The sequence below is a fragment of the Vulpes lagopus genome, chromosome 6 (assembly GCF_018345385.1).
Source record: "Vulpes lagopus strain Blue_001 chromosome 6, ASM1834538v1, whole genome shotgun sequence".
NCBI lineage: Eukaryota > Metazoa > Chordata > Mammalia > Carnivora > Canidae > Vulpes > Vulpes lagopus.
The window spans coordinates 106644095-106788273 of NC_054829.1; the positions used below are offsets into that span (position 1 = coordinate 106644095).

At 41.2% G+C, this 144179-nt stretch overlaps 3 protein-coding genes and 1 pseudogene across 5 annotated transcripts; 1 reads left to right on the forward strand and 3 right to left on the reverse strand.

The window, feature by feature from the left end:
* Positions 1 to 8219: 8219 nt before the first annotated feature.
* LOC121492698 (translation initiation factor IF-2-like) lies at positions 8220 to 42332 on the reverse strand. Its single transcript, XM_041757873.1, has 5 exons — positions 42305 to 42332; positions 26429 to 26928; positions 24890 to 24954; positions 14840 to 14898; positions 8220 to 8290 (listed from the first exon to the last, which is right to left on the reverse strand). Exons 1-5 carry the CDS (start codon positions 42330 to 42332, stop codon positions 8220 to 8222), a joined length of 723 nt encoding a protein of 240 aa, XP_041613807.1.
* Positions 42333 to 47147: 4815 nt separating this feature from the next.
* LOC121492699 (serine/arginine repetitive matrix protein 1-like) lies at positions 47148 to 53424 on the reverse strand. The gene is made up of 4 exons (XM_041757874.1): positions 53348 to 53424; positions 52695 to 52844; positions 52067 to 52579; positions 47148 to 48626 (listed from the first exon to the last, which is right to left on the reverse strand). The coding sequence occupies exons 1-4, from the start codon at positions 53422 to 53424 to the stop codon at positions 48059 to 48061; spliced, it is 1308 nt and encodes a 435-aa protein (XP_041613808.1). The 3' UTR covers positions 47148 to 48058.
* A 767-nt stretch (positions 53425 to 54191) lies between these two features.
* On the reverse strand, positions 54192 to 74176 carry PITX2 (paired like homeodomain 2). 3 transcript variants are annotated; one of them, XM_041759782.1, is made up of 5 exons: positions 73941 to 74176; positions 70032 to 70087; positions 69433 to 69570; positions 57979 to 58184; positions 54192 to 55484 (listed from the first exon to the last, which is right to left on the reverse strand). In XM_041759782.1, exons 2-5 carry the CDS (start codon positions 70075 to 70077, stop codon positions 54921 to 54923), a joined length of 954 nt encoding a protein of 317 aa, XP_041615716.1. In that variant the 5' UTR covers positions 70078 to 70087; positions 73941 to 74176; the 3' UTR covers positions 54192 to 54920. The 3 variants fall into 3 exon arrangements, with proteins under 3 accessions (XP_041615716.1, XP_041615717.1, XP_041615715.1); XM_041759783.1 differs by lacking the exon at positions 69433 to 69570 and having other exon boundaries at positions 54197 to 55484; positions 73941 to 74175; XM_041759781.1 differs by lacking the exons at positions 69433 to 69570; positions 70032 to 70087; positions 73941 to 74176 and adding an exon at positions 59093 to 60934 and having other exon boundaries at positions 54202 to 55484.
* A 23101-nt stretch (positions 74177 to 97277) lies between these two features.
* On the forward strand, positions 97278 to 97596 carry LOC121493747 (annotated as a pseudogene).
* The last annotated feature ends 46583 nt before the right edge of the window (positions 97597 to 144179 follow it).

Genomic DNA, 144179 nt, shown 5'->3' on the forward strand with positions numbered 1-144179 from the left:
TGAATCCAGACACAAAAAATCTTTGACTAACTACAAGTGAACCAAATCTAGCAACATAAAAAAAAATTAAAGCCCCTGACCATTCCATGTCCATGACAATTGGAGTTTTTCCAGGAAAATAAAATTGTTCTGAATTATGAAAACCAATCAATGTAATATACCATGTTGACAGAAGAGACAAAATACACGTGATCATCCACATAAATGCAGACGAAACATTTGACAGAATGCAGCATGCTTCATGATAAAATATTCAACAAATTAGGAATTAAAAGGAACTTCCTCAACCTGATAAAGGGCATCTATGAAACGCCAACAGCTAACATCACACTTAGAATTAAAGAACTAAATGTTTTCCCCGAAGGTCATTAAAAGGACCAGAATGTTCTCTCTTATCACTTAACATTGTAGTGGAGGTTCTAGCAGAGATAATTATGAAAGAAAAAGAAAAGCATCCATATTGAAAAAGTAAAATTATGTCCATTAGCACATCACATGATCTTATATGTAGAAACTTGTAACACACACACATACAGAACACAAACACACAAGTGCTACTAAATGAGTTCAGGAAGATTGCAGGATACAAGGTCAATATATAAAAGTTAACTGTATTTTTATATACTAGCAATAAAAATCTGAAAATAAATGAGGGACCCCTGGGTGGCTCAGTGGTTGAGCATTTATCTGCCTTTAGCTCAGGGCATGATCCTGGTCTGGGGATCAAGTCCTGCATTGGGCTTCAGTGAGGAGCCTGCTTCTCCCTCTGTCCACCTCTCTGCCTGTCTCTCTTTCATGAATAAATAAAATATTTTTTAAAAAGTCTGAAAATGGGGATCCCTAGGTGGCTCAGCAGTTTCGCGCCTGCCTTTGGCCTGGGGCGTGATCCTGGGGTCCCGGGATCCAGTCCCACATCGGGTTCCATGCATGGAGCCTGCTTCTTCCTCTGCTTATGTCTCTGCCTCTCTCTGTGTGTGTCTTTCATGAATAAATAAATTAAATCTTTAAAAAAAAAGTCTGAAAATGAAATTAAAATCAATTTCATTCTAAGATCATCTAAAAGAATAAAATACTTAGGAATAAATTTAATAACAAGTCTAAGACTTACACACCTAAAACTATAAAACATTGTTGAAAAAATTAAAGATTTAAATAAATTGTAAGATACCTCAGGCTCATAAACTGGAAGACTTAATTGTTAAAATGGCAATACTCTCCTAATCGATCTACAGATTCAATATGATCTCTATGAAATCCCAGCTTACTTTATTGTAGAAATTGACAATATGATCATAAATTTCATATGGAAATGCAAAAGACACAAAATAACCAAAAGAATCTTCAAAAATAAGAACATAGTTGAAGAACTTATTTCTCAATTTTAAAACTTACAACACAGCTACAGTATCAATACAATGTGGTACTTCCATAAGGATAGAAATACATCAACAGAATAGATCGACGGTTCAGAAATAAATCATTTACAGTCATTTGATTTTTGAGAAGGGTGTCAAGACACCTCAATGAAGAAAAATAGTCTTCTAAATAAATAGTATTGGGATAACTGGATACACATATGTAAAAAAAAAAAAAAAAAGTTGGACTTCTTCCACCATACACAAAAACAAGCCCAAAAAGCATCACAGATCTAAGCACTGAAACTACAAAATTGCTAGAGAACACAGGAGTAAATCATTGTGATTTGGGGTTAGACAATGTTTTGTTAGATGTGACATTAAAAGCACAAGCAACAAAATAAATAGACTATATAAAAATTCAAAAATTTTCTGCTGCAAATGATACTATCAAGAAAGTGAAAAGACAACCTAAAATATAGAAGAAAATATCTGCAAATTATACATCTGATTGTGGACAGGCATACAGAATATATAAAGAATTCTTACAACTCAATAATAAGACAAATAACTCAATTAAAAATGGGAAAAAGATTTGAACAGATGTTTCTCTAAAGATATACAAATATCCAATAAGCACGTAAAAAGATTTTCAACATCATAAGCCATTAGTGAAATGCAAATTAAAACCACAAGGAGATGCCACTTCACACCCACTAGAATGGCAATAGTAAAAAAGACAGACAGTAACAACTGTTGGCAAGTATAGGAGAAATTGGAACCTTCATACATTGCTAGTGAGAATGTAAAATGTTGCAGCTGCTTTGGAAAGCAGTTTGGCAGTTCTTCAAAATATTAAACATAGAGTTATTATATGACCCAGCAATTTTACTCCTAGGTATAGATCCAAGAGAAAAGAAAACATGAGCCCACACAAAAACTTGTATACAAATGTTGATAGCAGTATTATTCATAATGCTAAAAAAGTGGAAAACACCCAAATGATGAATGGATTTAAAACATAGTATATCTGTGGGTTAAGTAGTTGATGGGGATTAAGGAATAGACTTGTGAGGAGCACCAAGTGTGATATGGAAGTGCTGAATCGGAAGTGCTGAATCACTATATTGTAAACCTGAAACTAATACTATACCTGCAACACTGTATGTTAACTTACTGTAATTAAAATAAAAACTTCAAAAAATAAGCCAAAAAAATAAATATGGTATATCTGCATAGTGGAATATTAATGAAGTTCTCTCTCTCTCTCTTGCTTACTTTTCTTTCAACTTTTTTTGTTAACATACAGTGTAATATTGGTTTCTAGAGTAGAGTTCAGTGACTCAACACTTACATACAACACCCAGTACTCATCATGACAAGTGCCCTCTATAATACCCATTTAGCCATCTACTTCCCTCCACCACCCCTCAGTTTGTTCCCTATCATTAAGAGTCACTTATGGCTTGTTTCCCTCTCTCCGTTTTTCCTTTTCCCCCTTCCCATATGTTCGTCTGTTTTCTTTATTAAATTCTACATATGAGTGAGATCATATGGTATTTATCTTTCTCTGACTGACTTATTTCATTTATCATAATACCTCTAGTTCCATCCATGTCATTGCAAATGACAATGTTTCATTCTTTTTGATGACTGAGTAGCACTCCATTGTATACATATACCACATCTTCATCCATTCAGCAGTTGGATGGACATTTGGACTCTCTCTATAGTTTGGCTATTGAGGATAATGATGCTATAAATGTCAGGGTGTATGTATCCCTTTGAATCTGTATGTTTGTATTCTTTGGGTAAATATCTAGTAGTGCAATTGTTGGATCATAGGATAGTTTTATTTTTAACATCCTGAAGAACCTCCAAACTGTTCTCCAGAGTGGCTGCACCAGTTTGCATTTCCACCAATGGTGCAAGAGGATTCCTGTTTCTCCACATCCTCACCAACACCTGTTTTCTCCTGTGTTGTTAATTTTAGCCATTCTGACAGGTGTGAGGTGGTATCTCATCATGGTTTTGATTTGCATTTCCCTAATGATGAGTGATGTTGAGCATCTTTTCATGTGTTTGTTAGACAACTGGATGTCATCTTGGGAAAAAGTGTCTATTCATGTCTTCTTCCAATTTCTTAACTGGATTATCTGGTTTTTGGGTGTTGAGTTTATAAATTCTTTATAGATTCTGGATACAAGCCCTTTATCAGTTATGTCATTTGCAAATATCTTCTCTCATTCGGTAGGCTTCCTTTTAGTTTGGTTAATTGTTTCCTTCACTGTACAGAAGCTTTTTATCTTGATGAAGTCCCACCAGTTCATTTTTGCTTTTGTTTCCCTTGCCTCTAGCACGTGTCTAATAAGGAGTTGCTATAGCTGAGGTCAGAGGTTTCTGCCTGTGTTTTCCTCTAGGATTTTGTCTCACATTTAGGTCTTTCATATATTTTGAATTTATTTTTGTGTAGGATGTAAGAAAGTGGTCCAGCTTCATTCTTTTGCATGTTGATGTCCAGTTTTCCCAACACCATTTGTTGAAGAGGCTATCTTTTCCCCATTGGATATTCTTTTCTGCTTTTCATAGATTAGTTGGCTATATGGTTGTGGGTCCATTTTTCGGTTCTCTATTCTGTTCCGTTGATTTATGTGTTTGTTTTTATGCCAGTACCATACTGTCTTGATGACTACAGCTTTCTAATATAGCTTGAAGTCTGGAATCATGGTGCCTCCAGTTTTATTTTTATTTTTCAGAATTGATTTGACTACTTGGGATCTTTTGTGGAGTCATACAAATTTTAGGACAATTTGTTCTAGCTCAGTGAAAAGTGCTGATGGTATGTTGACAGAGATTGCATTAAATGTGTGGGTTGCTTTGGGTAGTACAGACATTTTAACAATGTTTATTCCTCAATCCATAAGTATGTAATACTTTTCCATTTCTTTGCGTCCTCTTTAATTTCTTTCATGAGTGTCTATAGTTTTCAGAGTACAGATCTTTTACCTCTAAAGGTTCGGTTTATTCACAGATATCTTACTGGTTTTGGCACAGTTGCAAATGGGACCAATTCCTTTATTTCTTTTTCTGCTGCTCCAATGAAGCAGATTTGAGGCACCTAGGTGGCGTACTCTCAGTTTTGGCTCAGGTCATGATCTCAGGGTCCTGGGATTCAGCCCTGCATTGGGCTGAGAGTTCAGTGGGGAGTCTGCTTAAGGATTTCCTCTCTCTCTTCCTCTGCTCCAACCCCACTCATGTGCATGCACTCTGCCTCTCCCGAAAATAAATAAAATCTAAAGAAAAAAAAGAAATGCAACAGATTTCTGCACATTGATTTTCTATCCTGCAACTTTGCTGAATTTATGGATGAGTTCTAGCAATTTTTTGCTACATACTTTTTCTACATAGAGTATCATATCATATGCAAATAATGAAAGTTTGATTTCTTCCTTAACAATTTGGATGCCTTTTATTTCTTTTTGTTGTTTGATTGCTGCGGCTAGGACTTTCAGTTCAATGTTAAATAGCAACAGTGAGGGTGGACATCTTTGTCCTGTTCTTGACTGTAAGGGAAAGGCTCTCAGTTTTTCCCCATTGAGGATGATATTTGTTGTTGGTCTTTTGAATATGGCCTTTATGATGCTGAGGTAAGTTCCATCTATCCCTACTTTGTTGAGGGTTTTTATCTAGATAGGATGCTGTATTTTATCAGATGCTTTTTCTGCATCGATTGACAGGATCAGATGGTTCTTATCCTTCCTCTTATTAATGTGGTATGTCACGTTGATTGATTTGTGAATGTTGAACCACCTCTGTAGTCCAGGAATAAACCCCACTTGATCATGGTGAATTATTCTTTCAATGTACTGTTGAATTTGATTTGCAAGGATTTTATTGAGAATTTTTGCATTCATGTTTATCAGGGATATAAGCCTATAATGCTCTTTTTTAGTGGGGTCTTTGCCTGGTTTTGGAATCAAGGGAATGCTGGTCTCATAGAACAAGTTTGGAAGTTTTCCTTCCATTTCCTTTTTTTTTTTGGAACAGTTTGAGGAGAATATATATTAACTCCTCTTTAAATGTCTGGTACAATTCCTCTGAGAATTTATCCAGCCATGGATTTTTTTTGAAGTAGCAATACAAGTATATTTTATTTCACATTTTATTAGTAGACAGATGGGCAGAAAAAGACAAGATAAACCACTAAAGGGGAAGTTCAACACAAAAATGCATCAGATAATCTTTTCTCATAAGTTAAACTGAAGAAAAACATCTACAATTTCAGCCAAGAAAACTATTAAAGTCAGGTATGTCCTGCTGGTTTCAGAATAGTTGAAGATTGCATCTGAATCTTTTTGTAAATGTAAACCATTTTTATCAATGGGAGGGGAGGAGAGTTAACTTTCAGTGGAGAACTACACACTTTCCCCTACAATCTCTTACTGTATGTGTCCCAAACATAGGAAACCAGCAACTAAAGAAGCTAGTAATTTCCAGGGAAGAGGCAAGAAGAGACTACAAAAAAAGTCTGGCTAATAGAAAAGAACTCCGTAATGATATGAAATAGGGTGGGAAGACTTCGAGAAGCAACAATGGAATCCTGATACTACTTTCTCCATCCAGCCTCTCTTTTCGTTGGGAGATTTTGATTACTGATTCAATTTTTTTGCTTGTTATAGGTCTCTTCAAATTTTCTATTTCTTCCTGTTTCAGTTTTGGTAGTTTGACGGTTTCTAGGAATTTGTCCATTTCTTCCAGGCTGCTCAGTTTGTTGGCTTATAATTTTTCCTAGTATTCTCTTATAATTGTATTTCTGTGCTGTTGTGATCTCCCCTCTTTCATTTGTAATCCTATCTATTTGAATCCTTTCTGTTTTCTTTTTGTTAAGTCTGGCTAGGTGTATATCCATTTTATTAATTCTTTTGAAGAACTGGCTCTTAGTTTCATGAATCTGTTGTAATGTTTTTTCTTTTTTATATAATCTATTTCTGCTCTAATATTTATTATTTCCCTTCTTCTGCTGGCTTTAGGTTTGTGTTCCTTTTCTAGCTCCTTTAAATGTAGGGTTAGATTGTGAATTTGAGACTTTTGCTTCTTGAGATGGGCTGATATTGCAGTATACTTCCTTCTTAAGACTGCACCCCAAAGGTTTTGGGCTTTCATGTTTTCATGTTCACTTACCTCCATGTATTTTATTTCTTCAATTTCCTGGTTAACCCACTCATTTCTTAGTAAGATGTCCTTTAAGCTCCATGTATTTGTAGGGTTTCCAATTTTTTTTCTTATGGTTGACTTCAAGTTTCACAGCATTGTGGTCTGAAAATATGCATGGTATTTCAATCTTTTTGTACTTGTTGGGGGTGGATTTGTGACCCAGTATGTGATCTATTCTGGAGAACGTTCCCTGTGCACTGGAGAAGAATGTATATTTCCACTCTTTAGGATGAAATGTTCTGAATATATCTGTTAAGTACAACTGGTCCAGTGTGTCATTCAAAGCCATTGTTTCCATGCTGATTTTCTGCTTAGATGATCTGTCCATTTCTATAAGTTGGGGTGTTAAAGTCCCCTATTATTATAAATAAGTTTCTTTATGTTTATTATTAATTGATTTATAAATTTCGGTGCTCCCAAGTTTGGGGGTATAAATATTTACAATTGTTAGATCTTCCTGGTGGAGAGACCCCTTAATTATGATATAATGCCCTTCTTCATGACTTGTTACATTTTTTTTTAAATCTAGTTTTTCTACATATGCCTACTCTAGCTTTCTTTTGACATCCATTAGCATGATAGATGGTTCTCCATCCCCTCACATTTGAATCTGCAGGTGTCTTTAGGTCTAAAATGAGTCTCTTGTAAGCAGCATATATAGATGGATCTTGTTTTTTTTAATCCATTCTGACACCCTATGCTTTTTGATTGGAACATTTAGTCCATTTACATTCAGAATGATTACTGAAAGCTATGAATTTACTGCCACCATGTTACCTGTAGAGTTGGCTTTTCTGGTGATATTCTCTGGTCCTTTCTAGTCTTTGTTGCTTTTTTTCCCCCCTCCACTCAGAGAATCCCCCTTAAAATTTCTTGCAGGTCTGGTTTAGTCGTCATGAACTCCTTTAGTTTTTGTTGGTCTGGGAAATTCTTTATTTCTCCTTCTATTCTACATGACAGCCTTGCTGAATAAAGAATTCTTGGTTGCATATTTTTCCCATTCAACACTTTGAATATTTCTTTCCACTGTTTTCTGACCTGCCAGGTTTCAGTAGACAGATCTGCTGTGAACCTGATCTGTCTTGTCTTGTGGGTTAGGGACTTTCTTCCTCCTGCTCCTTTCAGGATTCTGTGTATTTTGTGAATTTGACAATGATATACCATGGTAATGGCTAGCTTTAGTTGACTTTAATGGGAGTTCTCTGCACTTCTTGAATTTTGATGTCTATGTCCTTCCCCAGATTAGGGAAGTTTTCAGCTATAATTTGTTTGAATAAACCTTCTGCCCCTTTTTCTTTCTTTTCATCTTTTGGCACTCCTATGATATAAATGTTACATTTTAATAAGTTGCTAAGTTCCCTAAGTCTACCTTCGTGGTCCATTGCCTTTCTTTTCTTCTTTTCAGCTTCATTATTTTCCATAATTTTATCTTTTGTAGCTCCTCTGATTCATCCATCCTCATTTATATGGCCTCCATTTGGGACTGCATCTGGGTCATAGCATTTTTAACTTTGGCTGGACTAGATTTTGGTTCTTTTATCTCTGCAGTGAGGGATTTTCTAGGGTCTTCTATGTTTTCAAGCCCAGCTAGTATTCTTATAATCATTATTTTAAATTCTGTTTCAGACATCTTACTTATAGCATATTAACTTAACTCCTGGCTGTGAGTAGTACCTCCTGTTCTTTCTTTTGGGGTGAATTTCTCCATCTCGTCGTTTTGCCTGGAAAAAGAAGAAAGAAAAAGAAAAAATACTCCCCCAATAATAATAAAAAAAAATCTTAAAAAAACAAAGAAAGTAGATCCTGGGTGTGTTTGGTGAGCTTATTAAAAGAATCTAGAGCCCAAAATAAGAAAGAAAAAAATACAATGAAAGTAAACAAATATATATATATTAAAATTAGTTAAAAACAATTAAATAAAATAAATGAAAAAATAATAAAACAATAAAAAATAAGTACAAAAGAGGCTAGATACTATTTTTACCTAGAGCTGAAACTTTGCAGTCCTCTATAATCAGTAAACTGTGCAAAGGAATTGTATGTGCTGGTCTTTTGGGGAAGGTTCCCAGGTGAACTTGCCCTAGTGGAACTGTGCCTCTAGGCTGCATGGAGGAGGGGCTTGGCGTAAGCAGTTCCAGACTCCACTAGGTGGTGCTGTTTTGCTCCCTGCAGACTGTCTGCTCTGATGGGCCCGATGAATATGGCTGCAACCAGCTCTCTAGCACCAGAGCTGAAAATTTGCAAACCAGCCCCTCAACTTTTCAGTGAGTCCTCAATGAAGAGTAATCACTTGTTTCCCTGGTTTCTGTCAGAACCCTGTGTTCACTCTGCCTGTGTCTGAACTTTTTTTATCTCAGGCACATGACTACATTTTAAAACTCCAAATTTTAGGGACTCCCAAGGCACAGAACCATACTGTTCCTTCTACGGAGGGTCTCCTCATGCTTCTTCCATTTGCCAGACTCATCCCAGGAAAGCAGTCAGATGACCATGTAGTGGTTTGCAGTTTATGGCAACACAGAGCAGAAAGCCAACATCTAGACTCACTGTTCTCAGCCATCGTCCACATTCTGATGCCTGGGAACAGAAGAGCACTTAGGCACAATCCATTCTTCTTGTGACCCAGGAGATCCTCAGACCATGGTATCACACCTGGGATTCTGCTTTGCTTCTCTACTTGGGCACCTCTAAGCCAGGCACATCTGCTACTGTAGGAGACTTCTAAAAGTTCTGACTCTGCACTCCATGGCTTATATAGTACCTTACAGTAGCCTCTGTAAGTAGGCTCCCTCCCCACTACGTTATCCACAGCTATATCTCCCCCAAATTCAAGTCTCCACACTTCCTACCTTCCAAAAGGTAGTCATTTTTCTAGTTGTAGGCCTCCAGTTTTTGTTCTTTCAGACCTCCAATTGATTTCTTGGGTGTTCAGAATGATTTGATAACTATCTAGCTGTATTGGAGGAAGGAGACAAGCTTGGGTACCCCTAATCCTCTGCCATCTTAACTCCTCCCTCAGAAATGAAGTTCTGACACATGCTACAACATAGATCTTGAAAATAATTTAATTGTACTCTTCAAATAGGTGAATTTTACAGTGTGTCAATTATGTCTAAATGTCTAAATAAAGATGTTTTTAATACAGTATGTGAATTATGTCTAAATAAAAATGTTTTTAATCACCTAAAAATTTAAAAGGGAGAGAAAGAATATCCCCAAATAAACAAAATCAAGATAAAGAGACACCATTTTTTTATCTATCAGGTCAACCAAAATTAGAGGTTTGTAGAATTCACTGTTGGTAAGGGGGTAGAAAAATGGCCGGTAGCAGTGTGGATTAGAATAGTCTTTTGAATGGGAATTTGTCAACACATTTTACAATTTTAAGTATGCTTTTCCTTTGACCCAGCAATCCAATTTTTAGAGATTTATCCTGTAGATACTGCACAAAGACATTCTTAGTATACAAGGATGAAAGGATTTTCACTGCTTAGCTCCTGAAAGTAAAAACATGCCAGTCACTAAACATGTTAAATAAATTATGATGTTTCGATATACTGGAATAAGATACCTGCATTCATACCCACCCAAATGTTCTATCTTCTCTCCTATTGTAGATAAGCTCCTAGCTAAGGCCAATGTACTAGGTCTCATCTTTATTCAACTCCACAAAGCATTGCACTAGTAAATCTCCATTCTCTTTCTCACATCATGTTTTCTTCTCTAATGTTCTTTACCTTAGTAGAGAAACATGTTATTATTTCCCAAAAAGTTAAAATATGTACCTATTCACCTCATTTCTTTTTCCAGATAGCTCCTATTTTCAGCAAAATTTCTCTTAAGAGTTGTCTCTGCCTGCCGTTTTAGAAAATTTAGCAGAAACTATTGGATTTTAAGTGATTATGCCATTAGACCTAGCAATTCTATTAAATTCCCTTTTAGAAAAATCCATATATATGTCTACCTAAAGAAATTCTTTTATTTGTTCAACCAATATTATAGAACACTTATGTTCAAGGTCTATGCTAAAAATTGACACAGTTTCTTTTATCAGAGAATGAAAGACAAAAACAAAACAAAGAGTTATCTAGGCTCATCTAAAATTTCTCCCTTGAGGGTGCCTGGGTGGCACAGTCAGTAAGCATCTGCCTTTGGCTCAGGTTATGATCTGTCCCAGGATCCTGGGATGGAGTCCCACATCAGGCTCCCTGCTCAGTGAGGAGTCTGTTTTCCCCTCTGCCTCTCCTTCCTGCTCATGTTCTCTCTCTCTCTCTTGCTCTAATAAAATATTTTAAAAATAAAAAATAAATAAAATTTCTCCCTTGAGCCCATTCTAGTAGGGCTTTCATCCCCATTATTACACTGAAACTATACTTGCTGAAGTCACTTTGCTAAATTCAAGTCAATTCTCAATTAAAACAATTCTACAGAAAGCAGAAATAATAGTGTCCAAGTATACATTTAATTGATACCTGGCTTACTCTGAAAAATTTTAGAATTTTTAGACAAATGAAATGGACCATATTGTTCAGATAATCTAAAGAAACCGTATTCTCAATAGAGTTTTGGTGTTTTATCAAAATTGTAGTGAGTCTGAGTACAGATTTTTCTCTTTTGCTACTTTGTCAGATGAATTGAGACAAATGTTAATATATTCTTATAAAATTTGAGAAGCAGTTATCTGAATGGAATCTACACTAAAAGGAGCACCATTGAGCAAAGAAGACTTTTCCTGATAAATGATTTTGAACCTATCTACTCTATACATAGACTGATATTAAGGTCCCCAAATTACAGGATGTAGAATATAGCTCCAGTTGTTTAAGACTGTAAAAGATTTAAAGAAAATGTTGGCAATCTTCTTCCTCAGCCATTTCCTTTTAGGAAGAAAAAAATAAAATAACTCTTCATAAAGTATATCATAAAATCAATTATTTTAATCAATATATATTTGCAAATAACACTTTAAGGTAAATTACAGATGTATTATAATTGGAAGGATAGATGTCAACATTATAATGAAGATTATCCCTGAGCAGTGTAACTGATTCCTATCTAAGGAATTAAAGGTCTAAGTCTAAGGATCAACAGAAGCCCAAATAAATGTATACTCTTCCTAAAAGATTTATCAACATAAGAATAAAGAGAAGCTATGCTCTGATTTTTCAGAAGAGCCTAATGTGAAGTTTATCAAAGAGAAAGCTATGAAAAACTTGAACAGGGATCCCTGGGTGGCTCAGCGGTTTAGCGTCTGCCTTTGGCCCTGGGCATGATCCTGGAGATCCAGGATCGAGTCCCGCATCGGGCTCCTGGCATGCAGCCTCCTTCTCCCTCTGCCTGTGTCTTTGCCCCCGCCCCCTGTGCGTATCATAAATAAATAAATAAATAAATAAATACTTTTAAAAAAATTGAACAAAATGCCTGCTAAACAAACAAATGCTTAATCTGGGGTAAGTAAAGAGCTGTGCTTTTTCCTCCATTTCTTTTAAATATAAGGTGATAGATTATACTCTGGATCCAGTTAGCATTAGTCAATCGCTGTACATAAAAGTATCATGTTTAAACTTTTAAATCAACTATGCAGTCATAAAATGAGAGTAAAACAGAGCAACACAAAATGTAGATTTAGAGCAGTTGGCCTTTATTACAAAGCTGAGAAGAGTCTCAGTAGTCAACTCGTATCTGATCTAATTCATGCTTCATAAAAGTAGGCCCCAGAATCTACCCTAAATTTTAGTTCTGCCATACTTAGATTTTTCTTACATGAATATTTTTATTTTCATATTTCATGTTGGTATTGGGGAAGGGAAGGTCTTTATTTCAAGGCAATAGGGAATAAGATTTAACCATACAAGGTCCAATGTGGATGTTTTGATTTCACATGATATCTAACAGATAATGGCAATAGGTTTAGTTGTGCCTTGTTTTATTAACCACCAGTCCTTTTCAAATGAGACACTGTCAATAACAGGAAATTATGAATACTAAGTCAAGGGTGTAGATAAACACATAGTAAACTCAAGAATTTGAGTTATTTCAGAGAGGACGAAGACTCTTTCTTGAAGTTTTCCAAAATACTGATTCAAGTACTATAAGTGTCTATGATTCTCTTGCAAGGATCTTTCTTTGTCTTCCTTACTAAATGTTAGGAGTGAATTTCTTTCCAATTCTAATGTGTCCTTCACTGAGGAAGTACCTTCTAAGAGAGCAAAACTACTGGCCTTTCTCTGCTCCTTATTCATTTCTCTCCTTATATTTAGGAGCAAGAATGTATCAACCCTCCCCTTCTTTCCTCTTCCAGGAGTCTATTTCTTCAGAAGGCATACTTTCCAATCTATTTTTATCAATAAAGCAAATTTAACAATAAAGGGTCCCTGTGAGGTAGGGAAAGTGGTATGAAATTACCCAGGGTGCTGGGACAGAGTGATGAGTAAATTTAATTCTTTGGGTTCATTATTATTACTGCACACCTGAACTATGTCCCTCAGTCACATCTCTATCTGTAATAACTATTTATCTCTCAGTTGGCTGAAAATTCAGATAGGAAGAAGGAGACATATAAATTACTGATGCATTGAAACTTAACATCAATATAGAGTTCCTCTCAGAGCTCTAAAAAGCTGTATTTGCTCAGCCACACCAGTAAACTAGCATTATTCAGAAATACTCCCAATTTTCCACTATTTGCTTCTGAAATTACATCTTTAAATGTATATTGTTAAATAAAAATAAATTGCTAGCTTTGAGCTGATAATGTAATAACAGAGGTTGGCCTTAAACAGTAATTGAAGAGTTGGCCAAGTCCTACTTGGGGCCTAAAGTTTATCTTGAAGAATGAGGAACACATAGCTAGAAGGGCACAACAAAGTTGAGGAGAGGTTTAGAGGTTTTTTTTTTTTTTTTTTTTTTTTTTTTTTTTTTTTACAAACTTGATATATGTGGGAGAGAGAGTGAGAGACTAGCATCACAATGCAGGATAACAGTGGTGAAAAGCAAACCTGAATTGATGTAGTAGGGTCCAGAATATGTGCAATCTTGAAAGTCAACCTGGGGCCTTATCCTACAGACAATTAAGGAACCTGTCAAAAGTTTAGTGAAGCTGTGCTCGCCTCAGCAGCACATATACTAAAAAAGTTCAGTGAAGCTATTCCATGGTATTGCTGCCTCAGCATCCATTTTGTTTGGCCAGGGGTCTGTAGTGACCTTAAACTGACACAAACCTCTCATGCAGTGCATGCCCTAGATAACAGCCTACAGAGTCACATGCAAATATAAGTTCCCACTATGACTTCCCCAGCTGCCCTTGTGATTAAAAGTCCCTCTTGGGACCCCTGAGTGGCGCAGCGGTTTGGCGCCTGCCTTTGGCCCAGGGCGCGATCCTGGAGATCTGGGATCGAATCCCACGTCGGGCTCCCGGTGCATGGAGCCTGCTTCTCCCTAGCCTATGTCTCTGCCTCTCTCTCTCCTCTCTGTGTGTGTGTGACTATCATAAAAAAAAAAAAAAAAGTCCCTCCTTCCTGCAGGACCCTTCCCCTTGTGTGTTCCCTAGAGAAGACACCTATAAAGCTTACCAAAACTCTGCTCTTTTTGTTTCAATCAACCAATTAGGCTTTAGCACAGGGAACCCAAAAGCACTCCACCATGGACACTAATGAAAGCATATTTCCCAGGTATGTTGTTGAGTCACAACTCACCATTTAGCATCCTGTGCCCCACTTAAGGTTAACTTAACAAAGTCATAACAGAATCACTAAAAATGTTTGAGTAGGGAAAAAACATACTGAAAATAAAGAATTATAAATGGTAATTTGATTTTTTTTAAAAGAAGGTGGACAGAATGAGCAAGAGAATCAAGTACAATTTAGCAGGAAGTTTGAAATGACTAGAACCTTGGGACACCTGGGTGGCTCAGTGGTTGAGCATCTACCTCGGCTCAGGTCATGATCCTGGGATCAGGTCCTGCATCAGCCTCCCTGCAGGGAACCTGCTTCTCCCTCTGCCTGTGTCTCTGCCTCTCTCTGTGTGTCTCTCATGAATAAGTAAATAAAATCTTAAAAAAAGAAGAAGAAATGACCAGAACCTCAATAAATTTTCTTCCTTCTCTGAATCACTAATTTTATTTAAAGCAAAACCTATTAGTCTCTCCTTGGTCATCCACTATTTACTCCCCAACCCACCACAATATGCTTTCTGCATTGGAAATGGTTCTTGCTAAAGTACCATCAATGTATCAATTGCTAAATCCCTGGGCAGTATTTCATTTATCTTACCTGAGCAAGCACCAACAAGTAAGATAACTGACCATTCCTTCCATATTAGTTTTCTAAAGCTGTCATAACAAAACAAAAACAAAAATATGTCAAAACATTCAAACTAGGTGCCTTAAACAATAGAAATTTATTGTCTCACAGTTCTGAAGGCTGGAAATCTGAAATCAAAGTGTCTGCAGGGTTGTTTACTTCTGAGGGCTATGGAGGAAGGCTGTGATCCAAGCCTCTCTCCATGGCTTAGATGGATATCTTCATGTTCACACAGTACTCTCCCTGTATGTGTGTCTTTGTGTCCAAATTTCCCCTTTTTATAAGGGCACTAGTCGTATTGGATTAAGGCCCACCCTAATTATATCATTTTAACTTGTTTATACCACTATGAAGACCCTATCTCCAAATATGGTTACCTACTGAGTTACTAGGGGTTAGGACTTCAACCCTTAACATCCTCCTTCTTGACATTTTCCTCCTTTGGCTTCCTTATCATCTCTCTCATACATCTCTGAGCACTCTTTTTTCTTTTCTAGTTTTTCTTCCACCAGTTTCCCCTTATACGTTGGTGTTTCCCAGGATTCTGTACTCCTTCCTCTTGCTTTTTATTCCACACGCTACCCCCTAAGGCTCCATGGTTACATGGCTTTTACTGTCATGTGCATAGGGATGTCTCCAAAGACTCTATCCGAAGTCCAATTTCTTACATTTGTCAAAACCCATAAAATTGTACAGCACAAAGAATAAACATTAATGTGTTCAAATTAGAAAAAAAATCATTTATGAGGGTAGAGGATTCAAGATCAAGTACAGAATGTGACCAAAACACCTAACTTATTACAAATGTATTTATAATCTTACTGAATGGGGTAGAGGGAAAGGTGCTAGTCTCTGTAACTGAAAATGAGTGAAGCCTGTAAGACTAAGGGCAGAAGAAACTATATACAAACACTGTGCTTTGTTGATAAAGTTGTTTCCCATAGGAGCTCTGGCTAACAATCCTGATACCACTACACACACATATATAGTATAAATGAACAAGTAACTGGAAGGCAGATGGTAGGGGCCAGGTTTTGCACCATTGGAATGCACCATTGTCCTTACACACAAGGAAAGGAATGACCCATATGGTAATCGATTAGAGTTTGAAGCATCAGTATGAACTCATGTTTAGCTTAATAGGTTACAGATAGAGATATTTATAGATATATGTATATAAGAGGTCAACAAACACACATTCTTCCCTTGGTCTGTCAGCTGCCAAAGACTAGAAGCAATGACACCTCAGTAGTACTGAGTACATTAACATCCATATCTTGGCTTTTAATACTATTCTCCAATAAAAGAAATGAAGTGTCCTTGGAAAAAATGGCTGATTTTAGGATGAAGGCAGGAAATATTCAAGATTAGCCTAGAGCATCTTATAGTTCCAGAAAGCAAGGAAATGCTCAAAAACAAAACAACCTTATGATCATTGAGGAATGTTGGAGGGACACAGGAGCCAACTGGAAGAGCTCCCAATGGCCAAAGATGGACTAATTTGATAAGTGAAGACAATGGATTATAACCCAAAGTATAAAAGAAATTTCCACAAGTCCACACTGATATGAATAAATGATTAAATAAACTGACAAAGGGGGAAATGTAAACAAATATCCTGTGCAGAAGTCCACGTAATTGATGTTGATATTATGCCCACAAGGAGGTGGTGCATAGCTCCCTACCCCTCCTTAAGTGCAGGCTATGCACAATAACTCCCTCCAAAAAGTAGGGAAAGGGAGATAAAAGTCAACTTTAAAATGGAGAACTTGTGAAAACAGAGCTACTCTATGATCCAGCAATTGCACTACTAGGTATTTACCCCAAAGATACAAATGTAGTGATCTGAAGGGGCACTTGTTCATAGCAGCAATGTCCATAATAACCAAACTGTGGAAAGGGCCCAGATGTCCAACAACAGTTAAATGGATAAAGAAGATGTGGTATATATATGCAATGGAATACTACTCAGCCATTGGAAAGGAGGAATACTTACCCTATGCTTTGACGTGGATGCAACTGGAGGGTATTATGCTGAGCAAATGAGTCAATCAGAAAAAGACAATTACATGGCTTCATTCATATGTGGAATATAAGAAACAGTGCAGAGGATCATAGGGAAGGGAGAGAAAACTGAATGGGAAGTCATCAATGAGGGAGAAAAATCATGAGACTCTTAACTAAAGGAAATAAACTGAGGGTTGCTGGAAGGGAGGTGGATGGGGGTGGGGTGGGATAATTGGGCAATGGGCATTAAGGAGGGCATGTGATGTGATAAGCACTGGATGTTATACACAACTGTTATACACAACTGATAAATTGTTGAATACTCCATCTGAGACTAAGTATGTTGGCTAACTGAATTTAAAATTAAAAAAAATCAAGTGGAGAACTTGACAAACACTATCTCAGCAAGCTGTTCCAAGTCAACGTCAGTGATAAGTCATATTGACAGTATGTACCATTCATATGATGTGATGCGAGCACTTCACCTCTGTGGTCATCCTCCAAAAACCCATAATCCCTGCATAATCATGAGAAAAACATCAAACTTTAATAGAAGAATATTCTACAAAATACCTGACCATGACTTAGAACTGTCAAAAATAATGACATAAACACGAATTTTAAAATTCAAAAATAAGGATGCTTGGGTGACTCAGCAGTTAAGCATCTACCTTTGGCTAAAGGCATGATCCTGAAGTCCCAGGATCAAGTCCCACATCAGGCTCCCTGCATGAAGACTGCTTCTCCCTCTGCCTATGTCTCTGCCTCTCCCTCTGCCTATGTCTCTGCCTCTCTCTGTGTGTCTCTCATGAATAAATAAATAAAATCTTAAAAAATAATAAAATAAATAAAATAAAAATTCAAAAATGGGGGGAGGGCAAGATGCCAGAAGAATAGGGGTCCTCAACTCACTTGTCCCCACCAACTTACCTAGATAACTTTCAAAACATCCTGAACACCTACGAATTTGACCTGAGATTTAAAGAGAGAACAGCTGGAATGCTACAGAGAGAAAAGTTTTCACTTCTAACAAGGGTGTATTTTTACTTAGGTCATGGTTTATATTTTTGACTCAGCCTGCTCATACAACCACTCTGCACTGGACAAAATGACTAGAAGGAAGAATTCACCACAAAAGAAAGAACTGGAAACAGTACTCTCTGCCACAGAGTTACAGAATTTGGATTTCAATACGATGTCAGAAATTCAATTCAGAATACAATTATAAAGCTACTGGTGGCTCTGGAAAAAAGCATAAAGGACTCTAGAGACTTCGTTACTGCAAAATTGAGATCTAATCAGGCCGAAAGTAAAACCGGATTAAATGAGATGCAATCCAAACTGGATGTCCTCATTGCTAGGGTTAATGAGGTGGAAAAGAGAGTAAATGACACAGAAGACAAGTTGATGGTAAGGAACGAAGCTGAGGAAAAAAGAGAAAACAATTAAGAGCCCATGAGGAAAGGATTAGGGAAATAAATGATAGCCTGAGAAGGAAGAATATACGTCTAATTGGGATTCCAGAGGAGGCTGAGAGAGAGAGAGAGAGAGAGAGAGATAGGGCCACAAAGCATACTTGAACAAATCATAGCTGAAACTTCCCAAATCTGGGGAAGGAAACAGGCACTCAGATCCAAGAGATAGAGAGGAGGACCCCCCCAAAAAAATCAATAAAAACCATTCAACAGCTCAATATTTAATAGAGAAACTTGCAAATTTCAAAGATAAAGAGAAAATCCTTAAGGCAGTATGAGACAAGAGATTCTTTTTTTTTTTTTTTTTTACTTTTTTTAAAAAATTTTTATTTATTTATGATAGTCACAGAGAGAGAGAGAGAGAGGCAGAGACACAGGCAGAGGGAGACGCAGGCTCCATGCACCGGGAGCCCGACGTGGGATTCGATCCCGGGTCTCCAGGATCGCGCCCTGGGCCAAAAGCAGGCGCCAAACCACTGCGCCACCCAGGGATCCCAGAGACAAGAGATTCTTAACCTATATGGGGAGAAATATCAGATTAACAGCAGACCTCTCCACAGACACCTGGCAGGCCAGAAAGGGCTGACAGGATATATTCAGGGTCTTAAATGAGAAGAACATGCAACCAAGAATACTTTATCCAGCAAGGCTGTCATTCAGAATAGAAGGAGAGATACAGAACTTCCAGGATAGGCAGAAACTGAAAGAATACATGACCACCAAACCAGCTCCACAAGAAATATTAAGGCAGACCCTGTAAAAGAAAGAGGGAGTACAAAGAAACAATCCATGAAAACAGGGACTGAATAGGTAACATAATGACATTAAATTCATTTATTTCAATAGTTACTCTGAACGTAAATGGGCTAAAAGATCCCAATCAAAAGAGGCAGGGTATTGGACTGGATAAAAAAGCAAGACCCATCTATTTGCTGTCTACAAGAGACTCATTTTAGACCTAAGGACACTTCCAGCCGGAAAATGAAGGAGTGGAGAACCATTTACCATTCAAATGGTCCTCAAAAGAAAGCTGGGGTAGCAATCCTCATATAAGATAAATTAAAGTTTATCCCAAAGACTGTAGTAAGAGATGAAGAGGGACACTGCATCATACTTAAAGGGTCTATCCAACAAGAGGACCTTGAATATTTGTGCATGAAATTTTGTGCCCTTAATGTGGGAGCTGCCAAGTATATCAAGCAATTAATAACCAAAGTAAATACATACTTAGATAATAATACACCAAAAGTAGGAGACTTCAACACAGCACTTTCAGCAAATGACAGATATTCAAAGCAGAACATCACCAAAGAAACAAGGGCTTTAAATGATACACTGGACCAGGTGGATTTCACAGATATATACAGAACTTTGCATCTGAACACAACTGAATACACATTCTTCTCAAATGCACATGGAACTTTCTCCAGAATAGACCACATACTGGGACACAAATCAGGTCTCAATCGATACCAAAAGACTGGGATTGTCCCCTCCATATTTTTAGACCACAATGCTTTGAAACTAGAACTCAATCACAAGAAGAAATTTGGAGGAAACTCAAAACACATGAAGATTAAAGAGCATCTTACTAAAGATGAATGCGTCAACCAGGAAATTAGAGAAGAATTAAAAATATTCATGGAAACTAGTGAAAATGAAGATACAATTGTTCAAAATCTTTGGGATACAGCAAAAGAGGTCCTAAAATGGAAATATATCAGAATACCAGCCTCCCACAAAAAAATTGGAAAAAACTCAAATATACAGGCTAACCTCACACCTAAAGGAATTGGAGAAAGAACAGCAAGTAAAACCTACACTAAACAGAAGAAGAGAGATAATAAAGTTTCAAGCATAACTCAATGAAATAGAGACTAGAAGAACTGTAGAACAGATCAGCAAAACCAGGAGTTGGTTCTTTGAAAGAATTAATGATAGATAAACCCCTAGCCAACCTTATTAAAAAGAAAAAAAGACTCAAATTAATAAAATCACAAATCAAAGAGGAAAGATCACAACCAACACCAAGGAAATATAAATGATTTTAAAAATGTATTATGAGAAGCTATATGCCAACAAATTAGGCAATCTAGAAGCTAGAAAACCACAAATTACCAAAACTGCAATAGGAAGAAATACAAAACCTGAACAGGCCAATAACCAGTGAGAAAATTGAAGCAGTCATCAAAAACCTCCCAAGACACAAAAGTCCAGGACCAGATGGCTTCCCAGGGGAATTCTATCAAACATTTAAAGAAGAAATAATATCTATTCTCCTAAAGCTGTTTTGGAGGACAGAAAGGAACAGAATACTTCCAAACTCATTTTATGAGGCCAGCCCAGCATTACCTTGATTCCAAACCAGACAAAGACCCCACCAAAAAGGAGAATTATAGGCCAATATCCCTGATGAACATGGATGCAAAAATTCTCAACAAGATAATAGCCAATAGAATCCAGCAATACATTAAGAAGATTATTCACCATGACCAAGTGGGATTTATCCCCCAGGATGCAAGGTCGGTTCAACACTCATAAAACAATCAATGTGATAGATCACATCAACAAGAGAAAAAACAAGAACCATATGATCCTCTCAATAGATACAGAGAAAGCATTTGATAAAATACAGCATCCATTCCTGATTAAAACTCTTCAAAGTGTAGGGATAGGGATTAGGGATGCCTGGGTAGCTCAGTTATGGAACACCTGCTTTTGACTCAGGGCGTGATCCTGGAGTCCTGGGATTGAGTCCCACATCGAGCTCCCTGCATGGAGCCTGCTTCTCCCTCTGCCTGTGTCTCTGCCCCCCTCTCTGTCTCTGTCTCTGTCTCTGTCTCTCTCATGAATAAATAAGTAAAATCTTTAAAAAACAAAAACAACGTGTAGGAATAGAGGGAACATTCCTCAATCTCTTAAAAGCCATCTATGAAAAAAAAAGCCATCTATGAAAAGCCCACAGCAAATATCATTCTCAATGGGGGAAAACTGAGAGCTTTTCCCCTAAGATCAGGAACATGATAGGGACGCCCAGTGGTGGGAGTGGGAGTTATTCAACATAGTACTAGAAGTCCTAGCCTCAACAATCAGACAACAAAAACAAATAAAAGGCACTCAAATTGGCAAAGAAGAAATCGAACTCTCTCTCTTTGCAGATGACATGATACTGTACATAGAAAACCCAAAAGACTCCACTCCAAGATTGCTAGAGCTCATACAGCAATTTACCAATGTGGCAGGATACAAAATCAATGCACAGAAATTGGTGGCATTTCTATATACCAACAATGAGACTGAAGAAAGAGAAATTAAGGAATCAATCCCATTTACAATTGCACCCAAAAGCATAAGATACCTAGGAATAAATCTAACCAAAGAGGTATAGGTTCTATACCCTAAAAACTACAGAGCGTTTCTGAAAACAATTAAGGAAGACACAAAGAGATGGAAAAACACTCCATGCTCATGGATTGGAAGAATATTGTGAAAATGTTTATGCTACCCAGGGCAATTTATACACTCAATACAATCCCTTTCAAAATACTGTGGACTTTCTTGACAGAGTTAGAACAAATAATCTTATGGTTTGTGTGGAATCAGAAAAGACCTCGAATAGCCAGAGGAATATTGAAAAAGAAAACCAATGCCAGGGGCATCACAATGCCAGATTTCAAGTTGTATTACAAAGCTGTGATCATCAAGACAGTGTGGTACTGGCACAAAAACAGACACATAGATCAACGGAACAGAATAGAGAACCCAGAAATGGGCCCTCAACTCCATGGTCAACTCATCTTCAACAAAGCAGGAAAGAACAGCCACTGGAAAAAGGACAGTCTACTCAATAAACGGTGTTGGGAAAATTGGACAGCCACGTGCAGAATGAAACTAGACCATTCTCTTACACCATACACAAAGATAAATTCAAAATGGTTGAGGGGATCCCTGGGTGGCGCAGCGGTTTAGCGCCTGCCTTTGGCCCAGGGCACGATCCTGGAGACCCGGGATCGAATCCCACATTGGGCTCCCAGTGCATGGAGCCTGCTTCTCCCTCTGCCTGTGTCTCTGCCTCTTTCTCTCTCTGTGACTATCATACATAAATAAATAAAAAAAAAATTTACAAAAAAAAAATTCAAAATGGTTGAAAGATCTAAATGTGAGACAAGAATCCATCAAAATCCTAGAGGAGAACACAGGCAACAACTTTTTTGAACTTGGCCACAGTAAGAAGAAATAATACCAGCCTCCCTCAAAAAAATTGGAAAAAACTCAAATACACAAGCTAACCTCACACTTTCTTGCAAGATACATCTAAGGCAACGGAAACAAAAGCAAAAATGAACTACTGGGACTTAATCAGGATAAAAAGTTTCTGCATAGCGAAAGAAACAGTCAACAAAACTAAAAGACAATCTACAGGGACGCCCGGGTGGCTCAGCAGTTAAGCTCTGCCTTTGGCTCAGGATGTGATCCTGGAGACCCAGGATTGAGTCCCACATCGGGCTTCCTGCAAGGAGCCTGCTTCTCCTTCTGCATATGTCTCCACCTGTCTCTCTGTGTGTCTGTCATGAATAAATAAATAAAATCTTAAAAAAAAAAAAAAAAAGACAACCTACAGAATGGGAGAGGATATTTGCAAATGACGTATCAGATAAAGGGCTAGTATCCAAGATCTATAAAGAACTTATTAAACTCAGCAGCAAAGAAACAAACAATCCAATCCTGAAATGGGCAAAAGACATGAACAGAAATCTCACAGAGGAAGACACAGACATGGCCAACACGCACATGAGAAAATGCTCCGCATCACTGGCCATCAGGGAAATACAAATCAAAACTGCAATGAGACACCACCTCACACCAGTGAGAATGGCAAAAATTAAAAAGACAGGAAACAAATGTTGGAGAGGATGTGGAGAAGGGGGATCCCTCTTGCACTGTTGGTGGAAATATGAACTGGTGCAGCCACTCTGGAAAACTGTGTGGAGGTTCCTCAGAGTTAAAAATAGAACTACCTTATGACCCAGCAATTGCACTACTGGGTATCTACCCCAAAGATAAAGATGTAGTGAAATACCAGGACACCTGCACCTCAATGTTCATAGCAGCAATGTCCACAATAGCCAAACTGTGGAAGGAGCCTCGGTGTCCATCGACAGATGAATGGATAAAGATGTGGTCTATATACACAATGGAATATTACTCAGCCATTAGAAAGGATGGATACCCACCATTTGCTTCATTGTGGATGGAACTGGAGGGTATTATGCTGAGTGAAGCAAGTCATTTGGAGAAGGACAATCATCATATGGTTTCACTCATATGGGGAATATAAGAAATAGTGAAAGGAATTATAAGGGAAAGGAGGGGAACTGAGTGGGAAAAAAATTAGAGAGGGAGACAAACCATGAGAGACTCCTAACTCTGGGAAATGAACAAAGGGTTGTGGAAGGGAAAGTGGATGGGGGGTTGGGGTAACTAGGTGATGGGCACTGAGGAGGGCACTTGATGGGATGACCACTGGATGTTATACTATATGTTGGCAAATCTAACTTCAATAAAAACAAATGAAAACATTTTAATATCAAGTTAAAAAAGAAAAAAATAAGTGGTGTCTTTGGTTTCCTAAAAATAAAAAAATAAAAATTCAAAAATAATGAAAGTCTGAGAAATCGTTACATCCAAGAAGAGCCTAAGGACATATAACAATTAAATGTAATATCATTTCCTGGATGGGATGCAGGAAGAAAAAAAGCACATTTGATAAGAACTAAGGAAATCAGAATAAAGTATGTAATTTAGATAGTAAAAATAAATTTTTATAACTACTTATCAAATGTATGAGTGATTTCTTATTAGTACCCTTGTTCTTGCCACACTTCCTTGATTGTGATAAGTTGAAAGAGGATGAGCTTTGGCATCAACCAGACCAGATATGATCTCACCTTTACCGCTTATTAGCTGTTGAATCCTAAACAAGTTACTTTTCACAAAGCCTATTTCCTCATTTTAAAAAGGTGCTAATGTCTCTTCATAAGACTGCTATAAGGATAAAAATGAGATAACTATACATAAAACACCTAGCACCATAATTGGCACATAGCAAGGGCTCGATAAGTACTAAAATTTGTCCCTTTTGCAAATTACAATGAAATCTGGAAGTCAAAAATGGCAGGTCTTATATATTATGTAGAAGGCTGACTGTTTAAGTCTCATGTTGCAGATTAATATTTTGCTATCCGACACTTACTGGGTTGGTAACACTCGTCAGAAATTAAAATATTTTGAATGCAATATGCCTTTGATGAGAGATAAACCCTGTATCAGCTGTTAGAATTTTTCATAAATCTTCACCTTGTATTTGCTTGAAATCTAATTATGTCTTGCCTATTTGAAAAGTCCTTTCTGAATATCCCTTATTTTATTACAAAGAGAGTAGTAAAAGAGAACAACCATTTAATTCACTATAACGGTTAATAAGAAAAGCAACAGACACAATGCATTTTAGTCATGAATTGGGCCTTAATAAAAGTACCTTTTCTGATCGCAAGAAGGAAATTCATAACAGTGACCAAAAGCATCCCAGGACTGCATACTGTGCTGAAATACAAAAGCATAAGCCAAAGTAAGAGTACCTTTATCTTCTATTTGGATACCGAAAATAAACCATCAAACAGAACTGATAAGAACCAAAACTAATAATGTCAGTAATAAATTTTTAAAAAGAACTGTCAAGGAGAAAAAGACATGAAAATATTAGTAGCAAAACAATGCAATTTCCAAAGTAATTTCCAGTTCCTTACTGGCTATGGGGGAAAAAAAAAAGCTCTTTTCACTAGATGAGTCCTCACATAATAAGAATTAAGAGCAGCCTCTAGTGGCAGGTTAAGGATTTTACAAAGTGACCTTGCAGAAACCAAACTGCCTTTATTTCTTTTACTATTTGCTATGAGCAGAAAAGACATTTCATCCAAGGAACCTGAGGAAGCTCAGAGCCAAGTCTGTTAGTAAATTTTAGCAATTATACATAGTTTCACCCCACCTTGAGTGCTCTTAATAAGTTATATTTTGTTTTCTTCTCTATATACGTAATTTTAAAAACCACCTCAAATTCTTTTTAGACAGAGATAGGTTATTAACTGAACGAGCTATCATCTGAACCCCGGGATGGGGGTAGGGGGAGTATTTTATTGTTAAGGAATTAAATCACTGACAAAAACTTGAATGAAGACAAACACGTTTGATGAACTGAAGTGCAACTCTTCCTCTTCTCTTTTTGTAAAGATTTTATTTATTTACTTGAGAGAGAGCACAAACAGAGGGGCAGAGGGAGAGGAAGAAGCAGATTCCCCACCGAGCAGAGAGCCCAACGCGGGACTCGATCCCAGGACCCTGAGATCATGACCTGAGCTGAAGGCAGACACAACCAATTGAGCCACCCAGTCTGTCTGTCCAAATCAGGAGTGACCCAAAGTAGAAATACTACAGAGGAAAACAGAAATATCTCTTCCAAACAGAGAAACAACGAACTTTCCTGAATCTCAGGTCATCTTTTCAAAGTGGGCCCCTCTCTCCAACAGTGCAAGAGTGAGGCTGGGAAGTACCAGATGTTTTCTTCCCTGCACTTCTCTTCCCTCAGGATTGGAATCTACTTAAAGTCTTGATCTCTCACCACTCACGAAATTGAAAATGAGGGAATCCAGAGACTGTTGTTACTGCTACAAAGACACGGTGTTACCTCTGGCTGAAACTCAATCGGAGGCGCTGGGACGCGAGGCCGCCTGCACGGAGAGCTCTACTGCTATGGGGTTAGCACCGCTGCCTTTAGGAACCTCCAGAAAGCCTAAGAACACCCAGGACGGTTGTTGTTGTTTGTTTGTTTGTTTGTTTTTTAACTTCGCAGGAAGGACAGCGCCAGGGAGTCGGGAACATCCACCAACTGGGCGCCGCCTGTAAGATGCCAACCCCGCACGAGAGGGGCCAAGCACGCAGCCTCACAGCGCATCGCCCCCTCCCGCCGAGAGTCGCCGGGCTCCACCCTCTGGGAACGTGGGAAACGACAAAGGCCGCAAACCTCGCCGGGCCTCCGGGTGTGTGGCTCCGCCTCCCGGTTCTCAGCGGCCTCCGAGGGCGGCCTTGCCCGCTCCCTCCTCCGCCCGGCCCCGCTGGGGTCGCCACGCGCCGCCAGGTTAGCGCCGGCGAGGTGCCCCCGCGCCCCGGCCCCCGCGCCCCGGCCTCTGCCGCAGGACTGGCCCCTCCTTCCCCGGCTCGGCGCGAGCCTCCCGCGTGTGGCGCATCCTCCCCGCGGGGCGCGGGCGGCCGGGGAAGTGCGCGCGGAGAGGCCCCGGGCTCCAGCGCGAAGCTCCAGGCTTCTCAAAGTGAACGGCCCGCTGGGGCGTGGAGAGGAGGGAGGGAAGCTTCGGGAAAGGCGCGGAGGTGACCGCAATCCCTGCCTCCCCGACCAGGCCTGCGGCGCAGCGGGGCCGCAGGCGCGAGCCGGGCGTCCGGGGCGGGGCTTCTGCGCTTCGGGGGCCAGGACCCCGGGGCGCTGCGGGGGACCAGGGCTGCTCCTACCTTGGTCCAGTCACGTCCCCCGGGGAGGTATTGCTAATTGTTCCCTCACTGGGGAAAGAGGAGTGCAGACAAAATGTTTTAAACCTTGGCAAGCCCCTAATTCCCATGAGTTCCTCCTGAAATTACTTCCAGGGAGAGTGAATCATAAACCAATATTACCTTCTTTCATATAATTAATATAATCATTTAATTTTTTAGAGTTACTCTGCTTGCCTTTCACAGGTGCTTTCAAGTAAATTAATCTAGAGTATATTTTATTATATTTTATTTATTAAAAATTCCTACCTCCTCATAGGAGTGCTGCAAGGATGAATTAATATTTGCTAAGCACTTGGAAGGTGAAAACTACATAAAACTTGATGGAGTTACTGTGATTGATACAGAAAAACAGTAAAAACAGTAACTGGGTAGGATTGGTAATCCGTGCCATCTGCTATCTAAACTGAAAGTACAATGTAGAAAGACTTTGCCTAGCCAGGCAGAGTGGTCCAATGCAGAAATGATTAACCAGATGATTCAAATTCCCCAGAAAATGGAATTCTGCTTCTGAAGAAAAAGTGAGTCTTGATCCATGTCGTTTGTTTTGTTTAATTATTATTGTCACATTTAATCAGTTGAATCAATGTAGCCACCTGAACAACCTCTTGATTTTAATTTATCCTTCCTATGATTTAAAATGAAGTACTTTAAGCAAGGTCTGCATTAACAGATTGGGAATTAAATAATGCTCTTCCTTTCATAAGAGCCCCACTAAGTTACTTTTATTTCACGTGCTATAATAGAAATTGAAATAAAACTCCAGAAAGTTTCAAATATGTGTATATCTGTATCATTAGTTGCACAGCATTTCTGACTAGTAGAGAGGAGTAAGGTTAATAATGTATAATTTTTCTGAAGTATATGGTAACCAAAGCAAAGACGAGCATTGTGTCTAGAATTACATTTCCAGTTAAACTGATTTCCATCAGAACACACTTTTAATTATTAGGACAATTGCTTTAATTCCCCCTCTTTACTTCGCTAATGTCAATAGGGCCATAGCCATCAAAAAAACATGGTACCAAATGTGTTTCAAAAGTAATCTGAAGAATTTCAGAAGTAAATTTTTTTTCAATGTAGGGTTTTTAAATGTAGTGTTCTACAATATCTAGCAAGCAGCTCTAATCAATCATTACAAAACTTCCCTATATTCAAGTAGAGAAAACATTAAAATGTAATATCACAAAAGTAGGCCAGACCACTATCATCAGCCTAATAGTCATCATCATTTATATCATTTATTAAGTTACTCAATGCAGCAGTGCCAGAAAGTGAAGTAATATTGTGAATTCACTAGAGGGAGCAATTCTTTTTAGCCAACTAGTATCACTTAACTCTATATATTCAGTGGTCCTAGAGTAGATCTGGATCTTTAAAATAATTTGAGAATAAAAATATGCATAATTCATGAGAGGGATCCCAGTAAAGATGTACTATCCTTTCAAGGGTTATTTGGAGGTTCTCTTAGAATGCCTGAGGAGGGGGACCTCTGAGTGGCTCAGTGGTTGAGCGTTTTGCCTTTGACTCAGGGCATGATCCTGGGGTCCTGGGATCAAGTCCCACACTAGGCTCCTTAAGGGGAGCCTGCTTCTCCCTCTTCCTCTGTGTCTGTGCCTCTATTCCTGTGTCTTTCATGAATAAATAAATAAAATCTTAAAAAAAAACTTGAGGGGAAAAAAGAATTTGAAAACAGACTAAGGCCAAGGTAGTAATACTCAAGTTGAACATCTATCAGCATTCCCATTTTGTTTGTTTTAATTTTCACGCATTCATACTTTTAGACAAGAAATTACTGCCTACTAAAATTGGCACAGCATTATCAACCATCATAGTAACAAGAGCTAGTTTAAAAGTATCTGGTATAAATGCAGATAAACTCCAGATTCAATGAAATAAAGATAACTTCTTCTAGTTAGCAACATAAGTGACAGATATTCAGACCAACTCACATTTTTGCTATACATTTTATATTTTGGCTGTTTGTGACTTAACCTCAATTCATTTAGATTTGCATACTATTTGACAAATTTAATACTTGGGATTTTAGCCAGAAAAACATTTTTAAGCAAATTTTAATGTGGAATAAATAAATAGTATTTATACAGTTGTGCCTAATTATATTAAGTTTTGATTGCCTGTTAAAAGCTAACGTTTAATGATACAAATTTGGCCATTGGGGATAAAATAAACTTTAGCTGTTATGAAATCAATGTCATATTTTAGTAATATCAAAGATGCTAAATTTTTTAAATGAAAATTTCTTGTGTGTGTGAAACATTTCATGCAATGCATATTTAGTGAATTTCTACCTGGTACTGAATACTGTTAGGATCTGGAAATACAAAGATAAATAAGATCCAAGTTAGCTCACAATTTAGTGATTCTTTTAAAATAAAAATTTCTACAATAATTTAATTATCTTCATTTTTTAAAAAACTATATATTTAAGAAACTAAAGTCTTTTACTGAAAGGAGTGGCATGCCTTTTTTTTTTTTTTAATTTCTGGAAAACCATCACAAAAACTCAAAGTTTTTAAACGAAAAGCTTTAGTCTTCCAATATATAAGGCATGTTTAGAATATAAATCGTCAACTCTGGCAGCTCCAAGTCAAGTATTTACTACTATTTATTTGTATGTGGATGGGCCAGATGTTCTCCGAACTGCATTCCCTGAACTGTTTTCCTTAAAACACTTCTTCAAAAAATGCAACCTGAACATTTGTGCTATTGAATTGATGGTTTTAATCTTTTTTCTACTTAAGAATGAAGAAAAAGGATAGGTGTCCAATGAACCCCTGGTAATGGTCAATGTTTTCCACATTGAATCTCTCTTCTTTCCCATTGCACCATCTAAAATAGTATATATTTCTACAATGTTATAATGTACTGGGTTAACTATAGGCTTTTATGAATGATAATAGTGTATCAAAGTGTCTATAAAATTATATTCTAGGGATGCCTGGGTAGCTCAGTGGTTGAGTGTCTACCTTTGGCTCAGGGCATAATCCTGGGGTCCAGGATCAAGCCCCACATCAGGCTCCCTGTGAGGAGCCTGCTCTCCTTCTGCCTATGTTTCTGTCTCTGTCTCTGTGTCTCTCATGAATAAATAAATAAAATCTTTACAAAAATTATATTCTAAAATATGAAGATGTATATTTTTGTTGTACTGATAGCATCATTTCAAATATCATGCTATAAGGTATAAATATCAGAGTCACTAAGGAAGATAGGGCTAATGATTACACACATTGAGAATGGATTAATTTTCTTTGAAGTCAAATACTGAAAACTCAGTTTAAGCTATGACGTAAAGAAAAGGAATATTGGGGCAGCCTGGCGGCTCAGGGATTTAGCGCTGCCTTCGGCCCAGGGCGTGAGCCTGGAGACCCGGGATGGAGTCCCATGTTGGGCTCCCTGCATGGAGCCTGCTTCTCCCTCTGTCTGTGTCTCCACCTCTCTGTGTGTGTGTCTCTCATGAATAAATAAATAAAATCTTAAAAAAAAAAAAAGGAATATTGAACTTTCATAAATATCGTGTATCCCAATAACAATGAGATATTTTGTTATGGGCATATAATTTATAGAGACAGTTGAGAAAATAGGAATCCATTCATTCTACATTTTAAAATTAATTTTTCTTTTAAAATTATGTGAGGTTAGCCCTCCTAGAAAATAAATACATAGCAATAAAAAATTATGCTCCATATTCCAAGACATTCTGATCATGTTTTACTTAGTTTAGGCTATAATGTCCTTAAAATAAACTTTCAAACATAGTTTAACAGTGGCTTTAGAATTAAAAAGCCATTAGCCTTTCCAAGAAGGAAACTAAATATATTAATTTTTCAGTATTTTAAATATATAATACTGACACACATAAATAGCCAATGTTAAAAGTGGATTCCCCTATCATTTTCAGAAATATACTTTCTTATAAATTTTCCAAATTCTAAACTCAGACCAATTCCGTTTTTCAAGAAACTGAATTTAATCACAATATGTGTTGAAAATGAGTGTTCTCTCTTCTCCTCAATAGTAACTAAAATCACCTCATTTTACCAATGCAAGGAAAACAAATTTATTACTATTTGGAAAGCCTTGGCCCTTCACTTTTTGTGTATCTTCAGCTTGTAAATGTTAATCCCAGAGGATCCCAGGGACTGGTGTAGGCTTATAGACTAGGGATGTATTCTGTAAGAAGTGAAAAGAGCAGCCATTCCCCCTCAGTTGTAAAGCAAAGAACTGAAGAACTTTGAACTACAATCTAAAAATCTTGGCATGCTAACTAACATTTTGAAAGGCAAATATCCATATTTGAATGTTGATGTATTTATGAATACTTTGCCTTATATATTTTTCTCCTTAATCTAACTGGTAATATAAAATAAAAATAATGATGATGGAAAAATAACTTAGGAGGCTTAGCCTGGAGGAGCAGTGATAAGAAAAGACCTTGAACATAAAAATTTTTCTAAGACAGCAACTTACAAATGGGCTTTTACATTCTTGGGGAAGAGCTCAGAACACTGAGCCTGTGTAACATCAAAAAAAAAAAAAATGTTTACTTCAGACTTAAGTTTGGCATTTTAATATGCATTATTCTAGAAGAAATATGATTCATGTCTTAATAAATTTGAGAAATGAAACTGTCCTTTAAAAATATTTCAAAATTATCAGTATAGTCATCTTCAAAGCCCAAAAGATAAATCAATGTTTGCATAACATTCTTATATGTTGCACATAAATATTAATCCCGATTTATAGATGGTAAAACTGAAAAAGCATTCTCTAGTAACTTCAGAGCCAATTGGTAATGTGGTATGGTTTTGTTTTTCACATTTATGTTTTAAAAATTATTACATTAGACACAATTACCTAATAAGTAAAGTATTACAGACATATTGTTGTTTTTATCATTATATTGTTGTAGTAATGATTCCTAAGTTATTTTTAAGGATAAGGATATAAACTCATCTTTCTTCCATGTATTTTATGGTTATCATTCAAGAAAAAATAATATAGCTCTTAGGAGCCCCCAAAATTGTGAATTTAGAATTAAGACTTATGTATCCTCCATTCTTTCCACAACTCTGTCATCAGCAATTATAGGACTTTGATGAGCTGATTAAAAGCTTAACCCTTACATGCGTGGCATGTAACGGACCCTCTAGATGAACCTCCAACAATATGTAATGACATGACTCCCAGTGGAGAAAATGATTTATGCTTACCTTCTTTGTGTTTTGTGATATGTAAGTTGACTTTAAATCTTAGAAAATCTACGACGTTCTGCTTTAAAATGAGGCCAAAGCTGAGTCTGAATCTTAGCTTCAGAAAATATGTTTATCCCAGAAAAGTCTTTTTTTTTTAAATCTTCACATAAAATAAGGAGAACATGGGCAGCCCTGGTGGCTTAGCAGTTTCGCCCTGCCTTCAGCCCAGGGTGTGATCCTGGAGACCCTGCATTGAGTCCCTCATCAGGCTCCCAGCATGGATCCTGCTTCTCTCTCTCTCTCTCTCTCTCTCTATCTCTAATAAATAAATTTTTTAAAAATCTTTAAAAAAAATAAGGAGAACAAGAGGTTTCTTCCTCTGTAGTTGTCTTTCTGCTTTGTTTCTAGATGGCCATGTAATTGGGAAAACACTAATGATATTCCATGGATCTGCAACATGTCCACTGTGTTATCTATGATGAAACTTCTGTAAGACTTTAGAGGTTTGTATAAAGGAATTCCTAAAAATCTGCTATTTATTTCAGGTAACTGAACAAATATATTTTAGATCATATGGGAAAGCAGCCTTAGAGACATTTTTCAGTTTATCCAACATCTTAGTCCAGGATTTTTCTGTACTGCATTTTTTTTATAGGTGATAATCTAGCCTGTGTTTCAACTCTTCCAATGATGAAACCATTATTATTTTTTTTTAGAGAATTGGAAGCATCAAAAAATGCTTTAATATGCTATTTAAAATCTGCCATTCTATAACTTTTAGCTTTTTGGTTTTTTTCTCCCCTTTGAAGGAACAGAGTATATGCAGGATATACATATTACATGTTTCCTATGTTACTGCTTTAAATCATGTACAGGCGCTATGTCACCTCTAAGTCTACTCAGGGTATCACCAGTTGTTCTCATACCCTCTTTATGTTATATTGTATTGTTTTCATTATCCTGATTGGCCTTTAGTATTCTCAGTGACTTTGCCAATGTCTTTCAAAGTATGTGACTCAGATTATATATAGTATCTTAAATTGATGTAAATCTAGAAATGGACTATTATCATAGTTGATATGGAAACTTTATGTAATTGATGCAGTTGAAAGACACATAACATTTTTAAGCAGTCATTTCATATTACTGTCTCATGATAAGATTGTAGTTCACTGTATTAGTTATCTCTTGCTGCATAAAAATTACCTCAAAATTTAGCAGCTGAATGGGGCTTCTGGCTGGCTTAGTCAGTGGAGCATGTGACTCTTGATCTCAGGGTTGCAAATCTGAGCCCTACATTGGGTGTAGAGATTCCTTAAAAATAAAATCTTAAAAGGGGCACTTGGGAGGCTCAGCCAGTTGAGTGTCCAACTTTTGATTTCAGCTCAGGTCATGATCTCAGGGTCATGAGTTTGAGCCCTGTGTTAGGCTCTGCACTCAGCACAGAGTCTACTTAAGATTTTCTTCCTCTCCTTCTGCCCACCCCCACCATATGCTCATGTTCTCTCTTAAAAAAAAAAAAACTTAAAATATTAGAAATAAATAAATATAATCATAAAAAAATCTTAGTGGCCAAAGATAATAGCAAATATTTATTATCTTACACAATTTTGTGGCTCAGGAATTTGAGAACACCTTAGCTGGGTAGTTGGTTCAATGCCTCTCATGAGATAACAGTTAAAATCTCAGCTAGAGGGATCCCTGGGTGGTTCAGCGGTTTTGCACCTGCCTTTGGCCCAGGACATGATCCTGGAGTCCCGGGATCGAGTCCCACATCCGGCTCCCTGCGTGGGGCCTGCTTCTCCCTCTGCCTGTGTCTCTGTGCCTCTCTCTCTCTGTGTGTGTGTATCTATCATGAATAAATAAAATCTTTTTTAAAAAAATCTCAGCTAGGGCTACAGTCCTCTGAAAATCTGGCTGAAACTGAAGGATCTACTTCTAAGATGCCTCACTTAGATGGCAGTGAAGTTCATTATGGCTCAGCTATTTACCACGTGGACCAGTCCTTAGGGCTGCTTAAAGGTCCTCATGACATGATATCTGACTTCTCCCAGAGTGAATGATCCAAGAGAGAGCAAAGCAGAAGTTACAAAATCTTTTATGTCCTAGTATTGAAAGCTACATATTGTCATTTTCATAATATACTATTGGTTACCCAGGTTATCCCTATCCAGTATGGGAGGGACTACACAGAAGCATGAATATCAGGAAGCAAGGATTATTTGGGGGCCATGTCCCAAACTAACACTAGAATCCTTCTTCTATTCCCCAATGACTAAACTAAACTCTCACCTTCTCAAGGCTACAAAAGTCTCATCTCATTACAGCATTCATTATCTCATAGTCTAGAATTGTGTCATTTTAACCAGGCCCGGATGTGGATGAAGCTCTCTGGGTGTGGCTCTTTGCGCCTAGGTCTTTGAAAACAGTTCCTTGATCTGAAGACCTGTGAACTGAAGAAATAAGATATCTGCCTCCCACCCTCCAACGACACAACTCAACATACAATAGTGGGGAAAGAATAGGATGACTACTATAGATGTCCCTGTTCAAAAAGGGGGAAACAAGGACTACAAGAATCACTGGTCCATAGAGATTCTGTAGTCCAGCTAGGCGAATATTAGTCCTTTAACTAGAACTTCCTCTTGCTTCCTAGAAGATTTTCCATGACTCTTGGGTAGACCTTTTGGCTTTTGGTTCTGCTTTCTTTTTTCTTTTTTTTTTTTAAGATTTTATTTATTTATTTGAGAGAGTATAGACAGAGAGAGAGAGCACGAGCAGGGTGGGGAAGGGCAGAGGGAGAGGCTCTGAGCAGGGAGTCCAATGTCAGGCTTGATCCCAGGACCCCAGAACATGACTTGAGCCAAAGGCAGATGCTTAACTGACTGAGCCACCCATGTGCTCCATTGGTTTTGCCTTCCAAATCAGTTTTTCTATGAAAGGTAGCCTAGGTTTGTAGCTGTGTAGTTTTCTGAGTCTGGCTCCTGTCTATAGAAGTTTTCAGGTCCAAAGTCTTCTTTTCCTTTTATTCTACTTGTTTCTTTCAGTCCAAGATGCTGCTGTTTCTAACAATTAAATATTAAAAAAAAAAATTGTGAGTCTCTTGGGAATATTCCTGGGTAATCTTCCATTATCCAAAGCCACATCTACAGATACGTTGGAGATAAGCACTCCTCTACTCAAGGTTTCTGCTGAGATTACTGAGGGACAGTACCCTTAACCCAGAAGCCCTCATGTCTGACTGGATATCTCTCTTGAGTTATAACTTTAGATCTTCCTAAGATCTTAGCAAGGGTTTTTACTGCTCTACCCTCAGATTCATTTTTATACCATAATTACTTGGCAGAGGCTGGATTTGATCTTTGTTCAGAAATCATTTCTTTGTTTTAGCATTGTTTCCCATCTTGAGAAGCTGGCAATTTCTAAGACTAACAAATCTTGGATTTTTTGGTTTGACAGCCCTTCCTTTAGCTTTTCTCCCTTACCCTTCATATTTGATTATAAACAGCAAGAAGAAATCAAGCAGCAACTTCAAAACTGTAACCGAAAATCCCTTAGCTAAGTCACCCACTGTGTTAGGTATATTTTCTAGTTCCCACGTCACTTCAGGTGACAGTGTTGCTCAACTTTCTGCCACTCTATTAAAACCATTAAATCTTTAAAATGAGTGGGAAATATCAGAGAGGGAGACATATCAGAGTGGGAAATATCAGAGTGGGAAATATCAGAGAGGGAGACATATCAGAGTGGGAAATATCAGAGTGGGAAATATCAGAGAGGGAGACAGAACATGAGAGACTCCTAACTCTGGGAAACGAATTAGGGGTGGTGGAAGGGGAGGTGGGCAGGGGGTGGGGGTGACTGGGTGACAGGCACTGAGGTGGGCACTTGACGGGATGAGCACTGGGAGTTATTCTATATGTTGACAAATTGAACACCAATAAAAAATAAATTTATAAAAAAAAACAACCATTCTCCTTTTCTAGCCTTGGAAGCCATACATCATCATTTCCGCAATTTCCTATTAGCTACATAGGTTCATTATATTCATTGTGGGAGGGAACTGCAAGAAGATATAGAACCCTGGAATCATTAGGTTCTTGAAGGCTGGCTACTACATCAACTAAAATCTTGGATAATTGAATTTTTAGGAATTCCTGTTAAGCCATTCCTGGTATTATTATCGGTATTATTATTCCTATTAGGTCATCCCCTTTGGTATTTATTGATTTTTTTAATCTAAAAATTACCCATTTTTATCATGAAATTGCAATTGTAGTTTCAATTCAGCATTTCAGCCTTTTCAGATTTTTTTGAATTTTTAAAAAGATTTGTTTATTATTTTAGAAAGAGAAAGAGAGAGAGCAAGGGGAGGGACAGGGAGAGAGAATCTCAGCATACTCTACTGTGGAGTGTGAAGCCTGACTTGGTTTGGGCTTAATCTCACAACTCTGAGATCATGAAATGAGCCGAAACCAAGAGTCAGACATTTAACCAACTGAACCACCCAGGCGCCTGATCTTTTTGAATTTTAATTCTGTCAGATAAACAACACTCCACAGCTTTGAATTATTGATAAGTGTGATAGGTTATGGAATTCTAAAAAAAAATGACTTTACTGATTAAAATGTTGCTGAACATTTGTGATTCTAGACCTAGACTATTTAGTTGATAAAATAAGTACATTCTAGAAATGATGCATTAAATTTATTTTCTATCAAAAAAATTTATTTTCTGTCATATATAAATACAGATCTACTTTTCCTATTCATATAAAAATGTAGTATGCTAAACAGTAGCCAGCTCCAACTTCATTAGGAATTCTAATATATTTTGAAAGATTAACTAATTAGACAAAGTCCTCAAGAAATGAGTATTGAGGACTACCATGTTTTAAATTCTCTAGTGTGAAAACTTGAAACATAACTTATTTGCTAGAGCTGTACATAAAATATTAGCCTTTGGCAAAATTATGAGGTAGGATAAATTCATCATCCTTTGCTCTCTCCTTAAGAATAGAAACAATGTTTTTGTCATTACTTTTTCCCATTGGACTTAGCAAAATACTCTATGCTTGTAGATCCTTAATAAATATTTTTTAGTAAATTATTGACAGGCCATGAATTCCCCTCTCCCGAGTTTCTTGGTACCCACTTCCTCTTGCCTATACCAGTTACCTTACCGAAGTCTTCCAAGACTTCCAAGAAGTGTTCCAAGATGGGAATCTTTTTCAATCTCCCTCTATTCAATCAGAAGTTGACTATTTTTAATAAAGACGAGGTTGGAGAGTCTAATAACATTTAGGGACCTTTTGTTGTCGATGCTTTAATCCATATTAGAGCATCTAATGATGTGGATTTTCTGATACAGTTGACAAATAAGTGAAAAGCTTTGGGCAAGCTTTTGGCTGCCTGACAACCATAATAGGCTGCCATCAATTTGCCTTCTCAGTAAGATTAGTCTTGGTTGAACAGGTCAGTTGGTGAATTCTCAACCAGGAAAATCTGGTCTTCCTAATGTTGGGATTCGAAAACTATATTTCTCACTATATATAACTTACCATGATTCTTTTTCTTGTTCACCTAACTTAGGAAACTAGTCTTTAAATGAAAGGCATTTCCCTATTTCTGCTAATGGGCTCATCATTCAATCAATCACATAAACTCAAAAACTAAGTTTGTTGGATTTGTCCTTTCCCTAAACCCTTTCGTCCAATGTAGTCTTTCGGCTCTCTTTCTCAACTCTAGCTTTTCCTTTATCTCTACCATACCTTTTAGTTTACTTCTCTTTACAGTTTAGCTATACATCCTTGCCTCATTAACTTACTAAAGCGTAGCATCTATTTATTCATTATTCTGCTCAAAAACCTCATTCCCATCTACTCAGTGCCTACACAGTTAATTTCAAACTTTCTAGACTAGTTTTCAATATCTGCCACATTCTAGCCACAATTTAGCTTTCCATCCTTATTTTCCACTACTTTGACCCACTGGATTATTCTGTCTGCCAAACTCATCCTACATCTACCATTAAGTCTTTATAGCACTTTTCCCTCTGCCTGAAATGTTCTCCCTTCACTTCCATTAAAACCTTGCCCATCTTTCAGGACCAAAATCAAAAGGAATCTCAGACATGATGCTTTAAAGAATCCTCTCAGCCAGAAGCATTTTCACTCTTTTCTGAAAGTCCAGGGTACTTTGTAGCACTCTTAAGGTACTTAGTGAATTCTAACTTAGGTTTCAGTTCTATGCTTACATGATTTATCTCTTCTTCCTCTTTTTTTTTTTTTTTTTTTTTTTGAGGGAGAAGCAGGCTCCCTGCAGGGAGCCCAATGCAGACCTCATCCCAGGACCTCAGTATCATGCCCTAAGCCGAAGGCAGATGTTCAACCACTAAGCCACCCAGGTGTCCCTGATTTATCTCTTCTTATATATTTTAAGCTTCCTGAGAACATTCCATGTATAGTAGTTAGCACATCCTCTTTACTCAGAAGTGGTTGATCCTAAGTTGGAACCACCATGGAATGAGTTGGGTTAAGTATTCTACATTGGTTTGGGGTGGTGAACAGGAACATAGTATAATGTGATCAAGAGAAAAACTTTTGAAGGTCAAACAATCCCAGATTTAAATTTGGTTTTGCCAGTTTCTAGTTATATGACTTGCGGCAAATTAATCTCTTGGCATTTCAGTTTCTTCATCTGAAAAATGGTAATGAATGCCTATTTCATAGATTTGTTGTCATCATTAATGAGCTGTTGGTTATAAAACACTTATCTTAATAAATAATTGTTACCTTCTTAGCCTCTGTTTTTCCTGGCACAGTGTTTGATAACCTTTTACTAAGCAAATGAATTATTTAGAAAATAAAAACATTTTATGAATTATAATTTAAATATGTATGTATATTTAATAATTAAGAAAAAACATTAGAAGGGTATAGAAGACAGGATAAAAAAGGGAAGAGCAAAGTCAAGAATCAAGATACTACTTTTTTTTTAAGTGAGCAAGAAGAAATTTAATTTATGAAACAGACTTATAGTCTTAACTCTACATAATATGCTGGGAATTCCTTACAATTTTCTAATGGGAAAAGCCTAATTACCTATTTTTAATTATTACAGTTCACATCTTAAATTACATATAAAAATGTTTAATACTGCAGCTTATGGGAGGCCCAGCCAGGCTCCAGATTCTCAGCCACTGGGGAATTTCTATGCCAGACCACCCACTATGAAAGTGAAGAGTTGGTACTTTTGCCAGTGTGGAAATTTCTTCAGAAGAGAGCTCTAAACTATTGTAACCATTTCCCCCAAGAAGACAAGAGGGAAAAACACATGAGAAGTTACTGGACAAACACTAATTTCCCATGTTTCAAAGTAATAATCAAAAGTGGAATTAATGCCTTTAGCACCACAACTCTCCTGAACTTAAGTCTGTTTATATGGATTTGGGCTGACTTGTTTTAGTCCGTTTCTTTAGAGGACACAAACTTATATGAATAAAGCTAGACTTTCAAGGCAAGTCACACTATTTAGTTATAGTTGATTTGGATTTTTGCTCATTTTTTTTAATCATCTTTCTCAAAATGTCTTTAGAAACAAGTCATTCAAATAGTAAAACTGTAACAGCATTTGTACCAGAAATCTTGTTGTAAGTTTCTTGGTATAACCTTTCATTATAAAAGCAAAAGAAACATCTAAATGGTGATTAAACCTGAAGAAGACATAGAAAGATGCACAGGGTGAAAGGATGGAGTAATTGAGTGATGGGTATTAAGGAAGGTATTTGATGTAATGAGCACTGGGTGTTACATGCAATTGATGAATCACTAAATTCTACCCCTGAAACTAATAACACACTATTTTAACTAAATTAAATAGAAATAGAAAATTTAAAAAAGAAAGGAGCACAAAGTGAGAGTCTTTGTTCATAACTTTTCCATTTTGGAAAAACTAATATTTGACATCTTTTATCTTAAAGGTATTATCTCATCTATAATTAGGAACAGTCTGAAAATCTACTTTCTTGGACTAATGCAGAGAAGATGTTTGTAAAAGTGCCTGAAATATAATAGACCTTCAATAAATATTATTGTGTTGGCAAAAAAGCTTAACAGGTGTGTATATATGTTTGTGTACACAACTCTCCTTCACCCCCTCAATACTTCCCCGGTAGTGTTAGCAGAGGGCACTACAAGATGAGATTTTTCTTCTTACACCAATGCCTTTGAGGATCCCAAAAGACAATCTCAAATCATAATTTCAAAAGGACTTTTTTTCCTGCTTCTCAGGGCAGAAGACTATTTGTTGGAGTGGGAAAAAGGAAGCTCTATTGAAAGCAAGAACTCTTATGGTTGCAAGTAACAGAAATCCAATTTTAACTACCTTGAGCAAAACAGAAATAAATCCTGACATGTGTAGCAAAATCTCAGGAAGGGCATGGACCTCAAGGGTCACAGAAATAGGGACATGTCTCTCCCCATCCAATCCTAACCTGTGCTTCTCTCTGTGTCAGCTTTCTGTCTTACTATAGACACTGCAAACTTCTGCCCTGGAGAATTTCACTTTAGAAATCTCTTCATGAAAAGGACAACTTCTGGGACACCTGGGTGGTTTAGTGGTTGAGCAACAGCCTTTGGCTCAGGTCATGATCCTGGGGTCCTAGGATTAAGTCCTGCATCAAGCTCCCTGCAGGGAGCCTGCTTCTCCCACTGCCTATGTCTCTGTCTCTCTCTCTGTATCTCTCATGAATAAATAAATAAAATCTTTAAAAAAGAAAAGGACGACTTCTCTCTAAATCCCATTTGAAAATTCCCAGAGAGGAACTGAAGGGTCGGCCTAGGTTGTATACCACCTTTTATGAACAAAAAGACCTGTTTTATAATTGGCAGCCTCCACTAAAACAATATAGCTTAATGAGGCGCCTGGGTGGCTCAGTCGGTTAAGTGTCTGCGTTTGGCTCAGATCATGATCTCAGGATCCTGGAATGGAGCCCCATATCTGGCTTCCTGCTCAGCAGGGAGTTTGCTTTTCTCTGCTTCTCACCCCGCTCATGTGCTCTCTCTCTCCAATAAATGAATGAAGTCTTAAAAAACAAAACAAAACAAAACAAAACAAAAAAACAATATAGTTTAAGAGAAGAGCATTTCCTCCAAAAAGAAGACACTTTTGTTTCAAAAAGGAGAGTGATGCTGGGCAGATGAAAGAAATATTCTTAAAATTATACTTCTAAAAATTCAGAATTTTATTTATTATATATGAAATAAAATATCTTTTCAGTTGCTTATTATTTTCTATAAATTTATTTTCTGTCTCCTACTGTTTATATTAAATTTCTTCTATCTCAAAAATAAATAAATAAATAAATTTCTTCTATCTCAAATGTTTTTCTTAAACAGCACCATTAAATCCTATCCTTTCCCTCCTTCAAATCTGTGCTTAAGATTCACTTCCTCGGACTTCTGGTAAAATTTGACTAATTGAATAGATTTCTCTCTATTGTCTCCGAAATGCTATTAAAATGGTGGGGGTGAGGGAGAGAAAGAGTGGAGGAGAGAACACTTAAGTGCAAAGAAGAGGCAAGACTGTAACAGATGAAAAGTGACAAAAAGTTTTGGAAGACAGGAAGTACATACATAGCGAATTAGTTACCTATTGCAATGTAACAGATTACTCAAAACTTAGCATCTTAAAACAATAAATATTTATTATCTCATCCAGTTTTGAGGGTGAGAAATCTGGGAGCAGCTTAGGTGTCGGGTCAAGTTGTTGGCCAGGACTGCAGTCATTCAAAGAACTGGAGAATTCACTTTCAATCTCACACACATGGCTGTTGGCAGGAGGCTTCAGTTTCTCACTATAAAGAAATATTTTATGCTTGTGAAATACTAACTACAATAAGAGAAAGTGTAATAATATAGTAGAGAAGCTAGTTGATGCCACCTAAATCAAGTAAGCAATGTAACATCATGAAATATTAAGTGTACATTATGTGGCTTAAAACACAGCATCATCATTTCTATGATATTCCTGAATATTATAAAAGATACATAATTGGAATCTAACCACGTAAAAATATCACACACATACCTCCCAGACTGAAAAACACTCTACAAAATAACTTACCTATAATCTTCAAAAGTGTTAAGTTCATGGTACTGCGTCCCGTGTTTTGATATAGCTATGGGAGCACACAGGAGGGACACCCTGACCTAATCAACGCCAAGATGTCAGAGAAGCCTTTTCCAGTGTAGGGATATCTAAGCTGACACCTAGAGTTAGTATCGAAAGGGACAATGGAGGGTGAGGAGAGGCAAGAAAGGAGGAAGCAGGTCATAGTGTACAAGACCAAGAAAAAATCATTTGATCATATACCAACTGATGTGTGTGTGTGTGTGTGTGTGTATGTGTGTGTGTGAATTCTTTCTTTAATATTAGCAAGAGGTTCCTCCTTTTCCTATCATATGTAAAATATCACGTTTCAGGGATGTCTGGCTAGCTCAGTTGGAAGTGCATGCAACTCTTGAGCGTGGAGCATGAGTTTGAGCCTCACATTGGTGGTAGAGATTACTTTTTTAAAAATAAAATAAAATGTCACATTTCAAATTAGCTTAAGAGGTTATGTCTATTACGTCAGTCTAGGAAATGTACCTTGAGACACATGTGAAAGAGTAGAACAAATCTGCCCTTGATTTTCTCGGTTACTAGAATTATCATTTTTTTCAAATGCCAATCATCTCAAAGAATAACTAGGGAACATGATTTTCATAGCACTTTTAATATATTTCCTTTATATGTCTTTTATGAATGGCATTTTCTAATGTCAACAAAAGTGGTAGAGGACACTAAATTCTTTCACAGTGGCCATTAGTTGAGTGGTTGAGAGAACCACTTGTCAGATTGTTTCTGATTTTGAGTCTTATTCTAGACCTGAGTCTGCCACCCATTGACCAGGTAGCCTGAAGCAAGTCACCATTGAGTATCAGTTCTCTCATCTGTCAAATAAAAAAAGGTATCTATTTTATAGGATTGTTGTGAGAACTGATTGAAATAATACGTGAACAGCATTTAGCATAATGCTTGGCTCAAAGAAATATTCAATAAGTCACATCTTTTGCATCACTCAATAGTTATGTTTAGGAAAGATTATGCATAAAATCAGGTCAAATACAATGGCAAAAATATATTTAGAGTGCTGTGAAAATAATATTGGCCCATGGTTTCTTAAGTATGTAGATAATTTTTTAATTGATGATTACAGTGCCTGAACCAATCAAAGATAATTTATCTACTCTGTCACATCTTGCAATTTCCCAGTCATCCTCCTCCTTGATTCTTTGAATCCTCAGCCTAATCTAGAGTGGCTTCTAAAAAACAGCAAGGCCAGGACTAGAGCTTCTTCAGTAGAGATGGGATTTTGAAAACCGTATAGGCACTGCAAAATTTACCTTATTGTAATTTTCTACCATTCCAGCTCCTACATACATAAACTTACTCATATATGTATTTGTTTGTTTGTTTATTCAGCATAATAAGGTAAAACATTTTTTTCTGGTATCTAACAAGACTTACTAAATATTTCATACTTGTTTAATCAAAAGTAATGTCAATCTTCCCATTGTTCTGGTGAAATATGTTTATTGTTTATGATAGCAGCTGGAAAGTGGGAGTGGATAGGGTAAGTGATCTAAGGAATATTTTGCTACCGATAAATTAATAAAAAATATCAGTGGTTTATGGGGCAACAATTAACAGAAATAAAAATGTTTGTTTGGTCTATGACTTTAAAGTCTGATTGTTTTAAAAATACTCTTGTTAAAAAAAATACTCTTGTTTTTCTGGGGTTGACTAACATTTTCAACTTTTCAAGTTCCTTATTGCTAACCACAAAAATGAAAAAAACAACTTTGTCCATCATATATTGTGATGCACTATATTTTACTGTTTATTATTAACAGTTAAATTGTAAAGAGTGTAAAATAATGGTGAAGACTGGAGATCATAATCTCTTAACTAGTAGAATGATCCTAAGTTCTGATATTATAAGCTGGACACTTCTGTCACCTATATGCCCCCCTCCTCCAGCCTCCACATATACATTTCTTTTTTGTCTCCCTCACCCACACACATTTTCCAAGCTACTTATTAAGAAATATTACCATGTGTCCGGTACCTTATGAACTCTGATCATCATCACTCTAAAAATATGATATGATTCATTATCCTAAAAGTGCTCTAATAGAATAAAAAAATGATTGTAGAGATGATTAAAAAAAGATTAAGATGAAATTTCTACTATGGAATTCTTTTACATATCTGATTTGTTGAGAGAAAATTAGAAACGAATTAGAATTTATCTGAGATTTAATTCATGCTAATTCAATAGATTTTAATATCTTTGGACTTGGATTTTAGTGAACAAAGGTTTTAGTTATGCCATTTGATCAATAGGCATTTATTGAACACCTACTATTTAGCAAATATGGTTCCAGGCTCTAAAAGCTTAAAAGAAAATGACCCTAGAGTGCCTTCCTGGCTCAGGTGATTAAGTGCTATTCTGCTCAGGTCATAATCCCAGGGTTTTGGGATTAGGCTCCCCCTGCTCAGTGGGGAGCCTGCTTCTACCTCTCCCTCTCGGGCTCTCCCTGCCCCCCTAACTCCCCTGCTTGTGCATGAGCGAGATTGTGCTCTCTCTCTCTGTCAAATAAGTAAATAAAATCTGAAAAAAAAAAAGAAAATGACCCCAAAATCTTAACTCATAGTAATACATCCCATATGGTAATTGACAAAGTAGTAATATAGACAAGAAATAGTTTTCTGGTATGGGAACAACTGAGTGCCCAGAAATGAAATTTAAAAAGTAAAAAGGGAGAGAATTGTGAGAGTACAATTATCTCTAAAAGAGATGTTGGAAGAAGTCAGAAAGGAAAAGGAATCAAAGAAGGGTGGAAATGGGGCACCTCCTCTGTGGAGGAAGACATCTTTCTAAATTCTAATCTGAAAATGCAAGATGACAATGAAGGTGTTTTCCAACCATGAAAGGAACAAAAATCACCATTAAGGTACAGCTGAGCCAATAACAATAGGATATAGCACAAGAAAAATAAGTACCTTTGTTTGGAGAGATGCAGAAAGGAACTCATATTAGCATATAAACTCTGCATAGGACTGTATCCTGTGTTCCTTTAGAACACATAATTTTGACAATGTGTACAATTGGTAGTTTCAGGCAAAGAGGAGCTTCCAAGCTGAGAACAGTAAAGTGAACTGAGATTTTTACCACACTGGGGGGCATGATGCCAAGGGTAACTCTGCCTGGGATGAAAGGAGTGTGTTCACTGACCCTTCTGGGATATCCTGCTTGCAATGGGCCCTTGTTAAAAGAATGTTCACAGTCTCTGTTGCTATGAAAAGACATATTCCGACGTTGCCTGCTTTACTTATCAGCCCTGACACCTTTATCATTCATACACGCACTCCATATTTATGAATACAAATGGTTTACAAGTAGACTGGATAAAACAACTTTTCATATCTGAAAGAGTAAACACTACAATGTGAAGCCTTAATTCAGAAGAGGGGACAAGTAGAGGATAATCCAGGGGCAGCCAGAATTATGGAGAGAGCCTACTAAGGTGTAGAAGGGTGAAATGAAAGAAGGACATGGGGATAGCAGGAAACAAAGGGAAGGTAAAGAAAAGGGATGTGAAGAGAGAGACATGACTGTCTCCCATCCATGAAGTTGTCTTGGTAGCTCTTCCTAGCCCTCTGTTCTCTGACAAGGCATTGCATGGGAATAGAGAGTCCAGCAGAGACTTGGGGTTGCCAGCTGCTCCAGCCATGTGGCCTCATCTTCTTTCCACCTCCACGGTGGCACCTCACCCAGATTCCTTTCTTGTCAAACTTGTTTCCAATCACCCAAGCTCTCTAGTCTATGACCTCTTGGTCAAACTGTCTGTTACCCAGGACACAAATAGATTGAGAGTGTCAGATAACACAGTAATTTGGTGGGGGAGAAGACCGTTTGAGTGAGCACTGCAATACCCTTTATCTTACCCCTTTCCCTAGCTACCTGCACCTTTAAAAGTAAATGCCCTTTCCCTACCTATGTTTCTCTGGTGTCTCTAAGTCACTGCAGGGCAACTGAGTGTGACTCATATCTTTTAATTTATTTGATGTGTTCATTCCCTCTGGGGAGCTAACTGGTAGAACATTTGAGTCAATTCTATTTTTCTTGGGGACGTGGGGTAACATGAAGTTGGATGATGACAAACGTGGGTTGTGCTGCTTTATGAGAATCACATGAATATTGTATGCTCTGAAGTTAGAGCATTGAAACTACTGCAAGTGATGAATATCCTGTAACCACATCTTACACTCAAAGTTATTTCTCCTGGAACTGATTAATAGTCAACAAATACAAATACATGGTATTCACCACACACTTGATGCCTGCTGAGGCTCTGAAACCTTGTTCCCTGAATGTCCCTGTTGCCATCCTCTACCTCCTGCCAGAAATTCTCTCAATCACTGTACAGGCTGTAAACACACCAGAGAAGTGGTTTTTAAAGAAGCTAAGACATGACATATGCCACCACAGCCACTTTCTCACACCCCTAAGTACAAAGGTTTGAGTGAATGTTCTCAGTAAAAATTATGCTGCTTCAATAAACAGATCAGAGATATAGTTCAAGGTGGAGGTGGGGGGGGGTTATCTGTTTAAGAAATCTTTACTTAAGAGGATATTATGGGCTAGGCACTGTGTTTTGAGTAAAGCAGATATTTTGGGTAGAAATAAACCAATCTTCTTATGAAATACGACAATTATTCTGCAGGTTGGTTGGCAACTCCTGAAAGCTTTATAGAACATTACATCTTTCTCTGGCTGACACCTACTTTATCCCTTTTCTTGAATGGAGCAGGGGAGGGAAAGGAAGAGGTTAGACAGAGGGAGTGAGAGATTCAGAAACCGAATCACTTTTTTATTCAGGGATCTGCTGAGCACCACGATTTGCCAATGTTTTCAGGCGAGGGCATAAGAACTCAGGAGGTGCACTATCTTGAATTCTTTCCCAGTTGTTATCTTTTCATAAGTTCTGTATATTTGACTGGCCAGTGTGGTCTAGTCAGTACTTATGTTTAAAGAAACAAGTCAGAGTGGGAAACAGGCTGGGCCCAGGCGAGGGGAGTGGAGGTGCGATCCGAGCCTGGGATTTCGGCCGGATCTCCGGCCGGGGCGTGCCTAGCGGCTCAGCCTGGAGGCCAGGCACCCCCAACCCCCGCCCCTGGCACCGCCCACCTTGCGCCTCCCCTCAGGCTCCAGCCCGGCTTGCAGGGCTCCGGCTCCGCTCTCTGCACACCCAGCCCTGCCTCCCAGGGTCCACCCGGAGCACCAGGGCTCGCGGCCGATCCCCGGAGTCGACGGATCAGCTTGGGCTCTCGAGCCTGTGGGCAGCCTCTCCTCCAACAACTTGAGCTACTCTAACTTTGTTAAGATACAAAAGGCTGTTCCAGACCTTTGTGTGTACCTCGAGTGAGAAAGGAGAGGAAATGCACTTGCGTTAGGAAGCCTAAACATCAGGCTCCTCGAGGAGAACGCCTGGTTCGAAAACCTCCATCTCCCCCGCCTCCACCTAACTTCAGCCGCCAGCGGCCGAAAGGTCCCTAGAAGTGGATGCCAGAAGGGTCTGTGCATTGGGCCGGGGACACTGCCGGGGCAGCTCTAGGCGCAGAGCTCGCTATAGGTCCTCTCTCCCAGGATCGGATAGATGATTCATTTTTATATGTAACGTTTTACCCCACTCTATAGCTCCGGCTGGTTAATGTTCAACCCCAGGGCTTCGAGAGGCAGCTCTAGGGAGGCAGGCAGGGATGACCCATTCAAGGTATATGGCCGCTCGGGAATGAAGGCGCCGAAGCCCGAGAGAGGGTGAGGAGGGATGTGGCGGGGGTGGGTGCGGGGACTGGGCGCTCCTCCGGCCTGGGCCTCCCCAGGCCACCTCTGAGACCGCGGAGAAGCCAGCGGGTCCGCGGCCCGGGCCCGGCAGGCGTCCTTGAGGCGCAGCCAAGAGGCAGTGCTCGGGCTGGAGCCGCGACCGCCCACGACGCCGCAGCCCGGGCCCGGGAGGCGCGTGCGGGGGCGAGGGGAGCGCGGGGGCGGGCGCTGCGCCCCGGAACGACCCCGGGGCGGGTCTGTGCTGCCCAGCGCCGCGGCTTCGACGCTAGCGAGGAGCAGCGGGGTGGGGATGCCAGAGGGAGGTGGGCGCGTGGCGGCAGCTGAGGATCAGATTCCGGGTTGGTTGTCCCAAGGGACGTGCAGACAACAGTGCGGGGACACGAAAGGGGTCCCCTTTCGGAGGTGCGTAGGTTGCCTTCTGAGCCACCACTTCTCCGGGAGCCTCTGAAAATATCCTCAGGGTAATGCGAGGCTGCACCATCTTCTCCTTTGCTGCCGGGCCAAAAAAAAAAAAAAAAAAAAAAAAAAGAACATTAAGATAAAGCAGCTGTTCTGGTCAGAAGGCGGTAGGCACGGTGGTGGCCCAGCTACAGCGTCTGGCGCTTCAGTGAGGCCCAAGGCGAACCTGCGCCGGGGGCAAGTTCAGGTGGAGCGGCGGCACCTCGGCTCCTTCCAAGAGCTGGACTCCCGCGGAATCGACGGGTCCAGAAGGTCCTGGCCGGATGTCCAGACTGTCAGGCCCTGGAGCTGCGCAGCTGACCCGGCGGGGGTGGAGGGGGCTGCTGCACGGGAAAAGGAGGTTCCGGGCTGGGGAGGAGAGCTTCGTGCCCTGAGCAAGCAGCCTAGAATTCGCAGGCGGGATTTTTTTTTTTTTTTTCCTGTCAAAGAAACAAACAAGACCCTGCCTCATCAGATAAGAGTGGCTCCTACGATTTCACGGATTTTTAAGCGAGGGCTGGAGGCGCTGAGATTAGTAGAATACTGTGAATGAACATTGCCCGAGGCCCCTAGAAGAAGGGTTTTATTTTACTTTCTTTTGCTTGATATTATATTATTTTCTAACAAAGCGACCTGTCGTCTGTCGCCTTGGGCTCTGGCAGGTAAAGCCCCTTCCTGGGCACCGGGGATGGCCCGCAGGGTCTCTACTTCTGTCCCCATCAGCGTCCCCCACCCCATGCCCGCATACTGCCGCGTGAAATCAGACACACTCGTTAGCCAAACGCAAGTAGCCGCGTTAAGTGACGCCGGAGAAGGCCCCGCTAGTCCGTTCCGTAGGAACGTAGGACAGAGATAGAGACCATGGAGCTTCAACTGGGTGCAGCAATCCCACCCTGATACTCAGAGCAGCAGAGTTGAGGGGGCTGCTAACACAAGCAGAATGGGGAAAGAACCCAAGAACTGGGTTGCCGCTAGTTCGGGAACCAAGTCACAATCGGTATGCTGCCCCGCTCGCCTTCTCAGGAGCAGCTGAGACTGTTCTAGGTCTCATCTCGCCAGAGCTACAAAGATAAGGGTTCCTGCCCAGGACTGCGTGCCAGGGGGTCCAGCGCTGCTGCAGACTGTTGTCGAAGACAGAAAAGCTTTGCTACTTCTGGACGGAGGACGCATTGGTAGAAGAGTGTCCTAGGGCTCTAAGGGCTAACTCTGCTAACCTAAGCCTTAGCCCTGGTATATGAGGTCCCAGCATAAGAGGACCATTTTCTAAGTTGATAAAACATGTAAAAAAAAAAAAAAAGAAGAAGAAGAAGAAAGAAAGAAAAAGAAAGAAAAAAGAACAGAAAACTTTGGAGTGGATAAAGAAAACAGAAGAGGGAGAAGATGAGGGGCAGGGAGGAAGACAGGGCAAGGATGGGGGGAGCATCTTAAACTAGGTCTGGAAAGATCCATCAAAGTCAGAGGGTGCAGACACACACCCTGCTCAGCCAGGACCCAATGATTCTCCACTTCTTTTAGCCCTTCAGAGAGAAGGAAAAAAAAAAAAGCAATCCCTCACACAACCCTCCAAAAATAAACACCTTTAACCGTACATTTATTAAATGATTTTTAAAGTTTTTAGAAAGGAATTTATATAGTTTTTTGTCTTTTTTTTTAACTGAGTAATTTAAGCTTCAACTATCTCCTGTTTTCCACAGTTGCCACTGAACTATTAATACACTGTTACAACAGAAGTAGCAATGATTTTTTCTAAAGGCAATTAAGTAGAATTAAATAGATCTTCAATGGCATATTTTATGTTTTCCAAGCCTTCTCTAATCTTCAAACAAAATCTATAACATTACATTTACATAAGATGCATAAAATACTCAGCAAGAAGTGAATGAAAGTTATACATCTCAAACACAACAAATGCTGAATTCTATCTTTTCAGATAGAATGTCAACAATGGAAGGCCCCCCTTCGTGGGGGGCGGGGAAGGGGGGTTGGGAAGCAAGGTGATAAATAAACTTTTAGGATTAGAGTAAACATCTTCCTGGTGTCATCTGCTAAAATCTGAAAGAGAAAATTAGTTATGTCTCTAAAATCAGATTTCTACTGAACCATATTCTTATTTTTAAAGACTCTCTTCTTCAATTATCACTTTCTCAAATTCAGTTAATATGGAATTGTCAGATTAGGGACGCTGGGCCAGGAAGGGTAGTTTTAAAAAAAATTCCTTCTGAAAATCTGCTATAAGAAACTTCTCGTGTTTACTTCTCCTACCTCAATCAGCTGCGTATCTTGCTTCCCCATGTGCTTAAATTAACTGCTGCTTGCCGGGAGTGGGGGGTGGGTGGGGGTGTTAATAAATCAATCAATACGGACTCTATATTCAGAAAGGCATCTGATCTGATTACACCCTTTTCTTTTTTCTCTTTCTTTGTTTTCTTCTCTTTTTGTTTTGTTTTGTTTTTGTTTTTGGTCCCTCTCTCTCAAAAAAAAAAAAAATGTAGCTCGGCGAGTCAGGGACTCCCAGAGTAGCCCGCGTGGACGGGCAGCAGCGGGCGGGAGGCTGGGGAGCCCCGGCGACGGCGGCGGAGGCGCCCGTGGATTAGGATGTGGATTGCAGGACGGACCTTTGTTTGGTCACATTCGCGACGCGGGTGGAGGGAGCTGGGGGGGCGGGTGGTATCTTCCGGCAACGCGCCGCCAGGTCTCTCTAGACTCGCCTTAAAAGGGTCCGCTGCTCTTCACAGGGTTAATTTGTGGGGCTTTCGAGGAATACTGGGACTTTTAAGATGCCCTTCCTTTTTCTCCCATTCTTTTTGTTGTTGTTACGCTCCTAGAGGCACTCCCGGGGTTCAGCACCTCCCGGGACCCGAGGGTGGGCGGTGGAGGAAAGCGCAGGGCCGGGAGGCGAAGGGGAGGATTTGCCTCCTAATCAAGCCGCCCACGCGGCTCAGGTTGCCTAACAGAGTTTTTAAAATTAAATTCCTAACCGACTTATGGGCAGTAAAAACTCAAGATTCAGGAACTGGGAGGCAATGGAGACAAACGTGGGCCACAGGCACCTTTTCCCAGGTCCCCCCCCCCCCCCATCTGAATTCGCCTTTAGGGGAATGAGGAGTTGGAGGCCTTAGGCATTTGGGAGGTTTAAAAAGCCCAGGACAGGCGGGAGGGTGGGTTCGAGTAACAGGTGAGGGGTGGCTGCTGGGGGAGGGAGCAGAGAGCCCGGCGAGGGCAGGGCGCACCGCCGGCGTGGGGCCTCGGCCCTCTGGCCCTCTGCACCGGGTCCCCAGCCTCCCGGGGCGCAGGGAGGGCGGCGGGGGGCTGAGGCCTGCGAGCCTGGGCTCCCGGGGGCCCGACCTCGCGCTCGCCATCTTCGATCCCCCGCGGAGGAGGCTGCTGTTCGTGCTATAGATTACCTTAAAGGTTCCTTTAAGCACTTTAATACACAACTAGCTCAGAAATCATTAAGAGACCTGGAGAAGGAGAAAAAATACCCTCACACTCACCGGTAATAAGTGTTGACATGCAGCAAAAATCGATTGAGTGGAACCGAGGTGGTGGCAGGAGCGATGGCTGGAGGGGGCCCGCGTGGGAGCGGGAGGGGCGAGAGGAACGACTCCGCTGGCGCTGGCTCGGGAGCCAGGCTTTTCTCACTTGAAGGGAAAAAGAGGTGCGGGAAAGGGTCAGCGGGCCAGCGGGGATGGGTGTGAGGAACAAGGCGGGGGGGCGGGGGGCTGGGGGGTGAAGAGGGTAATTCTTCCTTCTGGACGTCCAGGGAGAGGAGCTGAGGTGGGAGACGGGGCTTGGGAGCAGTCCTGAGTCTCCGCCCCCCAGCGCGCACCACTCGAGTTGGGGATGGGGATGCGACAACCCTTCCCAAACCTCGACTTCCATTTTTGTTTTGTTTTGTTTTGTTTTCTGCAGATTGATTGATTTCCTCGAAATCGAGTTCTATTTCAGCCCGCGAACTAGGCCGAGGTCCGCCTGCAGCATCCAGCTCTCCCAAGACGCTCTGGGACCTGCAGGAGACGCAAATCCTCCCAGCAGGTCTCGTTAGCCCTGCCAGCCCCCATCCCCAAATCCCCTCTCCCCGTCCCCTCCCTCCCTGCCCCCCGCCGCCCCTCCCCCCCATACCAGGCGGAGCTCCGGGCGGCCCGGCCCGCTGGGCTGCGCGGCTCCAGAAGCCAAAGTCCGCCCGTGGGGACCGTTTTCCTCTCCACTGCTCTCAAGTGAACAACAAGGACGGAGGTGACCCTCGGCCAAAGGGCTTTTATCTGCCCCCCACTGCCGCGTGATCCCTCCGTAGGTTAGAGGCAGAGCTTAAAAAAGAAAGAAAAAAAAAGTTAATGTGCATTGCGCACTGATCTCACACCGGGGACGTTATCTGCGATCTCTTTAAGTGGCAGCAGCAGTCCCTTGCAGAACAAAGACTCCGCGTCTGAGCCTCAAAAGCTTCTAGGTAAAGTTTCAGCCAGATAAAAGTAACCTAAGCGCAAAAACACAGGTTTTCTCGGCTCCAGAAAACTGCTGGCTACTTTTCGCTCCTTATTCCCCAGGGTTGTGTTTGTCCTCGCCCACTGGGGGGAGGAGGTGACCAGAATTGCAAAGGACCTCAGGATTTACCCTTCACCCCCCTCTCCCCCAGAGCCTCAGTAATGAATTCCTTCGGACTAAGTCGTATTTGCTACGATTTGTTACGAAATCAAATTTCACATTAAAAAAAAAAAAAAAGCTGGAAACCACCAACAAAGGAAGAGCGGGTGCTTAAAGTTCCTTTAAACACTCACACCGATCTCTTTCCCCGTTTAGATGTCAGAGGATGGGAGGGAGGGCCAGGGCTGTAATTCATCTTGATTTGCTTCATTGTCCCGCAGTTTGCAAACCATAATCCTGTATAATTTCAGGAACAAGCAGGTTTAGAATTAATGGGTCAATATTATTTAAAACAAAACACGGGGAGCATGACCTTTGCCTCAACTACATATTGCTCGACAAGACTCAGGAAACTCCACTCTAACCTCTCAACCCCTGGGCTCTTTGGGAAACTAAAAGGGCTGTAGTTATTAGAAATGGCCTTTGTTTCTTTTAATGTCTCAAAAGGATTTGGAAATAGAATGCAATATAACATGAAGAATCTCTCTACTTAAGCCTGAAAGATAAACGTGGAGGCCTAAATATTTTGAACTGGAGGTGTTTCCTTGTAAACTTATTATAGATGTATTCGTCTTGAGAGGAATGTATATAAACTGTACATGTATACATACACACATAATTCTCCAGAACAATTTACTGGATGTGGAGACCTTCCCCCCAAAAAAAGTATATTTGAGAGTCATTCCAAGCTGACATACTTTCTAAATTTCTTTCTCCTTTCTTCTTTTTCTCTTATATTATTTGCTAGCAATAATGGAATACTCTGGGTTTAAGCCAAAGAAAAATCAGGGAGACAAGACCAGACTTTGCAGGCCCCCCGCCTTTTTTTTTCCCTGGGAGTGGCTTTTTTTTTTCTTTTTAGTTTCTGATGAATGACTATAATTTATTTCTACCAAATTTAAATAAGTCCTGCTGCCTTGTGTGTTTAACTAGGCAGGCAGAGTGTACTGGTTTGTTTAGGAAGCAGTGACTGAGAAACCCTGGCCAGGCGACAGAGGAGGGCAGAAAGAATCCAGACTGATTTGTATGTAGTATATTTTACTCCCATGAAATAAAACACATTTTTCATATTTGCTGAAAAGTAAAACAATAATATTGTACGAAATGTTATACACAGGGTAGGTTGTACATAGCAGTTTCAGAAACATCATTGCATCCACCAGAGAAACTATTCTAAAACTGATATTCACACATTTTTATAATAATAATATGTTAGAAACATACAGTGTGGCATTTAGTATATACATTCCTTTGCTCACAAGCGAAAAACCCTAATCGCTTTTGTATAACATGCTTTATTTTAAAGCCTAACCTTTAAAAACACTGTTGTGATAGTACTAACAACTGCTTTTTATAAAATTAATTTGACATTTCGATATATATACATCCTTTCAGTCATTTTAATGTTAACAATGCTAAACTTAAAAAATAACAAGCTTATAGTAATGTTAAAATGTCATATCCAGTCAAACATTTGTGTGTGTCCTTGCAACTGTTGGAAATACTTTTAGTGAAAGATGTCAGACATTGAGGAAATTCCTTTGAAATCAAAGGAGCTCTCTTTATTCAGTGGTTTCCTTTTCTCTTTATATCTTCTTTCTCTTCCTTTCCTTAGCGCCCACGACCTTCTAGCATAATTCCCAGTCTTTCAAGGGCAGAGTTGCCCCATCCGGCACGGTCCTAGGATCCGGGTGCTGTGGGCGAGGCTCACACCGGCCGGTCCACGGCGTACTGGCAAGCACTCAGGTTGGACGCCGGGTTCTGCACGCTGGCGTAGCCAAAGCTGGAATGCTGCTTTGCTTTCAGTCTCAGGCTGGCCAGGCTCGAGTTACACGTGTCCCTGTAAACGTACGGAGGAGTCGGCGGCGCGTAAGGACAGGCAGGCGTGGGCACCGCGGAATTCAGCGACGGGCTGCTCAGGTTGTTCAAGTTATTCAGGCTGTTGAGGCTGGAGCCCGGGACGCCGGTCACAGCTGAGGGCACCATGCTGGACGACATGCTCATGGAGGAGATGGAGTTGGGTGGGGAGAACATGCTCTGCGACGATAGGGGGTTGACATTCATAGAGTTGAAGAAAGGGAAGCTCTTGGTGGACAGGGAGGCTGACGTGAGACCCTTGGCGGCCCAGTTGTTGTAGGAATAGCCGGGGTACATGTCGTCGTACGGCTGCATAAGGCCATTGAACTGTGGCCCAAAGCCATTCTTGCACAGCTCGGCCTGCTGGTTGCGCTCCCGCTTTCTCCATTTGGCCCTGCGATTCTTGAACCAAACCTGGGGGTGGAAGGCAAGGGAGCAAACAGATGCCACAGAACAGATTAGTAAAATCTTGATCCCAGAAAACACCAGAGGCCATTGGCCACCAAGACACACATACAGACGTATGTGGGGGGCAGGGGGAGACACGCACTCACTCAGGCTTCCACATTTTCCCCAACCCCCTACGGCCCGCTGGCCGGGCTGCCTGAGCGAGTCCCGTCCAAAAGAGGGCGGCCTGGCCAGGTGAGGCCTGCGAGCCCAGGCTCTGAACTGCGCCACAAACCCCAGTCTAACACCTGGCGGCCTGTGGGCAGCTTGTTCACTAGCCCAGGCGCTCCTCAAGATCCAAAAACACTTACTGTAAAATAAACGCGGTTCAGCGGGTTTTCTGCCCAACCCTTACCAGGCCGCCTTGCAAACTTGTTTCCCTTAGACACAGTGATGAGAACAAGGGAGCTGAGAGGGCACCGGAGGCCGGGGCGCTCTGTCACGCAGCTCCTCCCTCCCGTCTCAGACCTCCCCCGCCGCCCCCCACTCCACACTACATGCTCTGGCAACTGGCGCTAGGCTGCGACCCCCATCCTCGCCTAGCAAAACAACGAATTAAAAAGCAAAAGACCGCCTTTCCTTCGGCCTCCTAACTCCACGAGCTTGGCTGGGAAATCTCTGGGAACCCAGGTCGCTCGGCAGCCTCCTTCCTCCCTCCGCCCACTCCAGGCCAGGCCCCTCACCCGGCGCTGCTCCAGCCGGGCCCAGACAGTTTGCTGGGCTTTTCAAGCAGCCGCCTAACCCGGTCAGCCCCCACCCGCGTCCGGTGGCCCCGACGCAACCCTTCTCTCAATCCACATCGGCCCGCCCGCCGCCGCAGACTGCGGCTTTTGTGTATTGGAGCGAGGCCTGGCCCCAGATTTCAGAGCTGACACCGGTGATGTTTCACATTACACGTCTCAGCCGGGCCCAGCCGCCTAATCCGCTTTTTTTCCTTTTCCCTTTCATTCTTGATTTCCTTTTTATCCCCCTTCCTCTTTGCGCCGGACTGTTATAAAAAAGCACGCTCCACTCCCACTTGGCTGGACATGCGGCGGGCCTGGAAGGAGGCAGCCTGAGGGAGCGACAGCCCAGCACGGTAGTAGCGGGGGGAACTTGGGAGGGCTTGCAGAAAAGCCGCAGGGCGGGAGGCAGGGGATAGGAAGAAATCTTTTCCGTAGGAGTCCAGAGAACCAACCCACTGATTGTGTTATTTTAATTACTTGCTACTTCCACCCTGGGCCTCTGTCTAAACTTCTGCCCAGGCAAGAAGAGTACGTGCAAGTCCTGTTCCCTGATGCGCAGGATTGCTAATGAAAGACTGACCTTGCCTAAAACCACGCGGCCTGAGAGCAAGAGTTCTAACTCTGAGCAGTTAAACTAAAACCATTTTCAGCTTCATCCGGGCTGTTATCCACCAGCATAGCCTCATATCCTACACAAATGCCACCCAGAGAGTGCCTTCATTCCCTCTGCTTTGGGAAAGCATTTTGGTCTTTATTTTTTCCTTGTTATTGTTGTATATAGTATTTTCTTCTTTCTTCTCTGCTGTAACTGAGAGCTCTATTTTTCTATCCAGAGCTTTTTTTTTCTTTTCTTTTTTAACAGCAAAGCCTCTGGATCCTGCTATGTATGTTTCTGCTTCCAGAATCCTAACGTGTTCGGAGTTTCCACTGACCAGCATAAACCAGGATGTTGCTACTGGGTAATTCATTTAAGTTCACTTTTGCCAATCCATAAAGTACCGATTTGCTACAAAGGTAAGCCACCCCTCCCCCTTAAAAAAACTATTATTGGGAAGAAGGATATGAGTAACAATCTCCTGAGACAAATAAACCAAACCGAAAAGCCTTTCTCTTTTTTTCTTCCTTTTCTTTCTAAGAGAACTAACAGGATAGTAGGTGTGTATCAAAACTGCTTCCGTAGATAACAAAAACGAGGGACAGGGTGTGGGAGAGACCGGAATGGCCGAAAAACCTCAAAGACTAAGTAAGGAGGATGAGCCGGGTGGAGAGAAAAGGCCGGGCTAGGCTGGGCGCGAAAGTTTCCCAAGGAGGACCAAACCTTGCACGTCTCCGGCGGGTATTCCTGGTTAAAAGCGCACAGGTTGGAGCCTGCTCTCGCCTCCTGGCCTGGGAGGGATTTTATGAGCGCTCGTCTGGCGACTGCGAGCCCCGAACACAATACCCTGTGCAGGGGGATGCCACGCGGCCCAGTTCTGCAGGGCTCGGGGCGACGGGGCGGTGAGCCGGGGGCGCTCGGGGCGCCCGAGCCGCGCGGGGCCTACCGCGGGTCTCGGTCTCGGAAGGGGGAGCTGTAGCCTGGCAGCCCGGGCCGCCGAGAGAGGCCCTTCTGCCGTGGCAAAGGCACAGCACCCGCGCGCCCGGGAGACGCCGCCTTCCTCACTCCCTCCGGGGCTCGTGGCCTGCGCGTCTGCAGCGCCCTCCTTCCCAGCCTTCCCAGGCTCCGCCGGGGGTCCTACCCGAACTCGGGCTTCCGTAAGGTTGGTCCACACGGCGATCTCCTCGCGCGTGGACATGTCCGGGTAGCGGTTCCTCTGGAAAGTGGCCTCCAGTTCCTGCAACTGCTGGCTGGTGAAGTGAGTGCGCTGCCGCCGTTGCCGCTTCTTCTTGGACGGGTCTTCGGTGCCCACGTCCTCATTCTTTCCCTGCTGGCTCTTCTCCTTCTCTGAAAGCGAAACACACAAAGGTCCCGTCAGCACGTCCACCTGCTACCCGCGAACTCCAGCTGGGCCCGCGCGGCGGAGGCCGGGATAGGGCTGGGCCGCCGCAGGGTGGGGAGCGGGGTGCGAGCGGCCCCTCCGGGCCGCGGGGAGCGCTGCGACTCCAGGGTGTGCGGACGCGAGCGTGGGTGTGAGCGCCCCATCTGCTCCCCTCCCCCAGCGCCGCACGTTTTATTTACATGTTTATCTCCGAGCAAAGGCACATTCATTTTTATAGCCTCGGCGGCTTTCAAGTGCATTTACACGCCTCCGCGCAGACACACCACATCTCCCCGACACCCGCGCGGGCGCGAGTTGCGGAGGCCCCTCCGATCTCGGTGCGGAACGGAAGGCGGCTCAAGGGTAGACTCGGGGACTCGGCCGGCCACCCCGAGTTCCTCTAGCCTTTTAGAAATACCGCTGCTTCTGCGGCGTAGAAGTCTCAGAAATACTTTTCTAACAAGCGCAGCTTCTCGGGACCTGAAAGCCGAGAGAACGGGGACCGGGGCGGGGGCGGGGGTGGGGGTGGAGGTGGGGGTGGGGGGAGCAGGGCGGGGGTGGGGGTGGCCTCTGAACGTCTTCGAATGGAGATGCTGGGACTTCCTCGTGACCCAGGAAACGCAGGGAGGCCAGGATAGGAACCGAGGGGAGTAGGCTGGCTCGCGTCGTTCGCGCCACCTAAGGCGGTCGAGGTGGGGCGAGAGGAGCGCGCGGCCAGACGGACGCTGGCTCCGAAGTTCTGCCGGGAGCCAACGAAACGACCACTCCCACCACGCCTCCCCCAGGAGGGGCCGACCTCCTGGGGGCGAGGGGGCCGAGCGGCCGCGGGCGGGCGGCCGGCCCCGGGGTGTGTGCGGGCCGCGCGGCGCCTTACCTGCGGCCTCGGGGCTGGAGGTGTCAGAGATGGTGTGCACCTCCAGCCTGTGCTTAGACGAGTCCAGGGAGCGGGGCTGACCGGGAGCCAGGACTGAAGCCATGGCCAGTGGCTGGGGATGGTGACAGGAGGAAGGCGAGGCGGTGGCCAGCAGCTTGGTCCCTGCTGCGCGGTGCTCCAGATGCAGCGGGCCTTTCATGCAGTTCATGGACGAAGGAGCGCGCCGCCCTGCAAGTCCGGGGCTGCCTCCCGGCCGAACCCCCGTGGCCGCCGCCCGCTCCGCGCTGCGCTCTGGGCGCCGAGTTTCCCCGCCGTGGCGCCGCGGGCAAACCCTGCTGAGTCTGTGAGCCGGGCCGCCCCCGTCCCCCTCGGCAGGCTCTAGCGAAGGGTCCAGCGGCGGCAAGTCAGCGGGCCGACGGAGACATGGGGAGGTGGGTAGGAGGGCACCGCTCGGAGCGTCTTTGGCTGCAGGCTTCCGAGCTCCAAAGCGAAACCAGAGCGGCAGAGACCCCCTTCCTCCCTCCCTCCCTCCCTCCCCCAAGTACCCCTCCAATAAGGAAAGCTAACGGCGTTCGCGATCTGCCCGCCCCCCGCGCGGCAGCCTGACAGCGAAGTGTCAAGAGTGACAGGGACAGGTAGCTGATATCGGATCCCCCGCGGCGGCGGCGGCGGCGGCGGCGGCGGCGGCGGCGCGGGCCTCGGGGCACCCTCCGCGGCGCGCACACGCACACCCCCTCGGGCCGTCGAGCCCGAGCACGGCCTCGCAGCGGCTCAGCTCCCCGCACGCAGGCGAGCGCCGGACCAGCTCTGCGGCTCCGAGCTTCCCTGTTGGCCCAACATCTTAAAACCAGAGGCGGGCTTCCTGGTGCCCAGACGTCACTTCGCCGCGGCCCTCCCAACCCTCCCGCCTCCGCCCCCTCCCAGACCCAGCGCCCAGCGGGAGTGACGTGGCTCCGCACCAATCAGGAGAGCCCGAGCGGCGGCGGAGGGACAGCCCGGTCTGCGCCTATCAGCGGAGCGGGGCCGGGCGAGCACCTCCCTGCGCCCACCGGGTCTACACCGGCCGGCTCCCGGGATCCGGCTCTGCCCCGGCCCAAGACCCGCCGGCTTTCAGTTCAGCTGCGAGGTAGAGAGGCGAGGCTGCGAGCAGAAGGCCCGGGAGGAAGGAGCGGAAAGGTCGAGGGCTGAAAGGTACGAGGACCCACAAGCCTCCCCACCCCTTCCTTTTGTATCTCACTACATCCATTTCCAATCGAGAGATGTTTTTCTCTTCTTGGATGGAAAGAAGACATGCTACTTAAAACCAGAAAAAAAATTTTTTTTAAAAACAGCAACAAATCACCTCTCCGAGCTTAAATTTTCCAAACAGCCTGTCAAGTGAATGCTGTGCTAATCTGAAGAAGCTTTACTTTAATTGCAAAGGAGACAAAGCCCTGAGAGGGCAGGCTAATAAATTGGAAACCGAGAAGCAAATGGACCCGTCAGAAGAAAATTACCTTGACTTTAAACGAACAACTGTTTGGTGGTTCACTCTGGATTTATACAAGAATAAAAGTCGCCTCAGATCACGTTCGCTGTAATGCTTATTAGTCCCCAGACAGAAAATACACAATAGAGTAGAAACCCTAACCCAGCATTTTCAAAACGCTGAAAGCTTATCCATTCTACTTAGCGTTGATTAAGACACATATCCTAGATCTTTCAAATTCCTTGTACACTGTATTAAGCTTGTCCTAACCCTAGAGAGAGCCCGCTTTAAATTCGACTCTCTTGTTTACTTTATTATCAATCAGATTCAAATCCATAAAGCCTGCAGAATCAACAACCTTGAGCTAATTATATATAAAATATGCTTTAATGAATTTCCATACAATTATGAGTGTTGCCAAATAACCAATTTCAAGGATAATTTTTAAGTCATTTTCTTTTCCTAGGAAGCTCAAGGCTGTTGAATCTTCAAAGTCCAAGCAGGCAGAGGCAGTAGGGTGGGGGCGAAGGGCAAAAGCCTAGGAGAACACTCAGCTAGGAAAAGCTAAGCCTTATTCATTTACTTTATTAAAAAGAAAGAAAAAAACACCTTGGGGACATCCAAGTCTATAACACTATTTCCAAAAAAATTATTAATTTTCAAATAAAGGAATACAAACATATCATTCAAAATAATTTTTGAAAGTCCTTTTGTCCTCTGCTTAGGTCATCGGGAGAGCACAAGCTAATCCTCTTTGGGTTTCTGCATTGGTGATTGCTTTATTGTGGAGTTAGCGTTATCATCCCTGAATGTGTATTTGTTTGACATTACAGTCAATGATTTGTAACACCAGTATGAGGTATCTTCAGAAAACTCCCTCCTTGTCCTTGTTCACAAGATTGGGAAACTTATGTAGTCTGGGGCAGTGTTGATGAAGCAGACTACAAATATGTTTGTAACCCATGTGTCTCTCCTTTGCCTGGCTCTCCCTGCCAAACCCTATCTGCAGCTCCTCCCCCATTTTAAACATGCTTGAGAGCCATCCAAAGAACCAGATGAGAATTGTTCTTCAATCTCTCCCCCCAGAAGTATCATCACACTTTAAGAAAAATATAGCTGCAAGGAGGAAATTTCTTTATACTAAGGTTTAAATCAGCATTTCTGGTTTTAACCTTTTATTCCAGTTCACCCCATTTCAAGCATACACACACCTGCTCAGAGCAGAATACATCCCCATGTGACAGGTTTGCATTAGCTAAGGCTCATACATCCAGCTATATTAGGTCCTGCAATCTTATCACTAAATTATACATATTACACCAGCAGCCTGTTGGTAAAGAAGGTTAAATTAATTTACATTCTGCTCATTATCTGGTGCTTAAATGACGCATTTTATCCCTGAGATTTGGCAGAGAATCTCCTCAGACCCCACAGCGTTTCACCGAAGACAATGCTCTTACATTTGTAGTGGTTTTTAATCTGATAAGACTCTAATTTGCTTAAGTCTTTTAAATAAGGGTTTTAAATGTTTCTAGCCGTTTTCTTATTGAATTTCCTCTAATTCCCCCAAGATCATAAAGTATATGTGTAAAGTAAATATTTCCTCCCATTGCACTGCCAGCTGATGACCTATAACTAAGTCAATATGAATCCGGAGTTTTTCCGCCCAATGTGTTTACTAATCATATTCCATATTCTTCTTTTTAAACCTCGGCATAGCCGTGATCCCCAAAATAACACACCCATAAAGCTTCATTTCATGAAGAAACTCCATCACATGAAAGAATGAAAAACTCCCCACCATAGTGAGCATACTTTCTTTAGTGTTAGTTTCTTCTAGATTCAAACCCCTGAGCCGCAATTTTTGGTGGAGGCTCTGGGTGTTTCTCAAAACTCCCTACTTAGGAGAGCTGAGAAGCTCCACAGAACCATATAGATAAGGAAGCACATCTCTCACGAAAGCCACAGAATTTTTATTTAAACTCCTTGACTCTGTTGATTAACACAACCCTCATCATGGCAAATGCACATATGAAAGATCTAATCTCTGAATTGCTTCCAAAGTGGTTGAAACCCCCAAGGGTAAGTGACAGCTCCTCATAGTGCCAAAACTGTGGGAGACGTTGGAAGCACTGGTGATCTCCAGGAAGCCTAAAAGCCTAAAAAGATAAGGAATCTTAAATTGTATCTATCCACTGCAAAGTCAAGTGGGGAATAAAGACAATTATCTGGAGATCTCTGATTAAAGTAAAAATATAACCATATCTATCTATCTATCTATCTATCTATCTATCTATCATCTATCATCCTTCTAGATACGCACATACATACATAATATATAATGCCCCACCCCATCATCAACTGAGCCAGTTAGGCAATTCTTTGCATTTTTCCAACCAGAGTTTCAACCTCTCCTGATCACTTTACCCGTGGTGAGCTTGGCTGACCCCCTTCTCAGGCCCAACTGAATTCACTCCGTGGATGGTAGGAGTACACCAACATGAAAAGTCTAGATGGAGAAAGGCAAGTGAGTGCTGGGCAATGAAGAAACACTTTTCAATGAAAACAGTGGTGGTGGTGGTGGTGGTGGTGGTGGGCAGCTCTGGAAACAATCTACAAAAAACTTGTGGGACACAGATATTGGTAGTATAGATAAGGAAGGAGTTGAAAGTAATCCTATGTATTTTGCAGATTGAGCACTCCTCTTGTGTTCTCCATGCTTCACACACTCTTCTTTGACTGGCTCTAGAAATTTCAGGGACTTCCTAGCCTCTGTCATAGAAATTTCCAGTCCAGAAAAAAATCAAGGTGGTCAGTTTAGGGAAACTGGAAGTGTTGTAAGGCCTCCATGGAAGTAAATCCAGTGCAGGTTTGGGTTTTTGAATCCGAAGACATGCAAGAATTCTCATTTGGGTTTTCTTGTTTTTTTTTTTTTTTTTTCTTTCTTTCTTTCAAAGCAAGACCCTTGAGGAGGGAAATGTGTGACACCGGGTCAGGCATGTTTTGAGCTGCTGGTATTTGCCACCGATTACCAGTCTTAAGGTCTTATTTAATTTCACACTCTTTAGTGTTAGTTGTGCAAAGCCCCTCTGGCCTCCGTGGAGAGATTGGTTGGACTGCGCAGCCAAACTCTCGGGTGCGGTGGCCCAAGTATGAACTGCTAACCAACCAAGCGATCCACAACTTTTGGGGAAAAAAAAATCTGTCCTCAAAGCTCATCTGAAAGATGGCTCAATTAGATGTCTCCCTGCACTGTCAGATCACAGAGGGGAGAGAAGCTGCTCTGGTCCCAGCTCAAGGCCATGGCCGCCCAGACTCAGCTCAGAGCCCCGTGACGGGCGTGAGTGTGTGTGCCTGTGCGAATGGTGTAAAGCGCAGAGGTCAGCTGGAGACCTTGCACCCTGCCCAAGGAGTGGCCTTTCCTCCCCTTCTTCTGCCTGCCCTTTCTTCACACACACACAGCTAGCTGTAAAGGCCCCTTTCGTTGTTCCTCCGTATCCCTGCCGCTCCAGTCATGAATTGAAAGCACCCAGAAATTAAAAACTTTATTGCGGCTGATACTCCTCTGATCCCCATTCTCTAAACGGATTTAAAAAGTGCTAGTTTGTAAAAAGGGGCAGATTCTTCTCCGAATCGAAAATCTGTGCATATACTGAGCAACACTCACATTCTCTGGGTCCCTGCAAATGGCATCCAGATTTTAGTCCCACACACTCAACCACCTGAGGTTTGTAGTAACTGGCCGGGGGTGCTGGGGTGGTAGGAGGAGGTACCCCCACACTGGCGCCTGAAGAGAAAATCAGGGATTAGAGGAGGTAGGGCGGCTGAAGGGGGGATGTCAATGAAACCCACGTGCTATATGCTTTTTCACAGTAGTTTGTTAACACTACAGGTTTATTAGGCCATAGTTGAATCTTGGAAAACAATGAGCTGTGGAAAAGTCATATAAAGAGAATGGTATAAATTTGTGTCAGCCAAATTTTGGTATAAATTTGTAGGGAGAGAGAGATAGATGGGGGGCAGAGAGAGACAGAGAGAGAAAGCGATAAAAGAGAATGAGATTCATTAAAGGAGAGCTGGCAAGAGACTGACTAAAGTCACATTTAAAAATTGGATTAAAATGCGCCTCTTTTTCTCTTTTCTGTATTTCTCCCCTCTAGCTCTTGTCCGTTTCCCTTTACTATTTCTCTTGCTCTCCCTTCTTTCTGTCTTCACTCTCCCAGACATGCTGGTAGCTAACATTCAGCATTAGTTGTCATGGTGACCATAAATCACATAAATCCAAAAATACCCACCTATAATCTGAGATGAAGCTTTTATTTCCCTAGCGAAATAATATTTTAAAAGCTGTCAGCTGACAAAAAAAAAAGAAAGAAAGAAAAAAAAAAGGAACCCACCTCATCGTAGTAACCCAAGTAATATATTACTTCTAAAGGTTTAAATTAAAATGTCAGCCTGTTAAAAACACGCTGGGAGAATTTGGGCACTCCCCATGTCAGATCCTTACAATGAAGTTGACTCCATCGCTCCCGATCACTCTTTAACACATATACACAATTTTGCTGCTCATTCTCCTGATATCAATTTCTTTCCTCCCCTCCCAACCATCTTAGTCCGCTCAGACACTGCCTTATGTTGTAAAAGGCTTCTCCAGCTGGATCAGAAAGGGGTTCCATCCTTGCCTGAGGTTTTTGAGGATCTTGTGTGTTGGTCCTCTGTTATCAATTACTTCCCTGAACGAAAGATGGGAGCTTAGGGGGGAAGAAAAGGTTCTGGTCAGGATCCAAATGGGGGTGACTCCCTAGAGGAACGGAGAAGAAAGAAATGCAGAGACAAGGACTCGGGGGTGGCGTGGGCACACGGAGCAGTGAACTGACCTGAGCCACCAGTTTCTGCCATTAAGTCTAGCCTAGGAAAGGTAGGAAAGGTACCTATAGTCTCCCACTCCTGTTTGCCTTTTTTTTTCCCCCTGAAGGGAAACTTTCCTCTTTGGAGACCCTGGTGGGGGAGGGGGTTGCCGGCCACAGTTGGGCCTTTTGTCTTCTACCTTGGGCTTGTTGTCTTTTGCCTATCTTTGGATTACAGGGTATTCGCCTAGATGAAGAGCCATTAATTACCCATTCAGTCAATATTAGGAAGACGACAAAGCTTTTTACATAGGATTAAGAAGACATCAGATTGTTCCATTAGTATATTCCTGCTCACGAATAAGCTTTCGTTATACATTTCCTTTTCCCTCCCGAGTCGCTCTAACAACTGCTGCATATATTAACAGCGGGCGGTGCGGAATAACAGCCCAACCCGCCAGACGAAAAACTTGGAGCGCGCTTTGGTGTCAGTAGCGAGGAACACGACGACCTGTAAAGACCATCTCTGCGGGCGGGGATCCGCAGGGACTGGCTACTTATTGCACAACTGGTACGACTTCCCCCGACGGGGGAAAGAGCCCCCACACATCTCAGAGGCAGCTTCTGCCAATAAGCTACAGAGTTGGCGGGGCGGGGCTGGGGGGGGGGTGTAGTAGAAAAGAAAATTGCAATCTCCTCTCCGTAATCCCGGCCTTCTGCTTGCCCCTGTCCCTCTTCTGCTTGCCCCTGTCCCTTGTCCCGGGCCTCACCGCTAAGAGTCCTCTACCACCCTCTAAACAGCCACCCCCCTTCTTGCTCAAAACGCCCAGGCCCCAAGCCCTGGCTGCAGGTACCCCCACTCCGCATTTGGCTAGAGACGGCCTGGACTGCTCTCGCTGGTGTCCTTAGCATTAAGGCTGCTTCCTGACGGCGAAGGGAAACCGGCTTATTTGCTTTCAGGGGGTACATTAGGAATCCACGTAGTATGTGCTCGGCAAACATTTGCTGATTGAATGAATGAAGGGTCTGCTGCTGCCGAGGGGGCGGGGGATGCCCGGGTCCTCTGAACTAGATGGGGGCGAGCGACTGCTTGAGGCAGGGTGCGTCGCGGCTGGGGGCGCCACCAGGGCCCTGCGGTCCCGCTCCCAAGGGAGGGAAGTCCGAGCGCCCCGGAGACCTGGGTGAGACTTTCAGCCCGCCCGCTCAGCCAAGGCCATTTAAAAATTAATGGCGTCTCTGGGGAAGGCCGGGCGGAGGTACCTGCCCAAGCTCGGTCGCGGAAGCTCGGCGCCCGGACCTGGACCGCGGGGCGGCAGCTCGGTCGGGTTGCGACCCGCAAACCAGAGCCACCGCCCCGAAACTTTACGGGTTACCGACAGGGGAGGATCAGTCCCTCCCCTTCCTGAAAGTCAGGAGCACTTTTTGATTTCCGCAAAGAGGCTACTTTTGGGAAACCCAAAGGGAGAAGTCAAGGATCTCTGGTCTAGGGGGCCGTTCTCAGCAGACCACTGCCCCTTCTGCCCCTTCTTTCTGGGGGGTACAGTTGAACTTGCCAACCCTTCCTCCCTCCACTTGGATGCCTAGCCATTCCTCTTTCAATCCTCTCTCAAACCCCTGGCCTTAAGAGTCTCCAGTCGACCTCTAGGCCCCTCAAGTTTCAGGGTTCCAGACAGGCCGTGGGGTTGGCCCAATGGATATCAAAGGGATGAGGGTTCCTCTGGGAAGGAATGCAGAGTTGGAGGTTTCCAGAAGTTAACCTTGTCTACCTAGAGACCAGTTTCGATCTTCAACAGAGGACACAGTGTTGGGGGGTAGGGTGGGGCGGGCGTTGCTGAGGAGAGGGTAGTGCCAATAATAAAGCATCATGATCTCTTCTGAAACCTGCATGTCATTGTAAACATTTTTTCTTTTTGAAAGTAAAAAAAAAAAAAAAGGTCATAAAAATAGAGGAGAAAAATCTCTCTTTTAAAAGCAGGGTATGCCAGGAGTTTGCATAGCATATAAGTTAAATTTACTTATATTCAGCAGAGGGGGCTCTGGCAACCTCCCTTCCCAGGCACTGTAGTTTTGCCTACTGGTGTGTGGCTTTTTTTTTTTTTTTAATCTACCGCATCCCTAGAAGCCAATAAAATCAAGATTTTCAGCATTTCTCCCTATCACATGCCTCTTAATTAATGGCATCAAACATGTTTAGGCAGCAATTTTCTTCTTCCCTCCAAAAGGTAGAAAACAGATTGTTGCCAGCGTAGAGGAAGAGCCTTTCACATGCACTAAAATAATCCTGGCTTGAAAGTAATGGTTAAGAAAACAATCATTCGTTATTTCTAGTTCTTCATTTACCTGCTAATTACCAAAACTGGATGCCTGGTGGCCCGAGTGGGGACTGTGACAGGAGCAGAAAAGGCCCTGCTCTCCCGACCTGGGATGGAGACCACCTGTCCTCAGAAAGGTCTAGGTGCTCTGGGTTGGGGTGGTGGGGACAGAAGACATTCTGTATGGCTCCTGCTCCCGGGCAGCGGGAACCCTCTGCGCCTCAGCTCGCTGGCTCCAGCCCAACCCGTGGGAAGTGAGACTGGGGAGCTCCCCTCGACTGGCCAGAGCCACCGCTGAACCCGCACAAAATATTTCCCCGGGGGGTCATTGCTGTTCTTGATTTTTAACCATATCCCAAACATTCTCCGGTCTAATAATTTATTTTTACGACCGATTATCAAACAGAGGAAGAATTTAACACAATCTTAATGACAGAAATCATCCAACGTTATCTCTGCATGGCCCCATTTAACCCCATGGGGTTAATCCCGGACAAGTGAGCGTTTAACTGGCCCAGCAGGAGGATTCGCGATATTGTGGTGTGGAGACTGCTCCGCTCCAGACCACTTTAGAAGTTTTATTTAGACAAATGATAATTTTCTCAGATTCACTAGGAAGCTCGAATGCAGAGCCTTTGTTTTCTTCTTAGTAATATGGTTTGTTTACTTGGTGGGGGTCCCAATTCGCCCCCCTCTGGCACACATTACATTTGTGTCCTTACACTTTAATCCGGAAAGAGGGGGTTAGGGGCTGAGGGCGGTGGGGGGCTTTATCTCCTCACACTATCAAAGGTCAACAACTTGCTAAGGCTAGGCACTTATTATTATAGCAACCTGGAAAACCCGGAGAATATTAAAACAATTAAGTTTGAGTTTTGCATGTATTCCAAGGGAAAGCTTGTCCCTTCATCCCTACACACACACACACACACACACACACACACACACACACACATGCACACAAACCCAAAGGGTAATTTTCAGTTCAGCAAAGCCCTGTGCAGTGGGTTGGAGACATTTCACTTTTACACAAGTCTGCAGACTTTGAGCAGCAGTGTCCCTTGACTCTTCCACAATGAAACCAGCTAATTAAGCAACGACACCACCAAGACCCGAGGCCTTGCAACCTGCACAACAGGTAGGTTCGCGTCGACAGGGGCACACACACTTCATTACACCCTCGGCTGCGGCGCACCGTCGCTGCCCTCAGGCTCCGCGGGGCTCTCTAGTCAGCTCTTTCCCCTCCCGGCCAGGCCAGTCTCTGCCAGCAGCAGCGTCCCCTGCTTGCCTTCCGCGGTAAACCCCGCGCCCACAAGCCTGGGCGGGGCGCGGCTGAGAGCTGCAGGGGCGGGGTGGACCCTTGGCGGAGCTGCGCGCAGTGGGACATGGCGGGCGACAGAGGTCGCTGTTGGACTACTTTTCCGCGCCAGCTAGAGGCACAGAGGTAGGTTGGGGTGTGCGTCGATCAGGCCACACGGAGAGAGCGAGAAAGAGCTAGAGGGAGAGGTGTTGGGTCTCAGGAGTGCAGTATAATTTGGAGAAAGGAATTAACGTCCCTGGGACGGCTGCTTCCCGTCCCACCCAGAGGCCAAGTGTCTAAGTCAAGGAGCAGGCACGTCGCCCCTGGCGGCCTGGCCTGCCTGCGCCTTACCCGAAGGCCAGGCCCGGAGGCGGGTGCCCTGCGCGCGGCCTGCACTTCGCTCCCGGCCTTACCAGTGGCGCCGGGATGCTGCCGCGGGAAGAGCTTGCTGCTGGCCGCCTCTTTCCGGCTCTCGGGAGAGTCTGTGAACTCGACCTTTTTGATTTCGGAGTCTTTGGAGAAGAGGCATTCAACGGCCGCCGGCTGCACGCCTGGGCCACGCGCGCCCGCCCCACCAGCGGGGAGAGAGACGCCCGGGACCGCCGCAGAAAGAAGCGGGGTGTTGGGGGGCGGGGGAGGAGGCAAGACGGGAGGAGAAAGAGGGACAAAGAGCAAAGACCCAGTTAGAGGAGAGGGCGGAGGGCACTCCAGTCCCCCGGACCCTCTGGCAGCCCGGCGTGGGGCGGCTGTCAGCGGTCCCCCCCGCCCCCGGAGGAGGAGGAGGCCGGGGCGCCGGGACGCGGCGAGCCGCTCGCTCCGCATCCAGAGCCCCCGCCCCCACGTCCCCCCGGGGGAGGCCACCAGCGTCCTGGCTCCGCTTCCCTTTCTGTCCCCGCCGGCCCCTCCTGGAGGAGCCCCTCGCCGCCGCCTCGCCAGGGGCCGGTGCCCTCCTGCCGCCCTCGCGTGGTGCGGGCTCCCGTCGGGTGACCCGGGCTGGAGAAGCGAGTCTTACCTAATTGCACACACGCCGACACTAGTTTGCGGCAGTTGGTCTCCATTCCCCGTAACCTGCAAAATAAAAGACGAGGAGGCTGTGAGTGGCGGCGGTCCGGAGCGCGCGCAGGGCTCAACCGAGGCCACCGGTGGGGCGGACGGCTTCAAAGTCGCTATCAAGCGCCTACTCTGTGCTGGGTTTCGGGCCCGTTTCCCTGCCCTGACAGCCTCGGGCTGCCCAGCCTCGTGCGCAGCCTAGCCCCTGGTGCAGCACGTCTGGATGGGCCCGAGGGGGACCTCTCCTCTGGGGGTGCGGTGAATGGGCCCTGGCGCTCTCTACGGATAAAAGCATCGTGTTGGGGTGGGGGTGTGGGTGGGGGGGGATTTAGGGCTGTGGAGTCTACTCACAAGACGCTCGTGTCAAGGGTTAAGAGGCCGCCTGAACACGAGGCCAAACTTAAGCAGATGCAACATTTTGGGGGTGAATGAGGAGGACTTTTCTGCTTAGGAGGATGTGTGGAAGGCCACCATTAAGCACGGGGCTTCCCTTTAGTAGGAGCTCAGTAAACCTTTATAGAATATCAGAGTCCACTTGTAACTGTCCTAGACAGCAGCTGCCCTAGATTTTCGGTAATTCTGAAATGAACGGGACTCTAAGGTTCTTGGCCTCGGGTGCCCCGGGAGCGAGCTGGCTTCGGGCCTCTCACCCATCAGGAGCCGCTTATCCATATTCAGCCACACTTTCCCCTGGACATACTCACCCGGCCACTTATTTACCCTAAGGTGAAGACTTAAGATCGCAGAGGAGGTAAACGGGGTGAATTGGGTGAGACGAGGGAGGACGGGGGCAAACGTCCGGAGGGTTTTCTTCCCACCAAGGACGCAGAAATAACTCTCCGAGAACGGCTCCCCCGATTCTCCCCGGCAAACCAAATCTCTTTCAAATTTCCAACCGCAGCGCAGCGAGCCAAGCGTTTAACGCGCGCCCCCTTTTCCGCCACAGGCAAACCGGGAGAGGTGGGTGGCGAGAGACCTTGTCGGGGTGGGTTAGAAGAGCCGCGGCTGCTTTAAAGGCAGAAGAAAAGAAAGAAGGTCTCGGGCTCCCCAGGCCCTTGGATCTCGGCGCCTGGCACTCTCCACGCTAACCAGGGTACGCCGGCGGCGGGAGGGCCCGCTTCGCTGGGGTCCAGGGCTGAGGGTGGGAGCGGGCGTTGCCCCTTTGGCCCAGGAGCAGAGGCGGGGCAGGGAGCTGCGAGTCTGGCTCTAGTTTGGGTCCTATTTCCCGGCTCCTGGGCCTCTCCCGGAACGAGCTGCGCCTCGGGGGCCTCTGGCCAAGGTCGCTGCTCAGCGGAGGGGCTGCCCCGCGCGGCGGCGTGGGGACCCAGGGGTTCCCCTCACAGGCTAGCTGGGACGTGGGCGGGGGCTCTGCGGATCCTTGCAGGCCCGGGGGCCCAGTAGTAGCAGTTTGGCGGCTCCAGATTTAGTGATTCTGCAGTAAAATCACAGGATTAGTCCCTGATTGAGATGTCTGTTCGTGAGATATTACAAAATTCATTATCACAGCTTTCTACTAACTCGATATGAAGTAACACAGATGGGATTTTATTAGTCCAGACTTCAAATGTTTACTTATGATAATTTCAGGGGAAATTTGCATGTCATCATCAACTCGATAATCTTTTTTTTTTTCCTTTTTTTTTTTTTTTTTTTTAACATCTGAACCGGCTGCATTATTAGCGGGTAGCCGAAGCATTGCAGATGGTAACTGCAAATAGTTTTTATTTATTTATTTATTTATTTAGGAATGAAATATACAAAAGAAAAAGATGGGGTCGCTGAGTGTAAAGTCAGTCAATTATTACACATTCTCCCCCTACTCCCAAGCTTCAGTGCTGAAGACCAAACAAAGCAATACAAAACAAATCTTCAAGAACTCTGTTCTGAGGACTGAAAAGAAGGTCAAGGCGTGTTCCTTAGCTCACTTCTAAGTGTCCTTGTGACTTGGGGATTTATTTTGCAGTCAGAATGTGCCCTGAGACCTGCATTACTTATTTATTTTTTTGCTTGATATAATTACTAGGCCTACTAGATGAAATGAATCTAAGTAACTAGGGAAGACAGTTTTTAAAAATAACCTCCAATTCCCGCCTGCTGATCCTTAAACTTGCCCTGTCAAGGAAGACAAGTCTTACTAGACAAATTTCGCTGTAGGATTTAGGGACTAGCTTCTCCCGCTAATCTCACAAATTATGATGCACAACTTTTCTTGATGGGAAGTTGTTCTCACCCCAAAAGTTCAAGTCCTGGTTTGAATGTATATGCCAGGCAATCTTGTTTTGGCCAGCTTGAGTTTCCTATTGTGAATATGCTAAAAAGCACCACATAAGTTAAGGAAGCACGCTGAACCACACTGGCCAAGGCAGGCAGTAAAGCAGTAAGAAAATAAAACAATTTTCTTAAAAATAATTTCTGATGATTGCCACATGAGGAAATTGCAGGATAAAATAGAGTTCTAATAATTCCAGCTCCTTTCTCATTTCTCCCCTTTCCATTTATTTTGTTACCCCATAACAAAATCTTTAATGGAAAGTTTAAAAATAAACAGCACAAGAACATATGTTTTAAATGAACTAAATTGGTGAGATGAGCCAGTAAATTAATTTGCAGTGGGTAATCATTTAAGGAAATTAAAATGCTGCTTAACACAGTTCTGTATTTTACCAGTTTAAGCCTTCTTTTAAACCAATTAATATTGATGCTTTATGAACACTTGAAGACAAACATGCTCAACTTGAGGAACAAAGCACCTGAATAATTTAAGTGTAGTTTTGCTGAGGTAAAGTAAAACATTCGCAAATGAAGTAGCTGTTTAATTTTTAGAGAATGTTTGATTGTTGAAACCTTGTATGCTTATTTTATGTTACAACAATAAACATCCTCAATCTATTTTACTTACGTGCTTTGTTTCCTTGACATAATTGGTATTTGAATTTTAGATAAATTTCCTCCAAAATTATTTTAAATCCATGTTTAATTCTTATTGATGGCTCAGAAAATGCAAAGGAATCTCTTTAAATCAGATTTTTTTCATACAAATACTTTAGAATGTATGCATGCCTGTATTATTTTAATTCATAATAGTAAGGTTTTTTTTCATTTAGTTTTACTTTAGTTTTACTATATCTTTATGGTACTCACACACAAAAAAAGAGTAAAAATCATACCACTCTATGATTTCTAATTACTTGGGAAAGTAAAGTCATTGAATTGGAATGAAAGGAGACCGGTAAGTCCCAGATTTAGAATCCTAATTTTTTCTTACTCGACACTTGGAAAACAGTCGTCTCTTCTTTACCATTTAAAAACGTATCTCTTCAAGTGCAAGATTGGAGTTGACTGGTGATCAATTTAAAGGATTTATAATCCAAAGTAATTGTGTGAGCCTGGCATCCAGGCCTGGCTCCCAGGTAATTCGCTTGGGCCTGAGAGGTCACTAACTGCCAGTTAAGATGGAATCTTTTTTTTTTTTTTTTTTCTTCCCCAATTGGTAACAATGGGAAGGGGGCTAATCTTCCAGTAGCTGAAACTTTGTACCCGGCCCTTTATCTTGAGAATGCTAATCCTCAGCCTGAGGATTTGTCCCTGCAGTGTTGGCACCGAGATTTAAGGGAAGATACCTCGTTTTAAATGCCAGCCATGGTCTCACTTCCCACTCGACTTCAGCAAACCCATAGATTGTTAGTGTCAGCGACTGGGGACTAGAGGAACAGGGCTTTGCAAGGTCTGTTTGCCAACTGAGTTTACCTCGGTGAGGGGAGAGGCAGCCCCAAGAACCACAAATCACCCTCGGTGAAGATTCTCCAAAGTGGAACAAATTTCCAAACTCGCATGATCTCACATCCCTGCGGAAGAGACGGCCTCCACTTACCGGCTCCCGGGAGCGAGCTGCGGTCTCCGCGTCCCACCGCTTCCCGGGGAGGTTTCCAGAGAGCCGAGGCGCAGGCTGCACCGCAAGCGCCCGAACGCCGAGCCCGAGAGCACCGCGGGGCTCCCGAGGGTGCCAAGGTCCGAGGGAGTCCAGGGGTGCGCGGCGGCCGCGGGGACCTAGCCGTCACTGGCAGTTTCTTTCTGCGCCGCTCCAGCTTTCTCGCTCCGTCTCGCACTCTCTCTCCCCTCCCTCGCTCTCATCCCTCTCTCTTCCCTCCGCTCGGTCTCCGAGTGGGGAGTGACGTGACGTCAGCAGAGATTCCACCAAACTCCGCTGCACAGTGGCGGGCGCGCGGGCGGGCGGGCGGCCGAGCCCGGCTGCGCGGCGGGCGCTCAGGGAGCGAGCGGGGCGTTCGGGCGAGCGCGGGGGGGAGCGGCCGGGGGCCACGCGAAGCGGGGCAGGGCCGGGAGCGCCGGCCGGCGGGCCGGAGACTTGGGCGCGGGCCGGGGCAGGGAGCCGGGCCGGGAGCCGGAGCCGACGAGCAGCGGGCGCAGAGCCTCCCGCCGTGGAAAAGGAGGGCGGGAGGGGAGGAGGGGATGGAGGAGAAGAAAAAGGAATCTGTGCCGAACCGGGAGCGCTAGTAAAGCAGCGGGGTGGGGTGGGGGGACCCGGGCGTCCGGGAGGCAGGAGCGTACTCACGGGGAGCGAGCCAGGACGGAGGAGGAGGAAGGGACGGGGCAAGTGGCCCAAGGAATGGAACAAAGGACAGAGTGCCTGGCTGGGCTGGGTTGGGGCGAGGCAGTGGCGTGTGAGTCTGAGAGAGCCTGTACGTGACCTTTCAGGCCTGCGGGGTTGTAGGAAGAGGTCACGGAGGCGAGGGATTGCGGAGTGGGGGTGGTGGGCAAGTGAGGGGCGCGCGGGAGGCTGGGGTGAAAGTAGGTGGAGTGGGGGTGAGAGAGGATGACTAAAGGGAAATCTAGAAAAGTGGGGCGAGCGGGGGGTGGGTGGTGTGGTGGTGGTGGTGGTGGGAGGGTGGGGAAGAGAACTGGGAGGGCGACAGCCCCGAGCGAGCGAGACTAGTCGGCCGGGGAAGGCCCAGATGCGGGGCCCGTGGCTGCCGGCGGGGACGGCTCCCGAGGTCAAGGCGGGTGCAGCGGGCAGGCTGCGCGCGGTGTCGGTGCGCAGGTGGGCACGGTCGCGCACTGACCAGTGTACGCGAAACCACTGCGCTGGGCTAGGCTCGGGCGTTCGTAGAGTCTAGAATTTCCTCTGCTGTACCTACACTCAACAAGTTCACCCCGGGTCACGGATATCTCATTTTTTAAAATGACGAGGTTAAGGTTCCTGGCGAGCATGGTATTGAATTGCAAGGGATGGCGGTGGGGGTGGGAAGGGAAGCCACCCTCAAATCCACATTTGCTCCTAAAAATCGAAAAACACGTGAAGTTATAGGAGTCATTTTCACTCGAAAAGTGTGCCTTACTTCTAAACCCTGATTTTCCGATTTCTTGACTGGAAGCAGGGGCGTGTATTTGGGTAGCGAACAGGATATTTTTGCTCTGTCCTGCCTTTGGGCGTAAGAACTATAAATACGATTCGTCTGCAAGACCAGGTGTGAAGGCTTCTGCCGGGCACACTAGACAAAGTTTTTTTTTTTGAATTTCAAGGGCATCCTGTTAATGTTTTTGGAAAGCGTAGGAAAGCAATCATAACCCTCCCCCCCCACCCCCCGTTTGGTTTTCCCATCAGTATTAATTCCTGCATAGGAACAACACTTTCCCAGGCCCTCCATTAAAGAGCCCTCCCCCTTGGTCCTCAATAGAGAATAAAGTTCCATCTAAAAGTGGTATTGCTCTTCCTAAATCAGTATACCAATTCTCTCAATTTTAGGAAAATATAATAACTTGTTGGGAGAACATGTGTGAAATGTATACATTACAAAAAGCCTGGCGTTTAAAATAACCCAGGTCACCACATAGGTGCTGGGCTTTCCCTACATTTGGGGACTGTCTGGAACATGTTATGTGTTTTCTTGAATTACTCCGTGTTTTGAATTCATTTGAGTTAGCAGTAAAAACAGGCAAACAAACTTGCTCAATTTGTTTTGAGTGCTAAATCCCTTCACTTTGAAATAGCTAACAGTCGACAGATGGACTCATTTTATGGAAAGGGTTAGCCTCTTCAGCCACGAAGAAAATTGACTGAGAGATCTACATTTTTGAAGCCATTTCTAACCTCCACCTAACATCCATGAAAACTCAAACTTTTTCTCTTTACCCATTGGAAATTCAAGGCAGTTTTATTTAAGGGGAGAGAAATGAGAGAGAAATGCCCAAGCGCTGTTTTTATTTTTATTTCCCCTCCGTTTCTGAGAATTTTTATTTCTGGTTTTTGAAATCCTGCTGAATCAAGGAAATAAAATTTCTTCAACAAGTCCCACAACTGCAATCCAAAGTCGCAGCAAACCAGGGAGTGCGGTCAGAGAAGGACTTTTCATCTCTATCCATCAACGATTTTTGCTGTCTCCCCATCCCCTGAGTAATGGGTTAATGTCCTCCCCCCCCTTTTTTTTCTTTTCATTTTATAGAGATTAAGAGACGCTCCTAGCAGAACGACCTCCTTTCGTCTGGTGGCGAAGATGAGGAATCTCATGGAAAAGTGGGAAAAGAGTGAAAAAAAATCAGAGACAGGAAGATTCAGAGACTTGCGGAGAGACGAGGGAAAGAGAAAAGGGGCAGGCGCTGGAGAGACGCGCAGATAAAGGCGCGCAACCCCCTCCCCCTTTCAAGATTCGGAGGTTTGCAAACCCGGGCTGGGATGAGGGGGGTCCTGGAAGCTCATGTTCCCCTCACCCCACCTTCTGTCTGGAGTCTCGTCCGCCAGGGGCTGGTTAACCCCAGTCCGGGCCGCCTCAGACCTCGCGCTGAGCTTTTGGGTCTTCGCCTCGCCCAGCGCCAGTGCAGCTGAAGTGAGCAGCTGGTGGGAAATGCTAATGGCTCCTGGAGAAATAGAAGATACAGAATGATTCTCATTCCCTCCTCGAGTGTGTGGAAGGAGCTGGACATACGTTTCACGCTCCTAATCCTTCTTTTACATTTTTAGTCATACTCCTATTAAACAACTAATTAATGCCCAGAACCACTAGGGAATACATTAGGCATGCAGCGGAGAGGCAGGGTGCTGGGGGGGGGGGGGGGGGGGCTACGAACCACCGAGCTGACTTAAGACATGGATTTCAGGTTTTTCCCTCGTCAGAGCAGAAATGGAAGAGTGGGGCCGTGGCGATTGTATTTAGATTCCGATTACTTCAAATTAGAAGGGGGTGGAGGGAGCGTCCAAGCAAAGCAAGCAATTCCCTGCCCTGCAGATGTAAACAAGATTGTAGCATCAAAGGTACCAGCTCCTTAAGGGCCAGATCGCCTGGGCTGGGAGCCGGGGGGTGGGGAGACACTGACCTTATGTATCTGTGAATTTCAAGGATGTTACACTTATACGTAAACAACTCCGGTGGATCTTCTAGTAATCCCCAGTGAGACTCACTGTTCTAGAATATCTCAAATTTTTGTTTTCCCCGGAAGACTACATTCTTTTTCCTTTTCCAAAATTCTAAGCTATGTCTAAAGATAATAACCTCCGATAAGCCAGGGCACTGGATCATTTCCCACAGCCGTTTCTTCCGTCTTTTTAGTTATCTAATGTAATAATGTGGGAGGACACACGGAATTAGACAGTCCCCCCCTCCCCATCAGAATAAGAAGAGGGGTGCTGGCTAAATGGGTCCAGATAATTTTTAGTGAGATTCTGAGTTATACCCCCCCGCCCCTAATATTTTGAAGCAGGTGACAACTGTTAGAACAAGGATCAAGTTGTGAAGCTGGGGGGAGGATATACAATTTTGTGATCAGAGGGGGGCAAAACCGAGAACAAATGTGCGCTGACCTCCACCAACCCACTCTCACCCAAGAGTCAGCATTTGGGAAAGGTACAGTATTATTTTAGAGCCCGCCGCGGCGGGGTGCGTGCTATCATTTACTTTCTTCACTCTGGATTATGATCTCAACCCTGGCAAGCAATTTCCCCAGCTCCTTATCTGACAACAAGCGAGTATGTAAATACCAATGGCTAGAGATGTTTAACTGCCTCAAACAGTATTGATTTGTTGGCTGTTCTAAAATTTCTCCCTAGTCCAGGTACGGTTTCCGAATTGTCCACTCGGGCGCTTTGATCCTTACCCCCATGCTACAATACAATAATTTAAAAAAAAAAAAAACACAAAAAGGCATTAAGATGAACCAATTGATTTGCATATAAATTAAAATTATTATGCGTTGCCTATTCCGGTGTTTTATAATCATTTCGAAATTAGTACTTAACCACTCGAGCTAAAAGAATATATAAACGTCTGTATTGACTCACTAATGAATTACCTAATTAAAACGTCCCGGGGATGTTGGGCTCTGGAAAGATTGTTAGATCGAGACATATTAGGGGAGGGATGAATATTGGAAGGGTAACGGAGCAGAGTGTGGAACTCAGGACGGAGTTCCCGGTGATCCCGAGCGTTAATTTTGGAGCACTGGTTCTTCCCTATTCTTAATGATTTTGGTGCTTGCTTGTAAATAAGTGAAGTACAAGGGGCGCTCTGGTGGCCGCGGTGGCTCCGGCCCTCTGCTCCGCCAGGCAGGGACCGTTGGGCTGTAACCCAGCAGTGCTAAAGCGAGGGAGACGCCGGGCCAGCCCCGGGGGTGTGCGGCCCCCCGGACGGCCTGGCCAGTCCGCCCCCCTCCTGCCGCCGGGCCGGCCGGCGGGCGAGCTGCGGCCGCGCTCTCGGCGCGCTCGGAGAGCTGGAACTAGAACCGACATTTAATAGATATGCTAACTGAGCACTTACCTTCGTCCTGAGAATAGGAATAAAAGGTAGCTCTTCTTAAGAGAGGCGGTGCAAAGGCACGCTAGGAGTTCAGAAAAGGCTGGCGGCGGGAAATCTGTAGCCTGGGGGCTCGCCAACAACCCCTTTCATTTCAAGCACTTATTGATTTGCTGTTGTCATCTTTGGCGACGCAGAAGGACACTTGAAAGAATTTCTGATGGGGCTCTGATCTGAGGAAGGAGGTGACCTGCCCAGGCTCTCACCAAATTCTTAATTACCACATCAACTGCTTTTTTTTTCTTTTTTTAATTTTTATCCCCCACCCCACCTCCTTTCCCCATGGCAACTGAGTTTGCTTATTCTTAACTTTTTAATTATTCAGAAACTTCCTTACCTCTCATCGGCTTCCCTTTTGTAGCGGTTTTCTATTCATATCCTCCACCCCCCCCCCCCCCAAGTAAGGCCTGTATATTGATCCTTCTGACCTTTGGCACATCTGGGCCTTCCGAAATCGCTCAATCTTTTTAGATTTGAAGATGGAAGACTCCACCCTCTCCACAATGTGCACAGACTCAAGAGATATGAAGACTTACACAGACTGCCCTCCAACCCAGGGGATCTAACAGATGTTCCCTTCTCAGTTATCTCTTGAAATCTGAAATGCCGGCCTGATTTTAACCTTGGATACTCACTCTCTTGCCCATTCCTTTTTCTAAGCAGTTTGAACATGTGTGCAAGTGTGCCCACACCATCTCCACCTGCATTCTTTACCAAACTGTGAGTAAAGAGAAACTAGTGTAGTAGACTGGGAATATAGATTGCATCAGGAATCAGAATCCTCAATTTCAGGATTCCTCAATCAGCTCTGGCCGTCATCTGCACTGAGTCATGGCAAGTGGGAGGCCCAAAGGAACCTGTCCTGTGGAACAACAAGTAATGCCACAGGAAAAAGCAGAATAATTTCAGGATTATTTCATTCAAATGCAAATTATGTCTCAGGGTTTTATTTGTAACCACCTAGTTTCAGTACATGCAGAATTAGACAGGAAAGGATATGTCAACACGGTTATTGGCATTAGGGAGGATAATACCCCCGGATCATCAGTGAAAGGAAGACCCCCAAAGTCTACAGTGGTTTAACTTCGTTTATAATAGTGGGAATTAAGACACAAACTGCTCTATTTCATGTACTTTGACTAATCTGAGTTTCCATTAAACGTTGCTATACAGAATTTAATTTCTAATGGCAACCTCGGAAAATAAATCCGCGGAGGCACCCTGAACTGGGTAAACCCCTTAAGTTGACTGTTCCTGTGAGTTCAGGAGTATAGTATTGTTTCTGGTTTTGTGTCAGCTAAGCTGTGAGGGCTTGTGCACCTTTACCAGACTTGGTTATTGTCTGAGTCTATATTTGTTATTAGGAAAGTTCAACTTCTGGTCTGATTTTAAGCTGGCCTTTCTCAGCATAACCTTGGTTTTCAAATAACATAAAAAAATTAGTTTAATCTACGCAGCTCCCAGTTTTCACCTCAGAACTTCCGTTTTGATTGTTACAAGTAATAATTTGTAGTAGTCTATGTCTTCTCTTTACCTTTGGGGGAAATGCGTTGGGTTTCATCATCATCACCACCACAAACAACAAAATCGAAAAGCTAAATTCTTTCTTGTCTAATAATTGGCACTTGAAGTGCTGTACTTCACATCATCCTGTAAAAGGATCTAGTAAACTTTCTTGGAATTTCTCACAAAAGTTGGCAGCAACAGGAACAAGCTCTCTCACAGAATATACTCTCTTTGACAGGCTCTCATGTCTGGAGGAATGGCCTTCAGAGTAAGGGAGGAGGAAGGACACATTGGAAATTGTAGCTGAAAAAACCCAGAGTCAGTGAAGTGACTGATGCGGTGGTCAGATCTCCCATCCAGCATTTCTCTTGAATTGGAGCCCACCTCCCCCAACTGTGGGATTCTGAAGCTCTTGATGTGTATGTCCATTCTCCCCTTGTGGTCTTCATTGTGCGGTTTTATGGAAAGTCTCTAGTTCAATGATGTTTTGTAGCTGCAGCTCTCTTATTATCATAATCTGTGTTTAGGTTTTGGTGTATTTAGGTGAAAGCTGCCCTGTTCATGAGCTGTAGCACACGGAAGAGGTGGAACAAGTGAGGACTCATCAAAACTCAAATTCAGATATGCTTAAATGGCTCTGACTATGTAAAAAGTCTGGCTGTGCTTACAGCTCCCCCAGCTTACTACTCCAAACTTCATGTGGACTGTGAGGGAAATTCTCATGGCTAATGAGGTATGATGAAGCCTAGGTTTAAGAAATAATAGCATTTGTTTTGAGAACAAAGTGAAGACAGGAAACCCAGTATACATAGTATGGGTCTACATTAGTAATAATGGTAATAACTAATATCTCTAGAGTGCTTCGTTTGTTTAGCGATCATGTTGAGCAGTTTTGTGTTGATCATCACATTTACTCCTTACACCAACATTGTAAGGTAGGCACTGTCATTTTGTAAATAGTGGCAGTGAGGTTTGGAGTGATCGTGTCATTGGCCCACGGTCACCTAGCTTTTAGCCACTGGTGTGCAGAATCAGTGGGAGATTACCTTGGATCACATGGGTGTTAAGTGGCACAGTGGGAATTTGAGTCTGGATTTTCTAGCTCAAAAGTCCCAAATCTTTAGTAGTACAGTGAACTGATGGTGACCATAACAGGAGGGTTAGAAACCTCTGGAGGAGAGAAATATAGACCTTCCATGTGGAACATCTGAAAAAAACAGAAGGAAAACGCAGAGATAAGAAAAGCAAATATATTACCTGGGGGACAGAGAAAGTTAGAAATGTTTTTACGTGCTGGAGAGGAGGAAAAGAGACATGATTAAATTAGAGAGGACAGAAAAACCAATCTCTACTATTTGTCCTGGGCAGGTCATTCTAGGAAAGAGAAAGATAATATTCTTTCAGGAATATTTCTAGGATATTTCTGAACAGTAGGAAAATTAGTGCTCAGATTGTCAGGTTTGGCCTAAGCCTGGTATAAGATCTCAGGAATCTAGTTTACAAGAACTCTTTCTTAGATATTCTGAGGGAGAATAAGATGTCAAAATTGAAATTTGAGTAGTTTTATCCTAAAACCAGAGAGAAATATAAACAAGGACTGAGTAATAGGGACATCCACATTGCAAGAACATGCAAATGGAGTGGGACAACGAAATGTAGAAAAACCTGTTAAGAATCTGGTTATTGGTGCTACACTATGCCAAACTCAAAGGAGAAATGAGATTTTACTTATCATTACCTCCCTGTCTAGTTTGTAGTCTAATGCCTTTATTACTGTAGTAAAGTCATTTGAGATTTTAAGGAAATTGACTTCCTGTACTGAAAAAGAAACCTTGAGTGGATGGGTGTCAAGAGACATAAAGGGGAAAGGTAATGATCCCACAGTCGTCTGTGGGTACCAATGCAGAACCATATACTGGTTGTTGTTGGTGGATTGTGAGTCAGGAGAGAATGCCAGTGAGTCATCTACAAGGTCCTTTTCATCATAGCAGACCACATGCTGGTCCAAAAGGTTGCTCCCAGTTCAAGTTTGTCCCATTGTCAAAAATGATTTAAAATGGACTCACTTTGACCTTTTCCAGACGGGATAGATAAATATAAGTGCATGTGTGGCTTCCAATTTTAAGAAGCACAGGAGAAGAAGAAATGGAAGAAGAATATGGTTTCCTGTTTCCTGGCAAAAACGCTCTTATTCCTTTGTGCTGTGTGTAGAGAAAGGTACATGAGGAGTGGGTCATATAATGAAAACTGGTAGTTGAATTTATTTTAAAGGGGATCGCCACCTGTGCTGTAATACAGACTATCTCTTGTGAAATTCTATGGTATTTTTGAAAGTAAAGTGTGAGGACAAGCACAGTCTTATTTTCCATCTCTATATTGTGAGTCTCTTGTTAACATTTTTTTTTTTAATGGGCAGGAGAAATTAGGATCCATAGACGTCAGAATTGGAAAGGATCTAGAGGGTGACCCTTTCCCTTGGTTTATGTCGAAATTACTCCTAGAAAGATAGCCAGTCCCCTTTTCAGCAAAGAACGCCCTAAGGTCCCCTCATAGTGCATTCAGATGCTTCATCATTTCATATATACACTGCATTTCTGTCTATTGGCTGAATTCCAATTACTAAAGAAAATAATGTCATGTCAAATAGCTCCAATTAGGGACGCCTGGGTGGCTCAGCAGTTGAGCACCTGCCTTCGGCCCGGGGCGTGATCCTGGAGCCCCGGATTGAGTCCCGCATCGGGCTCCCTGTATGGAGTCTGATTCTCCCTCTACCTGTGTCTCTGCCTCTCTCTTGCTCTGTGTCTCTCATGAATAAATAAATAAAATCTTAAAAAAAAAAAATAGCTCCAATTAATGGAGGGCATTTCTTCCAGAGTCTTTCAAATATTTCATAAGTCTTTTGCCCTCAAAAAACCATATGAAAATATCATTAGCCTCACTTAACAGATGGAAAACAGTGTCCTAGAGACTTTTAAGCATTATCCTCAGTTATGCAGTATGACACTGCGAGAACTAAATTAAAAACAAAGAAAATTCTATGTTCAAGGCTTTCCTAGCAGACCCGTCACTTCTTGGGACTAGTTATTATCTTTTTGAGTAAAGTACATGTTTGATTGTAACTCTATCTGTCCTTCTGTTTGTCTGCCTGTGAGTAGCTTATCTTTTAATCCATCAATTTATCTCCTTGCTATTTTTCTAACACACCATAAGTTAACCAATGTTGATAAAATTTCACCCTTACCATGAGAGCTACTTGAGCAGATTGAGATGGTTGTCATATTTCTCAAATATTACATGTAACTAACACTGCTGCTACTGTTTAAGTGCCATGATTTCATTCTTATCTGGAAATTGTACACATACCACACCTTCTGTCATGAGGGCTCCGCCTCCACTTATTAGCACTTTGGATATTTACACTGTCTCTTGGGAGGGCATTGATCATTTTGTCTGTGTCACTCTTGAGGTTATAAAAACTGCCTTTCTGTTCAGAAGCTTGTTTTCTCACAGGTGTGTTTAGTATGTTTCCCAAGTTTGACTTCAAGAAATTGAAATCACTGATTCACTGAAAGATATTTAAATGTCCTGAAGGAAAATGTTGGACTAATCGTGGAACAAATATGATTTTTTCATCATTATCTTTATCTGCATGTAAATGCTCTTTCTTCTTTCAAATCCACATATTCCAACATTTTTTGCTGGACTATGTGAAAAAGTTCTCTTTCCTGAATGTAATGTACAAATCAAAAGCAATAGGATTCTTACTTGTTTTCTTTTTTGAAGTTTGCTCTCTTCATTCTCCCCTGAAGTATCTTTTTTTATAGATTTTTAAAAGATTTTTATTTTTATTTATGCATCAGAGAGAGAGAGAGAGAGAGGCAGAGACACAGGCAGAGGGAGAAGCAGGCTCCACGCAGGGAGCCTGACGTGGGACTCGATTCCGGGTCTCCAGGATCACGCCCTGGGCTGAAGGCGGCGCTGAACTGCTGAGCCATCCGGGATGCCCTCTCCCCTGAAATATCTATTCTCTCAGGGATGTATTTATGGAGAATATTTAGTATTAGTTTCCTCTCCTATAGGAGAGCAGCTGAGAATTGTAGTGTTAAAGCCGTATCCTTATAGTTCTTTATTCTTTTTGCCGCAGTTATCTTTTGGACAACTCATCCCTCTTTTCCCAAAGCATTAATATCATTCTATTGCTTCCTGATTTACAAAAATCAAGTAGGTTCTACAAAAGTAGGTAAAAACGAAAATAATGCCTTTCATCTTGAAATATTTATTGTCTTCTTATGTGTTAAAAGGGTACACACAAATCATGTATGTTTTCTTCATTCTCCACTTTGCTAACTGCGCAAGAATGTGTTGAGTAGGGAGACAAAAATCAAGAAAGGAAAAGGAATGACAGAATAAAAATGAGGAAAAAAACCAGACTCACCATTTAGGATTGTGGTTCAGCCAGATGATACATTCAATTTAGTAGACTCAATTTGTGGTAATTTGTGAGGCTGAGTTCTGGATGATGGAAACAATATTTCTAGATTTTCAATGGGCATGAACTGAGTTTTAAAAAAAAGACTAACCAAATCTTTTAATTATATGCAAATGATCGCAGAAAAAGGAAAGAAAAGAGGAATGGTTAGGTTGGTGTGGTAGGGTGCAGGGCTGGGGAAGATGAGAGAGTAGAGAGTAGGATGGTTTGCAAAATGACTTTAGGAGACTGTTTTTTTGAGGCTTTTGTTTCCCAGGTTGGATTTAAACAGTATTACATTTTTAGATGGAAAATTTACTTTATCCACAGGTGAAGTTAATTTCTCACGTCTGCAATCATTTTGTTATAATCATTTGTATCATAAGAGATGCTGTGATTTAGTTTAAATGTTGCTATCTTAGTTTTTACTTTTAAATATATCTTTTGGAGGTTTGGAAACACTGGGCAAGTACATTATTTCCAGATCCCTCTAAGGATTATTTCATTGGAAATCTGTAAGCCAATCAGTAAGCTTATTCTGACTATAGATGGCTCCCAGGATTTGAAGGAATGCAAAGAAGAGGATTTCCATCAGGTTCAAGGCTGCTATCATTTTGCTTTGCCATCAAACCAGCAAACTCCTACAGGTAATGATATCTGTGACAGTTCCTCAAAAGAGTCTATACCCCAGAGGTTCCAGGTTTGGTGGGCATACAGCCCATGCAGAATGAGGAGTCTGCCAGGACAGAGGTATTTGAGCCATAATGCTGGGGTAGAAGCAATGGAGCCCTTGAATTATCCCTCTGTTACCATGTGCAAGAGTCCTGGCTGCCTCCTAGGATCCTACTTCTGTATTCTTTTTTTAAAAAAATATTTTATTTGTTTATTCATGAGAGACACACAGAAAGAGAGAGGCAGAAACATAGGCAGAGGGAGGAGAAGCAGGCTCCATGCAAGGAGCCAGATGAGGGACTCGACCCCAGGAATCCGGGATCACGCCCTGAGCCAAAGGCAGACGCTCAACCATTGAGCTACGCAGGTGTCCCCTACTTCTGTATTCTATTTATTACTGGGTCATTGGCCCCTGCCAACCTGCTATGACCTATATAGATAGTGAAAGACAAAGATATGATATGTGGAGTTGAGGAATAGGGAGAAAACAACAAAAATCAACATCTTTTTTGTGAAATGAAAAAAAATTATCTCTAAAATACAGTGAATTGCTGATCTGGATAAAGTTTATTGATTTTAATTGATTTATTATGTCTGATTTCCTACCAGACATCTGAAAACTATGAAATTGATGTGAATCTAGATCTTCAAAGCAGCTGATAACCAAGCAGACTCTGATGTAATAGTCACTTTTTTAAAAATAACTATTAGGTGTTAGTATTACTGTTGGGACACCTGAGTGGCTCAGCAGTTGAGCTTCTGCCTTCGGCTCAGGACATGATCCTGGAGTCCCAGGATCAAGTTCTGCATTGGGCTCTCTGCATGGAGCCTGCTTCCCTCTGCCTCTGTCTTTGTTTCTCAAGAATAAACAGATAAAATGTTTTAAAAAAAAGATAAATATTACCGCTGAGCTGAAAAATATCTCATTATTTTGGAAGTCATTGATTGTGGTTGTCATTATTATTTTGAACAATGTTTTTTTTTTTTTTTAGGTTTTTGTTCTGGCCAGATTTTCATTCTTTATACTTGAATTCCAACTTAATAAAAAAAAAAAGCTTATAACAAGTCATCATAAGCTAAATCAGAGCTATCTAGTTAGAAGTAACATTAAACTTTATGATAGTGTTTTGTTTAATTTTTCACCCTTTTTAATTAAGAAACACAGTTTAAGAGTCACATAATTGTGAATATATTCTCTGTCTATATTCTGTTGTCCATATATAGAAAAATTAATATATATTTAAATATTCCCAATAGGAGGTCCATGTAAAACATTACGATTTCAGATAGGTCATCCTTTATAAATGTGTGATAAACATTTATACACATATATACATATGCAATATATCAACATTTCATATAATTTCTATCTGCTTATAATTTTGACAACAAAAACAAATAAAGAATAGGATAAATAATAACTAGAATGGGAAAACTCTCCGACTCATATAGAGAACTGAAATATAAATCCTTTAAATACTTCTAATTTATTTACCAAAGGTGTTTTCTCATTCCCTGGTGAACTCATGAAGTCCTTAAGCTCTAGCACAAAGTTTAACCGCACACTACATTCTATGTAGGATAATACTTAAAATGTAAAAGTAATGCTTTATGTTTTTACAAAAGCATTCTCTGAAGTGTTGATGAATTGTAAAGAACAAACAATTTAGTTCAGACTCTCCCTGCCTCTCCTACCCCTAATCTCCTCATTCATAGAGGTGATTTTCCCATAATAGTAATAGCTAGTTAGAATATATTTAATAAAGGATTGACTCTTAATTTAAATAAGAGCAAAGTCCCCATGGTAAGATTCTTAGTAAGGGTTGTGAGGGAGCTTTTTATTTTTTTTCTCCCCAAGAATATCTTGGCACAGTTATACATAATTAAAAAAGTATATGGCTTTATCTGAAGCTAACTCTTCTTTGGAATAATGTTGGTAAGAGTTAATGAACACCTCCTTGTCTCAGACCAATTAAAAAAAAGTGACATGGTCTTATATAGCAGAAAATGACGAATTGGAATATTTTTAGATGACGTATCCTGTGCCAATTCTAATCACTAGAATGTTTTGGCACTGGGAAGGTAAAAATAATCCTTTTTCATTCATCTTAATACTTGATGTCGAAAGGCCTGGCCAATTTTGCTACTGTATTGAAACTGTATTGAAATTGTATTGAAACTACAACAAATTCAGAATTTATGAAGAATTTTTTTTCCTTATAAACACAGTGTTCCATATAAACATTAACTGGCCTGGATTATATTCAGTATCTTTTGCCACTTGATTTTTAAATGTATTTATATGAAAAGAAACAAGAAATCTAATTTGTTGTACTCTTGGATAAGAGCTGTGGGGAAGGATTGGCATTGAAAAACTTATCAAATATCCACACGACATAAATTTCTTTCAGAAAACATTCATCATACATCTTGGTATCTTGGGGAAGGAGAAGTGGTCACATTAAGTAAATCTGGGGAAGGCAAATGTGACAATGGGATAGGCTTCTTATTCTTATGAATATGTACTGTCATTATTTAAATCACAGCAGATTAGAATGAGTTTCTAGCTTTCAGCTTGACTTTGTAAGAAAGAGAGGAATCAACATCCGTTGCATTCAGTCCTTGCATGCAATTCTAAAATACCTAATGAGAATCTTCCTTTGGGTCTGCCAAGGGGCTGGTTTCATTTCAGAGGACTTTAGAATCAGCTTCTCTGCTCCCACACCCTGATCTTCTGTCACCTGCTTGCTCACATTTAAATATTCTGTGACATACATTCCACAGTGAGAGACAAAATAATCAGAAGTCTGCTACGGGTAACATTTTGGTATGAGTAATTTCCGTTTTTTAAATAAACATCTATAAATGACAAATTCCTTGCCTGGAAGGGTTACCATTAAGAGGGAAAAGACAAGTAGGGGAAAGCAGGTGAAAAGTGAACTTCAAACACTTTACAGCTTTGTCTAAGGTCAGATCTATTTACTCTCTCCTGGGCAGGGCAAACAGAAGGAAACAGCACATGCCAGGCAGCTGCCACTGAATGACTTCCATACCTTCTCCACTTGCGTTCTCACTATTTCCCCATGGCATTCTTGTGGTTTTCCCATTTTCCACAAAAGCAGAGAGATTTGGGAAGGTTAAATGACTTTTTCAAGATCTCATAGAATTGGGATCAATTTCAGATCGAACTGAATCTCCAGAATGCATACTCTTTCTTTTGCAGCACAGTATCTCCCTAGCACAGAACAAAATCAGGTATGTTTAGTGGCAACCAGGCCACTTTGCTTCAGATTCGTTCTGCCAGGTTTTTCTTCTTACCCTTTTTTCCCCCCTTTTGGGTGGGGTAGACTTGTTTAAAGCAGTTTAATTTTGTTGGGGAGGGGGGCTTGTTGATTTTAGCATCACTGAGAGATTCTGCTGATTGCTTGAGTTAGTGCGATAGCTTATGTATTGATGTGCGGAACCCTCTTCATTTTCCTGGCAAAAAGAAGGCATTCAGCAATGTTTGCTGAATAATCACATTACTTTTGTCTGTTTTCTAACAGTGTGCATACTGGGCTCTACAATATATGTGGAAATTTCTGTGGGATCATAAGATGTTGAGATTGGAAGATACTCAAGGAACATCCAAACAACCCTCTTTTACAGATTAGAAAACTGAGGCCCTGAAAGCCTAAATGAATCATCTAAGATCACATGCCTGGTTGTCAAAATTGTTGGGACAGTTACTCAGTGCTCTTTTCTGGTGCACTTTTTCAGGGCATTGCCATACAAGCTCTCATTTTAGTATTTTCCTTGATGAAGTGGCATGAGGTGAGGCTCTATTAGTCCATTTATTTTCTCATTTTATTTTCGCTAGTTCTTCTGATGGAATATAGTAGGTTGAATGGTAGTGCCCCGAAATATATGGCTCCATTTTAGTCCCTAGAACTTGTGAATGTCAATTTATTTGGGAAAATTGCCTTTGCAAATATAATTAAGTTAAAAATCTTGAGATGATGAGGTTGTGCCTGGGTGGCTCAGTTGATTAAGCACTTGCCTTAGGCTCAGGTCATGATCCCAGGGTCCTGGGATCAAGCCCCATGTTGGGCTCCCTGCTCAGTGGGGAGTCTGCTTCTCCCCCTCCCCCTGTTCTTTCTCTTTCTCTCAAATAAATAAATAAAATACTTAAAAAAAATCTTGAGATGATGAAATCCTCCTGGATTATCTGGGTAGATCTTTAATAAAGTGATTTTGACAGAAAGACAGAAAAAAATTTGAGACTGAATGACGAGGAGATGATGTTGCAAAGAATTTGCTACATATTGAATTTGCTCATATATTGAAGACAATATGAGCATGGAGACAGAGATCAGAGTGGTGTGGCCAGAAGTCAAGGAAGCAAAGGAGTGTGGACAGCCACGGGAAGATGGAGGAGGAAAGGAAGATTTCTCCCCTAGAGCCTCTGGAGGGAATACAGTCCTGCCAACACTTTGATTTTTGACTTTTGGCTTCCAAAACTGTGAGAGAATAAATTTCTGTTGAAGCCACCCAGTTTGTGATAATTTGTTATAGCAGCCACAGGAAACTAATATATTGAAGGGGAGAACGGATATTATAGAACTGATGTTTCATATGCAAAGTATATATATAGCCTATATATAGCCTGTATATATAAATATATAATGATATGTAAATATATAGTTATATATAAAATTATATACAGATTATATAAAACATATATTTATGTATAACCTATATTTTATTTTTATTTTATTTTTAAAAATATTTTATTTATTTACTCATGACAGACACAGAGAGAGAGGCAGAGACACACACAGGCAGAGGGAGAAGCAGGCTCCATGCAGGGAGTCCAATGTGGGACTTGATCCCGGGTCTCCAGGATCAGGCCCTGAGCTTAAGGTAGACCACTGAGCGACCCAGGTATCCTTATAATCTATATTTATATATCACATCTTGGAACTGATGTCTTTTGTATCATTGCTGACTTTACAGACTCTCAGGGTATGTGTTGGTGGCAATGGATAGTTGAAGAGATTCAGGGACAGAAGAGTGTTCTTGTTCTAATATAGACAGGCAATAATGACCTTTTGGCAAATGAGAGGGATTTTATAAGAAAACTTCTCTCTTGGGATGCCTCAGTGGCTCAGCGGTTAAGTGTCTGCCTTTGGCCCAGGGCGTGATCCTGGAGACCTCGGATCAAGTCCCACATCAGGCTCGCTGCATGGAGCCTGCTTCTCCCTCTGCCTATATCTCTGCCTCTCTCTTTGTGTCTCTCATGAATAAATAAATAAATTTTTTTTTTAAAGAAAATTTCCCCCTCAAAGGGCTTGGGAACATCAAGTCGAATAAAGTGAAGGCATGAGAGAGGGGCAGACCATCCCCTGTTCTGTATTTACACTTTTAGTCGTGGGGCCCTCACATTGCTTCCTGGACATCTGTGAGCCCTTCTCACCAAGCTCTCCAGCTTAAGAATGCTCTTTCCTTCTTCTCACCTTTCTTCAATCCATCTCATTTCCTCAGGACTAACCCCCACCTTTACATTCACATGTTGCAAGAAGATAAATCCTGTTTATAATCGTCGTTTTAAAAAATATTTTATTTATTTATTCATGAGAGACACAAAGGGAAGCCCAGAGACATAGGCAGAAAGAGAAGCAGGCTCCCTGCGGGAAGACTGATGTGGGACTCCTCATCCCAGGACCCCGGGATCTGAGCCAAAGGTAGACGCTCAACTGCTGAGCCACCCAGGCGTCCCTGTTTATAACTCATCTTTACCCCATTTTAATCACACTTATGTTTTACAGCTGATTTTGTTTGCAATAATGCCAGCAGCGAAGTCAGTGGGGACTTCCTGCAGGTTCCACACCAGCCTAAGGGGGAGATATTTTGAAGAGAGAACATTCCACCTGTCCTTCCTGTCGTACCCATCAAGGCCAGCCCAGTTCGTGAGCAGCACTGTGTGTTGGGATTTTCTTACAGCCTTGGCTGTATTGGGAAGAGAAACCCTAAATATAGAAGAAAAGAAACTCTTCCATCTGGGCTGGACTTTCCAGGAATTCCTATAAGTGATACAATGTTGCTTTGCCTTCTGGTGAGTCTTCTTCTTGGACATGATTTTCTTTTCTCTCCTGTTACTTAACTTTTCTGTGCCTCAGTTTCCTCATCGGTAGAATGGAGATAACAATGGATAACAATGGTACTTTATGGGAAAAGCTTCTTATGAGGATCAAATGAGTTAATCTAGGTAAAGCTTCTGGAGCAGTATCTAGCACATAGTGAGAACTCAGTAAGTGTTAGCTATTAGTATTTATTAGAGAGAAATCTCTCCCTTGAGTCCTGGTTTCTGTGAGGAGTGATGGTCTCTATGTACTCCCAACCTTTGGACCAATTCCTTCTTCCTCTTGGTGACGTGTTTGTCTAGTGATAGCCATTACTCAAATTTCCTTGCTTGTGGGGAACTATTCTATTAAAAGTCCTGTGTGTGAGGGGAGTTTGTGTGCTTCTTTCCACTCTCTGCTTAGAGAAGTGGAGGCAGTGACCTGGGTAAGAGTGTGTGCCTCATGGTCTCACACTTTTCTTTAGGTAGGCTGTTCTGACAATGAGAGTAAATATTGGGAATGAACAAACTCATTTCAGTTCTCATGGTAAGCTAAGTCTTCTAACCCAGTCTGCATCAGGAGTAAAGTTGGTATTTTTGTTCAGTAGGTGACTCTTTTTGTCTTACTCTTTGGTTCAGTTGAGGTTCCTCAAAAAGCCACTGTGATTATTATTGTCAGAAAAATTGGAGGCCAGGGTGGATGGAGTCTGGTGTGAAGGAAAAACATCCTTGTCTTAGTATGTGTTTCGAAGGCTTCCCAGGGTTGGAAGGCAGAGTGCATGGCTGAGGATCCCTGCTCCCCTCTTCCACCAAATCATCCACTGAACTAACTTGTTCTCTTGTCTTTCTAAGACTTGCTAAGTTAATCAACAATGAGAGAACAACTGAAGTCACTCCTTGTTTAAGCCTGTGTGGTCCCCTGAACGAAGGCTTTAAAGACACACCAACAATTCCATGCTGCGGAATGAGAAAACTGTGCAGTGGAGGGATCACAAACAGAAGATTTTTATTCCTGAGCAAGCAAAATGAAAATTCAGCAAACAAATCAAAGAATCAAGATAAAGACCTAAAAGATGAAATGGGAACACGAACTATATAACAATGAACATAAAACAAAATCCTCTCAACACTCTGGCAATTACACTGGTCCTGTGGTGAGTCAAAGTGAGCAAAATACTGAGCAAAATACTCCTAGAGGGAAGTGTTCATTCTTGTAGAAATATGAACATCTTGCATCTATATATTACATTGTACTGCACCAAATGCCCTCACATCTGTTTCCTTATATTATTTTTATGTGAACTCTGTAGTGTTTGTAGGGGATTTGCTCCCCTTATTATAGATGTGAAAGAAAAAAAAGAACATTCGGGAAGGAAAAAATCATCTGAGCTACAGCTGGTCACATGATGGGTGTCTGATCCAACAATAGAAGAAAGTTCTTTTTAATCACACAACCATTTCACCACTTTTGGTAATGGTTGGTATGTTACTTAAGCTACTTCTTCTTTTTTTAATATTTTGGGGACTATGAAATCTGTGCTACAAATTATGAGAGTGAAAGAAATCTTTCGTTCTCTACCATTTTGGAAACACATGAATTCTTCTGCCAGGGCCTGAATTCAGAGGATTTCCCTTCATAGGTTTATAAATGGGAGATATGGATTTGCCCCTTTTAATAGTGATTCAGAATAAGAGGATTTGTCTCCCTAATTAGACTCAAGGGAATAATAAAACATGGATTTATTGATAAGTGTAGAAGTTGTATGCCTAGGAACAGAAAAACTGAAGACCTGAAATTAGTTGGCTGTTGGTTTTATTACAAAAACAATCTTATTTTTAGGATTAACACTAGAGCCCACAGAAATGGGGGTCAATGAAGAAACGGACTTGGTACTTTAAGTACAAAAGTACATGTATTTGAGAAAGTGGTAGTCAATTTTTACCTCGCTGGGACTTGTCCTCACAATTAGTAAATGGGATATCACTAGCAGGTTGTGGTGGAACTTCCACCTATCAAGGTATCAAGACATGTTTTCCTCACTCACTACTTGGCAAATATCCTCTGCTTGCTTGTTCCTTGGGGCACAGTTCCAGAGGATACTGTATTCTGTGGTTGTGGTTGGCAATATCTGACAAGCATTTTCTGAATCTGTCTTTGGTAGAAGAGGCTTCTGACAGTTTTTCTCCCCACTTCCCAGCACTTTTTTCATTTCTGGATTTCTTTGTCTTTGCTTTTTTGTCTCTAGGAATGAGGGTGACCCACTACCCTGGCTGGCCTATTGGGGCTTGTTTCCCGATCTCATTCCAATGAATTCTATTTCATAGAGCAGATTTTCCTTCTCCATCTCCTTTCTGCTACACTAAGCTAACTCCCCCAGTTAATGCCATGGTCTCTAATTGACTCTGAATGTTACCATTATGGGAGCTCCTGAGGCATGTCTTTGTTCCATCAGCTCAGATGAGATTCCTGGTTACTACTCTCAATACCAGCCTTAAGTTTCAATTGTCAAACAGTTGTTCTTCGGTCACATTTGGAAGTAAAACGAACTGCTTATTTCCTGCTGGGATGGAAGCTGCTGCTGCTTCTGTTATCTCCCAAGTCCACTTAGTTCCTTCCTTCTTTAGGATGCAATCCCCCTGTTACTTGAATCATGCTCCTTTGCTTTCCATTCATGTCCTTACCCCAGTGAGATACAGGGGGATAGTACCTCAAGAAAGGATTAGCAGTCAAGGGAATTGGAATGACTGTTATACTGGCAAATAAATGTAATAGTTTTTTAACTGGTACATTTGGTGGAGACATCACAGTATTCTATGGAGATCAAACAAGCAAATTAGGTAGTAATTAGGGAAAAGAAATCCAAAGGGAAACAAGTATAAAAATATGCTCACTTCAGAGGTTAGAGTAAATTCAGGTCTGTGCAGGCATTGTTTTTTTTTTTTTTTTTTTTTTTTTTTATAGAACATAGCAACTCAGGATGTTTAGTTCTTCAAGAACAATCCTGGGAGGTTATTTCGCCATTGGAGCAGAGATGTTTGTGTGTTCTTCGATACCACTTTCCGATTCTTCTTCAGTAATGGAATCCTTAAATTTTAGGGGGGCAAATGCCCACCCAGAATAGAAACTAGAATTCCTAGCTTCCCTTGCAGCTAGGTTTGCCATATGACTAAATTCTGGCAATGAGATGTAAATGGTAATGATATGAACAATTTTCAATAAGTTTTGTTAAAAGAAAAAGCTATATTCTTCTGTTTATCTTTTTACTTTCCAGGTATCCGGGATGCAGAAATGGTGGTTGGAGATAGAATAGTTATTTTGCTTCATGAGGCAAATTTAAGAATAGAGGCCATTCTTTTATAAACAAGATAGAAAAAGTTTGAGTCCTTGATACCCTGGCCTATATATGAGCTATATTGACATTGTCCTCCTACTTGAGCTTTATCCTGAGAGAAAAATAAATTATTCTTGGTTACGCTGCTATTATTTTGAGAACTTTTTCATTTATAGCCAATCATAATATTAACTATGAGAGTATAGTGCATTGAATTTTGTGCTCTAGAGAGATATATTCAAGTCCTACCCCCAGTACCGATGAATGTGACCTTTTTTGAAAACAGTCTTTCTAGATGCAATTAAGGATATTGAGATGAGATCATTTTAGATTTTGGATGGGCTCTACATCCAGTGATGTGTCCTTGTAAGATGGAGACTGGAGACAGAGAGACTCAAGGAAGAAGACCATGTAAAGACAGAGACTGGAGTTATGTCGCTGCAAGCCAGAGTGCCAGAAGCTAGAAGAGGCAAGGAAGGATTTTCCTCTAAAGTGTGCTAACACGGCGATTTTGGACTTTGGCCTCCAGAACCATGAGAAAATATATTCCTGTTGCTGTAAGCCACCAAGTTTGTAGAATTTGTTATGACAGTCCTCATAAATTAATAGAAAGGATCACACTTATTTGTTTAAACGAACACATAGATGATTCATTTAAGTCATTAAATTATAATTTAAACACACTACTGGTGATTTGTTTTGGGGCACCATATTTGCCGAAGGAAGGCTTGGAAGAAGTCATTAAAACCAATGAATCTGTCATTTAGCAAAAAAGCCATTTGTTCCCAGAGTATATTTATCTTCCTGGGATTCTTCATAGGACCGATCTTATTAGCGTATCAGAAATCCATCATACTTGTATGTAGGTATAAGTGTCTCTTTGAAGATTTATCAACTGGCTAAAGATCATCAATGAAAATCAAAGCAACATTTTCCTTAAAATAATACTGCCTTTCCTGGGCAAATGGATGAGTGTTTTATCCTCTTCAGAAGGAACTCAGGTTCTACAATAACAAAGACAGCAATTAGGTTTGGCAATAAAAGAGAATGATTACAAACACTGTAATTTTGCAGAACAGCAAGCACTGTATTAAAAATTAGTTATTAAAAGGAACAGTACAGCTGAGTTTTTTTTTTTTTTTGAGAGAGAGTGAGAAAGAATGTGTGTGGAGGGGGAGGAGCAGAGGGAGAGAAGAATATAAGTAGGTTCCATGCATGAAGGGGAGCCCCAGATAGAGCTGAATCTCACAACTCTGAGATCATGGCCTGGGTCCAAATCAAGAGTCAGATGCTGAACCAACTGAGCCACCCAGGCACTCCAGTACCACTATTGACATGAACTGTTCTACTAGTTAGTATGAATAAATTTTAGGTGACAACGGTGTGTGTGTGTGTGTGTGTATGTGTGTGTGTGATTTATAAATATATGCTTTATTTTCATAAACACTTTATTTATTTATTTTTTTTATTATTTTTTTTTTCATAAACACTTTATTAAATGATTCCACTAATCATTTAATAGTTTCTGAGCATTTGACTCTTGAAATGTCTCCTGGTAGGTTAAGGAGGAGCACTCATTCCCTTTAATTGAGGTTAATTGGATTTTGTCACTCTCCCTCACCTCCTCTCCCCATTTCTAAATATCTGAACACTTCTTATTGTACTTAGAGCATACTATATAGTTCTTAACACAACCGGACCCCCTAACCATGTGGGCCCCTCAGCCTAGCCCCTTCTCCCACCTCACATTGTCCCAACCACAGCTCCTTTTTTTCAGTTCCCTAAACGAGCCTGACTCTTTGTCTCAGCATGTTTGCACGTGCTGTTCCTCTGTCTGGAAAACTCTTTCTCCAGCTCCTTGTCTAGTAAATTCCCATTTATCCCCCAAATCTCAGCTTATATGTAATGTCCTCAGGCAGGCTTTTACTTCATGCCACTTATAATTTATAATATTTTGGTTTACTTTTTAAATAGCCTTTGTTTACTTGTTAAATGTTTGCTTTTTGTTCCATAATCTCCCTAAAGAAAGGGACTATGGCTCCTGCTCAGTACTCTTTACCTCCCCTCTGTATGTAGTAGCATGGGGGATGTAGCAGGCACTCAGCAAATATTTGTTGAATAAGTGAATTAAAACATTTTTACTGAGGATACTGGATATACCTTAACATCTCAAATAGCAACTTTATGCTAAGGAAAGAAATCAAGTTAAAATGGGGAAAATCTAGGTTTATGGTATAGAAGAACAGTGTTTCTCAGTCCTGGCTGGTCATTATAATCACCTAAGAAGTTTTTTAAAAATGATGATATCCAGGCTGCCGCCGCAGAGACCAAGATGGCAGGGAGACTCATGGCCTTCCTCAAGGATGCCTGGGCCAAAGAGCCGGTGCTGGTCGCATCCCTCACCATGGGGGGCCTCGCTGTGATTCTGCCCATCTTCAGTCCCTTCACCAAATATGCCACCATGATCAACTAGGCCACACCCTACAACTATCCAGTGCCCCTCCGAGATGATGGGAACATGCCCGACGTGCCCAGCCACCCCCAGGACCCCCAGGGCCCCAGCCTGGAGTGGCGGAAGAAATTGTGAGCACCTCTGGTGACATGGAGGTGGCCTCTTCCCTGTAGTCAATAAAATGCATAGAGTGACCCCAGGAAAAAAAAAAAGATGATATCCAGATGACATCCAGAAATTCTGATTTATTTGCTCTATGTGGCCTGAACATTTTTTAAAAATGAATTCTAATTCTGATATGTAGCCAGAATAGAAAACCACTGGTACAAATTCTGGGTGGTAACTAATAATAGGACAAAACTTTCTTTCCTCTGATATTCTTTCATTTCATTGCTATTAATAATTTCATTCTAAGTCTTTTGAATGAAGATGGTAATGACTGGAAGGAAGAAAGATAAAAATATAAATCATAATATTTTGCCAGTTAGTGTGACATAAACATATGCAGCACATTTTGTGTTGTGAGATGCAAAATGCCTTGCCATAAATTGAAATTATATTGAATAAACAGTATTGTACTTTGGGATTAAAAAAGTAATTTTGGGGACCCTTGGGTGGCTCAACATTGAGCATCTGCCTTTGACTCAGGTTGTGATCTCAGGGTCCTGGGATTGAGACCTGCATTGGGCGAGCCTGCTTCTCCCTCTGCCTATGTTTCTGCCTCTCTCTCTGTGTGTCTCTGGTGAATAAATAAATAAAATCTAAAAAAAAAAAAAAAAAAAGAAAAAGAAAGGAACTTTTGTGACTATTAGCAGGAACAGGTATGTAAGCCTAAGTTCTGGGAAAACAATAAAATGTGTCCGGAAGATCTACCTTTTCTTTGATTACTTATTCAAGAAATTGATCTCATTTGGGGAAGGAATGTCTACATTTCTATCTTTCCATAAATAAAGCCTAGGGCATTCCTATGGAGTAAGATGTTACAGTGCTGGAATTTCTTAGCTTTATCTGTACAAATGTTCTTGAGATGGGTAGGAAACATGCTGTGTTGTGAAATGAGCAGCTTGCAGTGGTGGAGAAATGTGAAAAATGAGGACATTCAGATTGTCCTGGGAGTTCTGGCTTAGGTGCCCTGTCTCCCACGCTTGCCCACAGCTCCATTATAGCAATCACCTGATTATATCGTACTTATATGTCAATATGTCTTTCCACTAGTCTTCAAGCTCTTGGAGGTCAGAATGATACTTTGGCATCCCCAATACTTTACACACTTCCTGGTGCAGAGTGGGCACTCACTTGCAATTTCTGAATAAATGGACTTTTGAGTCTGATGGACTTGACTTGTGTTAGGATCTTGGCTCAGTCAAACTGATTAACTTTGAGTAAGTTCCTTTGTTTCTTAGGATGGTTATTTCTTCATCTGTAAACTATAGATATCTTTTAAATTGTTACAAGACTGCTTGTCTTAGCCAAATCCGATAGATTGCATCATTGGCTCGGTTTCTTGACCTGTTGCCTATACCCAGGCCCTTTACCACGTAACCCTGCAGTTTCTCACTAGGCGTGCCTCTTCCCCTCTTGGATTCAGTCATATGGCTTGCTTTGGTCTGCGAGATATTAGTTGACGTGACTCAAGCAGGGGCTGTGGTGCTGTCTTTTTACACTTATGCCAGCCCTGTAAGAAGAACTTCCCTCACTGATCCACAGTCCGAATTCCATGGTTACTACACAGTACACGTGGGGTTGACTTGAGCCCAGCCTGCAGCAAGGAGCTATGGCCAGTAGGACCCCCAGCTAACAGCAGAGCCATCTCAGCAGTCACAGCTTGAAGCACAGCTGCCCAGCCCACTGGCAAAAATGAAATGCTGTTTGTCACATGCCACTGAGGTGTGGTAGTTGTGTTATGCAGGAATAGTTAACCAGTGTACCGGTTTCCCAGCAAGCAGACAGACCAAAGCAGAGCCACGTGCCACTCCTCTTACTTAGAGCTGTGATAAAGGAGTGCAACCCTCGGGAAACAGGAGTGATGAGGGAGGTGGGGCAAATACGAGGGGATGCTACTAAGCCTGTGTCTACTTGGTGTACAGACACTCTTGTGACAGTGCCTTCTGAAAGGACACTCGAACTGTTGTATCATGGGGATGGCAAAGGGAAAACAAAATTGTTTTTGTTTCGTACCCTCCATTTATCAAATGTTTACTCCATGGGTATTAATTCCCTTTCACTTCCAGTTGCTCCTGTGAGGGTGGTGAACAAGTCCTGGGCACCTGGTGCCCCGGGATGAAGGGTGAGGGGGTGCAGACTGTGAGAGGTGAGGAGCTGTGAGTGATGCTGAGGCACAGGACGCCCAGGTGGCTGGGAGGAGCCCTGGTGGACGTGGCAGGGAACAGGCAGCTGAAACCCAACAGGTGCCTTAGGATCCCAGAGACAGCTGACGCTCAGAGGCTCAGAGGTGACATACAAGAGGTGGCTGACACTGTGCTTTCATTCATGGTAGCTATTATGATTAATACACTTTGGCAGAACTGATTGAAATCAATTTCAGTTTTAAAGATAATCCATGAAAAGTAGGTCTTTATGTTTTGCCGTTTTCAGAAGTGAAGTTTTAGTTGGAAACCAAGCAAGCACTGGCTATTTCTTCTCTCCTTTTGTTTTTAGTACTCTAGTTATTTGCCTTGTAACATCTCTAACGTGTTATCTTATTTTGTAAATATATTTCTACATAAGGTCCTTGGAGGTTCTCCAAACGTTTCATATATGAACTAAACCCCTGAGGGTTTTTTTTTTTTTAATATTATAACTCCAAGTGAAATACTCAACAAATAAAGAAAATAAGAATTTTGGGTGACATTGGAAATCGAATGCTTTACTAATACTTTTAGTAGAGGTGAGATTTAGGACAGTGGTTGCAGATAATGATTTTATAGGAAATTTCTTGAAAGCACCAATTTTGATGAATTTATAGCTAGATTTGTTCGCAGAGTTCTAACAACAGGGAATGTGATAATAAAGTTTAGGAAGAAGCAAAAAGAAAATATTCATGGTAAATAAGTTGATAAGCAAGGTTTTTTTTTTTAATTTTTTAAAAGATTTTATTTATTTATTCACGAGAGACAGAGAGGCAGAGACATAGGCGGAGGGAGAAGCAGGCTCCACGCAGGCAGCCCGAGTGGGACTCGATCCCGGGACTCCAGGATCACTTCCTGAGCCAAAGGTAGCTGCTCAACCACTGAGCCACCCATAAGCAATGTTTTTTAGACCCAATGTTCCTGCTGGTCAGGTGGAATTAATTTAGTGTTTCTCACTAGCAGGGATTTAGAAAGAGAAGGTATGTGAAATACTAAAATCTAGAGGACAAAGATACCTACTTCTGAGAAACATGGATGATATCACTATGGGGCTGATTACTTAAATCTAAAACTTATATAAGCCTGGAGTAAATGGGAGACAATAAAAGAATTTAAGTGCCAGATGCATCTTAAACCTATTTTGCTGGTTCCACACCAATTTCTTAAAAAGCCCCACCCCACACCAAACTTGCCAGCTGTTATTGGAAAACAAGTGTGGTACAGGAGTGTTACATTTTATATACCGAAGGAGAAAGATAATACTTATTTACCGACATTTATGGATAATATAATCCTTAGAGCACTTAAATTAAATGTTAAAGTTAATCCTCTTTACATAGTAAACCTCATCAGAATTTGGATGAGAGGACTTAAGGCTAAAGTAAAGTCTTGGGCACTAAATTAATATCATTTCCTAGAATTCCTCATAAATGAGTAACCGAAAAAAGAGAAAAAGAACTTTCCATAGGATACATGCCTTTGGGGGCAGCCCCGGTGGCGCAGCGGTTTGGCGTCGCCTGCAGCCTGGGGTGTGATCTTGGAGACCTGGGATCGAGTCCCACGTCGGGCTTCCTGCATGGAGCCTGCTTCTCCCTCTGCCTGTGTCTCTGCCTCTCTCTCTCTGAATAAATAAATAAATCTTTGTAAAAAAAAAAAAGAAAAAAAAGGATACATGTCTTTGGGGCTTGTTTTAACTGGAAATTCTTCATTAGCAGCTATGTAAGGAAGAGGTATGTAATGTGGACTTTTCCATGCTGAAAACTATGGATATTTACATTTATTTAAATAGGTTTTTTTCCCCCCTGCGTAGATCTTAAAATATCTCTTTTCTTTTATGCTTATTCTCACTCACCACTACTGCCATGAATGATTCAGTCCCTGGTAAGGCACGGATTCCGTAGCTCTGAGAAGGTAACTTGTAAAGAGTTGGTGCTTACAGGTGGTTAGCTGACTAGATGGCACTACAATGTAGAGGAGAGTGAATGATCCTGAGGTTAGCAAGTCCTCTTGTGAAAATATCATAGTGATGCAGATGAAACCAGGCTCCTGTGCTCCCCGGCCCAGCAAACAGGTCTGGGGGCTCTGCTCAGGCTGGGTTTCCAGGAACTTAGGCTGCGTGTGTAGTAGCAACTGTCCCAAGGTTGCAAGGTTGCAGAACATGAAGGCGTGGGACACAAGGGTCAAGGGTAGAACAGGAAGTAAAGGAACTGGTAAAGCCTCCAGCTAAGGGAGCTGGCAAAGAATGAAAACGGAGAGCTGGAGAGAATTGTTGGGTGTGGATCAGACAACAGGCAAAACTGAATGAGCAGGTTTGGGAGGTGGGGGCTTGAAAAAGTTTTTGAGGCTGCGTGGCTGTGTCTGAGCCTGCTTCAGACAGTTAGGTCCTGTCAAGCAGGAGTTCATACACTGTGCTGGATGGCATAGTATCATGTGCTTTCTCGCACCTTCCCTTTTCTCTTGATTAGCCAAAAAAGTATTGAAAGAGAAGGGTGGGGATGGTCACTCAGGAGGGTCTGGGTTTATGACTGTGCAACACAGCTCATCCACAGCCCATTGGGACACTTCCATTGGGAGACCCTTTCTGAAAACACAGTAGAAATAAATGTCTTGAAATGAAAGGGGGAAAAACGTTATCACGTTCAAACTCTAAAGTAGGAGATTTTTATGCATTTTTTCCCCCAAGGCATTATGTGCTCCTTTACATGCTTGATCTGATGGGAGAACTGCCTTCCTCTGAATTTGGTGACCCATGGTGCTCTCCGGTTAGAAGAAGTTGCAATGAAAAAAAAAAGAAAAAAAAAAAAAGAAGTTGCAATGAGAGAAGCAACACAGGTGGAATGTCAGTACAACTGTGATCATGACTGTCACCACAATGACCACCATGAACACTGCTGAGGCCAGTGGTACCATTAGGAATAAGGCCTCAAGTGCCGGAAACTACCCCCACTTTAAAAAATGTATATATGCTTAAGGGCATTTCATTCAAGTACAACAATACATGGTGTGAAGTTAAGTATATTAGTGACTTGTTAAATCACCCAAAACTCATTTCATTCCTTTCTGAGAGTCATTTTTAGGCTTAGATGGGCACCGGGTGATATTCAAAACTTTCAACAGACTACATGGTGTGGGCACCGGCTATCAGAAGAGATCAGCTGCAGGGCTTCAGCAGGGGAACGCCCTGGTCTGTCTGGCCTTGCCTCTGCAGCTGCAGGATTGGGGTGGGGAGGGCAGGAGTGCCGGGGTAGGAGAGGGAGCATCAGGGGTGGCCATGGCAGTGAGAGGACACTGTGGGAGCTCAGAGCATCAATTCTTTACCAATCCATATGGAAGTATTTGCATCCTGTACCAACAGAGCTGGCCCTGCAAGCTGGGTAGTCTTAGCCCTGCCTCTGGAAATGGCTTGCTTGTTCTCATCCTATGTCACTTTAATGACATTCCTGGGCTCTTCAGAATTCTGCTTAACTGGACTATTTATGTCCTCATTTCCACAGCAGGGGCTGTTTTTGTTGGCTTCTGAATGAGAAGTTAACCCCCCCCCCCACTTTCCCCCAAAAGCATTCATATTGAGATGTTCATTCAAAGTGTGGCCTGAAGACTTTGACATTTCTTACGTCACTCTCTGGTTTTGGATCAGTCATATTAATTCTTTGTATTTACAAAGATTTGAAAATCGGACATATCCAAAATGCTTTGAGATCTTCAGATGGTTGTTAGGAACCAAATATAAAAAAAAAAGGACTTTTAAAATTCTCCTAACAAAGTCTAGCTCCCCACAGAATGGCTTGTGTGAGGAGCTGAGAGAGCGCTAACTGCCAACATGTGTTTTTGTTGAAATGTATTTGCTAATGTAAACAACTCATGCCTGCCTGTGGCACCCAACACTGTCACGTGAGGCTTGCATGATACTCAGAGAATGCTGCTTTCACAAAGATTAATACACATAAATCTGTAACTCATATTTCTGTGCTCACATGTGTCTCATGCAATTAAAGAGAGAGGGAACTCATTTACATTAGGCCAGCACTCTGAAAGCTTTAGCATTTGATCACTAGAAACAGAAGGAAAATAAAATCAATGAAAAATATGAGGAAAACTCAGAAAAAAAGAAATTTAATAAGTTTCCCCCACCCTACATCATTTAGCTTAAATGTATTTGCTATGGCCATAATTTTTTTTCAAATGCAAAATATGTTTTTAAAGTAGTTCCATGTTCATTGCTTCTAATGTTTGGGAGGTGTTTTGGATGTTCACCTAGATCGATCATAGTTCGTCGACTAACAAAATATTTTAAGGCATTGGTTCTCAAACTTGAGCTTTTGCCAGAATCACCTGGAAGCTTCTTAAACAGCAAGCCTGACCTCACCCTCAGAGTTTTGGCTTTGGGATCTAGGGTGGGGCCTGACAATTTGCATCTCTAACAGGTCTCAGATAATGCTGCTACTCCTGCTGCTCCTGCTCACCTCCAGGACCACACTTTGAGAACCACTGAAAGGTTACCAACTTTGCCTGTGTAGTAGAATCATGTGGAAAGCTTTGACATGAAACTCATGCTGGGGCTCCAACTCCAAGACTTCCAGTTTGATTAGTCTGTAGAAGGTCCTAGGGATTTGGTAATGTTTAAAAACTTTCCATCCTAATGTTCAGCCTAAAGATGAATCACTACTACGGGATTTGTTATTGCATAGTTTCTGCCTGAATATTAAATTATTTTGAGTCTAGGAGTAACTTCTACATTCTGCATATAACCAGCTAAATGCTTTTTGAGCAACTGTAAAATTTGGTGGAAGCCAAACTTATTTAAAAAAATAAATGTGAACACATTAATATCACAATTCTTACTTTAGGAAAATCACAATTTTCCATTAATCCAGGCATGGAGCTGAGAGAAGGGTCGAGACTGGAGTCTTACCCCTCCTTTCTTTACATCACCCCCCCCCCCCCATCTCTAGTTTCTGAGCCTTCTTCCATTCGTCCAATCTTTTGTTCAAAGGTCAATTGTCTGACTGCTGGAGCTGTCCTCCAGACAAAAGGTGATACGAACAGAAAAAAGCTGAAGAATAGCCACAAGAGGGCTCGAGGGCACCCCCTGGAGGTGGAGTGATTTATTGTACAGGGCAGGGTCTGGGAGTCAAATGACCAGTGTTAAATTCTTACTACTTTCTCAGTCTGATGGCTCTGTGATCTTAGGAAAATCACTTAATCCTGTTAAATTTCGCTTTTCTTAACCATAAAATAGGGATAATGTCTACCTCTTGTGAGTTTGTTTCAAGGATTAAATAAGACAGCCGTGATAGGACTTTGATTTCCTTGTTGGCCACTGACACCAGAATGCCTAGAATAATGCCAGCACACAGAAGACACCTGATGGGTTTTGGCGAAATTGAAACAAACTTTGTGAACTGTAAAGTGTTATCTAAAGAGAAGAGGTCCCCTAAGTGAACCTGCTTTCTAACCTCCAGCTCTCTCTGTACTCTCCATGGCCTTGGGTCTATATTCAGCTCTCCAGGCAGAGTGTTTACCATCAGATGATGAAGGCAAAAGTTGCTATTAGTCCATTCTTCCTTGTAGGAGTGAGCATCTGATTGTTATCACATTTCATTTCTAAAATATTCTTTCAGTAAAGAATGCAAAATATAGGTCTTGCTGATATTCTCCCCGTGATTCCTTTTCTAGAACTTTAGAGATAGTTCTCCCAGTTGAACATTGTTAGCTGAAGTCAAGGATTGAAGTCCTGGGTTCTATTTATTCCTAACAGTACTGTGCTACCTCATGCTTTATAAATAACCTTTATTGACTTAACTTTGGCACGCCTCAGATTACTGATTATAATTATGCCAAAATAGCATCTTTCTCTCTTCTGATGATAATTTCTCTGGTTCTTTATAAACCTGCACTGCTTTGGTAGAATCAGTCTGATGGAGTGGATTGGGGTAGGAGTAGGGATATCTCAGGTGTCAAATTACATGATTGTAGGAGTGGAAGTCAACCAGATTTGGCTCTAAAAGCAATAGCCTTCACATGCTTGGCAAAGGATCTTCATTAATTATTTTGGCTGAGCCAGTGTTACCATGGCATGTAAAGTTTCTTGGTTAATGAATGCTTGTACAATGTTATCAGAACCAAGAGGATGGACATAGGCATCCTCTTGTGAAAAAGAGGGAAAATCTTACTTACAATCTTACTTAGAAACTATTTTATGAGGCAGGTTATGTGTTGATAACTTTGTGCAAAGTTGGCATGTTGATCCTACCTCTTTATTTTACTGTATAGTAGATATCCATGAGAAATAATTGCATTATCATTACTTAATTTTTTTACACATAGTATTTATTTTTGAAAAGAGTATTTCTATTATTACTTTGTAGATATTGCTATGACATGATATCTTCCTGTGTCATTACAAACAAAATTCTCCAAAAACATAACTTTGAAGGGAAATTCAAGATTTACGAAATAAGTAGAAAGTTCTGGCTTTCCCAAAGCAGGGAATCTCAGAGAAAACTCCTTCCTCTACCCTCACCCTCTGGCCTGAATTTCACAGGCAGCAGCTTTTTTCTAGTTGTAAAGTTAGTCTTCAAATATAAACCACGCTCCTGGGCTCCATTACTGTTGTTAGCCAGAAAACTAGAGTCAGTGTTATCTCTAAGTTTGTGAAATTCAGAAAAAACAGCTCTGTGGTGGCAGGGCTAGAATTTTATAGCCTGGGTAAGGAATGCCATTGAAGTTGTCAGACTCATAAACTTAAAATGTTTAGATCTTCTGGAGGGAGGGAGCATGGTGTGATGGTGGAAATAAAGAACTCCATGTCTTCAGGACAGTGTTTTATTCCAAAGACTCTTGTGCATTTTTGCAACTGTATTTTGGTGTCCTCTGTGCCTCAGTTTCTCTACCCACATAATGGAATACTGGTGTGAATTAACATACCTTTGCTTAAGGCTCAGCTTGGATGCCATTTTGTTGGGGAAGCTTTCTTTGAAACTCTGCTTTTTTAGTTTGATGTCTAATTATTTAGCCTCCCTGCCTTCCCTGCTTGAAACCCTATGCTTTATCACATGGCCTTATATTTGCTTATTTACTTCTCTTTGTGCTCCATCTCCTATGTCCCTCATCCCTCCAGTTTATAAACTCTGGTCTAAAACGACTTTCCCTGTTATAATCATAATGCCTAGACCTGTGTCTAGGTAATGGACATTCAGTAAATGTTTATGGACAGAATAAGGGAGAGATAGAACAGATATTATTCTTCTTGCCCAAGGACAAATCTATATGACATAATTGTTGCAAGATTAAATTTTATTTTGGATGTGTATGTAAGTGTGGGTGGTAAGTGATATAGCCTTATTAGCATGGCTCAAGAAGAAAAGAGAAGGTCATGTTGGTGAATGATTCTTAACAGCCAAAATGATTCATGGAGGTATGTACGCTTGGCCCACATTCGCTGCTGGAGTGATGGGCAGGGCACAGCTGCTGTGGAAGCTTTCTCTCTGCTGGACTGACAGCCTATATCCACAAAAGGAGGGAAGCACTGTCTATTCTATGTTCAGATGGGGACACACCATGTGACTGTGAGGTAACTGGACAACCCAGATTACTTTAAGTTAGCTGTGTGAGCCAGTCAATAACGCTAACACATATTGAATTTAAGTAAATTAAAAAAAAAAAAAAGCCAGTCAGTTCATCCAAAACAAGACACTGTAAACCAAAAAAAAAAAAAAAAAAAAAAAGCTAATATGTATCGAGCACTTATTATACAGAGATACCTTTCTAAGTCCTTACATGATGAATCCAGTTAATCCTCAGAATAGAGACTCTTATGATTCCTATCTTAGAGCTTTTCAAGGCACAAAGAAGTGAGATAAATGACCTAAGTTCACCTAAACAGAAAATGGAGGAAGGTCTTAAAGCCAGGCAGTCAGGCTCTGGCAACAGGTGAGCCTCCCACAGTCTCGCATCTCCAGAGCAGGACTGTCTGCACTGGAAGCTGAGCAGCTAGAGGGGCCGGCTTCTGTATCAATTAGTCAACCAAGCGATCAGTCAAAATTTTGGACTACAGCTGGGTGCTGCAGGAGTCATCAAGACAGTGGACGTCAAGGCCCTATCCTGAAAGACTTGCAGTCATGCAAGTCAGGCACGTTCTTAGAAAACATTTCAGGGCAGGGTATAATTATGGGCTTATTGACATGGTGTAGTGAGTACCATTCATGCCCGGGTACTGGGAATTATTCTTGTCTTCCTGGGGGTGAGCGCTGAGGAAAAAAGCAGTCTGTAATCTGTGTGTATTGCTCATCTGAAATGACTCAAATTACTGACCACCCTAGGCATCACTTTTGTTCCCTTGAGGAAAAAGAGTTCAGGCGGGACTGGCTTGATCACTGCTGAAGCAGAGGAAGATTGTGTGTGTGTGTGCGTGTGTGTGTGTGTCTGTGTCACTGAGAAAAGGATCAAAATGCCAATAATGCTATAATCCTAATAACAACTACTATGAAAGAATATTTAAGCGCCATGCACTGTTCTAATATGTATCTACTCATTTACTCTCTATACACATTACTCATTTCCTCCTCAAAACAACACTTCCAGGTCAGTACTGGTATTGTTCCTATTTGGGGAATGACAAGACTATGGCAGAGAAAAATAAAACAACTTCGGTAGTAAGAGGCAATGTCTGGGGTTTTACTGATTTTGCCTTAATTGTCACATGGTTCTTACTCTGTGTCAGAGACTGTTTCAAAAGCTTTACACATATTAACACATTTAATCCTCATAACACACCCATTTCACATGTGGAAAAACTGAGGCAGAGCAAAATTGAGTAGTTTGTTGAGAGCACACCACCGGTGGTACTAACCAGTTGTCTGTGTGATGTGGAAAGCCTGATTTTGTGACCATTTGTTCTATAGCCTCTGCTCGACTTTCTCTCATGACTTAGTCAAGACTGCCTGGGTTTTGTTATCTTTCAAATTACTTCAAAAACAATAATGCCTCTTTACAGGGTTAAATGTGATGGTTTATGTGAATCATTAGCACAGGGCCCAGCACATTGTTAAGTATCAATGTATGTCCATTTTAGAATATTACCAGAGTTTATCAATTTTTATTTACTTAGGAATTAGAAACATTTATTTTTCACTCAGTAGCTGGGTTGCCTGGGCAACATCCTTAGCTTTTCTCTATCTCAGTGTTCTTCCTGTGAAATGGAGGAAATAATAGTATCTATCTCAGAGGATTGTTGTGACGATAAATGAGACAATCTATTTAAAGAGCAGAGCTCTGTGGCAAGTGCTCAATTAATGTTCGCATCTATTATTAGGAGAAGTAAGGGAATGGAGTCTGGAGGGACACAAAGAATGTTTACTATGGAGACTTCATGGTGTAATTAAATATGAGTGACTCAAATGGCATGCCTAGGAGTGGGGTCAGGGGAGCAGTTTGCCAGGACCACCTGACCTCCTGCAGTGCTGGAGAGCCAGTGCTCAAGAGCTGGGCAGCCCTGGGTTCTAGTCAACCCTCTGCATAGCTCAAGCAAATTATTTAATCGCCATAAGCCTCTGATTCCGCATCTATGCAATGGGGATAATATGAATGCCTTCATGAGATTGTCAGGAGGATTAAGTGAGATACTGTATGTAATTCACCTGGCACAGTGCCTGGCAAATAATAAACTCCCAGTAAAAAGTAACTATCTGTGTTACTAAAAGTTGTCATGGAGGGTGGACAACACAGCCTCATGACTTACACAATTGTGTAACCATCTCTGACTAATACATGGGCTACTCCCATGTTCCTAAGGATTTTTATTGTGGGGTGATGCCATTTGCCATCCCTGCTGCAAGCTTGGCTTGTCATCTCAGGGTTGGGCGATCTTTAGAACTGGGAAAATAATTGGTAAAGTAGAGCAAGATGATAGAGACTGTTTAATCAGGGATCTGAGTTCTGGTAAGTAAAAACCAGAACCCATGTATTCTGGTTCCCATACCTAAAACTCTCCACTGAAGTTAACAAGCAGATTTCAAAGTAATTTTCGAAGTCATTTTAATTTTATATTGTGGTGAGGGGTGCTAAATGCAGCCCTAATGACTTAAAAGGCTGAACACACTGAGGCATTGAGGAAAATCTGATTGAATGTTTTATGAGGGGCTCATGATTCCCTCAAGTGCAAGTTTTATGTGTACATGTGCTTTTTTTTTGTAAAATATGAATAAATATATGTACCTCACTCTGATATCGTAAAAGCATAAAAGTGAATCTTAGTTTTTACATCAATATTATTAATATTTAGGCCACAGAGAAATCACATGGTGTATTGCAAAGTAAAAGGACAAGTAATATTAAGGAAGATAAGAAAAAGTTCCACTTTAAATGCTAACTCAAAATTGCAGCCATAATCTCCAATGTCTCTTTAGAGTAATCCTTTATAGTTTTAAATTCCCATAATTGTTTAAGTGACCAATAAGTATTTTGTACTCATAAACCAAATGTTCCTATGTTGAAAAGTAAAATTTGATAATTTGTACCATTTAAGATTATGTTTGGCTGTAAAGAAGGGAGAAAACCTTTCAAAATAAAAGTAGCTTAACAACATAAACACTGATTTTTCTTTCAAGTAAAAGAAATGTCAATGTTGTCAGTATAGAGTTCAGTCCTATGGTGTCATCAGGGCACAGACTCCTATCATTCCACCTTACTTTTTGTCTGGAGACTGATATCTGTTTATAAAAAATAATCTTTTCTCTTTTCCCATAGTAACAGAATTATAGGGGAGATATAGCTCTCCAGTTAGGCTCACTGAATTTCCCAGTCTCCCTCCTAGCTGGATTTGGCCATGTGGTAAAGTTCTTGCCAATGGGATGTGAGGAGAGATTATGTAAGCAGCTTCCTCCTCATTTGCCTAAGAGAAGACCTCTGATCCGGGCTTTCCACTCTTTCCCCAGTTGACTTTGGCTGGATGGTAATAGCTAAAGTGGCCTTGGAAGCCACACAACAAAGATGGCAAAGTTACCATGAGCCTAAGTCCTTGAATGACTGGACCAACTCTGCTCATTGCTGAGAGCCCTCACTTTATATGAGAAAAATGATCTGTCTTCCAAGTCACCAAGTCTGGATTTTCTTTGTTACAGCAGCTTAGCCTACTTTATTTAAGATATCATCCTAGGTGTGATTGACATTCTCAGACTCACCTCAGGTTCAAGATGGCCAACTGAGCCATCTGGGTATGACAGTTCCAATTACCGTATCCATGTTGCAAATCAGAAGAAGGGTAAGTAGAAGGACAAAGAGCTCTCCCATCTGAGTCAGGCCCTTTCAACAGGCTTGTCAGAAATCATCCACTGAACATCACATTAGGCAGAATTTTGATCCATGGTCCATGGTCACACCTAGCTGAAAAGAGCCCAGGAAACATAGTCTTTTATTTGGGTGGATAATAAGCCCAAGTAAAATCAGAGTTCTCTTCCCAAGAAGGACATCAAGGTTAAGCAGCTGCCAGGCTCAATCACAGATGCCTTGTTCTTTTTCCAGTGGAAAGCCAAATGGTGAAGAGTCTAAACACCCCAATGATCAGATCACCTTAATAATTTGACTCCAAAAAGCATTAATGAGTAATATAATTGTCTTATTACAAATTATGCTTTCAAAAAAACAAAAATCTGCTCTTCATAGTGACTGTGTATGTGTGTGTGTATGTGTATGTGTGTGTCAGTATATGTATTTGGGGGAAGGGAGATGGTGGGGTTTGGCAGTGGTAATAAAGCTGACAGGGCCCACCCCTAGGGTGATGCTTTTTGTTCTAAGGGGAAAACACAGTTCCTCCAGGATTCCGAGAACGTCATCTTTCTCCCAGAGTTGGAGATGTTACAGATGTTGCAGCTTACCCTGGGAGATGGCCTGCCAAGGGGATCTTACTCAGTTGATGAAATATGTTTCTGCATGGCTGTTTGTAGTGTTATATTATAGGGAAGTTTCTCTAGGAGATTCTCTCTTCTTCTGCAATTTATATTGTTAAGCTCTCAAATAAACTCGGTTTAGGGATTTTCTTACTGGCTTCCAGACCCATATTTAATGTTGCTATACAAGATGTTTGACAGCACCCTTACAATGTAACATAACTACTGGATGGTATGTATGCATGTTCTGGACACTGGTGAGAACCTCAAATTTCCTGTCACACAGTATTTTTGGTATCTTTGCTGTGAGTAATATTAATCCAAATAAATTCCACACATACATTCGATGCAATTTTGACTGGAACTGAGCATGATTTATTTTAACCTCAGTTTTGGTGTTCCCTCCCTTTATTGATGTAGTGACCTATTGAGATAGTTAAATGGACAGAGAATTGAAGAAATGTGTTTTGACCATCACTTTAAAGCTATCATTGAAATAGATGCTAACACTTCCATCAGTTTTTTCATATCTCAAGTATTAAAGTGATATAATATTCTTAACATGCCCCAAAGTACATGATCTCTTTAATAGGGAGCAGAGACCATTTGTCTCTCATAGACTGATATTCCTATTAAGCATTTTTTTTTTTTAAAGGCAGACTGCCACGTGCAATGCCTCATTTGGAAGTGTCTGCAGGCTTGGAAGCTTGACTATCCTACATTTTCCTACAAATGGACGTTGAGGGCTTGTTTGGAGGTTCCTGTAGGGGAGCACAGCTGCTCATATGCCCTTCATGGAAGAATGATCTTCCTCTATCGGGGAAGGTCATCCTCTTCCACCAAGTGTGCAGCTTAGGGAGGGACACACCTGGAGTGGTGAGGGAGGAAGTGGACACCTGCCTAGCCTGCCAGGTCTGCGGAATCAATTCTGGCAGTCAATGGGGTGATAGACGTCACAACCAGATGGCCCTCACATCCAAGCAGATAATATTTCTTTTGGTTACAAATTAATTCTTAGCCTGCAAGGCTAAGAGCTAGCAGTAAAAAATATCAGTAATATATTCATGAGGCTAATTAATCACTTTGGAGCAGAGGACTTGTGAGCAACTTTTAAGCTTGTCGCTCCCACTCAAGGAGCCCCCAGTGACTTAATACCTCAGACAGGGGGTCACAGTTCAGATGGAACAGGAGCCTCATCATGACAGCAAAGTGCTAGAAAATAGTTGCCATTGAACTGAAGGAAAAGAGGAATTCTGGTTGGGAACGATTCTTCAGGTTTGTGTTTGTGGCAGAAACGACTGCCTCTCACATCTGCTCTCCCATGCTTTTATAGTCACAAGAGTTTTTAGCCAGGCCTCCCATGCAACCAGATATGCACAAGGGATGGCATTTTAGCCAATGAGATAGTAACAAGAGCTCTGTGTACAACTTGTAGACTGCATCCTCCTACCCTTCCTCTCCACTGCCTACAGTGGGGTGCGCTGGGAGGATTGGAGCTGGAGCGGGCACAGGATTGAGCAACCAGCTGAAGGAGCTCGGTTCCTGGCACCAGGGAACCACCACACCCGCTGGATGGCTTGGACTGACACTTGGGAAAGAAACTTCCATCTTCTTTAAGACACTGTCATTTTAGGTCTGTCGATTACCAGACCCAAACCAACATGTGGAATCAGGAGATCGTGTGTGTATGTGTGTGTGTGTGTGTAATCCTTCCTTTGATGCAGTCCCCAAGCTTCGTGTGGTTCAGTCCTGGATTCGACAGCCTTCACCACGGCTGAGCTTACTCACTTCCGCATCATCAGCACTACAGACCTTCCCTGGGAAGGCATCTCTCCCCCAGTCAGCCATGGGTCAAGCTGAATCCTGGTCTACCCCAAATTTTTCTCCCGCTAATCAGGGAAAAACCCTCCCTGGTGTTTTGAAAGAGTGAGTAGACTTACAAGGTCAAAATCCTTGGTACTGAGTGGATTTCACAGTCACTTCTTAGGTTGATTTTTTCCTCCCTGTGATCCCGAGCTTCTTTTAGTCCGCAGAAGAAAATACTGATCTCCAAAATCTCCAAGGTCTTTAAAGAAGATGCCCTGCTCCCACTCCTGTTCTTCTAAGTTTATTCTTTATCAGCATGAGATCTAGCATGGGGATGAACCTATTCCAGCTATTTAGTGGAGAACTGGGGGGCATTAGGAATCAGATTTATTTGCAACGTATCTATGTGATACAATCATATCTATTTTGTTGACCTGACCGAAAGCTTGATTTTGTATTTAGATTTTAATCTCCCTGCTCTGTTTCTTCATACAATGAAGTGTAAAGTTGTCATATTGGTAGAGGAGCACCGGGCAGGACTCAGAAGAACAGAGAGCTCATCCTGGATATGCTATTTGCAAGCATGGCTCTCTGATCTTCAATTCTCCCAGTCAGATTGGGAATTTATTACTTTCCCTGAGTGCCTCAGTATATATACCCTTAGGTGCATGGAGATAATGAGGATGAAAGTGCTTTAAAACCCATTAAGTCCTATATCACTGTAAGTTAGGACGAGTCTCCATGAATTTGCTCTGGCAGGCCTCTGGTAAAGGCATTTTGTTAATTCTCAACCACATATGTGAACTTGGATCACATTTCCACAGGCACTCTAAGCAAATCTCTCAATAATTTATACATGTTGACACTCTTCCCTAGGTAATCCCCTCCCTCCTGTCCCCCTCCAAACAGGTATCTAGATGATTTCTCTAAGTTACATCTTAGTTTTGTCTATGGAAGATGATCTTACAGACCTAGGTCTTAAGAAGTGTAAATGCTAATCCAATGGCACATGAGAATATTCTGATAATTTCTGGAGTGAAATGTTAAAAGTTTGCCTTTGAAGGCAAACTTCTTTTTTGGAAAAAGGAATTAATGTTGATTGCTGCTTCCTCTCTGCATCCTTACTTTCTGTTTTCCTTTTGTTACCCTGTATTGTCACTGTGGTTCACACTGAGGAATAGCCCTTGTTAACCTTTGCCCATCAGTACTTAGCACTGTGCCAGGTATATACTAGTTTCTCATGATGGATATGTGGAACGAATGAATGAACGAACAAATGAATGAAGGTATATGGCTTACTTGGGGTGATCAGTGATAAAATACAGATGAGCATTTGGATTGACTGGTGATTAAACAACATGGGGTCAGTGTCACCAACATCACTGAAATGGAGACCTCAGAGATTAGTGTCATAGGATAGGCATATGGGTCAGAGAAAGAAGTAAATGAAATAAGGTACTGACCTTGGAGCAGGAAATATAGCAGGAGAACAGAGGCAAATGGCTGTGGAAAAGTAGTTCGCGAGATTGAAACGGGTCTGGTGCTGCGTCAGGCTTGCCGCTGCAGCTCTGGGAAATATCTTGTTCAGAACCATACACTTCAGGCTCTGTAAATAAATCACTGTGGATTATTTATTCCTGCTGTGTCTTTAGGCCTTTTTTTTTTTTTTTTTTTTATGCCACCATATAGGAAGAGCAGACTCCTTTAGAATTAGATGTTCTTAGCTTTCTCAAATATTTTAACAACTGGTCATCTCAGAAGTTTTTTTTTTAAACAAACATAACTTTGGGTGCCTTATCTATTATAGATTGCTTTGGGGACAGTAATGTTTTTCTGTAACTTCCTTTACTTGATGACTTTTCACAGTAAGAGACAAAATGTTTTGGTGCCAAATCATAAAAGAAAAACCCCTCTCAATTCAGGCCTCTCACTGGGTACATAAAAATGAACAATCAAGGGGAACTTGCATTAAGGATAATGTTCTAGGAGAGTCAGAGAGAACCTACGTTTGGCTAGCTTAGTTCTCTCCCCTGCCCCAAGTCTAACAATGTCACCGGGTTGAAAAGCAAACACAAGGAGAGATTAATCATTAGTAAAAACACACCCTTTGGCCCCTCCCCTAGTCTTCTGAAATTTGAGTGAATAAAAAATGTGTAACATTTAATCAGAGTGGTTGATTTTTTTCCATTAAAGTACAACCCTCCCCTTCCTTTCTCTGATGCCTTTCAAAGGGGGGAAAAGGTGATTTTTTTTGGCTCCTCTCAGGTCTAGTCGACCTTGACCCTCTCCCTTTCCAATCTCTAGGGTGTATTTCAGAGAAAGATCCACCCCTATATGCCATTCTGAAATTCATGATTTTCCTTACTTTTATATACCATTGGTTTCAGAAACCAAGCTCAGCATGTGACTCAGTTCTGTTAGAAAGGACTGTACTCTTATCTTTGCAGACCTCTTTCAGGACTCACACACAAGCTTCCCATGTAAGCCACGGGTGTGTTTCTTTTTTTGCGTGTTTTACTGAGCCAGTTTTTCAGTAGTTGGTTGTCTCACTCCACTAAAAGTATTTATTCCAATGGGGGTATGAAAGTGGTTCTGTTCCCCTCCTGGACTCCTTCCTTTCTTCCTCTTTTCCTTTCCTTTCCTTTCCTTTCCTTTCCTTTCCTTTCCTTTCCTTTCCTTTCCTTTCCTTTCCTTTCCTTTCCTTTCCTTTCCTTTCTTTTCCTTTCCTTTCCTTTCCTTTCCTTTCCTTTCCTTTCCTTTCCTTTCCTTTCCTTTCCTTTCCTTTTCCTTACTTCTCTTTCTTTTCTCTTCCTCTTCCTTCCTGGGCTGCCCTCCCTTCTTCAGATTCTCAAGATTAGATTAGGTGCTAGGAATACAAAAATGGGTCAGAAAAAGATCCCGGCTCCCAGGGAACTCACAACCATCTGTAAACCGATAATTCCCTAGCAGCAGGTGTGTATCCTAAGGGAGTGTGGAATGGTACTTGAGAAGGAAGACCATGGAAAGCCCTACTGCTGGGTAGAGGGGTGGAGTGGGTGTGTGTGTGTTGGGAGGTTGCCTACAGGACGTAGGAGAACCTGAGTCTGTAAGGAATTCTCTACACAGATTCTAGGGGGTAGGATGGGAAAGATATTCCATGCGGAGGAAGCAGCCAACTCAAAGATAAAAAGAAAATGAGATATTTGGGGAAATGCCAACTGGAATCAATAACTTGATTGGTCAGAGATGGAACCCAGAAGGTCTTGTAAGGCCTGCAAGGAGGATAGAGTTGAAGCCACGGGCATTGGGCCACTGATGATTTTGTGAAATAGAGGGACCTGCCTGCATGAGTGTTAAAACAGAGGTGCATTTGGAGGTCCACTGGGCAGGACTTAACAGAGGGACATGGGGGTTGAGGGAGTAAGAGGAATCTCTGAGTGGAGCCAGTTTTCTACCTTGTGACTTGGCACTCTCATTGATCTAGGCAGCACTGGAGGTGGGAGAGGTTTGGGGGAAGGCAAGGTGATAAATTTCTTGGCACTAAGTCAGACTATATTGTGGAGTTAACAAACTATCTTGCCGGTGGAAGCTGTTTCTATCAAGAAGAACCAGGACAAATAGTTAAATCAACATATATTCTGATGGGTCGACGGGGAGGTCATTAGGCTGAAAAGGCACACAGCCAAAATGCCTTCATAGACTATAAGTCAAGTGGGCAGCAAAGAATGAGAATGAATTCAGTCTTTACAAATGTGAGGAGATTTTTCAGGAAAGCGACGATAATGTCATTACAAAAAATGCTCAAAATTTAGTACTGCTAAATACTTCTGATACTGCTACATAAAACTCTAACAGAAAGCCACAGAAAATGACTAATCAACAGCTGACTAGAAGAAAAAATTATAAAAATACATATGAAGCTAGTACCTTGCATCTGGATGAAAGTATTGACTGGGGTGGGGATTAGAGTTAAAATAATGAGGATACATTTTACTAATATATTCCTAAAATGCTTTTGGAGGACTAGAAAGCTTTATACCTACCTTCTCTACATGAAAGATATTGTGCATATGATGCCTCCTTTTTCCTCTGGCAGTTTCAATTGCTGGCAAACAGCTCAGCCACATTGTCTGGAAACTTTATTTCACTGGTAAAGAGAGCACCTCATCTACAGAGTCCTTTGTTATTATTGAAGCTGCAGAAATATCACTAGCACTGTTGCATGGTCACTAGCTGAGGACCTGCCAGCTAGCCTTAAGAAGCTGGGAAGAATTTTGGATTTTAGCATCTCTAGGGCTACATTCAGGCCAGAGAAATTTTCTGCCTAATTTGGCATCAATCCAGAGGACTGGTTACCAAGTTGCGCTGGGTTCCCGCTGAACTAGCAGTTCCTTCACTAGGGCTTATCTGCATGTGTGGCATTCCTGTTCAGAGGTTGTTTTCCGAGCTGGTTAGTTTAGCCAGATTACAAATTGACTCCTGTGAACAGAAACCTGCTTACAAAGCAGATCTCCCAAGCCACTTTTCTGCTTAAATTCCCAGATAACCCAATACATACATGTTTTCTTGTGCTCACCAAAGAAAAAGTCGTATCTACAAAGTATTTTCCCTTTCAGGTTTCATGTTGTAAAATGCCGAGGTAGACTGCTTTGAAATCTTTGGAAAGTTTAAGTTTCCTTCAGAAAATTCATCATTGGATTAAATATTACCATAACTAATTTTAACCTATCTGTAAATACAAAAAATAAGAAGTACTAAAAATTAATTTACATACCCAAGGAAGGCAGATTTATCTGAATTATTATTCTGAGTCCTGTTAAATTAGGCAGGATATCTCCAGTTTATGTTCTCAAAATTTGTTTTTTTAGTTAACAGACCTCCTTTTACATTAAACATTAATATGAATTAAATATTACTTCGTCATGGAGATCCTAATGATTTCTTTTTTTTTTTGGCAAACGTAGATGCAAGGTTTATTTCTCAGACTGTGTTATTAATTTTGTGTCATCACAGAAAGTAGCCCAGTTTTATTTTGAGATTGGTTTATTTTCCCTGGACATTTGGGATGAATAGCTCAGCATAACAAATTATTCTATATGCTCTAGTTTCAAGCGTTTAAAGTGGAATCCAAGTTTTAGCATCAGGAACCAATTAAATGATAGTTAGATCTGACTGAAAAATTAATGGTCCAGAACAGAAACTGTGTAGTATTTTTTTTTCTAGTTTTTTTTTCAGCATTTCTGTTTTAAATAAAAATCTGGATGGTTCCCAGTAAAATACAAAGCATCATTTTTTTAAAACCAATTGAATATAAATGGAGCCACACTTGGGCTTAAAAATCACTTAATGATGATTACATTCTTAGTCTGCTATTAAATACAAGGTGTTTATCAGCTTTCACGGGCTGTTAAAGACTTTGGCTACAAAACACAGAGCACTGAGGGGCAAAGAGGGATTGAAATGCTACTGGGGCTCTTTATGGTGAGTATGATTTGTTCTTTAAAAGTCATCATTCCGTACTTAGGTCGTCTAGTGTGATTGTGGTAGCATTTGATTTTTGCCATAGAAATCAGTAGGACTCATGTTAATATTTTGTACTGATGATAAATAAATCAGGAGAGAAAAATGTTGGTGGTCAGCCCACTGACTTAAAGCTTGTTAATGTGTCTTGACAGAACATGGTGGCCTTGGATTATATGCTAGAGGAAGGGTTCGGGCTTGAACATTTGGCTGTTGCTTCAAGCACCCTACACGGAAAGCCAGTACAGTACCTTTAATCTGGCTCTAATTCAAACCAATCAGTAATCACTTAGCCCGCTGTACTTACTCTGTCGGTCTTTTTGCCAAAAAAGATTTCATGGGTAGCAGTATCAGAAGCATTTTTGTAATTAAATTATTGTCGCTTTACTGGAAAATCTCCTTACATTTGCAAAGGCTGAGTTTGTTCTCATTCCCCTCACCCCCTACTTGACTTGTAGTCTCTGAAGGCACTTTTGGCTGGGTGTCTTTCCAGCCTAATGGCCTCCTTACCGCAATACTCATTTTGGTTGGGTTACTCTAGCCATCATTTTCCAGAGAAAGTCAAAATCCTTCAAGGATGACAGAAGTCATTTGATCATGGGAAACAAGAAGCAAAAAAAGCAACAATCATTTCTTTAGGACTTTTTTGTGGGTTTTTAAGAGAAGAGATTCTTTGATAGGAAGACAGTCTGTGTTTCCCATTCGAGATAACATCATTTTAACATTTTTCCTGAGGAAATTAATTCAAGGACACTCACCATATCACAAGCCCCCTTTCCCAGACTGCCACTCCCTTCCCTGAGTTCTGATGTACCTTATCACTTCTTACAGGTAGGGTCGGAATTATGCGCTTATATATCTGTCCCTTCCACAACACGTTAACTTCTTTGGGACCTGTTGCGTTCGTGGTGTCTATCCCAGCGAGGATTGCCTGGCCCATAGTAGGTGCTCATTTTGTATGCATGTTAATGAACGGATGAAAATACTCATTCTGCTTCTTGACTCCAGTGCTTGCAGATTCATTCCCCTCCCACCTGTTCTCAGCTCTGCTCCATGCCTCAGGAAAGCTGATCCCCGCAGGCTGCATTTCTCAGGGTCCCACACAACTATCTTCCCTCTGGGTTTGGACAATAGAAGGTAGCTGAGGGAGACCAAAGGGCAGGCGAAAGGGACCAACCAGGGTATTTCTCTGCTCGACCTGCATTGGATGGCTCCACAACCCTTGCGACTCCAGCCTCTCCTGGACAGGCTGCAGTTGTCTTAACCTCTTTTGGGCAATGCCATTCACTGGATTCTGATAATATTGCCTCCATCTTTTGTTTCCTCAGCATAAGGAGTGGCTTCCTGCTTTTCCTAATTTCTGGGTTGTTTCTCTTTCTCCAGTTTGTTTTCTCAGCAATTTCATTACCTGTGTAACCAATTCCTGCCCTAAATTCCCTCTGTTTTCAATATTTACAGTGTGCCCAGTACTCTAATGAGATGCAAAGTTGAGATTATACTTCCTGACCTCAAAGCTACTTAATAAAGAAGAAATTGCCATGTCCTCAAGAGTTATGTGGTTGCCTGTGATCTTTGCTCACGTTGCAGTCTCCAAAATGGGTCTTCACTTAAGGGGATCAGAGATTTATTGGGGGGAGGCACCTGGGTGCCTCATTGGTTGAGCATCTATTTGCCTTTGGCTCAGATCATGATCTTGGGGTCCTGGGATCAAGACCTGCATGGGGTTCTCTGCAGGGAGCCTGCTTCTCCCTCCGCCTATGTCTCTGTCTCTTTCTCTGTCCCTGTCATGAATAAATTAATAAAATCTTAAAAAAACCCAGAGAGATTCATTTGGGAATCTGATTGCCTCCACTTTCTGAAAATGCCCAGTCTTTATGTATTGCTATGCTATCCTTGCTTATCCTTACTTGAAATTATTTTAGCACTTTATGGCATAGCCTTCCTCCCTGGTGTGAAGGGGGATCCCCATTCTACTTCAGGAATTATGCAGAGTAGGAGCCAAAACGTGGTTCCCAGGTAATCTGATAGCAGCTCTAATATATAGGGAAAAGACAGGGATTCTGACCTGCCTGCAGAAAAAGATCTGTTTCTAAAAGTGGGAAAGGACTGGATCTGTTTTAATTGTGTGTCTTGAAATTTTTTACCATATTCTAGTTGGGTAGCTACTGAGATAAGCAAACTGAGTGGCCAAATTCTTTTAGCACTGTCAGATTCTAGTATTTTAAAATTTGTTGTACATATTCACAGTGTTCTTTTCTGTTCTGTTCATTTTCCACAGGCTCTTTTTCTTCCTTCTCTCATCTTCATTATCCTTCTTTCAGACTTCACAAGGGATGGGAAGGAAAAGGAAATCTGACTGACATCAAATTATGGATATTGGTTTAAGTTCTTAACAAGCTTGCATTTCACATGCATGGCTAACCCACAAAAGCCACTGGAGTTTCCAATGGGTTCGTTTAAAATCTACAAGATTGAAGGATTTCAGCAACTATCTTTGCCCTTATTTTCTCCTATAGGTTGGGCTGTGGGGTCAGGCAATGGTCATATGGTCAGCTGTCTAGTGCTGGGAACGGAATCCTCCAATGTCTTGGCATGTGTGAATTAGTAAAACATAAAACTTCAGTAAGACAGTGTGATTTTTGACCAAATAGTATCCTGTTTAGTCAGGACAGTAAAATGCTTTGGGGGAGAAAACTGGTATCTGTGTGAGTTTAATTGGACTACATAAGAGAAAAATGTATGTCACTGAGCTAAATACTTATTTCCACAAGAATTCTAGAACCTACAGGAAGGATGTCAAAAACCTTCTGATCTAATGTTTTTATCCTGCACATGAAAAAAGTCAGGCTCAGACAGGTGAAGAATAGCTGGCTGGTAGCAGAATAGAGATTAAAATCTGGAATGGTTTTTGTCTTGTTACCTTTCAGCAAAATGTATCATCTGTCAGTTTACACATCTTAGCTCTCAAGCTTCATTTTCTTTCTTGTCTCTTGACCTTAAACCTATTACATCTGGCCCAGGTGCATTATGGAAGAAAGTCAAAAGTGCATGGTGCGTATAGAGTCTGAAGACCAGCTACTGAGCATGGATGTACTTGAAGGAGAGAAGAAGTGCATAGGGAACTTGGGGGCAGCTATGAGTCCCTGCTATTTGCCAGACATGAGAAGACTATTTTATATACACTTTAGGTGGTGCCGAGGTAGTATGAGGTAGTATGTACAATCAATGAAGGTGGAGTGTACAAAAGATGGGAGACACAGACATATAAATGAAAACAGATTGCTCTGAAAGCATATGGCTGCATTTAGTAGGAAAAATAAAGCAAACAATGATCACGTTTGTTGTGCTTCATCTTGCCAAATAGTAATTTAGTTGCTAAGGAACTAGGACAAATCTTAGGTGGTGAAAACATTCTATTCTGTACACCTTCTCCAAGGACTTAATTATAACAATGGTTTATAATTATTTATATTTAAATATTTTTCCTTCTCTTAGAAAAAGATAATTTTTTATATGTGTAAGGAAAAATATTTGTTTCAGAGTACTTGTTTTGTTTTGTTTTTACTCCAAAAAATATCTAGAATATTACCTCATTGTATGCTGAACTGTTTAGGGTTAAATTTTCCCATATCTTTCCATGCAATAGGCCTCAGTTGGCTATCCTATTCTTATTCAATAAAAGCTCTTCACTGAAAATAAATGTTATGTTGTAATAAGTTTCAATATCTGCTGACCTTACTTCGATTTCGGAGGGTAAGTTGGCTGTACAAGATTCAGCACATCTTTATCCTTCTCTTGTGACATTAATTACTTATCAAATTGTCTTTTTATTCTTTTTTCTATGTTTCAAAAATTCCAAAGATAAAGATATTTGAAAAATTGGTGGAAATGTCTGAAAGTGATTTTTTAAACTTAAAACTACAGATAGCCAAATGAAAAAGATATAATGCAAACTTTTTTGTCTTTATTTCAACTGGTTATAACTAGATCAGATTGAAATTGGGTATTCCAAGTTTCATCCTGAAGCAAATTTCTCTAGTTGAGCTCTAAGCCCCTGAAAAACGGGGTTTATGATGAAAATGTTGAAAGGCTCTCAACTTTAGGACAATGTACAACTATAATTTTACAGGCATTAGGCACCTAAAATAACTTTGTATGAAGATTACTCTGGGATTTGTCCCCCATTTTGTAGAAAATGTTTAATGTTGAACTATATTTTATGCACACAAAAAGACTTATTTCATAAGACAAGGGGCTCAAGGATTTTCATTCCAATATTCAACACTATTTCTAAAGGGCCCTCTCCTTCTATTCTCATAATTGAGTGATTTTAAGTGATATTTAAAAGAAAATATTCTACTGAACTTATATGTAAAGATGATATGTGGCAGAGCAATTTAAAATTTTCTAGTGGATCGTATTCTAGCCATGTATTTGGCAAGTCATGAGACTGAATTGATGGATCATAATAATGTCTTAATATTCTGTTCTATTGTAGCAAAGGAAATGAGTTTTTATTTTTGTTTGTGTAGAGCAATAGCTGAAGTGCTCATGTTTGAGTGCACAGTGTAATAATAAAAAAATTTTTGTCTGATGGGAAATCTCTAGTACTGGACCATCCTTGCCCATGTTCTTTGCTAATTTGTTTTCTTTCTTCTTAAATGTAGATAAACCCAAGTCCTAGTCCCAATATTCTCTTCTTTCTCTCCACCCTCTCCTAAATTTATGTTTCATCTCCAGTTACAGATCCCTTTCTTTTCTTTCTAGTCTTTATTGAGATGGATTGGGAGCATTTTAGAATTCATCTTGTCTGAAACCTAACCCATCAACTCTCTCCACCAGTTCTTCCCTCAAGTTTAAGGTATATTTCAATAGCACCACCACTCCCTGTCACTCAAAATAAAACCCCATCTTCCCTGAGAGCCTCCTTTTATTCTTGCCTGTTTCATGATTCTCTGCTTCTGCCAAATAAGTCAGCTCTCACATCTATATATCCACAGTAAGTTCACAGTTTTTTTTTTTTCCTTTCACTGCCTAAACCTTAGTTTAGAAATTCACTGCTTCTTACCTAGACTATTGTAATGGCGTCTTCAACTCTTCCCTCCTGCTTTGCTGGCAGATGAAACTCATGCTCATATCATCCTGAGGGTTGCCAACTTCTTGTTGAATTAGGTGCCAACTACTAAGTCTGTTTTCATGGTCCAGGTCATAAAAATTTCCCCAACTTTTTCTGGTTGTCCCTTTACATTTCCCAGCTAAAGTGGAATATTTCTCATGTCGGTGCTTTTCTGCTCTCACGCTTTTTTCACGTTCTGTCCTCAGTATGAAACAACCTCCCTCCAGCTTACCAAATGCCATGCCAGATGCTGCTTCCTTCTTGGAACTTTTTCCAACAGAAAGGAAGAGAATTGGCCTTTCTTACCTCCCTATTGGCCTTAGAACTGCATTTAATATTTCATTTAGTATTAAAGTTTTTCCTAAATTAATTTTGGTCTTTTTACTAGTTTTTGTATATTTTGGAAAGCCTACTCAGGTCTGTCTGTTATAGAAGTTATATATATATATAATAGTCTCTCTAAGTTAACTCTGAAACAGAAGGTTCTCTGGAAATTTTTATGATTGAACTTTCTGCCACCCCAGCCCAAGGTACTAGAGTTTCTTCTCCATAGATTTTGTTCTTGGGCCCATGGTTCGTTCGTTCTTTCTTTCTTTTTTCTTTCAGATTCGGTTTATTTATTTATTCATGAGAGACACAGAGAGAGAGTCAGAGATGCAGGCAGAGGGAGAAGTAGGTTCCCTGTGGGGATCCCGATTTGGAACTCAATCCTGGGACTCCCCCTTTTTTTTTTTTTGGTCTTTTTTTTTTTTTTTTTTTAGATTTTATTTATTCATTCATGAGAGACATGGAGAGAGAAAGAGGCAGAGACACAGGCAGAGGGAGAAGCAGGTTACATGCAGGGAGCCTGAGGTGGGACTCGATCCCAGGTCTCCAGAGTCACGCCCTGGGCTGAAGGCAGCGTTAAACCTCTGAGCCACCAGGGCTGCCCGATCCTGGGACTCCATGTCCTGAGCTGAAGGCAGACGCTCAACCACTGAGCCACCCAGGTGTCCCAGGCCCATAGTCTTTCCCCTTCTATTTCTCTCTGCATAGAAAAGGCCACAGGCTCAGGAACACATGAAGCTTATCCTGGGCTGATCCGGACTGTTAAGATTCCATATGTATGAATTTGCTTACTTGCAAATACTTATTGGTAACCCATAATCAATACTTGTGGCACTTTTATGGTTATTCGTGGACTTGCAGAGAGTGATTTGCCTTACATGAGTGTTCCCAGTTGAGTCTGAACAAAGCGACACTGCTTTCTTGGTTTTAGTTCTCATACTAAACATAAATATCCTTTTTACAGTCTATTTAGTGCCACATTTTTGTATCTTTTATTGGTGATTTCACGGCTTAAAATGAGCCTGATGCATAGTACTTAAGGGCTTGCAGTGCTCCCAAGTGAATCAAGGTTGTGATGTGCCTTACACATCAGATAAACTTCCCTCAGGTACGAGGTATAGTGTTGTTGGTCACGAATTCAATGTTAATAAATAAAAAGTATGTATTAAGATGTGTTGAAACAGAAACACACACAAAGTAAGGTTTATATCAATTGACAAAAATGTTGTGGCCAGAGGCTCAAAGGGACCTAAACTTCTATTTCCTCTAGGAGCAGTGGTTCAGTGTTTGCAGCAACTTCCTAGAGAATAATTACTGTGAACGTAGAGAATGGACCTGTATATAGATATAGTTATGTCATAAGTCAACGATAATGCTATTTAAATTAGTTTGATGCTGTTGAATTGATTAATCAGATCCTAATAGCTCTTTTCTCCATATTTTCCCTTAATCTCTGACCCTTGGGGTTTTCTGACCCTTTTCCTAATATCTTTCAATTCACATTAGAACCATCTCTCCTAGCACCTTGGTAAATGAGGAAGAGAGGTTCTTTCTGAAACTCAGGCTTTGATAAACAGTGAAGAAATTCTTCCTGTGGCATCTCAGACTCATGGTGAGTAAAATTCCCATGGTCTACCTCCTCGAAGACTCTTCCAGCCTTCATCTGTCATTTTCTTGTACATGGGGGCCTTTGTCATCTTTATATTCCTCCTTCTTCCTCCTTTCTGTCTCCTAAATCTACTGCTTCTCTCATCCATATCCTCTTCACAAACTGTGCTGTCTCTTGTCCCTAATTTCTCATGTTTTCTTTTTTAAAGATTTTGTTTATTTGAGAGAGATAGAGAGCACAGAGAGAGAGAGAGAGAGAGAGAGAGTAAGAGAGAGAGAGAGAAAGAGAGAGAGAGAAAGAGTGCACAGAGGAAGAGGGAGAGGAAGAGGGAGAGGAAGAAGCAGACTCCCTGATGATCAGGGAGCCCAATGTGGGCCCAAGACCCTGGGATCATGACCTGAACAGAAGGCAGATGCTTATCTGACTGAGCCACCCAGGTGCCCCTCATGTTTTCTTAACATGTATTTATTTTTAAGTTTTTTTTTTTTTTTTCCTGTTCCTCACTCAGTCCCTTCCCTCAAAACTCTTACACATTTGGGACTTTAACTTACACAGGTCATATGACAATTACAATTCATATTTCCTGGTCTCATTATCATTTTTATGGACATATTGTAAAATATATATTTACAGTCCATAAAATTTGCTTTGTGATTTACAGAATAAAGGCAAAGTAAAATTTCCACATTGAGGGAATTTCTCTATTCTAGATAACCTCTGAATTTTATGTGTGGTAAGTGGCAGGTCTCCAAGGTGTCAGTTACACCTTCTTCAAAGAGGCAGGATCCATCTCCTGGTACCAACAGAATATTAAAATGTTGCGTGGTCAGAGCCTTCCCCAAACTTCCAAACCAGCTCATAAAAATGAGGGTCCTTATATTTATTACTTTGCTCTGAACAGTAATACACCCTTCTGTGTTCTAGGAAGAAATATTTGGCTGATCATGCTTTGGTTTTATATGAAAAAAAGTGGTTTGAAGAAATAAAATCTTACCTAGCCTTCTTTCTTTCTTTTTTCCTTCTCACCGAGCACACTGTAGTTCATTGTTTCACATTCTGCAAGCCGTTGGAGGAACTGAGTCACAGCAGAGAAGGATGGAAGTGGAAAGGACTTGGAATGGACAAGAACTGTGGACTGAGTCTTCTAATCCTTTTCCCTACAAACTTCCACTCCCCTAACCATAAGCAGAAAAAAAATTAAGCTGCTACCACGATAACTACCAATGTCACTGCCACTACCACTACCAGTACTACTACCATTACTAGGATTGCTCCTATTACCACTACTAGTACCACTACCACTACTCCCATAATGACAAGAGCAACTGCAGCTATGATTTACTGTTTGCTGTATCAGTTACAGTTGTTTTATAGACAAGCTCTCATTTAATCATCATAAAGAATTGTCTGTTAATTATTATTATTGTTATTTCATAGAAATGAAGAAACTGGAACACAGAATTTAGCACCCAGAGAAAGCCATAATTGGTCAGTAGCAGGACCAGGACTTAAACTTAGATCTGTAGAACTCCACACACTGTGCTTTTAACTATTATGTATTTCTACATCCCATGGGATGTGGAACAAGATTACTGTATTTTGAACATCTCCTGCTGCTTATCCAGCTTTCTGAAGCTCAACTGAGTCTATGAAACTCAAATCCAAACAAAGACCATCCCTAGTGTGAGGCCTGGAGACATCATCAGCTCCAGCAGGAGAGAAGTTTTCTTTTTTTTTTTATTTCTAAGTTTTTATTTAAATTCAAGTTGGTGAATATATAGTGTAATGTTGGTTTTGGGAATAGAATTTAGTGATTCATCAATTCTATATAACACCCAGTGCTCATCACAAGTGCCCTCCTTACCGCCCATCACCCATTTAGCCCGTCTCCTCTTCTCCCCTCCAACAACCCTCAGTTTATTCTCTGAGAGACCTTTTCTTACTGCTCTCCTGCTCTGCTGCCAAGTTTCCGCTTCTCATCTTCAACTTCCTGTTTCTTCTGTTTTCCATCCTTCCCAGACACCAGTGTCATTTTAGGTTTAAGCAAATAGTTGAGCCAGTGTTAGTTAAGCTGCTAGTTGAACAGTTGGACCTGCAGTATTTTACAGGGGATCTTTGCCTGAGAGGGGAGCTTTCCTGCTCCTCTCTCAGGGCTTAAGCTTTTGCTTCATATGAGAGAAGGGTCTGGGTGCAGGCAGGCTTTCACCCTTAAAGTTTTACCAAGGAGGGCTCTCTCAGCTCTCCTGTTCACCCCAATCTTTCTTGTGAGTCAAGGCTCATGGAAAAGTGCTAGAGAATGAACCTGTACTCTCCTTGGGTCTGGAGCTCCCAAGAATGCTAAATTGTTGATTTAGTACACTGGCCTTTATTGTTGATTTGTAATTGGCCTTTAAGAATTTGTAAAAATTTTAGTTTTCTTCTTGTCCATTTTTATGGTGGCAGATTCTTTCTTCCTCTTGTACTCTGCCAAACAAAGATGAAACAGTTCATGCATTCCATTTATCTCCAGAGGGGCTTATCATTCTTTCAAATTTAGTTTATCTGATTGTCTTTTGACTTTGTGACTTTAGCTCTCTGCTGGGTCCAGGAAGAGTTATGATTTTGTGGGTTATCTCTTTTATTTTCTTGTTAGAGAAGGAGTGATCTCTTTGGCTTTTTCAATCCTAAGGGAAATAGAACTTCATGCCCCATGATTTTTAGTAGTTGAGCATAGACTAGGGGTTAGCTTTCTTAGCAAACATCAAGTACTAGTCTAAAAAATAGAGATTCTTAAAACTGCTCTTTTAGTATTGGTTTGTACTGACAGCTTGGAATTAAGGCCTAATTCTATGAGCGATGGAATGTAAAGCATATCCTTACAGGAATAAAAACAGTTCTGTTGTAATATTTTTCTTTAAATCAAAGACCCTATCTAGAACCCATGGTCACTTTTTTTCAAGTCAAAGAGAATGAAACCTATTAATGTTAGGAAGGGTTTGATATATTGTCACTGACATTTATTTAACACTTCCAGTTCATTTTAGTGGGATAGAAAATTCTGGCAACTGGAGTAGCACTTACTGCTGAAGTGATATTTAGTGATGAACTGTGATGCTTATATGAGAGCAGGGACTTCTCCCAAATGTTTACATTTGGTTCCCTACTTCCCTCTGCGTAAGAGAACACTGTTCATTGTGGTAAGCTGAGAAATGACTGCCAAAAGATCCTCATGTCTGAAGCCCTAGAACCTGTAAATATTACTTTTTTTTGAAAATCATTTTTTGCAAATGTGATTAGTTAAGGATTTTGAGATGAGGAGATTATCTGGGATTTTCTGAGTGGGCCCTAAAAGTGTCCTTCTGAGAGAGTTGGAGGGAGATTAGAGTAGTCTGAGCGAAGGTGACATGAAGGCTGCAGTTGATGTGGCATTGCAAAGGGATGCTGGCGCTTCCAAAAGCCAGAAGAAGCAAGGAGCAGATTGTCCCCGGGAACCTCCAGAGGGAGTGTGGCCCTGATGACACACCTTGAGTTTGGCCCTGTGAAAGTGATGTCAGACTTTGGTTTCCAGAACAGTAAGAGAATAAATTTCTGTTGTTTTAAGCCACCGAGTTTGTAGTGATTTCTTGCAGCTACCATAAGAAACGAATACATTTATCTTGTTTTGAAAGATTTTAACGTGTTTCCTTCTAATTATTTGAAGAGTCATTTGTTAAAAGTTAGTTGCAGGGAGGATGTACCTACTATGAGTTCATTCAAAGTTGTCACTGTTTTTGTAGCTTTAACTTAGCTTATTTTTTTAGTAATAAAGCAAAAAAGGAAAATTATACTCAGCCTGGGGTGGCATAACACACATTGTAAATTACTCATATGAAAGATTGATTGACAGATTTTTGGCTGTTTCTCATTAATCCTAATTTGAATTCATACTACTTGCGATATACTTATATGTTTGAGTCCCCAAACAAAAATGGCTTAAAGGGCTTCACCATTGTGGTTTTCAAACAACAATACCCAATAGATATACCCAATAGATATTGGTATGAATGAAGAAAAGACTATATAGAACCTAAAGAGGTCATTGCTAGTTTCATCCTAGATCGGTGTTAGTTGTGATAAATGCTTAGCTGTTTTGAGAATTTTAGAGAGAATGGAAAAATACTTGCTTTTATTATCTGTTTTAGAGTTAAAAATTTTTGCTTGCTCTCAAGCAAAATTTTTCCTGATAAACTAAAACACTTAAAAAACTCAGTTACCTATAGGATCCCTGTGGCCTGACCCTTGGCTACCTCTCCGCTACCCCTTCCAACCACTCTTGTCACACATCACTGGGCTCCAGCCATCCCAGCCTTCTTTCTGATCTTTTTTCTTATTTTAGGGTGTTTGCTCTTATTTATCCCTTTGCCTTGATTCCGGATGTTATTTCTCCAGGTTTCTCATGGCTTGCCCTATCACATCCATTTGGCCTCAGGTCAGGTATCACTTTTTCAGAGAAGACTTCCATGATCCTTTAAGCCTGTGCTTCTCAACTGGAGGTGATCTTGTCCCTCATGGGACACTGGGCAATGTCTGGATACAATTTTGTCTCAATTGGGGAGGAGGGGTTATGCTACTATCATCTGATGGGTAGCGGCTAAGAATGCTGCTAACTATCCTACAATGTGCATGACAGCCATCCATACAACAAAGACTTATCTGGCCTAAGAGGTCAAGAGTGCCAATATTGGAAAACCTCCAAAAGAACCCCCCTCTCTTAACACTTGTCACCTTCTTGCCAGCAATGTTTTACTTCCTCATCACAATTATTGAGAGTCAAAGTGACTTTAAAATTTATCTATTTACTTATTTTACTATCTTTCCAGAAAAGCAAGGCCCTTGTCTATCTTATTCACATAATATCCTCAATGCCTGTAACTGGCACCTGGTAGACATCCAATTGTTTATTGCCTAGATGAAGAAATAATCACAAACCAAACACTCTCCCACCATATCCTCCTACATTATTGGTGTAGCTCATCTAGTCGTCTTTTTGTTTTGACTAAAGTTTTGGGATGATTTTACTTTTTAGCATGAACCCCCTTTCCCTATAAGTTTAAACTATTTTCATTAATATCTGTATGTCATATTGTAAATAATTAAAAATCACAGAATCTAAACTTAGAATATTTAGATTCCTGTGTGCCTTTCTCACTTATTGGTTCTATGAGAACCTACTTGAAGAAGTTACTTTATTAACTCTCAGAGAAGTCACTTTATTTATGTGGTTTTGGGTTTCCAAATCCTTCAAGGGAGGACAATAACAGGACCTCCTCAAAGAGTTACTTTGGAGACTAAATGGATAATGCTTAGGAAGCAGCTGACACAGGAAGCACACATATCCTTGCTGTTTCTTGTTATTACTGTTATTACTTTATTGTGGTCAAAGCATAAAATTATCATTCCAACCATTTTAAGTGTACAGTTTGATACTATTAAGTACAATCACACTGTTGTACAGATATTATAAATATTTTAAGTCTTTGGTCCTGCATTTTATTTCTTCCAACTTCTCTTGTCTGTGGCTCCTACTCTAGTCAGTGTATTCAAAGAGAGATCCCACTGGTGTTGGATATTATTAGATGCCTATGATTCTTAGGTGGTATGCACAATACACTTTATGGATCAGGGCATCTGCAAGCTTAATGGTGCACATGTGTCTACTGTGTTCATCAAGCTTTATGCTGTGGATTCAACTCTCTGTAAGTGCTTTCCCAGTAACAATACAGGAACCTTAGCATACATTTTATTCCTGACTGTGTGCCTAACAAGTATATCCACTGTTAAGTATGTGCGAAATTCTCGCCATCTTCAACTTGATGGTAACAAGTCACAGAAGATGAATATCTGGTTTTATAATCCTAAATAGAGGCTTAATAGCAAGTCATGAAAGTAAAGATTTGATTATAGAGATTAGAAGAATAGAAATTGGGTTTTATAGCAATTGAGTAACTATTAAGAATACTTCAAACACCTTGAAAGAATCCTTAAAATACCAGGGTTTAAAACAAGATCTAGATATGGGCTGCGGATTTTTCAAGGGAAAAAAAGAATCCTACTCACTTAATTAAGCAACTTTTTAAAATTGTCAGTACAATTGTTTAAATAGAGTCTCCCAGGGTTCTAAAAGAACAGATTACATGGGAAAATTAGTGCTGAGGGCTAAGAAGAAATGAAGGTGTTTCTGAACAGTCATGTTTGGATTATATTCAAAATGCCAAATATAATCATTCCACAATTTTAGAAAGGTTGATGATCTATTAGTGACCTTTCTTGAAAGCTTTTCAAGAGGTTAGATTTATTGGGAAACATTAAGTGAAATTTTGCAATGCAAATTTTTCACAATCTTTATTCATGGAAATTTCTCCTGAGGTAATTGAAGTAATTGAAAGGTTAGACATGTAGTTACCTGAACTACAGTTTAAAAAATGAGTGTGTGCAGTCCACTGTTACACATGCAGGTGTGTTAAAACCTCAGAACATGGGTGTGGCACATGGCAAAAAGAAAAAAAAGCACCTCACTAGGTAGAAACATGTCACTTCCAATGGTGAAGTATATAGTCTAGTAGGAAAGTATAGAAATCCAGTGAACACTTTGCCCAGTGATCCACAGAACACTAGTGGCCAGTGACATTTACCTCAGAATTCTCATTAAATACCAGGACCCTGGGAGCCCAGGCTTTAGGAAGTTGCTGTCTGTTCTCTACCAGGATGCAGCTGGCTGGCTTTAGCCTCTACAAAGGCTTCAGGGCAACTCCCAACCTTGTGATGGGGCACATACAGGAGAAAGTACTTTCATCTACCTGCTTGAGCTTTCTTGGGAGCATTTCCTTGGTTCAGCTGCCTTGACCTTGAGAGAATTTCATGAGCTGAAAGCCTGTTAGTGTTTCCGTTTACTGAGTTGCTATTCGATTGTTGTGTAATCTAACCATTCCAAATCACCATCAACTGAAATTTGGCACATGTGTTGACAACCAGATGAAATTTTTAAATTGAAAGCTGTTGGTGATTTTTGATTTAAGTGTAAAAACAACAATGCATGATTCTCATGATTCAGATCTTTGGCATGATTCTCAGATGATACTGTCAGTTATGGCCACATGGTGTAGCACTGCTTTCTAAAGGCCAATAAATGTCATGGGTTGAAGGTGGATTAGAGTCTGGGAGAAATCTTCCTAAATGCAGTGTGGTTTATATTTCAGTTCAACATTTCATAGGCAGAGCTGAGACTCCAGGGGTATAGTATTATGTGATGAGAAAATGATGATGAGTTTATTGCCAAACTAGGGGAAAATGAAATGATTTAAGAATGTGAAGTAGAGGGGCACCTGGGTGGCTCAGTCAGTTGAATGTCCTGCTTAAGATTCTCTCTCCCTCTTCATCTGCCTCTCCCCCAGCACATACATGCTCTCTCTCTCTCTCTCTCTCTCAATAATGAAGTCTTTTAAAAAAAATTCTGAAGGATCAGTTAAAAATTAGTTATCACTCATGTAAAAGTTTCCATTTAAGAAAAGTCATTCATTTGGATTATAAAATTTCTTTTACTGATTCAATTAATTGATAGCTAGATGTCCACTGACCATGTTGTTTTAAAACAAATACTTTTAAAATGTCAATCAGATACGTCTTTATATTTAGACTCAATTTAGCCTCTCTTTAGTAAATAAAGCATAGTTAAGATTCCATCAAGGTGGTAAATGGAGAAGTTTATCTGTAGTCCATCTTATGTACCTATGTCTGCCAGTCTATTTCCTGGTTCCTGTTGCATCATGCCTTTGAGAGACCATATCTTTAGATTTCATTTCATGTCTGCCTTAGTGAGTGAGTGTTTTTTGGGACTATATATTCTTGAGTTGCCACTTTGTAATGAGGCTTTCTTTGGTCACTAAATTGTTTTCTAAAGCTGTTAAAGTCTGCAGATCTTAACTATAAAGCTGGCTGATGCAACTTAATTAAACTACAGCAAGTTAAATTTAGGTGCTAAAGCTGTGTTTTAAATTTATGGGTGTGCTTGTCTTTGTGTTTTTTGGTTTTTTAAAGGTGGTGGGTTACCCGCACCCCCCCCCCATGACTGTCTGGCCATTTTTGATGAGTCAAAATTATTCCAGACTGGTCCTTCTAGAGTAGTCTGATTTCTCTGCACACAATGAAAAACGAATGTAATACTTAATTTGAGATATAATCTTTCAATCAGCCCAAGACATTTCTGGTCTGTGTTTCTGCACAATTCATTGTGTGTACACTTGGATAATAAAACTTACTTTAATATTATGTAAGTAAAAGACAATTATGCATATTTCACAAAATTTGTATAGTCACATGTGTGGGACATTTGAAGTATCTGTTATTACACTCCTCCATTGATAGTAATAATGGATGGTTGATTCTATAAGGAGTTTAAATCAACTTACTTTTCATTTATTTAACATAAAGAACATAAAGGAGATTCTCTGTTAATTCTATCTAGGGGAATTTATCATCACAAACTAGAGAAATTACGTGAGTTTTGGTGTTTTTTACATACACCATGGTATGATGCAGGCACAAATGCAAACTCTGTAAGCTCTAAGTTATGGGGTTTGCAAGCCCAAGGCCCAGCAGATCTGAGTTTTAGCTTCCCTTTGCAGCAGATAAAAGTATTTGGAGTGGTGGCGTCTAGTCCTACACCCAAGTAGGACATGCAGGTGGTTATGGTACTCTTGCCAGATACAATCTTTGAGATGTAAACCCGGAACTAGACTTGGATATTGCCTGCTCCTGGACCACTGAAGGAATGATTCCAGTAGTAGTTGAGATTCTTCTCAATGGTAGCCAGAAATAATTTTCAGCACTGGGTGCAGGTTTATTTTGACTAGATGGCAAAATCAGATGGTCAACGGTGATGCTTACAGTAGTTCATCAAAGGTAACCTGAAGAGGAAGAATGTCCTGATTTTTAAAAAAAATTTTTTTTAAGGTTTTATTTATTTATTCATGAGAGACAGAGAGGCAGAGACACAGGCAGAGGGAGAAGCAGGCTCCATGCAGGGAGCCCGGCGTGGGACTTGATCCCGGAATTCCAGGATCACGCCCTGGGCCAAAGGCAGACGCCCAACCGCTGAGCCACCCAGGCATCCCTGTCCTGATTTTAAAATGCTTTTCCTTTTCATAATTGCAAGATTGACCTTGTAGCAATGGCCACTTAAATGTTTGGAGCGTGAGGACTGCTCTAGGGTCAGGTAGGCATGCTATCTGACCTTTTCTCCTAAACCCGAGCAAACTCCAATGTGGACCTACTTAAGAGGATATGTGACATTGTTAAGATATCTTTAGATACTTACCAAGGAATTGTTTCTTTCCAGGATACCAAGAGAAATAATCCAGATTTGCTTAAAGTCTATAAAAACCCCTGCCTTTTTGACATATTTGGAAGATGAATTAATTTCTTTATGCCTCTTGAATGTTCTTTCATTTGTAATTGAGACAATCCTCGGGACCTCTCTGTCTTTCGGTAGCATTAGATCTTGATTCTTTATTCTCTTGTGCTATAGAGCAGAAATGCATCCACATAAAGGAGTATTTTAGGTAGGGAAAGAAGCTAGTTCTTTCAGTCAATGGTGTATCTTTCTTGATGTTATCTTCTCTCATCTAATAACCAGATTTGGATTTAAGTGCAGGTTTCTCTTGGTACTTCTGAGTCTTTTCCATATGGACTACAATAACAACTCCAAGGCTCTAGAGCTTGTCAGTTTTCCATCAGGGCTACAGAAGCAGTTTATAATTTTTATTTTTAATTATTACTATTATTTTTAATTTAAACATTTTTTGAAGATTTATTTATTTGAGAGCTAGAGAGAGAGGGGGAGAGAATCTTCAAGGAGACCCCCTGCTGAGCATGGAGCCTGACCAGGGGCTTGATCTGATGACCCATGAGATCATGACCTTTGCTAAAAACAAGAGTCTGGCACTTAACTGATTGAGCCACCCAGGAGCCTCAGTTTAAAATTTTTAAAAATAAACTTTATTTTAGGATAGTTTTACATTTATACAAAAATTGCAAAGATAGTAAAGAAAATTCTCATATAACTCATACCCTATTTGTCTATTAACATCTTACATTAATATGGCATATTTGTTCTAATTATTGAATCAGTATTAATACAAGTTGGAGCTAAACTCCATACTTTATTTAGATTTTCTGAATTCTTCCTAATTGTCCTTTTTCCAGGATCTCATCCAGGAAAAATGATTACATTTAGTCATCATGTCTTTTTAGATTCTTCTTGGCTGTGACAATTTTTCAGACTTTTCTTGTTTTTGATGACCATGGCAACTTTGGAGAATACTTAAGTACTACTGAGATATTTTGTAGAATGTTCCTCAACTGGGTTTTGTCTGATGGTTTCTTACAATTTGAATGGGACTGTGGGTTTTGGAATGGTGACTACAGAGGAAAAGTGTTATTTTCATTGCATGATATCAAGGGTATATATGAACAACATGACTTACCACTGTTAATATTAACCTTGATCACCTGATTTAGTAGTGTTTGTCATGTTTCTTCACTGTATAGTACTCTTTGGGAGGAAGTCATTATACATAAAGTCCATCTAGAAGAATTTATCACCATGAACTAAGAGAAATTACAAGGGTTTAGGGGCGAGTTATATAGCTGAATCTGTATCACAATATGATGCAAGAATGGGGAGTTGTGCTCTACCTCTTTAAGGATATAGTATCTACATGTTATTTGGAATTGTTCTGTATTGGCACTTTGTTCATTCTCCCTATTTATTTACCTTTTGAATCAATCACTTATGTCAGTATAGACTCATGGATTTTTATTTTCAACTTTGGGTTATAATCCGGTACTACTTTATTTTGTGGCTTAAATTGTCCTAGTTTGGCCATTGGGAGTTCTTTCATCTGGCTCCTTTGTCCCTTTGATGTGTCCCTATCTCTGTGTTTTAACTTTTTTCTTGCACTATAAGATGCCTCAGGATCATATTGTATATTTTCTGCTCCAGTCCTAGAATTAGCCATTTCTCCATGGAGCCTTGGTCAGAACAGTTTTTAAAGAACTGTGTTTTGCACTCTCTTTAAGTCTTCCCATGTGCTTGGTGTATGCATCTAGGTTAATGCTTTTTGCTTAGTTGATATTGAAATAGTTTTTTTTTTAAATATGGAGAAGTTCAAACATATATAAATAGGGTAATGAACCCTCATTTAGCCAATATCTAACTTCAACAATGTCACCTTGTGACCCGTCTTATTTTATCTATACCTTGATTAACTGCTTACATCCCAAACATCATATCATCTGATATGTAAATATTTCAGCAGTATCTCTAGATAATAATAATATTAAAAATCTGGCATAGAGAAAAGAAAATAATAATTTTCTTGGTGGTAGGTTAAAAGTGATAACAATCATTTGACCCTGTTTGATCAAGTGGTGGCATCTATGACCCCTCTCTTTGTCTTGGCCAGTCTCCATGGCCTCAATATGGCAGAATTGATGCCGTCCATACCAGCCTCAGGGCCTTAGTCTTAAGAGCTTTCACTTTCTGTTTCTTGAAACACTTTTCTGAGAGCCTTGAATTTCACATAAGAAATTCAACTACCTTGAGACAGCTGTGATGGAAAGGCATGTGTAAGTACTCCAGTCAACAGACCCAGCTGAGCCCAGCCTTCTAGCCCTCTCTGCCAAAGCACTAGATATGTGAGTAAAGCCATCTTGGACTATCCAGAGCAGCCCATCTGTCACCTCAGTTGACAACATGTAGAACAGACAAATCATCCAGTCCAGCCCTGCTGGATTTCCTAACTCAAAAAATTATGAGATATATTTAAATGGTAATTGCTTAATTCATGAAGTTTTGTGGTAGCAAAAGGTAACTATATATATAATGATATATTCATTATATTATATATAGCTATATAATAATATAATATATAATATATAATATATTGTAATATAATTATTATATATAATATAATAATATTATATATAATTTATATAATAACATTCTTTAAAAATATTATCTATGTATATTTGATGTACAATATTACATTAGTTTCAGGTGTGTAACATAGTGATTCCAGGGTTCTATACATTATGCAATGCTTACCATGAGAAGTGTAGTTACCACCTGTTACCATATAACATTATTATAATGTTATTGACTATATTCCTTGTGCTGTACTTTTCATCTCTGTGACTTAATTATTTTATAAGTGGAAGCGTGCACCTCTTTTTTTTTTCAAGGATAACAGATATGTTTGGTATCATATCTGATTATTCTTGTCCTTTACTTTTTTAAAAGATTTTATTTATTTATTTATGAGAGACACACAGAGAGACAAAGAGAGAGAGAGGCAGAGACACAGGCAGAGGGAGAAGCAGGCTCCACATGGGACTCATCCCAAGTTTCCAGGATCAGGCCCTGGGCTGAAGGCAGTGCTAAACCACTGAGCCACCAGGGCTGCCCAAATTTGCACCTCTTAATCCCCTTCACCTATTTTGCACATTCATCTCTCTCCCTCTCTCTGGCAAGCATCAGTTTGTTCTCTGTATTTTGAGTCTATGAAACAGTTGGTTTTCAAATTTGCATTCTTAATGTTTATGAGCATCATATTTCTTAAGAGTATGACTTTTCCATCTTAAGGTCTTTCTGAAATTGTGTTGACCCATTTACAGTTTTGAGTATTTCTTATCTTTACTATTAAATAATTAATTTCTTTATATATTACATAATTTAAATTTTAATAATGACTGTCATAAAATTCCTGAGAATTTAGCAGTTGGCTTTCTCACATTGGCATGAACTGGCTCTAGCACATTACTGATTGACAGTCACTTCTTGATCAGTTTTGCTGATTTTATCTGAACTTTCAGCCCTGGTGGAACAATTAAGTTACCTGGCTTTGGAGTCAGGATTGAGTTAAAATTTTGGCTTTGTGGCTTAGTGGTATAACTTAGTAGGTAAATTAGTTAATGTCTAATCCTGTTGCCTCATATGCCAAATGGGGATAATGGTACCTACCCTAAAATGTTGTGGGGGATCAAATTATGGAAACATAATCATAGCCTTGTACATCAGTTGTAATATTACTAATATTACATCAGTTCTATTATTATTCTAATATTGGTTTTCTTCTGAAATAATGGGCTCATGTTGTCAATAGTGTCAAATTTACAATAATAAAAAGAAAGCCAGCTTTTCTTGGCAGGTGAGATTAAGACTGAGATTTTTCTCAGTCTCTGGCCCTTGGTTTGGCCATATCAAGGTGGCAGGGGGTAGGGGCTGGGGGGCTTAGTTTTAGTCCCTACACAGCAGTATTGTGGTGGGTATGCAGGGAAATGATAGGAAGGTTTGTGCATACCTGGAAAAAGTTGTTAGCAGAAAGAAGCACCAATGTTCCTAACATGAGAATTCTTGACATGCCCATTCTGTGAGGTGTTTAGGAATTACATGGTCCGCCTTTTGTAGACTAGCAAACTGAAGATAAAAGAGGTTATAACTTGCCCCAGGATTATAGTGGCAAGGCAGGAAAAAGAAGGGCAGAAATACTCGGCACAGCTTTTTGTTAATGGATTCACTCCCATGCCCAGGCCATGCGGGTTCTTTAATTTTCCCAAAACCGTACCCTTAAATGAGGCCTTTTTCAGGCAGACACTAATCCAGCCCTTAGGTGGAATAATTCCTCCTCAGCACCCTTCTTTGATGTGTAGCTGATATGGAACCGAGTGCCAACATATGTTTGTACAAATATATTGGCAATGTAAGCAGCCTACTGCTAATTACTACACTTTGAACCTCATGTGAAGCTTGAATGATGCCTCAAGGAATTTGAATCTAAGAAAATTATATATATATATATAATATATATAATATATATAATATAATATATATATAGGCCTATATATAAGCCCATATATGTGTGTGTGTATATATGTGTGTGTGTGTATATATATATATATATATATATATATATATGTTTTTTTCTAAATGTTTGCAAAAATGGGTTAACTTCTTTGTGGTTGAAACTGGAAGATATTCAAGAATTATCTTGTCTTCTCAAATCTTTGGGTGATAATGTTTTTACTTAAGGAATTCAGGTCAAATAGTTGCTGAAAGAGATTGAAGCTTTATAGACACTATGAAAATGAAAAAGGATAGCTTAAATTTTAAAAAAACCCTAAGATTGCTTAACATATTAAAAAAGGAAATAAGAACTATATAATTTAAACAGGCTCTGTACAAAAAATAGAGAGTTATATAGACTAGAGGTCACCAGTTATAAATCATTTATAGTCAAAAAGTAAAGTTACTGGGTTAAAAACATCAAGAGTAAGGTCTACTGTGGGAACTTAGGAGTGGCCTGTCCTGCCTTAAGGTATCCAAATCCAGATCATTTTTGAGTACTGGCTTACTTAGCAGAGTTGAGAAGGCCAGATTAGGCCTTGGTACTCAGTGTGGTGACTCTTTGATTTAATGTTAGTTAAAAAGATGGTGCAAAGGTAAAATGAGAGAGGGAAAGACAAATCAAGAAACAGACTCTTAACTATAGAGAATAAACTGCTGGTTACCAGAGGTGAGGGATGGGGGGTGGGTGAAATAGGTGATGGGGGTTAATAAGTGCACTTATCATAATGAGCACTGGGTGTTGTATGGAAGTGTTGGCTCACTATATTGTACATCTGAAACTAATATTACACTGTATGTTAACTAATGAATTAAAATTTAAAAAAAACTTGGTGCTTTTATCATTTTATTACATATTTCAAACTGAAGCATTCTTTTAAAATTTGAATTGTATGAATACATTTCTTAGATTATTTTTACTCATTTTGAGGGTTGATTTAATTAGCCATAAAATAGTATTTTAACTTTTAACAGTGGAAATATAGACTTACTCTATTGATCAGCTTCTAAATGTCTCAAATTCCAAATGTAGAAATATTGTAAGAATATTTTCTTTTTAAGATTATGAAATGTTTGCATTCCATGGAGATATGGAAAAAACTGTCAGAAACTGCACTGGATAGCAAAAGGCAGAAAGGCTAACTGCAGAGGTGGCTTAGTGTCTATTTCTGTGATGAACTGATTTTGTTGGTCAGTTGGTAAGATGGAGGAAAATTAAAATGTTTGATCATTGTGCCTAAGTGGAAGGAACTTGTAATGATTGTATTTTATTATTCTTAAAGCTAGAAATTTGGATTAAAATTTTAAAATTTCATTTAGCTTCAAGAAATATATCTAAATAGAAAATATAGAGGGAACCTCTGGATGGCTCAGTCAGTGGAGCATGGGATCATGATCTCAGGGTTGTGGGGTTAAACCCTACATTGGGGTTAGAGATTACTTAAAAATAAATAGAAAATAGAGAAAAATAAAAGCAAAAAACCCCTCAAAAAGCAAAACACACAATAACAACAACAACAAAAAAAGAAAAACAAAAGCTCTAATGAATCAGCTAAGCAACCCACTTAGTAATTTGATAAAAATTGTGGTTTAGTTTCTTAGGAGACCTATATCAGTGAAAAAAAAAAAAAGGATGAATTTGTGATTCGTATTTAGGTGTATTTATAGAGTTGTTTCTAAATTTCCCCTAGGGTACTTGAATGTAGATTTTTCCTTTTAAATGTCTTAAATAATTTCCTGAACCTTAGGTCGTTTTGTTAAATTTCTCTATTGTGGTAGGCAAGGAAAGTTAAATAAATACAATTATGTATGTGAAATGTACTTGGTAAATGGAACACGTGTAAAATATTGTGAATGTTACCACCACCATCTATGAAATCTTTAAATATCCCATTCACCGACTCCCATCTCATTTTTCCAGCTCAATTGCTATGGTACACCCACTGCCACAATTCTTCAAAGTCATTGAGACCTTCAGTCCATCGACCCTCAGTGCCCTATCCATCAGTCCCCCCGTCTTCATTTCCTTTCTTGTCCAGCATAATGTCATGGTCTATCATTATGATCACTCCCTTGCTAATGCCGTAAACTCCCTTGGCCCTCTTCTCCTCCTTCACATTTAACTGGCAAAAGCTCAATCCTGATTGAACCCAACCATCCCCTTCCTTGAAACTATTTGGGGAAAAATTTTCTCACAGTGAATCTGACTTGTACATTTTTAAATTCTTGATCTCAAACTCCAAATGGGCTCAAACACAATCTAAGTTTTTTATTTATTTTATTTTTTTACTTTTCTGTCTGTTGGTGGATCAAAATTTTAAACACTGTTGCTCTCATTGGAAAAAATAAAGTGGCTTATAATTTTCGGTAACAGATGCGATCTCCCGCCTCATAGGTATCACTTACTTAGTAATAGAAGCAAAAGCTGGGGAGATGACATAGTAAGGAAGGGGAAACTTAGTTATAAAATTTAATTAATGGAGTCTCAATTTCAGAAATTATTGCTTTGGATAGCATTTGGGTGCTTTGTCTTCCAAATTTCTGCTCTCTCAATTTCCTCTTCATGATCATTTTTGGAAATATGGAATGACTTTCTTGATTTTATGATAAAGAACAAGAAGACCCAGACTCACTTAATAAACTCTAGACATCTGTTGTCTTTGCTGGGTAGAAGTGTCTTATCTGCATTGACCTTTGGCCCTTTGCATTGGAGTCCATGGAAGCATGTCTGGTCTGCTGTGGCCTTTTGGAGGTCTTATGCATGCCTCTGTTTATGAAATCTGCAGTCTAAGCCAACAATCTGGTTGCACAGATATCATTCCTTTTGGTCTCCTTTTCACAGTGCCAAGTCTCCTCTGTTCAGCCAGCTATCTCAGCACCTTTCTATCCACACATATCCCATATAGGCTTCAAGAAACCAGTAGCAATATGTGTGCTGTTGCTTCCATGGCCATTGGTCATGGTGCTGAAACAAATAAGAGACTTCTGCTAGTCATTTGTGTCTCCTCCAGGCTCTGCCTGGAGAAGCAGGCTGTTAGTGCTCAAGTCTTTGAGTGCTTCTCTATCTATCAGAGTGTTCCTACAGCCCACTATGGGGATCCAATCCTGACAATGGCAGGAAAGAGAAAGACCTTCCTCTACCTTTTCCTCGTCTGTCCACATTTCTCTTCAGGTTGGGTTGAGTGGGCTCTTCTTCCTTCCATTTTCAGGGACTTTTCCTGTGCCCTCTCTTGGGTTTTCTCTACAGGTAATAAACTTGATGGTCAAATCTGCCAGACTGGCTTTTGATACATTATTGAGAGTCTAAGGAATTAGAAAATGCATTTCTCTTGACAAAAACCTTCAAAGTGATTCAAAACCTCAAAGTTTTTCAGATTGAGGTGTTGTTAGGGATTCAATGGAACACTGGTCGTTTTCTTCCTATTCCTGTTATCATCATCCTCTTCTCCACTCCCCCCACCCCCTGTGCTCCTTGGCACCTGCTCTTTAACTTCACTATAATTAGATGTCTCTGAGAAGAGGGAAGGTCATGTCCATGGAAATGCAAAAGAGAAAACCATGTTAATATGTATCAAAATCTGTTGTCCAAGTTACAGTAATAAGTTGACATTTCTACTCCGTAAGATGACTATTTGATCTGTTGACTTGCTCCTCAGAGTTCTCATTACCCTTCCCCCTCTTTCCTGCCCAGTTCCTAGCAGAACACCCTATCTCATATATCACTGAGAAAAATTATACTTATCAGAGAACTCTCTGCTAAATGTAGAAATAGCTTGTATCTCTATCTTTCTTAGAGAAAAGGTGGAAGGGGAGTCCATTCTTCCACCAAAGGCCAGTCCTTCTAATTTTGCTTGGAATCCCATTCCCACTTGTCTTTTTAAATACTTCAGTCTCCCCTGTGTCTTTTATATTGTGAATACCTCTCTTTCCACTAGATTATTCTCATCATTATAAAAAAATGCTATCATATCCCTCTTCTTAAAGAAACAAACATGCCCCAACCCAATAAACTCTCATCTCCCCTGACCTTTAGTCTGGGGACCTATACTCAGTTTTCAAACCACTGAAATCTGGCTTGCATCTCTACCACTTCACTGAAATTGTTCATGTCCAATTTAGTGTTTATGTTTTATTTTCATTTTACTCAATTTCTCAGGTGCATTCAGCATAATTTAGTCCTTCTTTCTTTAGTGCTTCTTTCTTTTGCAAACATTTCTCTTTCTTAGCTTCCACGATATCACACATTGCTGACTTTCTTCTTGCCTCATTAGCAG

Coding starts and splice junctions, on each gene's coding strand:
- PITX2 (XM_041759781.1), bottom strand. CDS start 59,300: ATGAACTGCATGAAAGGCCCGCTGCATCTGGAGCACCGCGCAGCAGGG. Junction 58,185..59,092: donor CTCCAGCCCCGAGGCCGCAG/GTAAGGCGCCGC, acceptor TTTCGCTTTCAG/AGAAGGAGAAGAGCCAGCAG. Junction 55,485..57,978: donor TTACGGAAGCCCGAGTTCGG/GTAGGACCCCCG, acceptor TTCCACCCCCAG/GTTTGGTTCAAGAATCGCAG.
- LOC121492698 (XM_041757873.1), bottom strand. CDS start 42,332: ATGAACTTAACACTTTTGAAGATTATAG. Junction 24,955..26,428: donor ACACCCGGAGGCCCGGCGAG/GTTTGCGGCCTT, acceptor TTTGTATTTCAG/CACAGTATGCAGTCCTGGGA. Junction 8,291..14,839: donor ACTTGTTGGTGCTTGCTCAG/GTAAGATAAATG, acceptor TTCTTTTTCCAG/GCAAAACGACGAGATGGAGA.
- LOC121492699 (XM_041757874.1), bottom strand. CDS start 53,424: ATGAAGCAAATCAAGATGAATTACAGCCCTGGCCCTCCCTCCCATCCT. Junction 52,845..53,347: donor AAACGGGGAAAGAGATCGGT/GTGAGTGTTTAA, acceptor ATCACGCGGCAG/TGGGGGGCAGATAAAAGCCC. Junction 48,627..52,066: donor CATGTCAACACTTATTACCG/GTGAGTGTGAGG, acceptor TTGGCCCGGCAG/CAAAGGAGAAGATGGTGCAG.